Raw genomic sequence first — 144,179 nt, forward strand, 5'->3', positions numbered from 1 at the left:
CTCTCTCTTCTCCCTTGATAATGACTCTTTACAGTAAGTTCCCTCAGCAAGGCACTTAACCCCCAGCTGGGTTGCCCTCATGTGTAAAGTGTGTAACTAACTTTGAATAGGAAGCAGGGCTGTGCTGAAAAAAGAAATGCACGGGGGGCATCGTGATAGATGATGAACCCACAAATTACTACGCTTACTCAGTCGCAGCCTCCAAAGAGCTGAGACACAGAACCTGATTCATGGTTCAGGACAGAGGCAGGATGGTTTCCCCTGGTGTTCCTATCACGGGATGGTTTTGTGCCCGGGGATTCCCTGTTGTGAAGTCTGCTGTTATAGGTTATAAATAGGCCCAATATGTCAATATGGTGTAAGGGTGAAGTTGGACTATAGGAGGCAGCAGCAGCACAATGCAAAGGGGATTATCTCACCCCCAAATGATAGTGAAATGCAGGCCTTATATGGGATGAATCAATGAGGGATTTTTGGAGAGCGAAATCCAACCCCCAACGCGACAGCAGCAGTTTCTGCAAACCGCAGCTTCGGATGTGACCAGTTGAGGGACAGTGGGACCATGACAGGAGTATACAGGCTCTCTATGTGCACACTCTACGGGCTGCAATTACGCTAGATGGCCAAAGTCATCTTATTTTGTCCCTGAAAACTACGGGCCGATCGCCGCCTCCAGTGCGCAGGCCCGGCTGCTGGGACTCCGCTGCAGCATCACGCCTCCTTCCTACGGAGCAGTGCGGTTATCCTCTTCAAATAACACCGACCGCCGCTAAAAAAAAAAAAAAAAAAGGAAAAAAAAAAAAAGCTTGCCGAAATGATGACGGGAGAGATGTGAAAACACTTTTATATTATATTCCTCACAAAACACGGAGCCGACATACACACATACACACACACTGCAACTGTTCTTCTTGCTGAACCTTTATCGCCTGTCCTATCCATATTTTAACAGGTGTAATATTGTGGATAAAGCCGTGCCAAAGTAACACAGAACATGCATCCAGTTGTTTAATTCTTGGCTGTTTTGTGCTCCTTGCTCTCCGTAATTTACACTGCATAGAAATGGGACAGTTTCAAAAAAAAAAAAAAAAAAAAAAAAACTTGCACAGCTGCCAAGCTGCCAGCAAACACTGGTTAAGGATACATACGATGCCGAATCTCCATCTAAAGGTCAGTATCACGATATTAAGCACCACTGGACTTATCAAAGGCAATAAACACCAATGTCGTTATCATTATTATCAGCTATGCGTCCCACTGTTAATCTTGACATGTAGGCTACAACATCCCATGTCGAAGTCCAGCTGGCTACAGCACTAGCGGGACTACAGGAATAATGTCCAGTGCGGGTTTTTACCTTCAGATCGGGGTCTGCGGTGGCTCCCAGAGGATGCAGGCCGGCAGATCACAAATAACATCCGCTGAGATATTCCAGGATGCTGCTGTCCCCGTCCGCTGGCCGTCCGCTACCGGCTTCTTCTCCACAGCCTCTCTGCTCTCCGATGGAAATTGACACATTTTACTTCACTGCAGCAGCGGCAGCAGCACATGCTCAGACAGACTCACGCAGCTCTTGCATCTTTGGTTAACCATTTGTGTGCCACAGTGTAGCCTAGTGCCCAGGCTGCCAAACACAGAGGGAAAAGACTCAACCACTGCTTGAAGTGCAGTGGAAGGCCTCCTTTCCTCCTCCAGCAGGCCTCTGAGCAGGCTGTGAAAGATCAATATTAGCTGATGTGTCTCCCATTACTTCACTGGAGTTATTTATCAACCATATTGATCCTCCCAAACGAAAAATCACCACAATATTCCTATAGGGATTTGGGAGAGTGTTAGGCTACTCAGTAGTGAAGATATAGAAACCTTATCATAATTTATGGCATATTATCTCCTATTATATTATAATATTCCTATAGGATATTATGTATACTTTTCAGTTCCTTCTTAACTGAATTATAGGATCACTAGACTTCTTCTTAAAGTTTACAAGCACAAACAGGCTGACTATAACTGACATACTGTACATACATTCATCCCAAAAAAAATGCAAAGCCCGTCCTGGTATCATCAATCTATAACCTGGGTCACTCTCTGAAACTCCACTGACTGGTCTAAAGATAGATTGGACATGAAATACAAGCCAACACCATGTCAGTTTGCTGCTGATCCGGGGTCAGATTTGTAATTTTGGCGCTATCTTTTAAGGTTAGGAAATTGGGGATCTGAAAGTCAACACTTGGAAAGGCTATTTTTATCCCAGAATGAGAACTGGGTGAAGCAGGGGTTTGTTGCATTATTCACAATCTATTCATCCATCCATCCATTTATCTATTGGTTACTGGCATATTTACTTAATTTAGCTTTTGTTCTTCTTTCTTACTTCCTTACTTGTTTTGGCCTTTCTAACAGGAAAGGTGAGGCAAAGAGTGGAAGACATGGGACAAAGGCAATGTACCAAACAATTACTGTAGCCTACATCATAGGTGCATAGTGCGGAAATCATCTTCTATTCCTGGTTTCTACTTATTTTCCCTTTCAAAGCTCCACAATCACCCAAGACATTAATTTCTTGACTGATTTTGAAGGTGTGACATTCAATATAATGTATGCTGAGAGAGACAGGGGAAATGAGACTGTCAGCTCAGCATGACATTAACTCATCACTCTGCTACTGAAGATTATTCCTTCAACAAAATCATTATCTGTATACAGCTTCATAAAATGCGGACACACGTATATCAGTTCTGAGCACCAGTTCCTCATACCTTTCCAGACTTTTTGTGCAATTCCCAAACTTTCCAAGACCTGGAAATTTCAAAAAAAAAAATTCCCGTACTTTCCCAGTCTCTCAGAGCTTTGCAGGAACCTTGTTTATTGCAACTAGCCTTCCAGAGGGATGAATATTTTAGGAGTCCGTAGTGGTGTGAACCGTTGAGGATATCGAGTGTCACAAGCAGAGGTGCCATCCACACTAATTATAGTCACTTTGTGTGAGAATGCAGTCAGGATCGCTGTTTGACAGTCAGGTGCGGAGCAACCTCATAAACCATATATCTATATAAATGCCATAAACCCCACTGACATCTATATGAACTTCCCCTCAAGTGCTTTCCCACAGAAACGACTTCCTCTATCCAACAGTGGAGGAAACAGTGGTGAGCAAAACTAAGAGCTTTACTCATCTGTGCTGGCTGCTATAATCCACTTTACTACAAACAAGTGCTTAGTTAAGTGATTACTATCAGTTCAATAACAGCTGAGTAAGTGTAATGTGGTTGGGACCATTAATCCCTTGCTGTAAACTCATTCCTGAACTGATCCCAGTGTCCTCATTTGAACTGGAGCTTTCTCCCAGTACCGGACTGGGAGAAACTGCATACTCCTACTATGCAGAGTTCCTACATATTTTTCCATTTTAGATTTCGATACTTTTTTCCCGAAACCTTGATCTCTTGACCCAGTTGGAAGATTTCAGTTGGTGTTCAGTAGGATGTATGGTGACAGTGGCTGGAGAACATGCATGTTAACGAGGCCATGTAAGTTCAAAAGCTTTTCTTCACACAACAAATATCACAGAACGTGAAACGATGTTGAATCGACATCTACATAACATGTGAAGTCACATGTATTGGAACTGGACAACAGTTTATTTTCTGTTTTGTCCAATTTCAAAACTTTTCAGGATCTGGAAATTATCCAATTCATTTTCCAGCCTTGCATAGGAACACTCAGAAGGTCTGTGGTTTATGTTTTCATTTTAGTCATTTAAGTCATTTTTATCCAAAATGACTTAAAAATAAGTTCAACAGTAGAATAAGCTTGAAGTCTTAGATGACCATCGTTAGAGGCAACCAATAGTAAGAAAGCCATAGTGCCCTGAAAACATTTCTTTGTGCAAAGGACTAGGAGAAGAATTAAAAATAAGACCTACGTGAGCTGTAGAAGGCAGTTTGTTGTTGATTCTTTTGGGAGGAGCAGGTAGAGGAGGAGGATTTGAGCCGCGCTGAGGATACTGCAGGACAAAATGTGGATACCAGTGTCCAGTGACCATCACTTACACCGGTGTCACATGTATAGGATACGGTCAAAATGAAGGAAACCTGACTCCAGCGTAGGGCTCTGATGGTTTCTGTGCACCAGGTTAGACCAAGTATAATCATTGCAGTCCTGTATAGGTCAATGGGTAGACACAAACATTGCTCGCATTCGGTTTCATTTGATTCCTATCCGGGGCCACCCATTCTGAAAATGTATGCAATCACTACAAGGCACATCCAGCCAAATGACATTATGTTAATGGAATATGAAACTGACATAACAACCTCATCCATTCTTTCTAGATTGGAAGTGGGGTTTTCCAAAAAGCCAATGTCCCTATCAACGAGGCATGAATGGTCACTCAGTGATTTGGAGAGCGTGGTAATGACGTTAGCTGTATGCCAAGGCCATCTCGCTAACCAGATATCATCTCAATGGGGCATTAATGGGCGATACCGAGGTCCGTTCAACATGCCACTCTCCACAGGCCTTCATGAAGACGGAGGGCCCGGATGATCACTCAAAATCATTATGTCGGCAATTAGCATCGACCTTGCCCTACAGATGAGCGGATGGAAACAATGATAGGAACAAGCAGCCCGGGCCATTACCATGAACGGTATAGGACCCGACTGATACAGTATATCGGTGTGGTGATATTCCGGGCCGATATCGGATTATTGCAGATATCGTTTTGTCATAGTTGTTCAGTGGATGAGAACAAAACATTATTTCAGCACAATGGTGGTCATTTTTAAAGATTATCACATTTACTTGTATATTAGAGGTGAGAAAACAATTGTTCTTTGAGCCAAAGGAACAGTTCTAAATAAAATCCTAATATATTATGTGTTGAGGTTTAGAACAGGTATGTTGAATAGCAGCGATAATACAAAAATAATTCGACAGATATCAGCATTTTTCTTTCTTTCTAGCAAATATAAATTGACATCTTGACAGAGCCACTATGACTGATGGATATGTTTATACCAGAGGAGCAATTGAAAAGTTTTATTCCTAAATGACGAATCTACCAATGGAAAAAATTGACAACTACTCTGACAAAATGATTGTTGACATGAAAGTAAAGCACATTTTTGCTCATTTTTTCAGTCATTTTAAGACCTTTGCTTACAAAACATTTGTGTTTGTCTAAATGGAATCTTTTGTTTTTGTAACATTGATACTTTTAGGGCAGCAATTTTTTTCCTAAATTGATATAGAGCATTTTGGAATGAAACGTTTCAGTTGTTTTGAATAGACCCTGTATGCACACCTGTGTAATGAAAGGAGAAAGAGTGAATACCAAGTTGAAAGATGGCTGCACCAATTCAGTGCAAGTTTTGACACCTCTGTCCACAGACACCACAAGGAGAGAGAAAATCAATTATCTTTTTTAATTACATTATCGAAGCATAGATGCATTACTTGTGAAAAAGGTAGAAAAAACAGCAAGTCTTTCTCAATAAGTTAAACCTCTCTGGCCAAAGATCAGGGCCGGCTCACAAAACAGAAGAATCCCATAAAGCATTCAAAATCATAGAACAGAGGACAAGGAGTTACTCATGTCGCTGAAATAAAAGTGCGTCTCCTTGCGGAACTTAACTTGTTAAAAAAAAACAACAAAAAAAAAAAAACAAAAGAAGAAGATGCAAGTGGCTTATGTTACAGTCCTTCCACCCTTTTCCACAGGGTTTTGCAAGCATTTTTCACGAAACTTCATAAGTTTCATCGTTTGATCGACAATTAAACGATAAGCTTCCGAGTTATAGTTGGTAAAAAAAATCATAATAATAACAATAATAATAATTACAATAACAGTAATAACGAGAAATGTAAGTAATAAACACAGTCCTGTACAGTCAGGCTCGTCTTCTGATTGACCACAGCCAAACCCTGTTTCCAAAGACGACCGGTCGGTCTTCAACAGTCTGACAGACTCATGCTGACTGAAGCGAGGTGGCCAATGCTGTCGTCTCCTCTCCATCCAGCTTCCCTCAGCTGCCCTCGGCCATGGTTTATTGGAAAATGCCTTTCCACTGTATGTCTTTCCATTGTATGTCCCCCTCTGCTGCAAGAGAGACACGGAAAGGTGATTAGAAAGAAGTTATCATGTTGTCAGAGGCAAGAACAGTTACACTACCAGTCAAAAGTTTGGACCCACCTGATTGAATGTACTATGTTTTTCATTATCTTAAAGCCACTTTGATCTAAACGCTTATGCTTAAATGCTTGAAATTTGTTTCTTAGACAAATATAAATAGTGAAGTTGATCCTATGTATGAATTTCTTTCCAAAGCCTTTTGCCTTTCCATCAAGGCAAAGGGCGGCTACTTTAAATCATCTGAAATATAAGATAGTTTTGATTTGTTTAACACTTTTTTGGTCACTGCATAATTCCATTTGTGTTATTTCATAGTTTTGATGTCTTTACTATTATTGTGTGTATGTCCAAACTTTTGAGAGGCAGTGTATATGGGGTACACTCATGTCTTTTCCCTGTCACTCTAAGTACAATTAAAAGAACAATACAGTCACAGTATACCTGCTTATCCTTAGTAATCCTACTGATACATCCCTCAGCTACCACTATACAATTCATCTTTACCATATTTCACAGCATCAAAATAAACTTGATTCTATAGAATAACAGGGCTGGGTAACTAAACATGATACCCATCGATACCACACCGATGTTTAGTATCTTAATGTAAATTTTAAGGAATAAAACGGTGAATAAAGAAAGCTTTTGCACACCTGAGAGGCAGTCTTAGTGACAGGTGTGTAGAGATCAACAGTCCATAAGGATAGATAAAAAATACTCGCACACTGTCTGCACTTGCACATCAAAAAATGAATTTATTAGGAGGCAATGTTTCGGTCAAGGACCTTCATCAGGCGTCAAAAGGTTTTGTGCGTGCTGTTAATTATTAACACAGGACATCTGTAATGTCAATAGACAATTTGCACAGGATAAGAGATCTCTGTAATCACTCTCCAAATTTACAGAGATGGGAGTGTCTACTCCATTTCTGCGTTATCATCACATTAAAAATGTACCATGCGTTAGGGCTGAACGATTTTGAAAAAATATCTAATTGCGATTATTTTGACTGAAGTTGCAATTGCGATATGACTTGCGATATTAGAGGGAATGATAATTTTTACATCATTATTCTCATTTTCATTGAAAGACGTATTAAAACGATTATGGTGTGATTTTTGCGGGGATCTGTACCAAACAAAGATGTTTTCTTAAGTCTGTAGAATATGATGTGTAGGCCAGGACATCTCTGCAGCACGACAATATTTAATTTAAAATGGTATTTTGACACACATTTCGCCTTTAACAAATATTGCGCCTCCTGCGATTTGAAAATTGCAGTAGGCCATATTGCGATTTTGATAAAATTTCGATTAATTGTTCAGCCCTACCATGCGTCATACATAACTTCCGCAATTGACGCTGACATGCTCAAACATTAACAATACAGCATGGCTGCAAGAGCGGAAAAACTGGATCACAACTGGACCAGAGTTGAGACTTTGGGTCTGATCTCAGTTTGGGATGAAAACCGCTTTAAAAGTGCAGATGGTCCATAACTACACGGTTGTGTAAATTCGGATGGGACTAGTTTTACCTGAAGGTTATTTTTTACGGACCATTTTACAGGAGATAAACCAGGCTGGAATTTTTACTGATTCAGACAGGACTGAAACTACAGACATGCTCCGGTAATGATTACATCACCTCATGTCCCCCTGTAACACTAATCCTGTCTGAATAGGGCTTAAGAGCTAGATTACAGGTAGGGAGAAGAAATCAACTGTACATGATCTGATTTTGTTTAGAAAACCACAACGGCACACAAAATGTTGCACAGAAAATAATTTATTCCATTGTATACTGAATTGTGTTTTCATTCAACAAAGAAAGTGAAAAAAGTGAAGAAAAAAATGGCATGAAAAATGTATGATTTACAGTACAATGATACTAAGCACCGGAAAAACCTAGGATTTTATGTTTCCATGATTATGTTTATTTCAGCAATTATGAGGTGCTTTTATATTTTCATTTCCCCTGAAAGTATCAAGCACTTCCATCATGTGTGACAGGTCAGAGCCTTTGAATGTGCAACGTTCGCCCATGTGACCAAAATTAAAATTAAAATGGAGAAGCAGGCAGCTCCGTGGGAAAGAAAGAGAGAAACCTTTGGAGAAAAGTTGCGATGAGCAAAGTGGAAAAGAAAGGAGAAGGGAAGAATCGGGATTTTTATTTTTGCCAGTTGCAGCCCTAGTTTCCCAGCAGTGTGTCTTACCTCACTGGGGTTTGTAATAGAGGTCGTTCCCATAGAGTGGTCAGTCCAGTTCATGTACCTCGTCCTGCATGGGGCCCGAGGGACGTCCCGCTTCGCTCACCCGTTTGGCCATGATGTCCCACTGCGGAGCCAGGGCTTTGGATTTAGTGCCTACAGATGGGGAAGGGCACAAGGGGTATTAGTTTGGACTGGTTCAGAAAACACACACGCACACACGCACACACACACACACACACACACACACACACAAACAATCTGCCTCCTGCAGTCAGCAATCAGTCCCCTGCCACTAATGGTTATACCAAAACATGAAATCTTCTGCCCTCTGGTGGCACCAAAAAGTACTACTTAAGTTCTTTTGGACTCAAGGATGTCTCAAGTCTCTTGGATAACAGAGGAGAGGAGAGGAGAAAGAGAGAGAGAAGAGGAGAGGAGAGGAGAAAGAGAGAGGAGAGAGGAGAAACAGAGAGAGGAGAGGAGAGAATCAAAGTCTAACCTATCCTACTCCACCTTTACTCTAGTCCTACCATATCTGGATAAAGACGTCATCAGGACATGACACTTCACCCCTTTCTGCCTGCGCACCATCAAACTTCGTCACTTGAGAAAAACAATTTCTACAAATCGGGTCTATTCTTTATTGAGCAGTGTCTAATTAACAGAATGAAGTAAAAGGTCAACTATTGTGAAAATTAACCGAAGACGCAGATTTTCACACAACTCCCACAATCCTCAGCCTATTCAGAAAAAAAACTGTACATCATCGCCTCGGGACTGTGCAGAATCTGTGCTTTAACACTCAAAACACCAACTTTACACTCTCCTCTTCACTTCTCCCTCATTCTCTCTTCTCCCTCATAGCAGTACAGCTCTGCTTGGCATCAGAGAAAGGAATAGTAGCCTGTACTGGTCAAATATCGCTTAACATTCATCCAATAATCTTCATAAATATTCATTATCATAGTGCTGACAAGCTGACCATCTGACAACATCACAACATTAACAATTTGGCACTTTAACTGCAAATCTTCTTAGACAGCAAATATTCTACTTAAAGCAGCCATGTTTATGAATTCACACTGATGGAGTCCAAAGCTGTGCTACATGGTCTGTTTACCACACTGCGTGTTGTGCCTATGAGGTTTGACATAGCGAGTGATTTTCCAAAACAAAAGATGGATGCATAACACGCTGACATTGATCCAAAACCCAGAGAGCGCAGGCGATCCACTGCATTTGCAAAATTACACTAAAAACGGTGAACGTGGTTTCACGAAAGCCTGATCCTCGCCCAATGCCAAATCTTCAATCGAGCCGTGTATTTAGAATTCTGTTACATAATTCTCCACAGTAGCAATAAAAAAATAAATTAAAAAAACTGTTTAATATGTGCCACTCACAACCTGTTCTGATTTGAAAAGTCTTTCAGCCAGTGTCCAGTGGTGTTAAGTATCAAAAACAAATTAATAAGATAATGACAATAAGATGGTAATGATGATAAGATAAGAAAATGATAGAGTTGGAATTAATAAGAGTACTTTAGAACACACTGGTATTGACAAACTTGGGAATACTCCACTCATTAGGTTACATTTAGTTGAGAAACATCAATGCAGCGGTCCCTGATTTTTAACTATTAAAACAAAGCCAAAGAAAGAATATGTTATGAATAGTAATAGATAGAATAGATGTATTGTAAATCTATTTAAAAGTAATAAAAAATAAAGAAACATGTCCTATTTTCCCATAATTACCACGAAATGAAATGATATCCAGAGTTGACATGTTGGTGGTAAAAATCCAAGCATTCCCTAACCCATCCCAGTGCCTAGCATAGTAAACAGGCTAATTTCCAATCCAAATCTCATCCTAGTGTGTTATCCCAGCCTGGGCCTGAGGTGAGCTAGCAGGCCAGTAGAGCTGCTCTCCCTCAGGATACACTCACAAAGTCCTCCTCCTCTCTGCCGTTACCATGACAACGCAGGCTGTAGCCTCCAGCTAAAGCAGCAAGGCTGATCCCATCCGATCCTCTCGCAATCTCTCTCCCCCTTTCTGTCTCTCTTTCTCGCTTTCTCTCACTCTTCTTGATCTCTCAGTCTGTGTCTCTCTCTCTCTCTCTCCCTCTTTCTCTTGCGAGGGAGAGGGAAAGTGGGACACAACCCCCCAAAAATAAATAAATAAATAAATAAGCCCCACACAAACCCTTCGGGCAGTGGATTTGAACTGGTGTTTTGAGGCCATGGAGTAAGCTCAGAAGTGCCTTCGGTTTGTTCTCAAATCTTAAAAATAATCAATGTTCAACAAAGATATAACAACTTTAACAATAAATCTAATGAATTCAAGCATGTTTGTGCTGCTACATTTTGCTGCATTGTAAGGAACATTAATGCTACATAAAAAAAATATTACAACGACATTAAAATCAAATCAGCTCAGCATATGATCATACTTGCTCTCTCATCAAGATACTGGAATTTGAACCTTGGATGATCATACTAGCTAAAGGTTGTGTGATATTTCAGAGCAAATTATAAATAGGCCTTCTTATTCCATGCCAATAATTACAAAACATGAGAACTATTGCCTTAGGAGTCTGCACACAAACCAACACACACACACACACACACACACACACGCATGCCACAGTCAGGGTCAATTTCCTTTCAATTGAGGCATTCAGTTTTCTTTGTAGGAATAAGTCTCATATCCAATCTGACAAGAAAATAGTTAGTGGTTAGATAAGGTGAACATAATGCTGATTTGAGGAACAAAATTATTTTTTTATTTTATTACTAACCAAAAAAGCTAGCATTATTATGGGAATTGTGGTTCAACTTACATTTGGAGTGAAATGAAAGTGAGCTGATCCCAACCCTGACGAACACACACACACACACACACACACACACACACACACGCACACTGCTCCTGCTCAGTCCTGTGCGTGTCTCACTCACCATCCAGTCCATTGTGCTGTTCATAGGTGCGTTTGCCCAGGATGGTGGGTGAGCCGTTGTTGAGGATGGGAGAGGCTTTTATGGGTGTCAGGCTGCCTGTGGAGATGGACCCTCCGCGAATGGGGGGGTCCGGTTTGGCTGGACGGGGGTGTGCTTCTGAGGGGGGAGAAGGGGTGAGACAAAGAGAGAAAGAGGGAGAGAGGAGGAAAAAGAAAAGAGGTGAGAAAGCAGGTCATTTTAGATAAGCAGGTAGGAGAGCAGTGAGTGAATGATTAAAGAACATTAAAACACAACGAGAAGGAATTTAGTCATCATAGGTGACAGAATATTTTCTAAAAGTTGAATAAGAACAACAGGTGTATATTGGAGGAAATAATGTTGTCATACTGGTTTTTGGTATCGATTTTGAGATATCAAAATTACCAACAAGAACAGATTATTACACTAGTCTAAATGTTTATGATGGTATTTCCAAAAAAATATAATTACCCATAATTCCTCTAAGAAGAGCAAAAGGATTATTTTTTTCTCATAATGAATGTGTGTTCATTCCAAATAGGAAGAATTAATCAAAATATCCAAGCAGTAAAAGCAGCAAAAAAGTACCATTTCAGAGCTGGTATGACATTTGAAGTATCTAAACCAGTTCTTGAGTCAAAAAATAACACCTAGGCCCAGCTGAAACTGCCTGAAAATATATGCAAAAGATTATGCAACCAGTGGTTCCTCTGGCTTCTTCTTACCTAAATATCGGACCACTGACTCCAGAGGTTTACGATCCACAGGTTTCAGCGGCAAAGGCTTTTTTGGCCTATCTGGCAACCGCAGAGCACCTGTAGAATTAAATTGCAACAGCACAGTTAATGAAAACTTAATACAGTGAGATTGCACAGTCGAGCTACGAGCAGAAAGAGAAGCAAATGTACGAGAGAATTATCTTTACAAGCCCCTGTATACAACAGTCTCTCTTTCTTGGAATCTCTTTTAGCTCAACAGGGCTATTCTTCAAAGACTGCTCTATAATATGAAACAATTTAATTAATGTCCCAAAATGTAAAAGGACACTAAACATACCAAAGTACATTAATACAAATACATTAAGTCCTTGGTGATGGCAGTGATGGTTTAATGCTGGCTCATGCTATCCTGTAAAATGTCTTTCTCTTTTTCCTGTCTATATTCAGTGTGTGCTAATTAAAAAATACATGAAATACAATTAAGGTATATATAAGGTATATTACATTTTGTCTGTCTCTTTGTCTATGGGTTTATGACCAAGGGCCAAGATGGAAATAAGCATTTGAATTTGTGTCATCTTTGGTCATTTTGAGACGCGTGCATTTAAAAATTTGACCAATAAAACTGACTGAACCAACTATACTAAATCCAAACAAAAAACAAAGAATAGAACACTAAGGATCAGTGTGACTGATCCAGGTGCTCACATTCGGCCTTGATGGCTGCTGTGTTGACAGGGAGGTAGGGGTGCCTGGCCAGGTAGCGCGGCCTGATGATGTCCTGGCAGAGGCGCCGCGCCTCCCGCGTCAGCCCGGTGGTCTGCAGGTAGAAAGCCTGCCGCGTCTTCACCGCAAACTTGGGGCTGCCGCTGTGCCGCAGGGGAAGGCCATGGGGGCTCTGGAGGTCCGATCAGAATGAGAACAAGAACGTCTTTATTAGCCAAGTAACATAAATGTATGCCAATGTGTCTTGGTGGGCGCGATGCAAGATGTATCGGCAACTTGCACAGTGATGCAAGAAATACTGACACACTAAGTACAAAACAAGGAAATCCCAAGAAAGGAGGAAGAATATAAATCACTACATTTCACAGGAACTATAAGCCAAAAGGGCAAATTATCACCTGACTCACAGCCAGAAGATTTGGAGTGAACTGTCATCTGAAATGGATTTAATTACTTTTTCAAGGGATTTATTGATCTTGCTTGGCAACATGGAATTGACTGGAATGCCCCCAAAAGTGCAAACACCGTCCATTTAGCACACTGGCCAGGCTGATGTAGACAACTAAAGTAATTTAATAGCCCAATAATTAACCGGGACCCTGAGTTCATTGCTAAACAATCTACACCCTTCATCAGAGGCTGGCAAATCTCCAGTAATGTTTCAGCTATGTTTGTGTTGAGTTGTGTAACTTAATCTGGTTTGTTGAAATGCTAAGGGGATTTAAGTGCATGAATGTGTGTGTGCATGTGTGATTCTTTGGATGTTAACATGGGGTCACTTCTGAGGACTGGTTATGGTTTCAGAGTCTGTGGTTAGGGTTAGACGTAAAATTAAACAAAGGATAGGCATGTAGTGTACTGATGATTGGGGATTGCAGAATGAAAGTAAGTAAACTGAATGTCCTCTCAAGTATTCACAAGGGTGTATGCATGTGTGTGTGTTAGTGTGTGTGTGTGTGTGTGTGTGTGTGTGTGCGTACCATGTTGTTGCGGTTGGGTCCAGGCCTCTCTCCGTCCAGCCTGGTGGGCATCTTCAGCCCTCCGTACTTCTTCCAGTAGGTCCAGCATGAGGCGCACAGACGACACTGCATGTTGGGAGGTCCCCACGAGTACCACTGGTAGGAGCTGCTGGCTACACACACACACACACACACACACACACACACACAAGCATGGACATGTGCAGGCACACACACAACCATACACATACATCCACACAGAGCAAAGTGAGTGCAGTGACACACTAACAGACCAACACACACACACACGTGCGTGAGATTGCCCATAATCCCACACACAATCATGAACACATGCACAAGTGCATGCATGCGCAAGCACAACCGTTAATCATTCATCACTGAATTAATTACAACCACTAAAATAGCTCACACAATACTCTGCTGCGGGGCAGATAATACTCTCCTCTCTCATGTCTCTGTTTTCCACATTCTTACTCTCCTTTGTATAACACACTCAGTGACCAAGTCTAGATGATCTGGTTTTTACTGAACAGCATCTACCAATATACAGATATATAACTATACCTTGGTGCCATGGTCTAGAGTAAGCATTTATCTACAAATCTTGCTTGGATGTCAGATGAAAGAGACATCTTGCTGTAGATACAGAGTGCTCATCTTGGTACTTGCAAGAAAAGGTTCGAAACGTCACCTTGCAACTACCAGGTTGAGCACTGTGTATCTATAACAAGGTGTACAAGGCAGCGCAGTGAGATATCGACATGCAACCCCAAAGTCACTGATTCAGTGACCAGTGTACAGTTTACCGACAGCAGAGACAGCTAATTATGTAAATGTCAACATGGCTAACATGAAGACAATTTAGTAAAAGTACAAAACAGCTATTGAAATTTGGTTCAGCAACAATCTCAGTACAAGTGATTTGGATGGGAATGTACGAGCAGGGGACGAGTGTGTACCCTACAATGGTGTTTTTCCTGCTTAGCCCCGCCTCTGCATGTGTATCTTTTGCTGCGCTTGGGTGAAAACACATACATGCAAAAATTAAGCTTTTTAAGCATGAAGAAAAGAGACGCCCATGTATTTTTGAAATTAAATTAAATTAATTATTTTTTTAATTTCAGCTGAAGCAGCATTCCTGTTTGGTAAATTTCACACGTTTAAAAAGCCCAAGAATCACGAAACTCACACATACATAATTGTGTCATATTTTAATTCTAAGAAGAAAATGAGAAACAGCGACTGCAGCTACATGGTTTTTAGCAGCAGCAGCGCTATGCGAGTGACTTACTGTAGCAGCTTTCGCAGGCTCGGCCCAGGCCAGGGGTTTGACCCGGAGGTGCTGGGACCACTGTACCTGCCGCTCCGTTGACCAGGGGCGGCTTTACACTGTTACTCAGCTGGTTAGGGTTGGGCTTGTTACTGGTAGGGGACAAACACAGAGACGGGGTCAGTACAGAAACGATAAGACAGGCTAACTCAGAGTACATTCACCAAGAGAATAGATAACATTCATCAGCCAGCTGCCAGGGACAGCAGTTACACTGATACTGTAGTGGGAGCTTTCATGAATACTAATAGAGTGAAAGAAGGGTGTGTGCTCTAACAACTGGAGCAGATGTCCAACTTTAAAATATCCTGCTGAGAAGGTCAGTCCAACACTTCCTAAACTTTGTACCATTAATTTTTCCATGTGTTCAAATGGGGTGAGTCTCCTCTAATGAATACTGATAAATCCCAGTATTCCTCACAAGAACGTCCACCAAGTTACTCACTAGTTAGGGATGTAGACCTGCTTCAGCTTGCTCTCCGCCTCCGCTGCTTTTAACCGTTTCTGGACCGGAGACAGAGGGTGAGGAGGAGGGAGAAAGGAGAGAGAGAGAAGGTTGTGATCAGAAGTTAGTTCCTTCCCTCAGTGACACAGATGGTCCAAATCAAGCAATTAAGGTATTTAGGAGACAATGGAGAGGAGCAATATTGCCTTCACCGGGGATGTAAATCATCAAATGTGACAAAATCAATGGGGAAGACTCAGTGGGCTATAAAGGAACGAAATTATCATTAAGAAATACGGCTGGTCATAAATCCTGGCAAAACTGCCCCTCGAGATGTTGATCATGAATCACTGAAGATTAATGCATGGAGTTACCTGCTGTACATATCTGTCTGTGGTCTTCCACATGTAGTAATACTCAATAATACTGGTCAGAGACTTCCAGGGCAGCTGGAGAAGGAGAGAGCAGAAAAAAAAGAACCATTATTTCAGTCTATTATTCACTGGGGTGGTGGGAGCGTGGTTTGAATCTCCTGACTGGTGGAAGAAATCTGGATGTGAGAAGTGAACGTGTAACGCTCTACACTCACTTGACTGTCCAGATGCCTTTGAACAAAGCACTTAACCAGTAACATCTCCAGTGCTGTTGCTCAATAGTAATGTGACTCGCAGGTGTGAATGTGTGTGAACGATTGAATGTGACGCACGGCACTGCTAAAAGACGAACACGAATATTTTTCTCTCGAACAAGGTTTAGTGTCAAAAATAACAGTTTATTTAACGGTTTATGCATGTATGACAGAAAAATTTGCAACTGACCATAAAAATCTATTTCGATCTACTAATGTTGCATTGTAAAGTTCCCTCTAAGAAGTTTGCGAGGCAACAGAGCTGTCAAGTTGCCAGTAGTGGCCCCACCCATAACGGTGGTTAGTCCTGTTGTTTGGGGAAAGGCCTGGGTGGAAACCGAGCGAGCAGCACTGACGGCAGCCAGCCACCAGGTGGTAGAGTGAGGCACACAGTGACGGCCTGGCACAATTTATTGTTAGGAACTCCAGGAACGGCAGCACTGTTCTTCTCAGGCTGCAAGCATAGAGGACTAGGACCCACAGCAGAGAGGCAGCATTGTCTTTGCCTCTAAATCAGTCCCATACTTAGTCAATCTGGTCAAAAACATGTCAGTGTGATGTTTCCCTGGATAAAGGAGTACTTCTTATTCTGTGCTGTGGCTTTGACCCTCGCACTCTTTGCTGTTGGATGGCTGTAATGTTGGCAGTCTAGAAATTTAAACTTATTTTACTGTTGCAGTCGAAAACTGTTCTGCATAAAGGCATCAGCTAAATGCCTAAATGAAATGTTAATGTCTGCTATAGAAGTTGAACTCTAATTCTGTGGTTTCTACACTCAGAAGCAGCAATTACGGTCGAATGAATACCTACACATCTTGAAATTAACTTTGGACATCCCACGCACGAGCATCCAGGCTAAGGAGCATAGCAGGTACTCAAAATGTTCTGCATATGTTCACTGTATCCCATCTAATTAAGAAGAAATCCTTTGAAATACTCTCCTCAGACACAGAGGTATCCAAAAAACCTAAACTCTCCCACAATTCTCCAAATTTGAATTTGGCTTTTCAACCGTTTGCTACTCACAAAGTCCTGCTGGATATCGGTGAAGTCTTTGCCGTATTTCTCCAGCGCCTCCTCGAACAGGTTGGCCTCCGAGGCGCTCCACTCCTCCATCTCGTCCCTGCACAGGACGGGCCCGCCCTGGGGCACCAGTGCCGCAATGGCCCGTGTCATGTCGTAGCCCGTGGCATGGAGGGTGTCCATGGCATGGAACTAAACACAAGATGGAAATAAGCCTCAGGACTCTATTGCATTGCCCTGACATGTTTGTTTTTTAAATTTATGTGTTTTTTCTGTTTTAGTTTAACTGTCCTCACTCTTAAATATGAAAATGTAAAATAAATTGGATCAAACGATCAATTGACTAAACCATCAATAATAAATCACTCAGGGGCACGGCTGTACTTCAGTATCCGGATATTTTAACCCATGGGTGTTTTTTCTATTTTAGCGAATTGCCCATATTCTTACAAATGAAGCTGTCAAATAAATTGAATCAATCAATTACTCAATCAATCGGGGAAATAGGTTGGCACTATAAGTCAGTAACATTTCATACACAGATGGTTTTGGTTGATAGTTAACAAAATGCATCATTTCCTTTTGTTCAGTATTTTGTTGACTACTTACGAGTATGACATTTTTATTTGTTCAGTCTGTGGAGTTTGGAAAACGAAGCTGAGTCTTTGAATCATTATATGTACCCCCCGTGTAAGGCTTTGGAGTGAGTGTGTGTGTGTGTGTGTGTGTGTGTGTGTGTGTGTGTGTGTGTGCGTGTAGCTTGAAGGCCTCTCATGGATGTTTTATATATGAGGATCAGAACTAGGGCAGAATAGGCCCGCACAAGGCTGCTGGGGCCGAGTGCTTGTTAAGGATAACCAGACAGCCCTTGACAATCACTAACACACACACACACACACACACACACACACACACACACACACACACACACACACACACACACACACACACATACACACACACACCAGCTACAAGCATTTTCTTTGATTAACAGTAATGCTTCACTCCTACACTTTTCACCTATGGTGTGATAGCGATTTAACCCAAGGAAGCTTTCATGTGTGTGTGTGTTTATCTTACCAAGGTGATATCTCTAGAGGCTGCAGCAGCACTCATGTGAAGGCTGGGCTGCCGGACAGAACTACTGCAGTCCAGGGCTCTGGCGAATGTACCTACTGACCTGGGGGACACAGAAAAGGGGGGGAGAGAGAAAGAGTGAGAGAGAGCGAGAGAGACAAACAGAGACATAAATGTAAAAAGAGAAAGAGAACATAAGCTTTCATTTTCACCATCTAAATTCAGTGTTAGATCTGCTAGGGTAAAAAAAAAAAAAACAACATCCACCTGACTGTTTCTCAGAACCATCTATCAAAAACACGTTAGATTCACAACAAGTCATTAGAAGTCTGTGAAGTCCCAAATCTAGCGCTTCCTGATAGAATATTCAATAATGTAATGTTGCCAGGCAAATAATACACTTCCAGCCAATAAGCACTGATTTGGCTAAAACTGCTTAGCAACAAAATCTAGTTCTACTACGGAAAAACAGGATCACTGGAGGTTGGAAAAAGTTTGAGGGGCTTAGATGTATAAATATTGCTTTGTATGTATTTGGACTTACCGAGCTACTACTAAGAACTGGTCGATCTGTTTCTCTGTCAGTGAGCTGCTGGGGTCCCACACCCTCTCCTCCATCTTGGTCAGGTCCCTGCCATCATCTTCACCTGGAGGGACCCAGACACACACACACACACACACACACACACACACAGTTAATGTGCTTATAGTAAAATAAATGGGCATGTAATAGTTGGGTTTTGCCAATATTTTTAGACTTTTATTAAATATCAGATATCAGCCAGTCATGTCGTCCTCTGCCAATATGGTTCTTGTTGACCACAGTTGCATAAAAACAGTCTGTAAAACCTGCAATGAAATTTGATGTTCTTTGTACATTTTATTCCTTCATTTAATTGTTCAGTATTGTTTTTTGTAAATCAGTTCTTCATTTAAACCTAGCATTGAATAGCTCAACCCGCCAACCAACCTGCCTCAGCTTCCAACTCAGACAGAAGATTTTAATTAGCATGGGTTTCAGTGGAGAGTTTTAGTGTCCCATTATGGTCTAATTGGGATTTCAGAGGCTTTTCCACCCTGCTAAGGATCAAGTTCTGGGGGAAACACTGAATCTTTGTAATTATTTGGTATGAAAATGGTCAGTGACTTCAATCTAAAACTATTGGTATCAGCCAGCCTTCAAAAAGCCATATCGTTCAAACCCTAATAATAATAAATAGTAAAGGGTATTAACATTCTGAACAAGTCACAAAGTAAAAGAAATAAATACCAAAAACACTCTAGATCTTTCAAAACTGATGGTCATAAAAACCAATAGTCTCTATTTAATGTTAGGGTGAGGCATAAGGTCTAAAGTGAGATTATCGTTAGGGTTCAGATCAGGGCTACATTTAAAATCAGCTTTTGATGTGAAACTTTTGACAAATTCCAGCTTTGCAGTTTGGCCAGAAACTACGAGCTCCAATGCACCCCACCCTCTCCATAGTCTTTGAGTGACTGTAAAATCATCAGGGGTCTACACACACACACTTCGACATAATGTTGCATAATTTGTCCCATTGCTGCGGGATTAGATTTGATCGGTTGGGGTAACACAGGCATGCGAGGCCCTTCCACTGAGCCAAAGAGCTCAGAGCAGAGAGTCGTGCAGCGCATAGATATTATCTGCCTTTTATTCTAAATGCTTGGATATGTATGAGCATGCTAGCGCTGTGGTTGCCATGGTAACCTAGATTAGTTGTTTTTTTACTTTACTTTAAAAAAAAAAAAAAATAGGAAGGGAAATAAACAGTGCCTTGGGGCAATAAAGCTCTTCAAAGTTCATAAATGTTCCCTGAGAATGGGGCAGTTGCAAAGAACGCCGGTGAAAAATTATCTCGTCTCGTACCGTTTATGGATCAGATTACCCTATTAACGCCCAAAAATGCTTGCAAAAGAAATCAGTACACAACGAGGAAAAAAAGCCCCCTGCAGAAAAAGTTAATTTGCTACCCTGAGAGTAAGTTGCTCTGGATAAGAGCGTCAAGTTAAATGCCGAAGATGTAAATGTGATGTACCTTCTTTCAGGAGGTCCGTGATGTCAGCCTGGTACTTGTTCCCCACGCGGATCTCGCCCTTATCAGCCAGCAGAGTTTTCTGCTGAGGGTCATACACCAGCGAGTAGAAGAAGGCATCCTGGGAAATAAAGATAGCAGGGAAACATGTGAGGATGGAATGAAAGGAACAGGAAGAGAGATGGGGAAGTAAAGAGACGGAAGAGTGGAGCGCATGTGTGTGTGTTTGCCCCTCTGCTAGTCTCTCGTCTCCTCATTACTGTATGTGAAAAGAAACATTCTGGGTCAACACGTTGAATAATTCATTGGGCAATGAGACTCTCCAAACTCATAAGCCTCTCTCCCACACACACACACACACACACACACATACACACACACACCCTAAAACCTAATACACCTAATTATAATATTCAGGATATCCCATCATATTATTGGGCATGGTGAGCTGGTATACATACCTCTCTGTCCAGGTAGGACTTCAGAGCTTCTGTCTCATTCAGCAGTGTCACACAGCACTTCCCCCTGGAATCAACCAATCACACACAGCCAGGAAGGAAGTAAGGAAAGGAGGTAAGGAAGAAAAGGAAGGCAGGGAGGGTGGACAGAAGATAAGGGCAAAAAGGAAGGAGGGGAGAAAGGAAGGGGCAAAAAGTAAGGGAGCAAGAGAGGAAGGAAGTAGGGGAAGAATGAAGGAAAGAAGGAGAGAAGATTGGAAGGAGGGAAGGACAGGAGGAAGAAACAAACAGAGGGAATGGTTAACATGTGAAACACAGAATATTAGACAGGGCTTACAGTTCAGTAGATATTGGTGTTATATAAGTAAGAGATGAAAGCTGGTCCAAACTAGACCCTTCAAGTGAAACCGTCGAGGAAGCTACTTTGATCTAGGATGCATCTGAGAGTCTGCAATGATGAGATTGACTCTGTTCTGATTACAGCGAACTGTTATTTGAGCAATCAGGGGTCAGTGTGTCGACAGCACTCATCTTGGTCACTCCCTGCCCCTGCTGAGCAGAGCAGAGAACTGCCACTGTTTGAATCCAAATTATTTATCAACTCATTAGTCATACCTCTCCAGCCTGGAGCAAATATGATTTGGCAAAGCAATAAATCAAACACCTTGCTTGACCTTGCTGCACACTGGTGTCAAGTTAGAAAACTAATCAAGCTTAAAAACTCACTAAACGGACTCATCAGACCTGGGTAACAGTATTAGGAAAAAAACATTCTTAGTTTGTTTTAATCTGCAACAAATAGGTATGCTTTGCCACACAGGACAGCATAAGGAGTGACAGCTTGTTTGCACTATTTGAAAAATGAATTAAATATACTTTTCTGTGACTGGCAACACATCCTGTAGCATGTGAATGGCAATGATGCGGTAAACCTCACTACAGTGCAAAGAACTATTGTAAGAATAATATTTGACCCAGGTCTTCTACTCAACACAAGAAATCTTTCAGTCAACGTTAGTCAGTCATCAAGCCTGGATCAACCCAATGAGTCTGGAACAATACTTGATCCAAGTCTGACTGAAAATCTCAAGTTTATTATTTGGTCATAAAAATGGAAAACTGTCCACATCATAGCATCATCTGCATTTTTATTAGAGCAGGTCTGGTTTTGTTAGCCCTACAACTCTTCGGAAATGTCAAATAACAACACTCTAATGATTGGCTGGCTTTGCCTGGAGCTTACCGATGGGCAATGGCGATTCTAAATGTAGAATCAGCTTTCCGTTGACATTCAGTGCCAAGTATGTACACTGCATTTGTGTGGATTATTTTGTGCTCGAGTTGGTTGTGACCAGCTGAAAGCTGACTAACTCAAACTGCCCCCAACCATCTTTCAACCATCATAGCTGTTCTGTAGCTGACCATGCACTCTGACCCTGGACTGGGGGAATCAATAAAGTATCACATTATTATCATTCACCAACTTTAGGTCAGAAAATTGCAGCCTTTATAGCCAAGCACAGAATCCTGGGGGTAAAAATGTACTTGGTATATATTATAGCAATTCAAACAGGATAATACAATGTATGTAATGTAAAGATGTGTATTATACAAGAATACAGTCAGGATAGAACAAAAACTACAAATACTGGGGGGAAAGCAGTCAAACTGGAAGCTCTATTAGAAATTAATGCGATTAGTGTCAGGGCTTTGCAATGCCACCATTTGAGTAGCATAATATGCTGCTAGAAATTAATGTATGCTACCTAGAAAATTAAAACAGCGCACAGCAAGTGCAGCTTGATCCAAAGCAAGGATGGGCATTTGCTGTCAGCACAGTACCTTGATGGAAGAAAGAAAGACAGAGAGAGAAATAAAGAGAGAAGTAAAGAGATAGAGAAAGAAAGAAAAAGATATATCCCATGTCAGGACGATGCACAGCAGTGTACCTGATGTGTGTGGCGGGTAAGGACTCCAGCTGGCGGGACAGGAAGAGCTCTCTGTGTCTGAGCTGGTGTTTCTGTTTCTCGGGGAGGTCCACCATCTCCGGATTCTCCATCTCCTCCTCCAGCTCCCCTGGGTGGGTGGGGGGGGGCAAAGGTCAAACACACGCACATCAGATGAGCTGGAACAATGATGTCCGTAGGGAAAAAGAGGGATGCAGATATATTGGCTGCAGTCACACTCTCAAGTCTCAGGCGCCCAAGAAGCAGGCATAACGCACAAGGATGCACACTTGATGAGCTGGAACAATGAAGCCTCCAGGGAGGAAGAGACTCATGTACGCATACGCAGGTATTTTACAAACCCACCTCACAAATTCTGCCTACATGAAGCACGCATATACAATCACAAAACACCATGCTAGGGTTTCCCCCTTCCAATTCTGCAATACTGCCCAGACCACAAAGGTTACGCCCTGGATTTCATAGTGGATCGCACTATTAGTTTTCCCCAGGCTTCCCCTTTATTTTAACACTCTCCTATTGTATTTCCTTGACATCATTACTCAGAGTAATCTCCTGTATTTCAGAGCAATTCTCATAATATAGTTAATTGCAGTCTTTGTACAAGTCATTTGCACTGGTGAGTTACACATCACACTATGCTCTTTGATCGCATCGTGTGTTTCTTTCACACTCCTATGCGCGTTCAGACTAAAGGAACGATATTGGCTATATGGCAGGTGGGCGGCCATCTGGTTGGCCTTCTATGTTACACAAACATCAATAAGGCCAGCATAGCCATAAAAAGACACAATAGTGCGACCAGTAGCACGATAGACAACTACAATGGTCTCTATGCGAGTGTGAGTGTGTGTGTGTTGAGTGATTGTGCTCATTTTCAGAAGTCAATGTCAGCAGGTATGGCTCTGCACCATAGAGGCTGGGGAGTATGTTGTGCTGTTACACCACCTTCGGGGCTTCCTGGTGCCTTGGCTGAAAAAAAAAAACCCAGGAAAATCCCTGCAACACGCACAAACACACACACACAGACACTAAGTCTAGAGAGAGCAAGAATCGAAGGCAGAGGACACTGGACGAAAAACACTCCTTGAGAATAGGATAGGCCAAGGATGAATGGACAGAGGGATTGTTGGTGGGTTATCAGTCCATATGAGTCAGTCAGGTGTCTGAGTCATTCTATAAGAATAGATTCAGCTGCTGCTGGTTGGCAACATCTCTACCACATGCTCTCTTCCTCGTCTATAGGGGAGGAAGATGGAGAAAAGAGGAGGAGCCACTAGAGAGAGATGGAGGGAGGAGGGAGAAGGACAGAGGGAAAGGTGAGACAGATGAACAGAAAGCCAGACAAAAACAGGCAGAATAGCAGAGGGAGAGAGTGTGATAAAGTGATGAAGACCAAGGGAGCATAAGAGAAACAAAGAAAGAGAGACAGACATAAAGACCGCGAGAAAGAGAGAGAGAGAGGAGGAAAGGGAGCAATAGAGAAATCAGGAAGGAGAGCGAGAGAGCGAGAAAAAGAGAGAGACAGGCAGGGAAAGAGCCAGGGAGAGACAGCGGTAGAGAGAGTAAGGAGGACAGCGAGAGAGCAAAAGCGAAACGGAGAGAGAGAGAGACCAGTCAGTGCGTGCTCCAATTCATTTGGACTTTCATTAGAGGAAGCGAGACAGGGAGAGGGAGACGGGGAGCAGAACAAAAGCAATCAAGGGATTTTCAGGAGAAGAGATGTGTGGCCAAAATCAATAAGTACTCCTTCACTCCCTCACTCTCCCAAGCACTCAGCACCCACCAGACACACTATCAGTGCCCAGCGGGAGCATATACGCACACACACACACAGTCTTAGACACACAGCATAGCCCCGACTCCATCTTCTCCAGTGTAAAAGCAACAAAATATAGGCCTCGATATAAAAAAAAAAAAAATATGGAAAGGTAATAGCAAATCAGGTGGGGAGCTGTGAAATGAGAACAGGATAGGAAGGCAAGTGGGGCATCTCAGTCCACAAATGTGTGACACCACAAAATGTGTGTGTGTGTGAACATGAGCTGTGTGTGCGTAAGAGAGAGAGCAAGCGTACGGATGTGTGGTATGTGTAAAACGTGTTCTTTGTGTGTACCCAATTCTTGTGTTGTGTGCATGTACACAACATGTTTTAGATTTACAATTACATTTTAGGCATTTAGCGTCATCCAGCCAGGCGGCTTCAATTCTTAGCTCTTCAGCATTACAATCAACCAACAGTAAGCAGTGCAAGTTTCAGAGCAAAAGCGCTCCCTGACAATATTCCTGTACCCTCAAATGATCATGTAAGAGGAAGTGCCAGGAACAGAAATAAGAGAAATACGAGCTTAAGAGGGGTTGAAGGATTTTCTTTCCTTCAAGATAAGAGCATATTAGAGCGAGTAGGTGAGGACGATACAGGAGAGGAGATGTGATTCAGTGTAGAGGTTGATGTGAGGTACTTCTTTATGGGATGAGTTTTCAGCCTCCAACAGAATATGGGGAAGGACGCTGCAGTTCTGAGTGGAGTGTTACTGTGTGTGTGTGTGTGTGTGTGTGTGTGTGTGTGTGTGTGCCCGCGCACTTGTGTACATATTAGGGCTGAAAGATATTGACAAAAAATCCAATTGTGATTATTTGACAGAATATTGCAATTGCGATTTAACTGCGATAATTTCATCAAGTTTTTCTTCATACATTTTTTAGAACTTTAAAATTGTTTAAAGAAAATTGATTATTTAAAAAAAAAAAAATTGTTTGTGCAGGATTTGCTGAGTTTGAGTATTATGACAGGTTTTTACCAATATTATACTTGATTCATGGACCAAAGATTACCCGGAGCTCTAAAATAAATTGTTTTAGTCCATTTTGGACCCTCTCTTAAGAAATTAATTGCAGTCTCTGCGGTTTGGAAATTACAAGAGTTCATATTGCGATTTCAACTTTTTTTTAATTAAATGTTCAGCTCAAGTACATATGCATTACTCTGTGTCTGCATGCACACACATACTGTGTATATGCATGTGTGTTCCCTCTCACACAAAGACACACACACACACACACACACACACACACACACACACAAAGACACACACCCTTGTGAGTGTGCACCTGCAGGGCAGGGTTATACAGTGGTGTATCGGCAGGTTGGCTCTGCCCACCGGCCCCCGGCTGTGTGTCCTTGAGTAGCAACTCAACTCCCCAGCCTCAGTCCTTCTCCTCTCCTCTCAGCCTCCAAGCCAATCTCCTGGCAGCGCACCCACACCATACTCTCCACAAATTGCCTCTCCATCTCACCTGTCCCAACCAATTATCAATTATTGATGAATGAGTCGCCTTACCATGCGGAGAGAGGGAAAGGGGAGGGAAAGGAGAGGAAAGAGGAGGCCTAAGGGCGAGAGAAGGAGGTGAGGAGAGTACAGCGCACTGTTATTACCTTAACACACTGACTTCCCCTCTATGATACAGTGCATGTCCATGCAGAGGTGGCAGGAGTGGAGACAGAGGCAGACAGCTATAGGCAGATTGATGCTTCCCCACAAAGTCATTGGGCAGAAGGAAAATAACATGGTTCACTCAGTTCAACTGTTCAAACTTTTAAAGGAGTGAATGTGCTTGTAGTCTACAAGATGTGTAAGTTAGGCACACCAGATGACAAGTTTGCCCAATCAAGGACAAGTTCAAAATAGGGATGTTAATGATTAATCGACGATGGATTAATCACCATTAACAATTTGATCGATCAAGCATATATTAATCGATAATGTACGTTATGCCTGTGGGAAACACTGACGTCCGTTGTCGGGGGTCCCGACTCTTGAATTACGCTTGGTTGAGTAACTTGTTGAGTAGGCCTAAAGACAGGTGTAAAAACACGCATTTTGTATTTTCTATTTTCTATGTCAAAAGCTGTTTTTTACATAATGATTAATTGGTCATTAACGTGACCGACGATCGATTAAGGAAATTTCTGAAAATTTGCATCCCTAGTTCAAAACAATATTGAATTCAATTAACTCCAATTTTAACATCATTCCACCTTACACAAGTGCACAGTGAAGCAAACAGTTATTTCTTGGGGTCACAGCATATTCCAAAAGAGTAAGACAATGTAGTACTGTAGCACTGTTCAATTTCTGGTGTCCCCTCAATTACTGTTACAATGGGACTTGTTTTGCTTTTGGGCTTTTTTCTGGAGCTGGAATTGCAGAGTTTTTATTCCATTATCATTGGAGTTGTTGGAGCTGACAATGTAGCTACAATCCTCCAAGAATGTGTAAAGCAAAGTGGACAGTACAACAGTGTATTATGCATCATGTATTGAGCGATCAGATTTGGGAATTCAAACATATAGAGATATATTAACAGTAGCAGAATGAGGGACTGATGCAAAGTCTTCAAGTATTTCTGCATATAATCACTTGTGCATAGTGTTTCAGAAAGAATGACCTTTCTTCCATACAGATGAATTATCACACTCACACAGATGTGAATGAGAAATGTGAATGGTGGCCAATCATCAAAAACAATGGCTTGAAGAAGAAAGGTTAACAAGTTACAAAAGGTTTGTTGCAGCACACCATGGACACAACATACCCATCTGCCCGAACAGAAGTGACACACATACCGTAAGCATTTTTGAAACATAATTTCCCCATATTCCTTCCTGAAATACAATCAATAACATTTGTCATCGTAACAAACCAAACAAGATTAATAGTCTACTTAAGATTTGTGAATTACAGTAGAAAACCTCTATGGTCTCCATAATAGGCATAATGGTCAAATATGTAATGATGTCAACACAAGGGAAGGATGTTGCCTCCTCTTTGTAATCATTGCAGTGGGTGAGGCTGCGGTTCCTAAAGCTTTGCAGCCTGGGATGCAAATGAGAAATTTATCCTCTCACCCTAGGACCTAGTCCCATTATAACATATCATGGCTCTTGTCAAAGGGAGAGTGGTTGTGTAACTCAAGGCATATAACATGTCACTACTACTGCCAGGGTGAGGGGGTTTGTTTCCAACTGGGGCCTCCCAAGCTAAAAATGTATTCACTGTGGTATTGTAAGGCGCTTTGGATAAAGGCGTCCAGCAAATGGCATATGGCCCAAATGAAGTAGGTCTACGATCCACTTTGGGACCCCAGCCATAATGTAAGAAACCAGTGGCTAATATATATATATAGACTTTAGCTGAACTGCTTCTACTTTTGTGAATCAGTTCACTGGCAACACTGTTGTCTTTTGTTTATGGGAGCTAGGAGCCACATCTTAAAAATAGAAAAAAAGTTTGAGTCATGGCAAATTCAAATGTCTGAGGGGACGGGCCAGGGAGGTGAAATGCCAAGTCCGCCACCGTAACCGACCACTCAGGAGGCTGCTATGGTCACGGGGGAGGGGCTACGGCTAAGAGTAAGGGCGGAGTCAGAGGCCCCATTGAGGGAGTGCTAAGAATCTCGGTAAGGAAAATATTTGATCAATGACTCACAGCAGACACACACAAAGACACACGCATACACACACACACACACTCAACTGCCATTCTCCACTGATCCATAACGAACTGAATTAAATGCACCCCTCCAGCAATTCCCGTGAAAGGGCCCTGAGCTACAAACTCAAGTTCACCATGCATACATAAGCACACACATGTGCACACACAAGCATGCACACACATACGCTGACAAAAAGACACACACACGCTCGTACACACTGAGGCTGCAGCTACAGAAACACAGACAGGATACAGCCCACACCCATGCGGTGCGTAGCCATTCCTGCCATGCATTTTTCACATATTGCAAATGTCTGGGAGCCCCTTACCGAACTGCTGCTGGCAGAGCACAGCCAGAACCAAGAGGCCCATATAGGAACAGGCTATACAAACATTACTACACTTACAGAAACAAGGCTCTGCCCAATGTATCAGTGTGCCAATATCACCAACCGATATCGGCTTTGCGGTTTGTTACTACCAATATTGCAACAAAACTGAGATTTGGGGTAAATGACTTTTGGTTTTATGTAAGATTTTTACATTTACTTTATACTAAACCAATGGCAAGAAAGCATCATTCTAAACAAAATCCCCAAATAATTCTTTTCAAAAATTCAGGTTGAGAATTGGGCCTAGAGAGGGGTTATAATGCTGACTTATGCTGCGGAGCAGTGATACTACAAAAATAAATTACTATCCGCAGATACATCAGAATAATTTTCTTTCTGAATCATCGGCAGTGGAACCAAAAATCCTGCAAAAATTACTGCGCACATACACGAGAATGTAGCATCCCATTTCACAGTGATGTGCACAAACACACAAAGAACACAAACACATGAACATGAACGCACATGAATGCACACTGTGCATGTTTTAAGTGAAGATACACACATACGAACACGAGCACTTTATAAAGCACGCTCATACACACTCAGCACAAAGCTACATGGCAATGTACACACTCGCGCGCACACACACACAGCTCAAAAATAAACACAGCGGCTCTTAAAGGGACACACACTCCAGACTGATGCTGTGTGGTCCAATAGAACAAACAATCCCCTTCTGCCACAGATACACCCCCAGGCCTCCACTGTGACTCTGTGGTTAGGGTCACACACACACAAATGCAAGCACATGCGCTCACACAAACACACATGTGCACTCATTCAAACAGGACACTCGGTAGCTCACACACACACACACACACTCCCTTTCACACCCCAAGAGCCAACATCTAGCCCACCACACCCAGCCAAAGTCTAGTGGTTGGTTTTGCTAGCCTGGGCTGCCAGGATGGCAGAGTTTCCACTGTTCATATGACAGCACTGTCTGCTGGTAGGCCTGGTCAAGTCAGAGTGGGTCTACTTCCCGTATTTTAACATTAAAAAACGTTGAACTTAAACTAGCGCCAGTGTCGTACTCAGTGAGGAAAAGTAACTTTTTGCCTCCACAGGCCACAGTAGCTGGTAAATTCCAAAATTCACCAGAAACTTCTGCTATTTTACCAGCCAACTAGGCTACACTTTTCGAGTGTAAAAGGATCACCAAGTGATGGTTGGTTAAGTGTTAAGGTGGCTGGTAGGGATGACTAACTTCCCAGCAACAGCCAAAATTTACCAGCATGTGGCTAGTGGGTGGTGGTATTTTCCCACCCTGGGTATACTGAAGACGGAGCCATGTGTAGCTAGCAGTGTTCCCCAGCAGAATGGATGCTGGGCGGAAGAGGAGCTGCAGACTGGAGGTCCGCTCTCAACTGAGAAACATAGTGCATAAACTCTCTCAATTCAACTCATTTCAAATCTATATTGGGGAAAAAGTGGACTTGCAGACAAGTTCTGCAACCCAACCACCTAACAAATCACCACAACATACACGGTACACCGTATAACATCAGATGGTAAGATCAGAGGGGAGTGGGAGAGGGATACAGCTCAAAATTATCGCTAATTAGATATGAAACTTCCTTAATACTGGTACTGGTGGGTGATTAGTACAAAATTAAAAAAAGTTCTTGTACATGCAAAACAGGTTAAACCATGTCGTGCAAATTAAGGCATCTACCTCGAGTGGGATAAATGCGTCCTTGGTTCTTTCACTCTTTTGAGTTTAGGCAAATCGGTGCCCTGAGGGCATCAGCTCCAACTGCCCACAGGGGGGTGACCAGGCCAGTCAAGAATGGCACTGGCCTTCAAGCAACACTTTCTTTCTCTACCTGCGACTCACTTGTTCTTCCGCACTCTCTCTTTGTTACAAGCCATCTTTAATCCACTATCTCCTTCTGTCTGGGCCTTTGTGTTTCTCTCTTTCTTTCCCCCTCACCATTTTTCAAACCACCAATCACTGTCTGTCTTTCTTTCTCCCTGAAAAATGGTCTGGTACCCCGAACATTAAAGGCCCATACAGTGCTGTTTGAGGTATGGCCCAGCCGCAAAGTCTACCAGCCTGCCAGCACCACCAGATACTGCGGAGCCTGCTCCAAGCTCTGGAGAACAACACCACATTCAAGTACAGGCTACACACCCACGCTTAAACAGGCAGACACAGTGAATAACACATACGCAAACATTCACACACACATATACAGGTGTCTTCATATTGATATATCCAGCAGAGCGGATACTGTCTGCAGTCAGGCCTAACAGAAGAAGGGCTGCAGTCCGGATCACTTCTCTCAACCGAGAAACCGAACGCACAAATTCTCTCAATCCAATTAAATTCTTTAATGTCCTGTGTGAAAATCTGGTGTGCAAACAGGATTTACAATCCAACAACTTAACAAATCAAGTTGCATTTTTCAGTTCTGGGCCTTGTTCGATTGGATATGAAAGCATTACAATAACTTTGCAATGGAAAATAACTGAAGAGGGCACTCAACAAGGCCCTGCTTTAAATATTGGATGGCATTCTGGAGTATTTGATGCCGAATGTTTGCTGGCTGGGTTATGGTCAGTCACTCACTTGCATGTTTGTCTGCCAGGGCGATGAGTGTGCTGGAGATGTCCCTGCGCCGGTAAAAACACACCACTTTGGCCTCCACGTTCCCATTGGCTGTCTGCAAACCAGAGACAATCGGCGTTACCACGGCAACAAGTGGTGCCGCACACAGAGCACCCGCACATGCACGCACATACACACAAACAGATAAAACCCATGGGTGAGGCTAGTTTTTAAGTTTGACTGAACACGCAGTGCTAGACTAGAGCAAGTCTTCCAATCGCAATCAATAAGCGTTTCAGCGATCAGGACAGCGTAGAGAGGTGTGTTGTGGTTTGTGTGTAGATTTATTCAGTCCTAAGATCTGACTGGTAGAGAGAGAAGCAGGCAGACTCACTGCCCAGCCAGATGATATGAGACAGATAATTATGAGACGTAGTGAAGGAAGACAGGGCAAAATGAAACTTCCTTAATACTGGTACTGGTGGGTGGAAAAAAAGCAATCAATACAGTATGATGTTGCAGTACTTTCCCCAGTAATACTATATTGATATGTTGATTCAAAGTTGTTTTTAATAGTTTTATTTTACCAGGGGAAAAAATGAGGGACTGCATAACAATGTTACTTGAAAAAGGAAAACACTTCTAAGAAAATCTAAGAAGTAATAAGGACTCGTTTAGAAATTGATTTGTGGCTTTTTACTCCTAAGTATAATTGACCAATATTTTATTGCCTCAGGGGATGTTATTTCAGCTTTTGTAGCAGTCACATAAAAGAAAAATGGAATAATAAACATTACAGTACAGCATAAATTGCAATACTGATAAACTCTGATTCTTAAAAGAGCTGGATATCCTCAACAATCACATTTTTATTCTATCATTGCCCTAGCATCATGAAAATAATGGATTAGGAGTTCTCTCGCAAACCCAAACCCTAACAGATACCAGTGAGCCAAGATGAGAAAAGAGATGGATGGAGTGAGAAAGAATATGCTAACAGAGTCAATATGTCATATTTCTTAATACATTTTGGAAACACCTTATCGTCACTGGAGACATGGGTGAGAGCAGCAGGAACAGAGAAAAGATCACTTCTACTGTTGTGACTGAATGGGAAAGTGAACTAATGCATTATTTTTCCAACAAATTAAGGTTACAAAGTATTTAATTGAATGTTGAGGACTGAATGTTGCATGACACATTATGGACATCTTCAGGCCATTATGGACACAGTTAATCTTCCAAAGAAACATAAAATACTGAAGTAAAAGAAGAATCAAGAATATGACTCCCTTTTGATTACAAATTCATGAAAAGAATCCTTAACAGTGTAGTACCCTTCGAAATTTTCAGAGGGTAGGGGCTGCGCACCTTCAAAACTGGAAGCCTGACTTAGTCTAAAGACCTTTAGAGAAGTGGAGAAGACAATGGAGGATGATGAGAAATGAATTGACGAGGGCAAAAAAGGTGAGAAAATGAATGAAATATAGGCAGCGGTATGAGATGAGCGTGGGTGTTGTGAGCTTTTATGAGAGAAACAAAGAAAACGGTACAGATGCTGCAGCACATTTAAAAAGTAAATTCCAAGGCAAACATAATTACCAATTGCGCAGACATGTCACATATTAACTTGTATGACCATAAAGACCCATCAAGGAATAGCCTAAACAGCTGGCAGCCAAACAGCAAACTGTGTGAACTTTCTGGAAGTATCCCCCAGGCTGATTTCATTACATTTTAAGTAAGTTAATGTCATACATTTTGTCTGATTCCTTTACATTTCAGCAAAAGCACAAGGCACTTAAACCTAAAGCACCTAAACTCAACCCACAGCTCACCCATCAGTGCCTCTCAGTGTGATGATTGACAACTGGTACCAGGTTCATACATATTTTTCATTTTTTAATTTCTTACATTTCTGGCCCTCAATTTTAAGACATTAAATTTTAAGACATTGCTGATTTATAACTCTTCAATATACACGTTGGACCATTGGCATTACATACACAAGCTCTCGGGTGAAAACAGTTGACTGTTTTCCACAACTTTTAATTTTATGTGTTTCTCCATAGTTTTGAGAAGCTGGAGGTTGTCAAGATTAGTTTTCACACCGTTCTATACTTTCTAGACCTGTATCTCAAACCTTATGGTAGAGAGACCCAGAGATCCCTGAGGAGCAGGAAGAGTGACAGTGACAGGCAGAGCAGAAGGCTCAGTCTGAGCTCTGTGTCAATCACATTAAACAGCCTCCATATTATCCAGCCCCAGCCTGGGACAGGGGACAGGCAGTGGGCACCTGTTACTAGTCTACAGAGACAGTCCTCTTTTTCTGCTCTTTTAAATAAACAATGTAGTAGAAGAAGGCGGGTTGGGAATCACCATACAGCTTCCAGGGCAACATTACCATGATACTTGTGCCAAGATATGGTAATAATGCTATTCTTAAATGTATCATATATAACTTTAACATAACTATACTGTTGTACTTCTTTCAGCGCAGCAAAAAGCTAAAGAATGTCCCAGTATGCCAATGCACATCAACTGTACGCATTAACTGTGCATTGGCATAGTGCAATTTAGTTTCCACAATTAATAATTAGAGCATTGGCATATTGACAACACTGAAACATTTAATGTTGCTTAGAATGACCGCTGTAGTTGCAAATAGTCAAAATGTTGACATAAGATGCATAAAGTGCAGTTAAATAATTTTCATTTTCTCAGATCACTCAATCATGTTATTAATAATCGTGATCAGAGTATCTAACAGAATATCTTAGATAATAAGCAGGATTACCTTTTTAGCCATAATAATAATAATTATCCACTCACACAATAAACATCTTTCATTTTTTGCATCTTTTTCAAGAATATGATTATGTGGTCCTTCCTTAAAATTCCTGAAACGTAAAAAATGTTCTAATCCTGAGCATCAACTTGTAGATACAACATTGCAACTTCACACAGTGAATCACAGCATTATACATATACAATATAGTAGTGATATTTGACATAAAAAGTAGCCTCCAATCACAAAAGACACAATTCTAAGATTCAAGCATATAATAACCTAAAAAGGCAAGGGAAACATGTTTTTAGGGATGTAGTCAAGAACACAAAAAAGCAGGTACAATAAACAATAAAAATTATTTTTTTTAAATCACATCATTGTATTCTTTCCCCCATGCAACATGGATCTGATCTCTTCAAACTCAGTCAAAACAGATTCAGTGTGGGTTTAGACAGCAACATACAGACTACCATGAAGAGGTCAGATCAGTTGGAGGGTATAAATCCAACCTCAGTCACACACTCACCTTGTTCAACTCCTCTATCCTCCTGATCAGCAGTGGGTTACTGGACGAGTTCTCAAAATAAACATAATCTGCAGAGGATGAGAGAGAGTGAAAAGGGGAAGAGAGGGGGAATGGAAAACAGAAAGAGAAAGAAAGAAAGAGCGAGAGAGAGAGAGAATGTCAGTCAGCGTTGCAAGGTCATCCAACCATTCAGGGTGATTTCCAGTTGGAACAAACTATGACAGCTTAATTAGTCAAGAGGAAAGTGCAACACAGACATCCACCAAATGTTGGTTTAACTTGATTAGGCTAATTTCATACATAGCAGTTCCAGCCGTAGTTGGGAGGTCTCACTGAATGAGATGTTGTGCACAACACGCACAAAAACACATACACACACACACACCAACCCACCCACACACACACAAACACACCCACACACACAAACACACAACAGATTTGGCTCTCCCAACCATCCATTCACACTGTAGCCTTGTATTTCCTCAGCCCTCATGCTTTCTTTGTCCTATGGCTCCTTTCATTCTAAACCCCCCTTGTGTGTGTGTGTGTGTGTGTGTGTGTGTGTGTGTGTGTGTGTGTGTGTGCGTGTGTGTGTGTGCGTGTGTGTGTGTGTGTGTGTGTGTGTGTGAGTGCGTACAATCATGCACGTGTGTGTATGTTTTTGTGTGTCTGTATGCTTATGTATGTGTACGTTTATGTGTGTACTACTATGTGTGTGTGTGTGGCTCCTGGCACCGCTCCAGGCCCATTGGAGGCTTAGCTCTCACCAGGACGTCCCCACAGGCCCCAGTCTTGGTAGGGTGCCTGGTCTTAGCCCTGCATGTGTCTTGGCTGAGTGCTGTCAGATTATACCCCACACTTGGTAGGCTGCCTGGAGCTGGAGCTATCCTCCCTTCACCCCAAACCTCCCCCCTCCCATCCCCCCCACCCCCCTCAGGCCCCTGCCATCTTGACCGACTAGGCCCAAGATCTCCCAGAAACCACCAGCATAACCACTCAGGATACAAACTCCCCATCTCCCCCTCTTTCTCTGCACACTCCCACCCAACCCCCCCAAACCTATCCAGTATTATTATCATTGAATGATTAAAAAGGAAAAATCTACCCAAAAACATTTCAACACAGGTTTTGTTGGTTTGTCAGCCCCTCAGTACCAAAGAGCAGGGGTTTCTTTCTAGAGTCGCCATTTTGCACCGACGTTCAACAATCATGCCGGGAGAAATCCATCGTAGAAGAGGCAGAGAAACCAATTTCTCCACCGACAGCAGCCTCAATAGTCCATAATGCAATGCAGCCACAAGAAATGCTGCGTTCTGAGCAAGGGGCACGACTCTCGCTTTTCCTCGACTGAAAAAACCTCTCGCTTCGCTATTGCTCTCTCCGCCTACATGTACTGTATAACCCACCGCTGAATGCAACAAGTTCACACCCCGTCTCCAGGGGGCTGTCGAAAGTCATTCTGGGATACGTAGGAAATCACTAGCCTAACTGAAGTAGAAGTAATGGTAAAGTAAATTACAACACTTTACGACAAAATAACTCCTGGAATGCACTGAACATCACAGACTGATGATATATAAAAGCTGTAAGCGTTAGGGTTTAACAATTCCTCTTGTGGGTTCACTAACAGTGCAGCAGTAGTTCAGCAAGCATGTAAAGAGTATAATTTCTATGACAGCTACATCTGGAAACCACAGACACACATTCACTACTCTCGACATTGCTACAAGAACACAAGGAGGAGAGGAGAGGAGAGATCGTCACATTGTGCCTGTCTACTCTTTACCCTGTGTTAGCTTGTCATTAGACTCCACTCCCAATGTGACATCTTTGTCCCACTGCTGAATATCAAATAGGCTGACTTGAAATTGAACGATCCTGAGACAGAAAATTAAGACAAGATATCTTGCTCGTTTCCAACTATGTATGGGAGGCGGTGGCCTTGAGGTTAGAGGTTAAGCGGGCTTGTGACCGGAAGGTCAGTGGTTCGAATCGCCACACCGGCTGGGAACATCTGGGTTGGGAAAAGTGAATGCGACACTCGCCTCTTACTAAACAACCACGGTCGAGATGCCTTTGAGCAAGGAACTTAATCCCCAAATGCTCAGTGGCTAACGGTGGAGGAGGCTGTACTGGGCAGCTCATAGATGTGAATGTATGCAACTGTATAAATGCTGGGCATTGCTGAAAGTTTACCGAGCACGCATAAACATTCCCTGGATAAATAAAAAGGTAAATAATTCTGTCAATGTTCAAAAGAACCCAGATCAAAAAGCTTTCACACTCAAAAATAGGGACGGGACTCATGACAAACCACAGAGAGAAATGTTGACGCAACGGAGGGATCCATTAATCATGAGCCAAAAAGTGTCATGACCATTTAAAAATGAAGAAACTAGAGTCACATGACAAAACATTACATGGGTTTGGGTGTGAATCATCACCAAGCAGTAAGACACTCTTTTTGGGTGGGGGTTTTTTGGTCCCATTCTCCCAGCACATGCAGAGTTGGTGAGGTGGGACATCGGGCGCTGCTTGCTCCGTTTTTCCTGCCTGAGATCTTTGATACAAGAATGGAATCACTTTTTAATGAAGTACAAGAAGTTCCACTATTATCCCCGCTACCACCTCCAGCAGGAGAAAGCCACTATGGAGGAAAAGGGTTGAACTGAGAGTGACAGTCGAGAGTGCGCTGTTTGAGTGTTGGAGTTTCCACCATGTGAGAAGCCGAAGCCTGGTAGAGAGCAAGCGGGAGAGAGACTAAAAGCGAGAGTGAGAGTGAGAGAGAGAGAGAGGGAGAGAGAGGGAGAGAGGGCCTGTAGGCACTAAGCAGCGTCACTCAGTCTCTCCATTCCCATCAGCCCTCCCGCCGTCTCAGCCCGCGTGCCCCCTCCCCATCCCCCGCTCCCAGTGCCAGCCAATCAGCAGGCTCCGGCGCCTGTGATGTCACAGTGCAGTCAAATTTTGTGTGAGCCAATCAACGCATGTTGCTGAGCCCCAAAAGAGAGAGTCTGCTGGGTTGATTCAAACCAGGCCAGAGAGAGACAGACAGATAGAGAGACACAGTCAGAGACAGAGGCAATGATGAGAATGGGAAAAGATGAGTGAACTGATGGAGGGAGAAAGAGAGAGAGAGACACAGACAGAGAGAGAGAAAGAGAGAGACTATCAGACAGATGAGCAGACAGGCTAGTAGAGATGTAAGTGAAAGAAAAATGGCTTAGTTAGCAAACAAAAAAAGAAAAGAAGACAGACATGGCATACAGTGAGTGAGTGACTGAGTGAGTGGGTGGGTGGATGAACGAGTGAGTGAGACAATTACAAAAAGAGGGACAAAGATACGAATTGAGAGACAATGGAAGAGACAGGAGAGACAACATAGCCAGCTGAATAGGCAGGCATATTGATACACCCCGAGAGGCAGGGCTAAGCGGAAAAATCCAGGAAAAAAAAGAAACAACAAAAAAAAAAAACACAAACTCATTGGCAGAGTATACACTCGTCCCCCACTCATGGATTCCCATCCAAACCACGTATTTGAATCTTATCAGTGAAACAGATCCAATTTGTACTTTGGTTAGTCCGTCATGATGTTAGCGATGTTGACTTTTACATTTTAGACAGTCTGCGCTGTCAACAGACTGTAAAATGGTTGAGAATTAATAACGTTGTAATGCTAACAGGCATAAAGACACACTGGTAGCATCGCTACTGGAGTAAGACCTACCCAGCGAGTACGCAGATGGCCTATGCGTATGTATGAGAGTAATGAAAAGGGCCGGGCTACAAGCATAAGGAGCGAGGGAGAAGCAGGAAATGGAGAAAGTGAACATCCACCCACACAAGTCCATGCACACACACACACACACACAGGTGTTCCTGTCGTCGAGAGCAAGAACCACAGGACAAATTATGGCTCAGTCTGTCATACGCATAGTATGGATGGAGGTTACTATGGTAATGACAGGTAATTCAATCCCCTGCTGAATCAATCCCACACCTCTTTTTCACACTTTCATATCGCTCACTTTCACTCTCAGGCATGATCAACCTAGATAAAATAGCGCAAGTCTGTTTGGATTTAGACCTACGCAACTATCTAGGCCCAAATCTGGCCCACCAATTCCTCCAGTGATTCCTGGCTGACTTGGCTGAGTAAGAGGGCGAACATCTAGTCTCAGACAATAGATAAATGTCTTTCACTTGGAATTCCCTACGTCTCTTGTGACTCGAGATAGATGTTTAACATTCATCGCCGGACTGTAAAATATCTAGAATATTCCTCTCATGAGCATATTTGGAAATCCAAAGTGTCAAAGCCTTTCTGTTTGGTGACGTTTGAAAACAGAGGGATTTTGATCTAATAAACAGTGGTAGCAACTTAAGAAGTCTCCCATCATTAGCATCTGTCCTGTACTTGTGCTGCAGCAACCACTGCAGCTTGTTCCTATTCACATGCGCTGTACCAATGAACAGGCATAGTTTTAACACAAAACTCCTCTCTCAAACGACCATTTTAGGGCCTTCAGGCAGCTGAGAGTGAACAGAATTTGAATTCCAAATCATTTTTCTCCTGCCAAAGAAGCTACAGGGCAGCAAGCTTGCAGTAAAAATTCAAGACTGTTGATGGAAATGTGATGATGGGGATACTTTGGTGAGTTCATCTGATAGCTGTCATGCATCTGTCCAACTGACCATCCTAAACTTGTCAGGATGACAACGAGCAAGTCTCACATTTTCCCTCAGTGAGTACAGCCACCAGACCTGTGAGAGAGGCAACTGGCAGCGTGGGAAACCAACACCAGTCACCAGCCAAACGAAAATTTGGACAAAAACAAAGTTTGTCACTTTGTAAGTTTGTCAACACTACAATTCATTTTAGCAGGTTCTGAATCATAAGGAATTGTTGCACTCCAATAGACTCAAATGCAAGTACTGTATTTAATGTATTAAAACGCACTCTCAAAAGAAAACAATATTGTTGTCCTAGCCGTTACCCTGAGACAGACATGTTTTGTGTTGGAGCTATGAGTCTGCAGCAAGTCTTGGTGATTCATTTTCTGCTCTGTTATAGCCAGCTCCTCAGCAATCCAGACATGCATTCTCTCCATCCCTCTCCCTTATAACAGGTTAAAAAAATCTTGTTTGAAGGTTCAGCTTTTGAATCCAATAACTACTTTAGCCAGTGGACAGAAACATTGGGCTAGCTTCTCTTCCCTTCCCACCAGGAAGGTGATAAGACTTATGGCATATACTTAGTCACCAACACTTTCCTGCGTATGGGGAAAGCACAGGGAGCAAGCGCCACAAGCGCCGGAAGAGTGGCTTGTGGCCTGCATGGTAAAACAAAGACATCAAGGCCCACTGAGCCAGCTTTTGTCCACGCTCCTTTCACAAGGGAAGTCATTGCTTTTCCAAGATGATCCAGCATTGTCTTGCAAAGTGTCGGCCATCTTTAGAGGAGCTCTGCATTGTTTTGATGCCATGCTGGATTGGTGGAAGAGGGGGGGAGGACTCAGAGAAGACTCAGTCAATCTTGGGACTCCATAACAGCGCTTATTCTTAGCCTAAATCATTATTATGACTTGGTAATAATATTGTAATAGTTTGCTTACTTGTTGGTGAGATGTTTATTGTGCTTCTTAGTCTCATTTTTGTTCAGGTCATTACTCAATTAGGCCTATTTGTGATGCTTCAATTAAACCTTCCAAGGGTAATTAATAACTTGTTAGTATGTTATCATGATGTAGTATTACACAGAAGAGTGCAACTTCATAGTGTTAATCTGAAGAGTTGAACTCCTTTTAATTCATTTAATGTCATTTTTATCTGCAGAATGTGACAGTATGGATCCCATCCCTGTGGCTAAAATGTTGACGGGGCAGAAAATTAAATCTAAAAGTCACAGCTGCAGGTAAATCCCAAAACTCACCAGCTACTTTCACTATTTTACAAGCCAATTAGATTTTTAGAACCAAACAAGTCATCCAAGCATTAGCTGGTTATGTGCCTAAGCGTCTGGTAAACAAACCTACCAAATTTTCCAGCATTTGGCCGGTGACGTGTTCATTTCCTACTTGCTGTAGACCTAATCCTGTTCTTACTCAGGTAGGCCTACTTGCATTTGACTAAGTAAGAGGGCTGTGACGTTCACTGTAACCTATTTTTCATGCGGGTAGCAAGCCAAGAAGAATCATAGTATTCCTGTTTCACTAGGCCTATAGACCTTTGTCAGTTATTCCACATGTATTTCTCTTCAAAATGTAGCCTAATCAATCACTCTTTCCCTCTCTCACACACACACACACACAGAAACAGACATGCACAATTAGTCTACCCAACCATTTCAGGTAGAACAGACTATCACGTCCAAAGTGCGTGCATGAAAATATCTGCTTGAGTGAAGAGCAGACTGCAGTCGTTGCCCAGCTAATATTGCATCAGGTAATTGTCCTTCTGTGACAAGTTGCACCAAATCTACACCCTCGATGGTACACCTTCACTTCATAAGTGTGATCTGCTGATGGTGACAGTTTATCACAGTGAAATTGGACAGCAACATTTTAGCAGTAGCCAAATATAATGTGCAATATGGAGTGAAAATGCTGCAATACTGCTAATCTATTGTGTAGGACATCTCATATCCTTTCTCATATCAGAATGATCCAAGTGAGCAGGTCCACAAGAATCAACCACAAGCTGATTTTAACTATTGTATAGCTTTTGCTCAATTTCATTTGACTATTTAGGCTGAACCTACTGGGATGTGATGAATTATGCAGAAAATGATTGGGAGGGGAAAACAGGAACCTTAATTAGGAATTAACTGTAGTTGCCTGTCTAAAAAAGAAATCATAAGAAACATGAAAAAACAAAACATTAAAAAAAAAAAAAACACAGCAGTGAACATATTACTTTTCTTGGCTCTTGCAGGTAACTAGCTGAGGATAGCCTAACTTTTCAGAGTCCAGAACCTGCAGCTCCTTCTCTGCAAAAGAATTGGGCATCCACTCTTTTACTGCTCCCCAGCAAGTCTGAGGAGCTTGCTGCTGGTCAGTCAATAACAAATAATATCACCAATTATTATTATCGATATTGGAGGGTAGCTCAAGCAATAGTTTCCTAGCACGCCAAACTTTTAGAAGCGGTTCGCCATGTTACCTTAAATATTTAGAAACACAAATGCATGTTACTTCGGCATTAGGTGCATCATCACATTGAAGTAGTTGTTTAGGTTTAGTCGCAAGTTACAACAAACAACACAAAAGAAACAAGAGAACCCGGGAGGTGTTCTGTAAGCGAACCACTACTCTTCATCGCCATCCTCCTCTTCACACAGTCACCATCATCATCCTCTGTGAAGCACAAGGCTCTTTAGCTTTAGGGAAATAAAAGAGGGGAAGGAAAGACAGACCACGCTGTGTAAAAAAAAAAAAAAAAAAAACCCCGCGACGAACCATGGCGAGTCCGCCATAAAGGATACGGAAAGGTCCCAAAATGTTGTCCGCCTTACCTCCAACCCGGTACATGTTCGCTGCCATGACTGCCCCGGGTCCCTGGCTTCCTCTCCAGGTAGAGGGGTGTCTCTCTCTCTCGCTGCCGGAGCTGTGTTAGCACTGCCGCCGCTGTGTGTTGGAAAATGGTGGATTGATCAATACGAAGCAGACTAGCCGAGGGATCTTAAAGAGACAGTACACTTGTATTTCTGAAGCCGAAGTTTGGTGGCACCCGTGTTGGGTGGTAATGCCGTTACTATCTCCAGTAACGAGTAGTGTAACGAATTGCTAGTTAACTTTCAATATTTCTTTTCACAGTTAACGTTAGCAACCCAAAAATGCAACAATGTACGTCGTTACTTTTGCTATCAACCCCCACTGAATGTCAAATAAACGTTGGTTATGCATTTCGGTTAGAATTAACGTTAGTTGTCCTCTTAGTTGATAACTAGCTTAACGTTACAAGAGAAATGAAAGAAAAGTTTACTTTCTCCGAGTGAAAGTATTCCCATTACTTTGATTTTAGCTCGAAAAACATTAGCAAGAGCACAGAACATCAATGTTATTTGGTTACCCAGATCATTCATGGGGTAGGTCATCAAGTTATCGCGATTTTTTGTAGTAAGACGATGCAACCGCAATTTGGGGGGCGTGTAACGGTAAAATAATGTAACTTATAACGTTAGTGTAAGACGTTACTTCTCACACGGCATAATATGTAAATAACATAATAGACTTTTGCAAAGAGTAGCGTTAGCTTAATGAACTACTCTTTGACTAAGGAAACCAACACTGGTCTTTCTAACTACCCAGCCCTTAGTAACCCGCATAAAATCTGGATATAGCTGCTAACAAAGCGGTTTCCCCTGCAAGTCGCTGCACCAGAAGAAGAGACTATTCATCAAGCATCGCTGCCCCTGTGCCTGATCCAGCCTCCCAGTCTAAAAATAATACTGTGATCCCAAATCCTTTAACTCAGTGGTGTTAAAGTGGGGTCTGGTGCCCACCAGGGGTCCTGGAGAGGGTTCCAGGGGGTTCCCAGCAAAATGACATATAGCCTAGCCTACTTAAATTTCCCAGTTCTCTGGAAATGATCTGTCAGAGAATGTACCTATAAGAATGACTACTCTGGTGATCTATTAACCCATTACCTCCCCACCTACAGTACAGTTAGTCTACCCCTACAACTCAACAGCCAACTAAATAAACAACATCTAAATCCATCCAGGAGGGGAGAGGGTCCATAACCCAGTTGTGTCCATTTTGGGGGGTCACTGGTATGAAAACATTTGAGAATGCCTGTTAGTGTTTATGCAGTACTCAACCATTTGTAAATATAATTTATTATTATAATGACCTTATGTAGCCTACTTTATGGTATTCTTTTTTGTCTCCTTTGGTATTACTATAGGATTTTCTAAGGGATATTTTGTCATGTGCTGCATGATACGTTTAAGTTTTGCTGTGATAGTTGGGGTCTTCCCAATCTAAATATATATTCCCTTTGTCCACAAATAAAAGCAAGATGTGGTGGCTAAAACCTATTTATTAGTAGGCCTATGTTGTGGCCTAATATGAGTCAAGCTGGGAAAGTATCGGCGTCCCACAATGCAGGTGAGTGCAATTCACTGTTTCACATATCAGTTGACATGGTAGTATAGCCTGTAACATGAGTTGCACAACATTAAACCCACAGTGGTGTGGAGCGAGTGCAGATCGGCACAGCAAATGACGGTGTGATATTATGGGATACACAAGATTCTGGCAGTAAGACAGGGAGGTTTAGGACTATCAAGCTTATTACAACCACCTACTCAGTAAATTGCATGGACATGCATGGATACGGGCAAATAGAAACTGGGCAGGATTTTATATCTCTGGGCATAATCTGCCATAGAAAAATGGTATATTATCTACTGCAACAAAGACTAACTGCAACCACGCACTGTTTCCCTCTTTAATATCTACCACAAACACAGCCACACTGCCATAATCTGCCATATAAAAAAAAAAAAAGGTATATTATTTATTGCAACAAAGACAAACTGCAACCACACAGCGTTCCCCTCTTTAATATCTACCGCAAACACAGCCACACTCCTTTGAGCTTAATAAGAACACAGCTTTGGCCTGTGACATGTTTGTTTTGTTCTGGGCGAAAACAGCCTGTTGTGGAAGGTGTCCTATAGAAGAGAGACACTGTATGGAGAGAGAGAGAGAGAGAGAGAGACAGATAGAGAGGATGGAGACAGAAGTGTGTTGTATTTGACACCGGGGTTGTCTCTGTATTCTCTCCCAGAGGTAGTTGTTTGATTAGCTGGGTTTTCACTGTGGATATAAGCGTAGAGCCTTTATGCTGGAGGAATGCTGTGGTGAAGGCTACATCTGATCTATACCATATGGAAGCCTCAATTACCGTGGCCTAACACAGGGGACTACAGTCTGCAGTCACATGACCGCTCTAGGCCAATCACGGGCACTTACAGTACGCACTCCTGCTCAAGTGTGCAGTCTCAATGTTGGAACTATGCAGCACTGGAGGAATACTGTATTGTCTCTCAACTCTCATGAAAGAAAGAGAGGGAGACAGAGCGAGAGAAAGAGAGTGTGTGTTTCTGTTTGTGTGTGTGTTTGTGTGTGTGTGTGTGTGTGTGTGCAAGCATGTAATCCATTCAACTATAATTATTGTGAATTTGAGAATGTTTATCTATGTTGCTGTGCATGGTGTGTGCACTATATTTTGGTGTGCACTATAATTTTGCGTGATAACATGACAGAGTTGTGTTAACTGATGAGTGTTGTGTTAGCCTATATGCTGCCCACTGCTGAGTGTAATGTATAGTGCTGTATGTATTCTGCATTGGTCGCTCCATATGCAGAAACAGAGCAACCAGACTTATAAAATAGCTGTTATCTAACTGGATAACTGTTGATATAACTGCATATTGTTAGCTTGTAAATGTTGTTAGGTACATTGCTCATTGTTGTGCACTATGTTTTCTCTGCTGGCCTTGCAAATTGACTTTCCTTTGGGACAATAAAAATGTATGGTATTGTAGCATATGTGTATGTTATATGTCATACGTACTTTGACACAAGACAGTTCCCCTTTCAACTATTCAAATGTTCCCCAACACACTGGGAAGAAAACAGTGCCAATACTTAATATGGCCTCAATTAAAGGAAAATAGGTGTCCAACAATGCTTAGTTTTGTATTTGGGAACTGTGACTGCTTCCATTAGGATTGTTTGTTTGCTTGGCTGCTTGCTGCTGTGCAGATGTTCCTTTTGAATTCACTTGCTCCTCTGCCAGATGTTACTGCAGTCAGGAAGATAGGCAGGCAAGCAAGCAAGCATGCAGCAGACCCCTATACAGCGCAGGTGTTCTCCCTAATGAATCTCAGTCTGCGGAGCCGCATCGGCCTGAGACACACAACGTCCGCAAGAAACTCCCCTCGGTTTGCTTTGGGTGCAGTGCCGGAGGATGACCTCTGATGGCCTCTCTTTCTGTATCTCCCTGTCTCTCGCGCTTTCTTTCTCTGCCTTTCTCGCTGTCTTTCTTTCCTCCCTCCACTCTTCCATCCAGCAGATAAATGCACAGCAGAGAGAAAGACACAGAGGAAATCAATTAAGCCCGTTTCCAGGCAGAAACCATTCCATTTCTTTGATTGTTGCTTCCTTGTTCTCTTGTTCTCTCACTGGGGGTTGTGATTGGATCCAGCTACACTATGGGAGGCACTGCAGTAATGGGACTATTGTTAGAATACACTCTCCTCCACACCTAGCTGTCAAACTGCACATAGCTGCACTCTGTAAAACAAGGTGATCGCCCAATTACTTTTATTAACAAACTGGTGACAATGTTCCCTGGCTGATGCTAGCAAGTTGACAAGGAGTGTAGCCTAACGCCCACAGTGTCAGCGTCAGCCATGTTAGTGACAACGATGTTTCAAGCAGCGCCGTCGTCTTTGTCAGAATATCTGCATTACATACACCCCCTGTTCTGACTCATGCAGTATAAGCATAGTGATTGAGCAATAAACATTACTCATACTCATACTGCGAGGTATCTCAGTATACCAACAGCAATCCAAAGAGTCCTCACACTCTCCAATCCACACAAAACAACCGCTCAGCGCTACATCCCACTGAAGAGGCATCACTATTATAAAATAGCTGTGTGAGGATGGGGACTTGACAGTTCTACATAGTGGCAATGCTTATTAAATGGCTATATTATCTATCTAGTCACATTGTAGTACAGTTTTTGTCATGACCCAAGATTGTCTGACTTGTCTGAAGTCCTAAACAATTTTCTTTTGCAGACTCCGTTAGTGACTATTCACAAGCTTTGGTGAGAGGCAGCATTGACTCTTTTCAATGGGAATCTCTGCTGTAGGGGATCTGTCAGACTGATTTCACAGCTAAAAAAAACAGCAGTAACTGAATAGATAGACCTATCACTAGAAATTGTGCACAGGATCATCTACAGCATGTATTTATGTATATGAGACAGCAGGGGGCATCATTGTCCTGCTTTTCCTAAAATGGGGAGTCGATACAGAGAAAGCTGCTTTGATGCCATGTGCAGATGGATTCAAACAATATCAAACACACTGTTTAGATCATGTAAACACAGACCTTAGTTCTTAGACCACCAAGGAAGCATCGAAAGTCCAACCCCTAATTGAAAAACAACAGTAACCATTGTTGTAAGATGCTACAGCTGCCTCGGCCCACCAGCAGGGGCCACTACTCACACACCCATCTCTACTGTCCTCAAATGCTCCCATAAGAGCAGTCACGCAGCGAGGAAAAAAATGGCCAGCAATGCAGCGATCCCTAATGGCGGAAATGACACTTCAGTAATTGATTCATTATGAATTCCGAGACAGGCGGCCCGCGATTAGCCTCAGGCCCGTCAGACAGAAACACTGCCTGTTAGACCTCAAACAGAGCATAAATCAAACTTTCTCATTATCTGCTCATTATTGTTTCTCTGGTACTGTGTAATTTTAAATTTAGAAGAAAGCTGGTTCCAGTGTGTGTGTGTGTGTGTGTGTGTGTCTGCCTGCCTGCCTGCCTGTCTGTCTATCTGTCTGCCTGCCTGCCTGCCTGCCTGCCTGTCTGTCTGTCTGCCTGCCTGCCTGCCTGCCTGCCTGCCTGCCTGTCTATCTGTCTGTCTGCCTGCCTGCCTGCCTGTCTGTCTGCCTGCCTGCCTGCCTGCCTGTCTATCTGTCTGCCTGCCTGCCTGTCTGTCTGCCTGTCTGTCTGTCTGTCTGAAGCCTATGATCATGCCTACACGGTTCTGCCCACTGTGTGGATTATTAACACTGGCTATTTGGATGTGGAAACAGCAGCAAAATAAATCCAGCAGGATTTACTTTATGAAACAGAGTGCTGGAGTGCTTTTTGAAGAATTATTTTAGCCTGTCTTTCTGTCGCTACAGAGCCAGTATTACACGGCCTGGCTGCAGACACTTGGAAATAGCCACACTTTGAAAGCCTCTCAAGAAACCATGGCCCTAATCCAAACGGATTAACCATATTGCACATGTGGGTTATTGATACTGTGACCTTCGCAGAATGAAAATGTAAGAACTGTGAGACTGAGATGGGATAGAGAGACTGTGTGAGACATGGAAGGAGACAGTGAAATATGTGGCCACCGGAAAGACGCCCCCTTCCAGTTCCCTGAGTAGCCAAGGACAGTGTCTCCATCTGCCCCGCCCTGCAGGGGAATCCTGCTGCTGAGCGCCCATCCTTCGCCACGGGACGACCGTGTGCCAAGAATGCCAGGAGCCGCCAGGACAGAGCCACACGTTCGTTCGAGGAGCAGCTGGTAAACCACCAAATGCCTCTCCATCTTCAGAGAGAAACGCTGGCAGTTGGTGAGAGGATTGTGCCGCATGAGGAAAACCACAACGATCAGACATGAAAAAGGCATCGTTGGAATGGCAACTGGCATGAGAAAGTCAGATATTGAATGTCAACCTCTGTCTGACAAGCATGCGTGGCATTTTATTGGTTGACACCATCAGGTTAGAGCTATGCCAGTTGATGCCAAGACACTTAAGGCACAGCAACGTGTGAAACATTCTTTATCATGTCTGTTCAGGCTGGACACAAATACACACATGCACAGACTCTCTCTCTCTCACACACACACACACACACACACTAATATCCAACATTCAATTGAACACAACCTATTAATTATAGTGCACCACTTAGATAGATTGCTTAATGATCAGTATTGAAGAGTTTGTGTTCAGACAACCAAGAGAGAGAGAGAGGAGAGAGGTGCTTCCTTAAATAAATTAGAAATCCATACAGATGACCAGGTGCAACGCTCTCTCCACTAAAACGTAATATTTTATTGTGGAAATAACACATATAAATAACATTTCAGATACAATTGTCTTCTTCAGACATACCGTTGGCAGGAAAAGACAGATATACTGTACTCTATACTATCCCAGACAAAAGCAGGAAGAGGCGTGCACAGCAGCCTACTGAACACTATAGAGGGTTCTCAGGTGATGTAACACAGTGGTTCTCAATCAATGTGCCATGGAAGCCCAAGGCAATATGTTTTTACATTCCAACCAAATACTACAACTGCTGATTTCACTCATTAGTTCCCCTGCTTGGAGGTTTGCTAAACTTATGTGATAATCACAGAGTCCCTGGTCAGACTCGAACCCACAAGGTCACGGTTACATGGTACGCACCTTAGCCAGCCGAGCCACCAGGATGCCCGAATTCAGCCGGTTGAGTGTTTGGTTGAAATCACAGCCTCCTTACTCTCTTGGGCCTCCAAGGCACATGATTGGAGCCCACTGACACTACACACCTTCTGGCGGCCATATTGGAGGTCCATAGCGCTTGGCAGCTATGGCTGAGAACAGCTGTCTGGAAACTGATCATTTCACCACTGATACATCTGATCAATTTTGTGTATAGATAATGTCAGTTTATTTGTTAGCTAGCCACAATATCTGGTCCACTAACATTATATGAAGCTTACTAGTAGTAGCCGACTGTAATGACCTAGTGCAATGACTGGTATTTGCATGTTGTATATTATTTCATTACTCGCACAGAGGCAATACTTCAATGGACCTCCATGATGGCGCCACCTGTGGTTACTATAAAGTATACCAGTAATGTGTTAGTACTTCATGAGGTGGGTACATGTGCCCAGCAGATAGCTACATCTGGTGATCCCACCATCCCATATGTCATATAGGCTGATTGATGTTAATAATAATGCACATAAAAGAGGTGGGTATGCTTGGTATACCTTTCATTACACCACCAGGTGTGGTGTGCTCCACACTAAGAGATGGCGCTGCGAGGAGAGCAGGCTCTCCCACCTCTTTTATCCAGCAGGGAAGAGGGGGAGGTAAAACCCCAGGAGTGTCCCATGAAGGTTCCCACAAGACCCTAACAACAGGATGGGACCTGGAAGAGCTTCTCAGGCGACAAGAAGGCTTTGTTTTCCATTGCACCACCACCCATGTTGAGAGGATCTAATTATATACTACAAGAGCTCAACTCAGTCTGTACAGCAGGTTTCTTTACGTCAAGTGGAACACATTTTTAAAGTACTGAATGTGACCAGTCAGTTTGACTTGGACCAAAACAGTGTATGGCAGCTACATCTGAAATGTCCCTTGCAGTGTGGAAGAAACAGACAGGCTTTTGTTTAACTCTGAGGTAAAGAAACTTTCCAGTGCTGATCTTTTTATTATACAGTCTGGCCCCTGAGGGCCACAAGGCAGGACCTTGTCACAGTAACTGATATTGTTTCTGGACAGATTTAGTGTGGGACTGCCTGTCAGATAGAGGACATGTGGAAGAATAGACACTGAGTCCCTCTACCCCTGGGGCTTTGCCAGTAAGCATCTTTTCTCATCCCTCTGACTTTATATGAAGTGTTCATTTCCATAACTTTAAAGATCCAATATGGGGAAAAACGTTATCGGAAGATCTAGAAGATACATTTTATATATATTATATTATATATATGTTATATATTATATTATAAAATTGCTATCATTACCAGGGACATCAGTTCTCTTCTACAACAGAATGAATTAGAAGTTTGTACCAGCAATCATTTTGTAGGTTTCATTTTGTGCCAAATGCTGGATACTTCATTTGGAAACAAAACATCTATATACATTTATATACATCTCTGGCAGAAAATGCACTGCATAAAACTACTGTTTGTGACAAACTCTTACACCGTCATCAGTTCTGAGGCTTACTTTGCACATGAAAACTACATGATTGATATGGCTGACCAGCTGTCAGTGTTTGGCAGTATTGAGTGAGTCCTGTGCTGATTGGTGCCGGATGAATGAAGCTCACACAGCACATTCACCACTGATACTAACGCTGAGTAAGTTGGAGTCATCAAGAGCAATGAATCACTGATCAGACGTATTGACCATTAATCAGTTACACTTCAGCAACATGCTGTGACACAAACAGAAAAGCCTTAATTAGTTGGACATTCAACCATCTGCACTAAAGCACGAGGGCTTTATGTGTGTGATTGCAGAGGATTAAACTGTGTAAACAGCAACGGTCAGTAATTATATAGAAACCAATGCATGGATCTTAATTATATTGGCTTAAATATCTTAATCACATTGGTTAAAATGGTTCAATCACCTTCAAACCACCTTGCATTAAGTAGTTAATCTGTTAATTATCTTCCTTATGTTAATAATAGTTATAATTAATAACTAAAAGGAAAGTGTGGCCCAGGTTCTCTGTATTTACAGTCTAACTCCCATGTAGGACACTGGGGAGATTCCTTCAGAAATGATAGGGAACTCTGTGGGAGGGAGGATCACAGAGTATATGATATGGTGGAGATAGAGAGATCAAAAAACTCCCTCTAACTGCCTCTACCACACCCTCCCTGCATTGGGATTCACCATGGGTGCCACACCCCTGGAACAGCCCCTGGAACAGCTCGGCACATGTGCTCCCCCCTGTTCACATTGTAAACAAACATAGAGCGGAAAATGAAATGACAGATTTAGTGTATATATGTGCCAGCTAAAAATAGGCCTTTTAGATTAGACAAGGGAGCAGTGAAAGAGCAGGCAGGGGAACCTCCCCAAAGCCCCAAAGAGGCCAGTAGACTATGTCTGCCAAGTGAAACAATATACCCACATCGCTGAAAATGACTTTCTGTGGAATCTGAGACCCCCACGGTCCCAGCGGGCAGAGAATACTTTTTACCAGGGGGAATTCAAAATTGCCCATCCACAACAAAAGAAAACACAGGAGCGCTCTTAAATCTGCACTTAGAGACAGAACTTAATGGGAGCACACAGACAGGCTGACGTTTTGTTTCGTTAAGCCTTCCTCAGAACTGAGTCAAGAGTCCCAGTGGGTATAGAGGGGGTGCTGAGGCTGTGACTGAGGCTTGGTTGGAGGTGCTGCATAGACCTATGGGGGATTTTTAAAAAGCAGGATTACTTACTTGATGAATTTCATGCTAAATTATCTTGAAACAGCATCCCAAGTGTTATTCATAATGAATGATCACCAACTGGTATGGCTACAAGACATCCGTAAGAATAAATCAAATTAGTAAGCATTAAATCGAGCTCATTTTCATAGTTATATGGCTTATATTGATTATATGCTTAATTTGAGATACCCCTGGCCTGTACACTTTTTGTTGAACTGTTTGAATCGCGGCTATACAAGAGGACAAGGTTCCTAATTTAGGAGACAAGGTACTTCACATGACAAGACCCAGGGAAAGAAAGCAGATAAAGCCAGCCTTGTCGTCCTCTTAGTCTTATCCATAAGAACAGATATCTGTCCCCTAAAATCTCACTGAACACTCAATCTCTGGAGTCCTGATGAGAGTACCAGACACAGTACAGGCTGTCTGTCACTCAGCATATCTGCTTATAATCTGCTGAAAATGCTCAAATCTACTCCTGTCTCCCGGCACAGCTAAACATAGGCTGTTACTAAAACAACCGCCACACTAGAGTATGTATTATGAGAACATTTCAATAATTAATTCGCCTTCTTTTTTCTCTCTCTCTTTCTCACACACACACACACACAGGCTGAACCACATAAACACACACCTTACGCACAAATCACATGCCAGACACATTTCCAGAAATTCCACAGCTTTCTGTGGTCTTTTAAATGATGTGCCTGTACACTTAAATAGAGCCCAAAAACCCCAACTTCTGACCTAAAATCATCTGGTAGCCTCTCTCACACTTGTGCCCACTTACTGAAAGGAACAGCGTGCCGTAGTCTTGGGCTGGGCTCAGGCTGGCTGTTCTGTGGGTTCCTCAGAGCAAACGTCGTGCAGTGTGGTGTCACATGGCTCACGTGGATTATGCCTGCATTTGCATCTGTGAAGCTGGAATGTGTGAGTGTGTGTGTTAAAGAGTGGGGGAAGGAGGGGGGGGGCAGGAAGGAAGAAGGAATGAGCTGAAGACAGAGACACTGGATTGTCGCTGTCTGGGGCCAAAGGCAGCTTTGGCACCTGTTTGGCCTTGGGCAACATGGATTACATAATGTCTGTTGGGGTGAGGCGTGTTTGGGGCAGGTGTGCTGCACAAACTCATATACAGCCTTCTGCTGCTGGTTGCTGGCCCTCTATAGATCAATGGGTTGAGCACTAACCCTCTGGGGGCGTCAAAATGGGGGGAATAGGGGTACTGATTACCCAGGACCCCTAAAGTGTCTGGACCAAAATGCCTTTTGTGGTCCTTGTGTATATTTATAAATATTTTATTTCTCACTGCTCTGGTTTTGAAACAGGGTGTGGTTGAAATGTACAAAACCACAAACAAACAAAACTTCTGCTGCCTCAAAAATATGATGCAGCAGCTGTTTGACAATTTGGTTTGATTTTTCCTGTGTAGTCTAAAACAAGATTATAAGATTTTGAACAGGGAACTGCTGGTGAAAGTTTGGTTAAGACAGCTGATTAGCGCTAGCACACTAGTAGTGCCCAAAACTCTGAAAATGTATCTGAAAATTGATGAGTAAATGAATGTGTGGAGGTGTGTTTGAGTTGCAGATGGGTAGATATAGATGTTTTATCGTAGATTAAATAATGGCGGTGCGGGAATGAGGGGAAAGTGGAGGGGGGGCCCAGAGTCCCTTCCTGTTTCTAGCGCCCATAATTCCTAGCTACGCCCCTGCTAACACTGCCAGGGTTATGTGTCTGATTCCCACTGGGACATTATGTTATTTATGGAGAGAGAGCCTTGTTTCATTGTAAGTCTATGACAGAACAGAAGATGATGTTAGTGCTAAAATACTTTTGGGACCTTAAGACCCCCTCGTCCCTCCCCCATCCCCATCCCTGTCTTTCTCTACGGAGCTGTCTGTCTGATGTATAGTGGAGAAGCAGTGTGGGTCTGAACCAGGCACCAGATCAGAAAGAAGTAAAGCTGGTGACCTGGATATGTCCATGTCAGTCTCCCTGGTCGAACCCACTCCTCAGCAGCATCAAGGCACGGCGCCTCAGAGAGCATCCATCCATATCACTCATCATCCCTTATCGCTTCGCCCCAAATACCCCGACTCTCTGAGAACTCACTGAGAGTTTTTAAACTTTATTTATCAAGGGAAGGTTTGCTGATCTCACATTCTCTTTTTTCCAGCAATACCCCGACTCACATAAATGTTTTATATTACAGATAGTGGGAATCATACAGCCTCTTCACTTCTCAGCACCCCCCCCCACCCCCCCCCCCCCCCCCCCCATCTTTGCCGCGAGCGCCGTGCTCAGTGAGTACTACAGAAAACACTGGCTCTTCAATCTCAATCTCCCACCTCCCCCTTTCTCTCCATCCCCCTCTGTAGTCTGTTTGACCTCCTCTCCTCTCAGCAGGTCTGATTGTGCACTGCAGCTGAACTGGCAACAAACCTGCAACCGCAGCAAACGACTGGAGGTGAACGGTAATGAACCCATGTCCTCTCTGGAAAACAAGCCGTCATCGCTGAGACAGGCAGACTCTCTATTCTAACTGTGAGAGTAGTGATACATAGGTAAATTTTTAGGGTGCAATAGATGGGAAACTTTGGGACACCACATAAAAAGGCAGTGGAAAAAATCGGTTCCCTAAGGGTCAGAGAACTTCAAATAGAAAAGGTGGGAAACCGTATAATGCACAAAACACAAAGTTTAGTTGCTATAAATAGTGCTAATAAATACAGGCACTTCAAAGCAACTCAGATGCAACGCGTTTCAAGCTTGGCACTCTTCCTAAACTTCTTGTTTTGTGCATTATACGGTTTCCCACCTTTCCTGTTTAAACTTTGGGACACAGCAGCAGGCAGAAAGGAGAACCACAGGGTCAAAAACCCATTCAAATCTTTCCTGGCAACAAGTTACTTCTGTGTGATCCAATCAACAATGATGAGGCAACTCCTTGGGCACCATTGCCAAACAGGATTGCCCTAAAAGTTGCCCTGTGTACAATAGCACTACCTTAAGAGGGGAGTCTCCGGCCGACCGTTAAGACTTAATGCTTTTTTAAAACAGTGAGCTCAGAGATAAGGAGGAACCGGTCACAGGCATGCGGAGGGGTGCTAATCAGCCGGGACACAGCTGTGGGAAATAGCAGGAGAATGTCCGTTGCTGGAGCGGGACCTGCTCTGTGTCACCAGCCAGACAGACAGACAGCACCCATGTGTGAAAGAGAGTGACCTCAGACACTCAAGAGGCCCTGTGGAAAGAACCAGACACACTGCTGGAGTAACTGATAAAGTCTTATGAATGGGTCTATTAATTAGTCAGTATAAGTGAATGTAATGGCTGGATTCTGAGAAATTCAAAAACTGCCTTTTCAGTGCCGCCTATCTCCCTCTGCAGGCCTAAATGCCACGAAGAAGAAGCAGCCTCCTTGAAGAAAGCTGATCCACCCCAGCCACGTTTCAGCGTCTTCCTTTCCCTAACAAATTCCTACGAGTCACTCACTCTGAAAGGGCGCATTGTAGTTCAACGAAACACTGCCTACTCATATAGTGGAAAGGGGGAAAAGAAAGTGGGAGTGCAAGTTGCCCCTGTAGATTTCTCTACCGGCTGCCCAAACCTCTCTCCCGCCTGAGTTGGTTGTGACTGACCGGAGGCTGGTCCAAAGAGAGAGTGGTGCTGCGTTCAGGTGCTGCTCGTAAACTCATACTTGAACTTTTTTAATCCGTACATTATAAGACATTCGGAAATAGTAACAAAATGGACCCTGTGATCAGTGGTGGCTGTTGTTTGATTTTATGGAACAAAAGTAGAGTCTGTACACTGAAAGCTGCTTCAAGGATGTATGCATTTATTAACACTGCCAAGCGCAGTGCTCTTCATCACATAAAAGACAATGGAAAGCCAGCACTGCTAAATATCCATACATGCTAACATAAAGGGCTAGGCACAGCAACAGGACCTCAAATTGTTTGAAATTTGTTTTAGAAATAAAACAACAGAAATGTGCTGCAGTGGCAGAATGAAGAGAAAAATGTTTTTATTAATTTATTAAAGACAAAAATGTAAAAGTAAAAGTTAAGCAAACAGTGAAAAGAGAAACATTAAATAATTATTTACATAGACTGCAAATAAATAACATAAAAAAAATACATCACTTTCACCATCAGTAACAACAACAACAACAACAACAACAACATGTTTTTCATGCTCGGCCCCATAAACGTCACATCTTGGCAACTCGGGGGTATAAAAAATTAAAACGTTCCCAGTAGTATTTGCCACTTTGTTGGGTCGTTCATGTGCGCTCAAGTTTCAGTTTTAACATTCCCGACAACACCTGAAGGCAGCATCAGGACGGGCATCGTGGCGGGGGGCGGGGCTATGCAAATGAGGAGCGGTGAACTGAAGAGATGCTCCCAGCTTCTGTGAACGGATCAACGGAACTGAGCAGCACTTGCTCTGGAGAGTCATAGGAAGAAGAAAGTGGACGCCGCTCTAGTAAACAAAACAGACCGTCTGCACTCGACCCGAAACATCGCAACATGGCTTCAAAGTGTCCCAAGTGTGACAAGACGGTGTATTTCGGTGAGTGCTGCCCGCTTTGCAATTACTTTTAGCACATGATGGTGATCCCGCTCATTAGCTAAATGATACTCGTGACAGAGGATCAACGTGTCTTGTGTGTGGACCCCACTAGTTACACTGTTTTTCATTGTTAGTGCTGTTATCCTACACAACGGTTATGGTTAACCTCTTCATTTTATTTGCAAATGTTATGAAACAGTGCTTTTAGTTAGATATGAAGTTGTCTTGTATAGCTATTATGGCAAAATTACATTTCACATTCAGAATATGTTTAGAGGTATGTTTCAAAATGTACATAAACTGGCCAAAATGCATGTCATATAAACATCATCTACATCGACAAGTACGTTTTTGGCCTATTTATACATGTTTTGAAACATACCATAAACATATGCTAACATATGTAATGCATTTTTGCAGTATGGGTGTCATCAGCCTAATATTGTGTCCCCCAAGCTCAATACTACTTTGTTGACTTTGGACCATTGGTGGGGAAAAAAAAACAAAAAAAAACCTGCCTACAATTCCCAAAGGAATCCTTCACATAAATACAGTTCATAGCATTCCTTAGATTAAGCATTATTTTAGAGCAAGAGTTGGTCAACTCAGTGCCTTGCAATGTAAATGATTGATAGAGACAAACTTTGGGAAAACCAAAAGCTGGACAGTTAAAAGGGTCCATGTAAACCTAGGCCGCATGAGCAAACATTTCCAAACGTTTCAATGAATTATGATTTTGCAAGCAGATAAAATACATATGACTTCTGTGATGGAAAGCATTCCCTGTCTGCACAAGACTTTTTTAAATGATTTATCTTATTTTGAGTCTGATCTGTGCCATATTTAATTTGTTGTGTTTGGTAAATATCCAAGCTTGGCAGTTGGCTTTGGAGGTTGCTGGGCGCCCCTTGCCAAGAGTGCAGTAATGCCATATGCTGATATTGCCCACTCATAGAGGAGCATAGTAACATCATGCTGTGTCAGTGGGAAGAAAACCTGCTTGCAAACAGAGATGCAAAACAAAAACACCCACTTGGGCAAAGAGCTTTGATTCACACTTGGTCACACTGAGGAAGATGACATGTTATATTTACGATAAGAAGGGTCTACAGTGGCGTTTTATTCTGCAAGAGGTTCACACATACATTGACAAGTGCAAAAGCAACGCAGAGAAATAAGAGAGATCAGCTCGTGAAGATAATTGAAAATACCCACGGCTGCTTTGAATCTGAGATTTCACATGATGTGCTCCCTTTTCAATTTTCGAGTTAGGATGGATTTATTTTTAGGGAGGCATATGCTGCCGATCTGTTGAATCCTGAGTAATCCTCCTGTGTTTGTGTTTTGCTGTCTGTGGCGCAACAAAAACAAATTTCGCTCCTCGGTGCTGATCCTTCCTACACTTCGCAGCACCCGGAGCTGTCACGGGGTCAAAATCAATTATGTGAGTGGATGGAAGTCCTCTTACGTAACCGGAGTGGCAGTGAACATCACAGCTGCTGCTCATCCTATGGGTCCCGCGAGTCGCTGGACCGGAATAATACGCGGGCAAACAAGATTTATTTTCCTAAAATACAATCATGCACATCTGATTATTCTTTTGTGCTGTAGCCTTAATTCGCAGCAGCATGTCGGCGAGTTAGTCACAGCTCCTCTATGATTTATCTTCTTTTTTTTTATTTTTTATGTAACACACTGAGATTCTGTCTAGTGAAGTTATTTTTACCACGGCTGGGGTGTGTTGCGTTGGGTGGAGTGCGCCTGGGGCCGAGTCGACTGTAGAGCAGCGGGATGATGATGATGATGATGCTGGGAGCAGCTAACCAGCATGAGTGGAATTAGACGTCAAACTAGGGAGGAGTGGAGGAAGTGAGCGAAGGAGTTAATAGCCGTAATATTAAGGTTTCAGTCATTGCAAGGGGAGGATGCGACTGTCAGAGCTGTGACGAGGCAAGGGAGAGGTCAGGGAGGGAGAACGGTTCGGCTGTCGCCGCCCACGGCCTGAAACATCAAGATGATGTCAGTGAGGAATGTCAGACTGCTTCTATAGAATGAGCTGAGCAGCTCCACCTACATACATCCTCCTCTCAGCCGCTTGGCGCTCTCTCGAGACTCCGGAGAGACGCAAGACATCCTGTGCCGGGCTGAAGTTAGATCTGTAGACTGGTGGAAGTCGGGATGCAGGAATGAACAGGGGGAGAAACGTGGAAAGAAACGGCCTGCTGCTTTTGATCTACACCAGGACATGTGTTATTGATAGAGTAAATTGTCTTTTTCCCGTCCGTATAAGGATCAAAATGTGCTCCCATTTTTCCTGCGGAGGGAGAGTGGTTCATGGTGTTGCTATATAGAGCGGGGACTGGCCCACCCTGCAGTACACCCACCTGGTCCTCCAGCTGGCGTTGCCCAATATTGGAATCAGCGGGCATGGCGTGTAACTCCGCCCCTCTCTCTCTCCCCCTCTCTGCAAAAACGTAATTTCAAACGGCGGCGGTGAGCCACCGTCTGGAATGGAAACTTTTTTGGGGTTTTTTTTGCGGGGAAATGTTTTATTATTTTCCGTTCGTTACTTTACTGGACAGCTGTCTTCAGATGGCTTAATTTCATTGCCACTAAAAGGCAAATGTTGACTATAGGATTGAACTGCTGTCCCCTCTTTGCAGCTGCTGTCTCTGCTTTTCAATCACTCAGAAGAGCCGGCAGCCTAAAAAGGGATGTCTCGCAGATTTATTTTCAGAAACCCAAATAAATAACATCAGGAAAAAAAAGAAGAAGAAACCCTGGCATTAAAAGAATGCAACCACATCTCAAGGGTTGCTCAGATATTACTTTTTTTTTATAAGTGCAGCAGGGTGGCTGAACTCAAATTCCCACTGTTCCCACATTGTGGCTTCACATCTGTCAGTTCCAGTGGTGCAGAGATACTGAGAAACACACCGGGGACTATCGACTGACATGTGACCAGGTCATGGACCCGGTGGGAATGCATTGGGTAGCGTGTGAGAGAGAGAGTGCACAACACACACACAGCATGGCTCACTAAATCTCCCAACCCCGGACCCGAATGTGGCTGAGTGGTCCAGCAGCAGCAGCGGTGGCTCTCGTGCATGACAAATGGCAGCAGTGGCTCTTTGTGCAACTAAGTGAATAAACGAGAAACTAATGGGAACTAATGGTGTTCTGCTGTGAGATTTTCTCTCTTTTTCCCACTCACTCACTCACTCACTCACTTTCTCTCTCTTTCTCTCTGGTGCTTTCTCTCTCCCTTTCTTCAATCACCGGGTCTCGCCTCAGGCCCCGAATTCCTCTTCCCCTGGATTTTAAGTACAGGGAAAGAGGGGGAAATGGGATGGGATGGCTCGCCTTTATTTAAACGGAGACTCTCAAAGTGCCTCATGCATTATAATGAGAAACGACATCTCTATTCACACAAGGCTCTTTCTGTCTCCGCTTGCTGGTTTGTCCTTTCAGGGGGGGCAGAATACCTTCGTCCTCTCAACCCTTCCCTGACGGTGCCGGAGCAGAACACTGTTTCCCACACACACTTCTTTTTATCCTCCTCTACCCCAAACATCCACACAATATCTTTTTTCCCTCCCCCTCGCTCTTTCCTGTCAACACTAGAGTACCCTGTTTTCCACTTGGCTGCCCCATGGGTTGTGTGAATGTACCTTGTCAGTTATGTAACGTCATTTCTTGAGTCGATGCCTCCCGCTCTGTGCCATTGCATAACCTGTGAGCCTCTGTGAAACCAGTCAATGAGGGTCCTTTTTCTCTGCCTTTCTGAGGCACAGATATGATCCTCTAATGCAGATGGCATTACACTGGGTGCACCCAAACACAGGTGAAACGGTTCCACCTTGCTAGAGTGTGACCTTTTATATAACAGCAGATGGACAGAGGAACCGATCTGGTTGTTTGCAGTTAAAGTATTTCCAAATTATTCACTTTGGAAAAAATCAGATCACAGTGGGGAAGGGAATTACTCCAGCGCACCACGTTTTCAGTTATTGATTGTACACAGAAATGACTTTATTATAACTTTATTATTAACTTTGTTACATTTTACAAGACTCAGATGATTTCACTCAAAGCGATACAAACGCTACTGCCTTCTATGGCTCTGTCACATGTCTATTCCAGGAGGCATCATATTTATCCTATTACCACAGCCTAGATCTATAACAGGGTTGGTGCCGTTCTACCGACACAGGTCTACTCCCACGGTAGAATGCATGGTCCACTACTTTGTAGGCTAGTCATGCAGTCCAGACCTATTTGAAGTCCCTCTAGCCAGGGACATGGTGTCCTGGCCGGTTAGCGATGAGATGCAGTGCGGGGCGAGCGGGCCCGGGGGTGAGGGAGGGGTGAACGAGCCGCTGAGGCAGGGACAGTGAAACGGCACTTTGCCTGCGGCTCCTCTGACCAAACGCAGACAGGATGCGAGTTAACTGCAGCTCATTTGCGTCAGCCGGCAGGATTCACGAGGTCGGCCTCTTTATTCACAGAGGGAGGGAGAGAAAGGGAGAAAGGCTGGAGAGGAAACCTCGCCTCGACTGAGGCGACAGACGACCTCCAGAGCGAGGTTTTGCTGTGGGGTTGCATCAGCCACAGGGAGAGAGGGATCCAGACACATGTGTCCCAGAGGTTTGTTGCCGTCAGTCCCCACCCTGCAGAGCCACTGCAAGCACCACAGGGAACTACAAGCACACGTGGTCTCTGAACAAATCAATCCTTATGTCCAGCACACCACTGTTGGGGTCAATTCACTTTCAGTTCACTCAAATCCAGCAGAGGATGTTCTTCAAAAGTCAGAAACAAACTCTTCCATAAATCTTTTGCCAGTCTTTTGTATCTTTCCATCTATCCAGTACGGCTAGACTTTTAATCGTGTATAATCGTGTTTTACGATACACATAGTCTGTGAAATACATTCGCTCCCCAAATCATCAAGACTAATAGTCATAATCACAATATCTAGCAAAATAATCAGGATTGTAATTTTAGCCAAAACTGTGCAGCCCTTCTATCAAGAGATTATGGTGAATGCATAATTATTTGCAAATTGCAGTTTCAGTTTAGGCTACATTTTGACTTGAGGAGGAATTGACCCCAACCCACCACACCCCCCCAAAATTTAGACAGCCTGGGTATGTGATGCTGCCGGGTGCACAACCTGTTCCCCTACTGAAAAACATCCAAAGTCAGTGCACTGGGTGGGGTTGAATGCCAGTGTGTGCCCGACTGAATGGCCATTGTACTTTAATCCAAGTAAAAGGCCATATGTCCTTGAGGGTGTTTGTACTTCAGAGAGCAGAATGGAGGGAGGATGCAGAGACGGAAACGCAGGCTGCTTGTTTTTTCCTTCCTGCCACAGGCCCTGAGTTGGAAGCTGTATGTTTGCACCCTCCCTGTTTCTGTGCACCTTCCATGTGTGGCCCTCTGCTTTGCCTTTGGGCCCCCAGGAGTTGGGTATATGGCGTTTAGTGGGACATGGAGTTATCACACACTGCTGTGACAAAAAAAAAGAAAAGAAAAAGTGCCTGCGTGGACTCAGCTGTCACTGATGGATGGAGGCAAAGAGAAGGGGGGATGGGGATAGGGCAGTGTGTGTGTTTGTGTGTTTATGTGTGTGTGTGTGTGTGTGTTTTGGAGGGGGTTACAGTACGAAGGGCTGAACAGATGGGTCCACATTACCGAGGGCTGCAACAGAACTGAATCCAGCCAGCCGTGATTTAAAAGTGTTTACAAATAACATTGTAACATGGTTACGTCATGGCTCAAGCTTAATTTGTCCCAAATATGTTGATCATTCCTTTACAGCTTTAATCATATGGGCCATTTGATAATGTCAGTTTAAAAATAGACCCGCTTAATGCCAGCCTCGTCTGTGAGAAAGGGATGTAAGCCATTGCAAGAATGATGAATACAGTTATAGAGCTGTTTGTGGTGATGAAGCATCTTGATGGCTGGAATTCCCCCCTCATCCCTCGGCGAATTAAGCGTGTCACTTCTCTCCAGGCCTCTCATACAGCCGTCTGACATCCAGAAACATTAGCCTATTCAGTCCCTGCTGATTTTATCTTGGCCCCAGTCGATAACAGGCCAACAGTGAGTAACGGTTATAGAGATGAGCTCCTGCAGCACGCCAAGCAGCGGACATGGCATCGTCCTCTTTGTCGAAAGCATTGGATTTCCCCCCGCTGCACCCCGATCGAGTTATTGAGTGACAAGAGAGCACCCATATGAGATTTCAGAGCCCAACCCCTGGCGGACATTCCTGTCGCGTTGCATGCTGGGGGGTTCAGCTGTGTAAATGTTGTCCAGTACCTTGTGCTTATTTGTCCGTCATGACTTTTCAGACCTTGAGTAAAGCGAAGAGGACAAATCTCTCCTCGCCTGGCCCGGGGTGAAACTCAGTCCATCGTGAGCTCTGGTGTTTGGGTGCAGCTGCCTCTTATTGTTGATAATTAAGCAACTGTAATTAAGGCATTTGGAGAAATGGGCCATTAATGTTCGCCCCTGTAGACTCCTTGTTAATGTACAAGTTCTGTTGCTTAATGCCCCGTCCAATTACAGTATGTTTTTACACTGTTTGCCCTGGGCCTGCTCCCATACTGCTGCTGGCCCTGGCTGAGGGAGCAGCATCTCTGCCCATACACACAGAATAATTGGTTTCCCTCATAATATGATCCCAAGTATAAGTGCATCATGTAATATAACAAATAAAAAGTTGATTTGATTATAGCGTAGACTGATGTTCTTTGATGCAGCTCTATCATTGGAGGCAGAATGGAAACTCACATGGCTAATCTCATATACGCCTTGGCATGTTTACAAAGACACCATATCTATTTGATGTTCAATTGTTGAATTTCCCCCTTCCATCAGATGCCTTATGACTCCAATTTCCCAGGAAAAGGGAAAGTTAGGTCCTTTGAAAGAGTTCAGTCCACGAGAGAACACAACAGCCTTGTCAGATGAAGACAGTTAATGCTTTGGCCTCAGATGATTTTTACTGTTATAGACAGATATTATGGATATTATTATTATTATTATTATGTTACTGGAAGAAACAATAGCAGCTGTGTTCTAGCTGTTCTCTGGGCCTGGATTTTCCCAAATGAGGAAAACTGTGTGGTTACTCATTAGTTGTGTTCTGTAACAGGTGTCCAATAGGCATATATCCTTGTATATGTAAAAAAAAATAATAAAAAAAAGTATATAGGCCACATATATGTTGCATATAAATAGCCTATGTCATGTTTTATGAAGACCAGAAGCGTGAGTAATTTATGATTTAAATGCTTTTTCCATATAGCAAAGTAGAAGCATCTAAATCATCAAATACTCCTACTACTACTGCTTTGGGTTTTTGATAATCACGGTTTTGCATGGTACATAATAGTACGGTTAAAGTAAAACATTGTCTCCTATCATAAGACCTCAGCTGAACTTTCCACTGAATTGTCATCACAAATCAAACCAGGCATTTGTAAACACTGGGGTTAAGTCAGGTAGCCAAACTATCTCAGTTATTTGAACCATGTTGACAATACAATCAGAGGAGCCAGACTGAAGAGCTTAGGTCAGGAACTTATGAACGAAGCTAAGCAGCTTACAGTGGTGCAGGTACCGTATGGTTTCTGTGACGACCTCTGACTGCTGGCACTCTGCTTTCATTTGTCCTCTTCTCCTCTGGTGCTAAGCGTTTTGCAATAGCATCATCTGTCAATCAGCACTGTATCAAGAATGACGTTCATAAAAAAGGAAACAGGACTTATTTTTTTATTTTTTTTTGTCAAACACAGACACAAGATTTGACAAGATTTAATAATGACATCATTGTGAAAGGGTTAGGGTTAGCCTAAATCCCACAAATGCGGAGCCTTTCTGGCCACATCTAACAGCAAGCACATTTGACTGGTCCATAACAGCTGAATGTGGCACTAACCATGCCAGGGTTCGAGATTTGATTCCTGCTGGGCCCACCCATGCTAAAAAACATACACGTTTCATGTTATTGACTGAATTATATCACTGAGGAAAATGTGATCAAACATTTGAAACAAGGTTGTATAGCACTTCTGCACTATGCACTTTAAAACTGGAGCATCTAAAACTAAAAATAAAAGAAAATGTGGGGATTGTACTCATTTCATATTGACTGAGCTTGCAATAATGGACCTACTTAATTCCAGGTATCTTTTAGTCGGCCTGCGGCAAAGACAGACAGCAATGAGAGGCCAGACGTTTTGCAGCTAGAAACTCCAATCTCATACAGTAAAAATACACAGTCATTTACCAAGGTATGTGCACTATGTACATTAAACCACAGGGGAATCCCTTCGTTGTGTGCTTTGGAGTCGAGGCTAATTGTAGGTTGATGGTAGAGAAAATAGATTGGCTAAAAGGGTTTGGCACATCCTCATCAGTGTTGACAGTGTTAATGTGAATATCCGGAGAGAGTTTCCTGTGAACAGGAGCTTGTTTGTTTACACAAGTGTGTGCATTTATACCCTCACGGTGTTGCCATAACGAAGCGGAGGAAGAGGCGGTGGCTTTTCATTAGCGGGCGAGGATGTAAGCTTCATTTGAGTCCGCGTTTCCTATAGACTTGGTCGACTTGGTAGACCTCTGACTGTTGACTGATTTCTCTTTCTCTGGTCCAGTCATAGTCACTGTATGTGTGTGTGTGTGTGTGTGTGTGTGTGTGTTGGAGGCACATGGGGCACACGCATATTATGGAGCAAATGCTTCTTTTATGAACTCAAGCACTAACAAATGCATCCATGCAATAATATCAACTCAAAGGCAAATTTCCTGGTGTTATTTCAGTGATAGGGGGGTTTATGAATAAGGATAATAAGGATAGAGGGTGGCTGGTAGTGGGGGGGATAAACAGCTGGACCAGATGCAGATCCCCCCTCCACCTCCCCCTACTCTATAACTCCCTCCACACATAATGCAGACAGACACCCTTCTGACAGACTCGCCCCTCTTACAATAACAACTGCCCTTTTAAACCAGGGAGCTGTTAAACAGTGGACTTTATTACTACACACACAGACACATTCACACACACAGAAATGAGGCCACACTGGCATGTCTGTTCCCATTCATACGCTCTCTTTTCAACGCTGTCTAGAGGTGTGTCAGGGCTTCTGAGACAATCAATGAGACGCACACACACACGCACACAGAGAGAAAGCACACACTGGGAGGGTTTCTGTGTCCCATTCATAATCTCTTCAGTGCTGTCTAGAGGTGTCTAGAGGTGTATAGTTATCCTCAGATTTAAGAGGAAATAAATCACACACACTCACACACACACGCACACTCAGATGAGACTGGTTGAGCCCCTGCTGGTTCCATTCATACACTCTCTTTAAAACTCTCTTTAAACACTGTCTAAAGGTGTCTAAAGGTTTGTGGCTATACTCTGATTTAGGAGGAATGAAAACATACACACAATCACAGCAGATAAGCACTGTTTATGTGTCTCTTTGCGGTTATCCTCCGATTTCTGACAGAAGTCAATGATGCACACACACACACACACATGCGCGCGCTGCTGGTTCCATTCATACATTTCCTTTAAACACTGTCTAGAGGTGTCTGGAGGTTTTGCGGTTATCCTCCGATTTAAGAGGAAATCAATGAATCACGGTGTGATTTATGATAGGCTTTTTACTCTTGACTAACAGTGTCTTTTAGAGTGATTTAATATTAGCGCCAGTCTCCTCTGTCCAAGTCAGCACTTCTCTGTTATATTGTCTTGATGAGAGGTCGCCCCCCCCCACCACACACACACACACACTCCCAGCTCTTCTCCAGGGCCTTGTTGTTGACTGTTTGTCTCAGTGTAATTGACAGTGAAAACTGACAGTGAAACTGATTGGAGAGTAAACAGAAACCCCTGCAGGGAGTAGTCAGATCCTCTAAAGCAATCCTCTGGGCATGGGAGAGGGAGGGAGAGAGAGAGAGAGAGGATCGTGTGTATGTGTGTGTGTGTGTGTGTGTGCATACGTATGTCCGTGCACTGCATACATATGTGTGTGTGTGTTTTATGAGTGAGGGTATGTAGGAAACAGACGGTGGTGTCCGGCTGATTGTGCCCTGCTGTGATAAGAGAAGGTGTTTCCTCTGCTGCCTGCACAACTCCACAGGGCCCATTGTGTGGAAGCAGCAGAGATTTATAATTGGAAAGGGTATAATTAGGGTCCCTCGCTCGTCTGGGGGCGGGGGGAGGGGGGGCAGTCGGTCTGGGAGACGGGATGGAAAAGGGACGGAAACGGGGTCGGGGGCCGTCCGCAGCAGGATGGGTATAGACGGGGGAGGGAGGGAGGGGGCGGGGTTTAGACAAAGAGATCTGGGTTAGCTGCGGGCACCCCCCGCCGTTCCAGCTGGACTGGGACTCACGCCACTGTCTGTCTGTCCCGCGATGACATCATCACGGCATCCTGTATGGTTCACAGGCATTCCCAGTGTCCCCGGGCCCCCAGTGGAACCGCACAGAGATACAGGCTAATCATTATTCTGGAGAGTGAAGCAATGGAGAACGTAATCCCCCTCCGAGCTGAGAGATTGAACGGCACATTATAAGACGCACAAAGGCCGACACAATTGACGGAAAAAATAAAGGCCATTGTTCAGAGTAACGTATATAAATGCTGCTTTATCTGAATGTTTTCACTGACAATGTCCCCTGCACGCTCCACTTCCCCCCCCCACATCCCTCTTTCTCTGTCTTTTGTCTTTCATGTGCAGCTGAAAAGGTGTCGTCGCTGGGGAAGGACTGGCACAAGTTGTGCCTCAAGTGCGACCGCTGCAACAAGCTTCTGAATGCAGGAGGCCATGCCGAGGTCAGTAAAACACCACCAGCAACAGCACAGCACTGTTGACATAACAGTGTGTCATACATAATACACCAGGAGTATTCAACCGTGTGCCAATGGAGGGCCGAGTGTACGCAGGTTTTCATTCCAACCAAAGACTACGGCAGATAATTTCACTGATTAGTTCCTCCTCTCTGGTTGAAGGTGAGCTAATCAGTGAAATCACCCGCTGTAGTCTTTGGTTGGAACAAAAACCTGCATACACTCGACCCTCCGTGACACATGAATACCCCCCGTGAAACACTCTGTTAATGAGAAATCAGTCCTTTTGCTTGCCCACCTCCACAGGGAGGTCAAACGTCAGGGTCGGCTACAGAGCAGCGGCCCTGCAGCTGGTAGGGATGCAGCTTCTTGCTCAAGGACACTTCAGCAAAGGAATGAAACCCAGGCCCTCTGGCTGAAGGACAGTCTCCCTTTTCAACACACTGCTGCATGGTGAAATATTAAAGAGGAAAAAAAAAAGAGATCCTGTTGTCCGCAAGCATGGGATTGGGTTTTTATTCTGGGACTGGGAAAGCGACATGGACTCTTTTTAGCCTGTATAGCTCAGTGTGTGGAGCATGTCACGAACGCTGCCTGGGTTAGGAATTCAATTTAAACTGGGGCCACCCAGGCTAAATATATATACACTCATGATACTGGGAAGCACTTCAGATAAAAGTGTCCATCAAATGGCTTATGTTCTTTTGAACTGACTTGGTAGACTGGGGCTTTTCTCTGTTGTCTGTTCTGTTAGTGTCAGTCCTTTCTATTTTATGTATGGATGTTGTTTTTCTTAATAAAATAACACTGCAGTAGCGTTGATCTCATGGGTTCAAAGGCCTCCAACCCCTGATGACTTGGTTCTGTGCAGTGCATACATTGCTATTGTGAAATATAACAGGGGAAGCCACTGCCGGCTGGTTATGCATCGACTTATTGACAGACTTTCTCTACAGTACATCATTGATGGATAACACAAGCCATTTGGTGGGCGCTTCAGGGCTCTTCAGTACTGCGAGTGTCTTAATTTGGGTAAAATTTTGGGTAAAACTGCAGTGGCCTTAAAACCTCCCAACACATTGAAGCATGTAACAACACAATGCAGGAACAAATACACATGTAGAATGAGAAGTCATAGTATTACACAGTACAACGTTAAGTGTTTTCTTTATTTTTCAGTAGGCAGGGATGTGATTTTTCAGGTTTTTTCACTTCATTTCACACAGCTCCATGCATTTCTTATAGGAAAGGACTGTGCACTTGCCCTTTTCCTTGCTCTGCTCTCCTGTTCCTGGTTGCATCCCTGAGTATGGGTGGCCCTAGTGGGAACTAAACCCCCTTAGCACTACAGGATGAGCTGGTTTCAGATCCGTCTTCCTCTGTTACGTAATCAAGACTGCAGTATCACGTCTCAACATTAATTCCCCGACTGTGGTCTAACGTACGAGCGCTGTTCACTAGCTGGCGTCCTCACCCTCGGGATTTTCTTATCTCTCTCGTCTTCCTTTGCCTTTCATGACCCAGCCAACGATTCAATTTTCACCCTCTCTGTACATGAGTGAATCCCCCCCCCCGCCCCCCCAAACCCCTTCATCTGATTACGTCATTGCCCCTGCTCCTCTTTCTGCACGGGAAGGATGTGACCTCAGCCTCTCTGTACACAAAGGCAATTTCCCTGCAGACCCCAAAGGATGCTGTCCTGTCGTTTAATCTCTGTATGATTACAGTAACACGTAATCTACAGCAGTCTCTCTGTATTTGTTACCTCTCTGTCTCTCTCTCTCTCTCTCTTTCTCTGTCTCTCTAACACACTCACTCACTCACTCGCTCCCGCTCTCCATCCTCTCTCCTCTCTCCATGGACAGCATCCAAATCCCGCCCCAGGCTGCATCGGCACGGCAAAGAGCCTGGCTTTAGTAGGGAAAAACTCGATGCCCGATCATCGTCATGGAAACAGAGGGAGGCTGGCCCAGGAACCTGGGAGATATTGCATGAAAAATGAAGGAATGTAAAGGGATTGTGGGGTCGGGGAGGGTGTTTGATGTTATCCCCGGCCCGGTATGCAAAAGGTTAGGGACCTCGGAGCAATGCTGACTGTTTCTTTAAAAGGGGGAGGGGGAGGGGGGGGTTAGGGTTAGGGCCAAAGGAGGACAGCAGCTCCCCAAGGCTGATGGCAGACTGCCAAGCTTCCAAAGACAAGGTCATAAGTCTCCACTGTCCACCATATAAGATCGTGGCTGAATTAATCCGCCTCATGGTCTCTCATACAGGGGCTGGACCTAGCAAGGCAGTGAGTGGAGGGGACATGGAGTTTAGGAGGAGGTAGGTAGAGCTGAACAATTAATCGGAAAAAAAAATCAAAATCTCAATATAAATTTCTGCAATTTCCAAATCACAGAGGCTGCAAGTAATTGCTTAAGAGAGAGGGGCATTCCAAAATGGATTTCTGAACAAGGTGTTTTAGTGCTGCGGGTGATCTTTGGTTCATGAATCAAGTACAATATTGGTGAAAGCCTAGTACAAAATAGAAACAGGTGCGCTTCTTCCAAAAGGATACTTTGTAGCTGGGCGCTGGACTTCAACGATCAGTGTTCGAGTTGAAAGAAAGCAGCAATATAATGATAGAAAAGAATATAACAAAAAAGACGTCACCTCATTTTCACCAGTTTATTTTTTGGCCATGACTGCTAACGCGTTTCGGTATTACACCTCTTGATGCTCTGATGAAGGTGTAATACCCAAATGCGTTCACGCAGTCAGGACCAAAAAATGAATTGGTGAAAATGAGGTGAAGTGTTTTTTGTTATATTCTTTTCTGTCATTATATTGGTGAAACCCTTTCATCATACTCAAACTCAGTAAATCCTGCACACTGACATCTATTTTTTTTTTTAACAAAATCACTTTTCTTTAAACAATTTTAAAGTTTAAAAAAAAATGACAAGAAAAACTTTTTGTCAGTATCGTTCAGCCCTAGAGGCAGGAAAGAAAAGGAGGAGGGATGGATGGATGGAGAAGACAGACTGGGATGTGGGAAGTGAGGGGGCTGTGTGGCGGGGTGGATAATCCATCTTTAGGGTCCTTCCTGCCCCCGACGTACAGCGGGGGCCAGAGCCGCGGTCATACTGTACAGTAGACTGTACCAGAACCAGCCGGTTTAGTGGACAATGAAGCCCTCTGTGTCAGTTTGTCCTGTCCTGAGAAAGTCATCAGTGCTTAGTCACGGCCTAGCATGGGCAGCCAGATCTGCACGGAGCTCATAAATGTCAACCAGGGTGTGTGTGTGTGTGTGTGTGTGTGTGTGTGTGTGTGTGGGTGTGTGTGGGTGTGTGTGGCTGCTTCAACAGTAGCTGATCCTGTCATGGCTAATGCATTATTGAGGGTGAGAGAACAGGCCCTTTTCTACCTCACCGTCTTCTTGGGGAAAAAGGAGCTCATGCGGCTCGCTGTGAGGATGCCACGTGTGGCAGAGGCGCAAGGGATTGTGGGTAGTATGTCTCTCGCTTCACGCCAGTTTTTTTCCCCCAAGGACTGGCGCTTCGCCCATGGCGTCGGTGCCATCCGCTTGCTTCTTCTCATCTATGGGCATTGGGCTCTGGACCAGTGGCCGCTCTGGCCCTCAGTGCTGATCCCCCGCCTTCCCAGCATGCATCAGCAGCAGGTCGTCCGTGTCTTAACACCGGGTTCTCCGCTCTTCAAGTGGAAACACCGGCAGACACGCACGTACGGACACAGAGCTTGCACTGAAGTCCGGCGCTGGGTCCATCAACACAGTCCTGTTTCCTGGATACCGCTGGTGTCGTTATTATGTGTTGAGGGAACTTGTGACACTGACATCATCCGAGGTTGAGCTGCAGAAGAAGCCCGCACTCCCTTTTTAGATACGTTCTTTCTTTCTCCTCTTCTGCCTACCTCTTTTCTTCCCACGCAGAAATAAACCCAAAAGACAAGATAAGAGAACGCATGGTGATATCAAATAATATGGTTCCTCAGGCACGTCCCGGTTGTCACTGGGAAATTACCCTCGCTGCATCATCAGTTTTTTTTACATGTCTATTGATTCACTTTGTTTTATCAGTATCAGTCATGGTGTGTTTCTCTCTCCCGCAGCACGATGGAAGGCCCTACTGCCACAAACCGTGCTATGCTGCCCTCTTTGGGCCAAAAGGTATAGTACATTTAATTTCATTCAACACAATCTACTTCACAAATCTGGTTGTCTAACACAGCTTGTCAGAAATAAGACGCAGTTTTCATATTGTAAGCAAAGATGACTATTTAGACATCAGCAAAATCGAGTAGAATATTTTAGTAGCAAAGTCAGTAGCCTTAGGTATCTAATTCAAATTAATCTGTCCTTCTGTTTGATTGCAATGGCTTATTTTCCTGCATCCCGTACCATACAGGTGTGAACATTGGCGGAGCAGGCTCTTATGTGTATGACACTCCAGTCAACAACAACCCTTCTCCCACTGCTGTGGATTCAGCCCCCAAACCTGAGGAGAAGAGAGTCTATGCACCCAAGGGACCAGCAAAAGGTAAATGGCAAGAGAGTGTGCGTGTGTGTGTGTGTGTGCCGTGCATGTATGCATACTGCGTATACCGCGCATGTGTAGGAAAGTGTGTGAAAAAGCTACTCGATAGGGAAGTTTGTCCCACGTTTGGGTGTTTTGGAGAAGTGGTACGATGGAAGGAAAGTAGCGTCCTACTGCTGACTCACTGATAAGGACCTCGATACAGAGAGACTGCCGGGACGTCAACGGGATTTTCTCAAGCTTGACAGACAGGAACTTCCCACAGCGGTCAGCCAGAGGACATACACCCTGTCAGCATTTGTATGTTAAAGGGAACGCAGACCAGAATCAGCTGATGTCCTTTGGTCGTTTTATCTCTATTGTGCAGTTTTCAATTTTCGCAGCAGTTTCCACCCACTTGTTTTTCAGAAAGTCAGAAAACTCATCTATGATATAAGAATCGTGTTTTTGCCTTTTGGTACCGCCCACTGCACCACCTGTATGCTCAACTTACACTGGCTCCAGTGGGAGGGAGGCAAAGTGAATTTTGGGAGTTGTAGGGCTTGAATAAGACCAAGAAATCATTTGGTTTGGCAACTAAGATATTTTGCTTGGCAAGATCAGCCTCTTCCAGTCGGCTTTTGTCAACAATTCCATCTTGTAACATATAAAATCTATTTACAATGTGGCTTGATTTTATTTCTATAACCTTAGACCGCTAATACACTGAGTTTCAAACCTAAATGAAGAGATTCATGGTCTTCTAATGAACCGTTTTCCTTGCTGCCAAGCCTTTTCCAATACTGTAATGTGTTTGTAATGTGTTGGCAGCTGGCAGCATCACCACTTTTTCCGGAGAGGCCAACCTGTGTCCCAGATGCAGCAAGAAGGTATACTTTGGTAAGTAGTTCCACACACTTCCAAGAAACAAGGTGAGAAAAAGGGTTGGGGCAAGGAGCGGGAACCCGCAAAGTGGTTGCCATGTTGTCTTAGGCGTGTGTGTGTGTGTGTGTGTGTGTGTGTGTGTGTGTGTGTGTGTGTGTGTGTGTGTCACGCAGCTGAGAAGGTGACGTCATTGGGCAAGGACTGGCATCGGCCCTGCCTGCGCTGTGAGAGGTGCAGCAAGACCCTGGCAGCCGGCAGCCACGCAGAGGTGAGAGAAAGAGGGATTGAGGAGAAAGAAGAAGAACAGAAAGAAAGTAAAGAAAAAGCAAGAAATAGGAAGGACAGAAAGAAAATGGGCAGAAAGAAAAACAGGCAGAACAAAGACAGAAAGAAACAAAAAGCACATACAGAAAAACAAAAGAAATGCAGACAGAAAGGAAGAGAGTCTCATTGTTGTGTTAATGGTTTGTCTTGTTTCATTTCAGCATGACGGCCAGCCTTACTGCCACAAACCATGCTATGCCGTTCTGTTCGGACCCAAAGGTAACCGCTAGAGGGTGCTCTCAACACACCAAATACTGTATCTCCTACACTTGAAAGTGAATGTTGTCTGTCTGAGCACTTGATCCATGCTGCGCACGTTGCAGATCTTGCACAAAACGACCATTACCGAAGAGAGATTTCAACATAGCTTTGTCTTTGTCACAGCAGCTTCGTGAGACCTGGGTAGCCACTCAGGAGCTGTTTTGCGACCGGTCATGCATGCTCACGTTGTACCTTCTCTCGCCCTCTCTCTCTCAACCCGTGACACCCTCTTTGCCTTGTGGTTTTTCCAGGGGTGAACACTGGCGGTGTGGGCAGCTACATCTATGACAAGGAGCCCAGTGCCGTGGCCGAGCCCTGAACCCTTGTCCCCCAGCCTCATCCCTCTCTACGCAACACTTACCATCCACCACAGTATTATTTGTAGCCCTTTTCTCTCCCCCTGTACATTCAGACCTGAGACAACCAGCCCCCCCTCCCAACCCACCCCCGCCCCCGATCCTCTCCTGAGTCTCTGCTGTTCTCCTCTACTCTGCTGACTTTCCTCTAGCAGTGTCAGGTCAGATTCACCACCATGGGGAATGATTCATTGATTAGAGATGCTGCCTAGACGTGTTACATATATTCGCTCCAGGAGAGTGCTAGACAACACTAGATCACTACATAACTACACTGCGTTGTACTGCATGCAGTACCGGCATCCCCACATGATTGCTATAAGTTATTGTGCTTCAGGACATGGAGGTCCTTCACTTCAATTTTTGCCATGTTTACATATTTATATATGGATATGTACACATTACAGCTACACGTAAAATGTCACTACATATTTGGTTCTTAGAAATTGTGCACCCCTATAGCAGTGCAATTGAGAACATGTGTGGTCAGGGGGAGTTTTGAGATGATGCGAGTAAAAACAAATAAATTCAGACGGAAAAGCGATCCTCAGGTGTGGAGAGTTGCATTGTGGGTGGAGGTGCGGTGCGTTTACAGTGATGTGCTGACAGCCAGAGGAATTTCACCTCGGAGGCTGCTGCACACACAGGTGGAGCTCAGGGGCACATTGCCAATAAATCTGAGGGGTTTTCTGTTTTTTAAAATGCCACATTTACAGTTTGGCTGCCTGACAACATTACTGGCCATATGGTTTATGAAAAAAGAACGTGGGATTCAGTTTAAAAAATGTCTACGTATTGTCTAAAGATTGTCCCACTTAGAGCGATGGATCTCTGAGGCGTCTGTTACAAGCAGTGTCCGCTCACTGTTCAACACATCCATGAGTCTATCTTGATATCACATGCATTTGTTTTACTCTTCAGCATATTTTGATAGCAACCTACAGTATATGTCAGTATCTGTGGGTAGTAACATATGGTGTGTTGATAAATATCACAGATGTGTGTTGTACCAAATGATATGCATGGATGTGTTTAAAGTGAAGCATTCTTCGAGGCAGAAAGTGGCTGCAGCATTGGGAGGGGGGGGCTGTGATAAATGGGTTGTAACTCTTACCAGGGGACAGGGTGTATTTATTGCTTTGTTAATTCAAGTCCTTTAAATTTCATTAGCCAATGTACTACTACCCCTATGGGACATATTATGAAGGAGGTGAAACGAGGCAAAATAAGCTGTATAATTCTCTAAGATCAATATTTTTATTATTATTTTCTAGTAAATAACCCTGCTGTTATTTTCCTTGAGATGATGCGCTATTTGAAGTATTATACCTTTTTGCCATTAGCTAGCTTAGAGAAACAAACGAGACACTGCAGACAAGTCATTCTGTAAGAATGTGCATTCTAGTATTGTATGACTGTTACTGTGTTGATTATTACCTATTCTACATTTGTAGGCCGTTAGACACTGCAGGGCTCACTGTTTGTAGAACGAAATGCTGCACTTCAGCCCTGCTGCATTTGTCTTTTTAATCCCTTGAATAAATATTTCATAAACTCTTCATCTGTGTTACTACAATTATTCTTTCACCAATTCTGAACTCCACTGTTTTCTGTTTACGACTTGCAATAAACAAACACTACATGTGGTGTGATTTTTGTGTTTTGTGATTACCAAATATTTGTTTTGATTTTATTACAGTAATGAAAATTCATCATGACCAGTGACAGTTTTAGTGTGTATATCAGGCTTACATCAGACTTTTCCATAAATCATGGTGCTGTATTCACACAGTCTGACCTATATATACTCAACACAGTCCGGATGATGAAGCTTGTTCATGGGTCTTTAAACTGGAAGGTCACCAGCATGGGCATGGGAAGTGAATGAGTCATGATCCCTGTACAACTAATCTGCAGTTGCTTGTGTAGTTGCCCAGTAGCCAGTAGAAGAAGATGGTGGCTATACTGGGCTTCTCCCAGGTGTGATTGTAGTATGTTGCGATGAATGTGAAACACGAACGAAATGCAAGCATGCTCAGCAAGCCTTCCCTGCATGAATCATTGGGCTAAAATATACTCTCACCCTTCTGTCATCGGAGTTCAGTACAAGTCCTACTCAAATAAATAACTCTGTAATGCAGCGTGTTATTATGATGCAAATAAGCAGCGTGGCTTCGATCTATTTGTTGCTCCATTTGTCAGGAGTAAACTACTGCCTGTCACAATAGAATGTAATCTATTCGCTGATGTTGACAGGTGTCAGAGAGAGGGACATTCATTGTAATGAACCGCTAAGGACAAGTAATGGTGTATGTAAAGTGCCACTGTGCAAGGACCAAACCACCACCATGCTGCAGTGGAGGGTTTTTTAGCACAGGATTATCTTGCTTTGTTTGAGTTTGAAAATGACACCCAGTGTCAGTATTTAGAGAAGCAAAAGTGGGATAAATGTGTGTATGAAATGACTGGAGGGTGTCAGACACACGTCAGTGAGGCAAGACTTAGCTCTCTCTTTCTCTTTCACAAACCCCCCCACACACACACACACAATGATTGACAGCAGGAAGAATGGCGTACTGCACAGTTTCAGCCTTACATCACTTTTAGGAAATGTGAAACAGTTCCACTTCATAACAGGTACAGTAGCATTGCTTTTGCATGCACACACACACATACACAGTTGCGTACTATGCCATCATTATTAGCCACATAATCACTGATAATATGAGTTGGTCCAATCCAGTATGTGGACCCATATGAACTTAATATACCACTGCTTTTTATAGTATAGTGGACTCGAATTTTCCATATTTGGCTAGTTCTAAAAACACCATGGAAACACCACTGCACCTTTGTACTGGACCACGCCCGAGGAAACAATATGGTTGCCTGGATACCAAACAGAAGTCCCTTCCGGCAAACATAGAGTCACAGGCCCACTTCCACTGAACTCACACACACACACACACACACACACACACACACGTGCACAACTGCACATGCAACTTGGGCTGATTCAGCAGGAGATTGCCAAATGAAACTGTGTCTGTTGAATTAGACACAGAGGACTTCTGTCTGTAGGATGTATGACCTCATGAATAGAAAGAGGTCCACCCAGCACTGCATGCATGGTTGCAGAATGTATATTTATGTGTTTATAGATTATATACAGTACCAGTCAAAAGTTTGGACACACCTGATTGAATCTACTATGTTTTTCATGATCTTAAATCCATTTTGAATTAAAGGCTTATGTTTAAATGCTTGAAATTTGTTTTTTAGGCAAATATAAATAGTGAAGTTGATGCCTATGTATGAATTTATTTCCAAAGCCTTTGCCTTTCCATCAAGGCAAAGGGCGGCTACTTCAAAGAATCTAAAATATAAGATCGTTTTGATTTGCTTAACACTTTTTTGGTCACTGCATAATTCCATTTGTGTTACTTCATAGTTTTGATGTCTTTACTATTATTCCAAAATGTGAAAAATAATAAGAATAAAGAAAAATGCATGTGTCCCAACTTTTGACTGGTAGTGTATGCTGTATGTGGAAAGATAGACAATGCTATCAAGACAACTGTACATTTATTGCACTTTGGAGGTGTCAGATATAAGAATATCCCTTCTTTATATGATCTCTTTAATAACCGCTCTTCCAATAGGGGATATCAAGTCCTCCCCGTCTCATTCTTTTCCTTTGGACCATTTCCGCTTCATTGAGGGCAGCGAGATTTTGTCTCACATCATAAAACAATATTTCCATCATCTACAGTAATTCCCTAAATAGAACTTGGGGCTGTGAACGTTCCATGGTCTCAACTCATCTACCAGATGGCCAACGGCCTCGGCAAAGTGGCCAGAGCAGCCTTATTGGAATGGAGGGAGTGTAGGGGTCACTTCAGTGGAACCGGGACAAGTCTCCGGGGAACGCTTTGTCACTTTCCCTGGCAGCCCAATCTCGCCTTAAACTTATAAAGCAACAACTTCCAACTGTTCCAAAGGATCGGGGGGGTTTGCTTTGTAATACAGATGTGAAATGAACAGATTATCCAGATGAATCAATCGCTTCCATCCGAGGGAGGCACGGCATTGTCTGACGGAAAAGAGGCGGTCTGCATTCTTCGCACCATGACATAAGTCAGCGCAAACTGCTGAGGGAGGATTCTGGTTTTGGCCAGAGTTGAGGTGTTAAAAAAAAAACCCACTGTTGAACCATACAGGTGAGACACTTACTTCATTAACACTGTGAACCAGCTGTACACAGTCTCCATCCACTCTCTGCAGCCTGGATCTCACCCAGGTTAGATTAACTTCAGACTCCCAGTCAGCTGGGTGTCAGACTGCCAGAGCCTCGCTCTTTTTCCCAGGCAGCTAAGCAGGCTGAATTAATTATTGAGGCGCCTCCTAGTAATTAGTTTCCAAATTTCCTTACTGATCTGCAGTGATTATAGGGACCGGCGCTAACCATAACATATTTACATTACAGTTACGGTTATGATTTTTTCCAACTGCCATCGCTCCAGGCATGAGTGTGATTCAACAAAACATCTGTGATGGGAGGTGCTCACTTAATCACCCTGATGACATACTTCACTATCGCTTCCCTCTGACGTCCAAGCCAGGTTTCTATGAAGGTCCTCACCCTGGTTTAGTAGCAGTATCAGATCCTGTATGTTGGTGACTCATAATAATTGTCTTCCTCATCACAGTGACAATCCTACATCATCGTCTCTGTTTCTCTATCCTTCCACTGTACCAGATGGCTTTGCTGAGCTGACCCACAGATGCTCTCTGACTGCAAAACACAAGCACACTTTACTTGTCCTATCTGTCTGTAGCAAGAGTCTGAGCTGTTATTGGATGGAAGCAGATGTGAGAATTGAATCATGGATCGGTCAGTCGGCCTCGCCCTCCTTCATTCATAACATCCTCCCTGTGGCTGTGACGGGACGGCTCGGGTCGGGCCGGACCGCACGCAGACAGATGGACCGGCATTTAAAGCTGTGCGATGGGGATAAAAGGCCGGAAAAGCAGAACCTCCAGAACCTCCTTGCTACCCTGACGGCCCAAACTGTGAACGCCGCAAACTCTCTCTCCATTGTGGACCCGCTGCCCCCGCTGCCCCACATGAACAGAACATAATCACTCAGCACAGGTGGGCTATCTGCTGTTTCAAATTGATGAGAGTCGCAGAGAGACATGAAACTATGGCAAGCTGCCACTGTCCAGGCCTGGAGCCAAGACCTTCCCTCCCTCTGCTCTCCTACGCTCTGAATCCTCTGTATCCCTCTCTCCCACTGGTCCCTCAGGGCCGGCCCAGCCTGTGATGAAGGGATTTTTATCATGCTTTTGGTAAGGGAGTTCTATTATGCGCAGATATCTATAACTCAAAGAGACCAGCTGCCTTTTCAGGTTATCTCACACCTATTTGTGTCAAAGCTGTGATGAAACATGGCAGGGGTGATCGGGGCCGGTGGCGAAGACAGCGGGGATGAGTGCAGCTTTGGCCCGCCGCTGGTTTTCACCGGCCTCGAAAAGCACATCACAGATTAGTTAACAAGGCAAACTGAATACACAGACGCTCCCTTTGGTTGCAACTCCAAGAGCAACAGCAGGGCTTTCCACTTTATTATCTGGTCTGTGGAGGTGGACCTGGTCAGGGAAGGAGACAGCCCTGCTTTGCTTCTGCAAGACAGAATAGATAAGGCTAAGAGTGAGATTATAAAAACATTGTTGCAGAGGGATCTGGTGTTTGAGTTAGCGAAAGCTGCTTTTGAAGCTCTGGTTGAATGAACTTCGTCATGTACTTTGCCTGAATTCAATCCAGCTCATGTTACATTTCCCTCTTGACCTTCCTGTCTATTCTCTCTGCAATATCTGAAACAAATAGAAGCACTAAAGATGGATGCCCGGTCTCATTTTTTAAAAATGTGCTTTTGTGTGTGTGTGCCGATGTCAGATCAGTTACATAACGGTCAGCCACACCCAGCAGACGGCAGGAAGCAGCTGCTAAACTGATCATGTGGAACAGTCTGCCTCCTCATCATCATGTCTGTCCTGACTCTTTTCCCTCTTTTGTCAACCTTTCCTGTTTTTCTGTACTTACCGCAGGTCCTCGCTGAGCTTTCCACTGTGCATCTTTATTTCAATGCGCCTATACCTACTGTACGGGATCTACGGCGCGGCGATTCAAACTCTGGGTCGGGACCAAACCTGAGTGATGGAATGAATAAAAGGGGTCTCCAAATTAATATGGAAACATTTGTGGCCTGAAGAGCTGTGGTCTTTTAGATGGAAAGTTGGCCGTCCACTCACCTTTTAGTATTGTATGTGTATTTAGCCAGTTAGAAAGCTGAGAGGGCGATAGAGCAGCGGAGACACAGGACAGAAAGTTCTGGTGGGACTGAATCCCAGGTTCGTAGGTGGGCCACTGCGCTCAGAACAGTCGGTGCGTCATCCTCGTATCAAATGTTCATTTAAAAGAACGGGGTCGAACTCAAGAAAGTGGATATTATTCTAAGATGGACAAAACGTTTTTCGGCACTACGGCCTTCATCTGTGACTGTGGATTAGAGGTCCACTTCCATCCTATTTTGGGTGTTTGCGGGTCACAGGTGAAGCCATTCAGTATATTCAAATCATATTCATGTCAAATACGTTCACATCAGTCAATTCAGTTGCAATCAAGTTGCACTAGACAACCAAAAGGTTGATGTTTCCAACCTGGTGGAAGATAATAAGAACTAATGTAGTTACTGTGAGCATCAGGCAGAGAAACATTCACAAAACAGTCAACACTTTCAATACAAACAGTCCTAAAATAGCCAGCAGGTGAACATGAGAACCTACTTGATATGAATATGATTTGAATATGCTAAATGGTTTCACTTTTGACCCACAAACAATGGATCCAATGCCAGGCCAGCAGTTGTATACAGACTTAACCACTTGACTATCTCTGGGTATAACAGCCATGTTTTTGATCATTTTCATGATTCATGCATCCATAGCCATAGCCTTCCTCACCATCTGCAACAAAAGGTTATTCTGATTAAAATGTTATATGAATGTAGCCTCGTAGGCTGAAAAGCTAAGTACTGCTCACTGCAGCAATTTCTTTTCTTTTACTGTCTTCCAGTATCTAAAAGACTAGTGACTAGTCCATTAACTAGGCCTGCAGTATGAGTGATTGAATGTCTTGTCTGTGAGGAGCAGCAGTCATCTGACACGGTGCTGAACTCCTCTTATTTCTTATCTTTGACTGAGCACACAAAAAGGCTGTTGAGCTAAAACGATGACTTCATCCCGGGCCTGGAGGCACCGATCAGTCAGACTGGCATGGAAACTGGTTATCAGCTGCAGTGCGAGTCTTGAATAAAATGTGTTAATGTGTTAAATTTGCTGGTGTGGACATTAGTCTAAAACAAGCATGATCCACAGGAAGACTTACATTTTGACATTTTTTGGTTTCTTACATAAATACAGCAGGACTCCTGGATGTCAGACAGTGAGAGCATCAGCATCCAAGGCCACACCCGCTGATGTCACGGCACCTTCCTTCGTGTTCGAGCATCCAGCGTATGGGCAAGGCTTCTCCCCTGTACAATGGACCCAGTGTGCGCTCTGCCAGGCTGGGATGGAAAACGAGTGAGGAGGGGCGCTGAACTAAAGTGCTGGAGGCAGTTTCTCGTCACTCGCGGAGGAGGACGAGAGATGACTGGAATGTCAATGAGAGGAGATGATAGACGGAGAAACAAAAGTGGCAAAGAAGACAATCCCGACTGCGACAATGTCGACAAGCTCTCAAACTTGTCTTTTTTTTACCATCAGACTCGCATCTCCTGAGAAAAAAAGTGGTAATTAACGTTCTTAACAGTGACCCTTTTCCTGTAGTTTTTCCTGTACTGTAAGTTAGAAGTCTGCGCTTCAACATCTTTCGCTTCATGCCAGCCTCACCGTAACGGTAAATACACCAGGCACCAGATGAAACACAAACCAGAACAAATCTCAAATGCAGGAAAAAGGGGGCTTCTGACAGAATCCCAATTCTTGCACACACTAGCAGGCAAAGATCCCAGCTGCTGCTTTGATATTATTTCACAGTCTTTCTTCAGTGGTCAGACAGCGTTCCCACATGCTGGAAGCCCACCATAGGGGCCTTCCAGAGCCTATCACTTGGGAAAACATTTTCTCTGCGCTCGCCTTTTATTTGCCTGGCGAGGGAATCGGGGCCTGTTTGTGTTTTGGAGAGGCGGTTTCCAAGGAGACCCGGGTTCTCAGACTAGCGGCATTCCAAGTTATTTTCTAACATCTTGTACTTTTTATATCATATGGGGAGCGTCTTACTGTAAAAAGAAATATCTTGGAGAGGAAGTTAGGGTCTTAAAACTGATGAGATTTACTCTGTTTCATTCTCAGGAGTGGAGGACATCTAAGAAGGAGAAGAGGCTCCATCAGACACACATTAGATGAACACTGATTCTAGATCCAAACATGTTGAGGATTCTGACTATAGAAATAACATGTTATTAGCACTTGATTAAGGGACGCCTTGTTAGCCGCTGGAGCGCAGCAGGACAGGCAGGGATGCGTTGCCAGATATGTGGCTCAAAATCCCCCCGCCACAAGAACCTTGAGATTGATCAAGGAAAAACGCAGGATTGTACGGTTCCCTCCAACAGGAAAGAATGTGGTTGCCCCGAAAAATACACTCTCCAGCGTCAGGAAAATCCTTTCAGAAGAAGCTGGTATTATTCAGTGATCAATTCCTCTGTAACGATCATGTTATGTTTGTGTGTTTTTGCAAGCTGTTGTGCTGTATTTTGTAGCTGGGAAGCAACATGCGATTTACAGGAGCGACGGTTGCTGGAACTTTGGAGAAGGGGGTTATGATGAGACGGTTGCCAGTTTGAATTCTGGACTGGTTGGGAAACTCTGGGCAGGGGAAGCGAATGAGAAATTGTCTCCCCTCCCTCAGAAACAACAATTGCCAATGTGCCCTTGAGCAAGGCACTTAGTGGACAACAATAGAAAATTGTTAAACAATAGAACTGCTAAAAGGATATAAGTCAGTGGCTCCCAAATATGAATGTGATTGTGCATGATGGTGATTGCGTCATTAATGAGAAAGAGCATACATGCCCAGTCAAACTTTCCTGGATGATTAAAGGATTAAAAAAAAAAAAACAGCATTATGGATCCATTTGCAAGTTAAGGTTTGTCAAAATCCATTTGCATCCTCACCCACAAACATCTCAGTATCTGGTTCTGTGTTCAGTGTTTCAATAAAACATCCAGATTCCTCTCTGAGATACAGGAGCCCGGCCGAGCTGCCGGGACAGAACCACATCACACACCGCGCTTACAAAATCTACTGTACTGATTTGGAAATAATGCTGTTTTATCCAGATGGAACTGAATGAAGAGGGAAAGTACAGAGAGGGGAATGGTTTTGGCTGGCTGGAGGTGCACTGTCAGCTTGATGGCTAGCTGCTGTACGTCTGAGGCCTAGCGACAGAGTAAACACACTCCGGGACGCACACACACACATGTTTTTGTCGTATATTTTTCATTGCAGAACCATAATCCTCCTGTGTATGTTTCTCATTACTGCATTTAATCCCACCATTCATAGCCCTCCGCTGATTTACTGGTCTTCACCAGAGTTCTGCCATTGGTAATGGGCTGTATTTATGGAGAACAACAGCAATCGTAAACAGAAGACCACAACGGTGGCCACCCGCCATACTTCTGGTAATAGAACCGCTGGATCCGGCAACAGCAAACAAAATACGCAGTCAGAGTCAAGTTTCAAGGTTCCATAAAACCTTTGAAAATGTGTGTATTTCATTAGGTTAAAGATTATATGAAAACACCAGCAAACAGACCATCGTTTATGACACTGATGTGGGATGGTATACAGTGACAAAGGATCAAACCGTCAAAATAAAAGTCCCACCGTGTTCCCATTATGTCAAGCTCATATTATTATGCAACCTCTACCTAAGTATCCATCAACATTTGTACAAAGAGACTAAGCAGGGTTTTCTGTAGTGCTTATGGAAATACAGACAAACAGACTTGCACACTGACAGTCTAACAGGAACGATTAGTGCGTCTCCAACAGCAATTTGATGTTGGATCAAACTGGTCCGCTGCCATTCACTGATCCTGTCCAAAGGAAAGACTGATTGCTTCTCCAGCAACACAGTGTCTTTGAGGCAAAAATATCATGAGACCTATTTTGGTTCTTTTTTTTTTTTTTTCCATTCACTCACTGAACTGCTCCTATTGCATTAAGCATACAGCGGGTATTTTCTAAATACCAGCATTCAGTTATTTTGGACCACTACTATTCTAAAAATGGTGTGGAGAGGAAGTGTGAGAGAGGGAATAATAATGAGGCTGTTAGGCACATCGAACAATTCTGACAAAAAGCAGAGACTGCTTAGTACATCTAAGCACTCCTTTAGGACGAAACGTGATGGAGGAGCACCATCAGTGGTTGTAATAGTGACTATTACGCATAGCTGGCTCATCAGCCTATGTGTGCGTCCAAACTGCCTCATTTTAGCTCACTCATTATCAGAATAAAAATAGAAAGATTCATGACGTCATGTGTTTACCTAGACGTAGCAGTCTAACCTCATCCCTATAATGTATCGCTGCTCCATTAGATTGTATACATTTCCGTCCCATTGGATACACTTCCCTCCCTCCTGTTCCACTATTATCAGAGTCAAATCCGATCTCTGTGACATTAAGCACTTACCAAAACATAACAATCCAACCCCCAATCAATTAAAGTCATGTACTGTATCTTTATCATTGTGGTGAGCTACCTCAATTATTGATTAATGACCATGAAGTGAGCCTGGGTAAGGTTTACAGTCCATAGCTGGTCACCATTACTGCCGCCTGTCCCTTACATGACGCACGAGGAGAAGCAGAGCACAAGCATGTAATTTCCTGGAGTTTGTGAGCCATTAGTCCAGTGATTGATTTGAAGTGGGATTTATGTGGCATATACAGGACAAAAATGTAACCATTCAAAGCTTTCGGTCGATGATTACTTACAGTGTTCGCGATTTAAATGCAGTTTTAGCTGAGATTGAAACCAACCGTGAAGCTTTTAAAAGAATCAAAAGAAAACCGCTGCGCAGTGAAAATTGCCTGTTAGGAGCGGTGGATGGGGCAGGCCTTCGTTTCCAGACCTGTTCTGCAGACCTGCTAACCTTGTGAGCATGTGTGTGTGATTACGCCTCCTTACAGTGCAGTAAACCATTCATGAGGCAGCTCCTCGATCAAAATGAAGTCATGTATTTTCTCCAGTAGCCGCCTGCCTTGGAAGAAGACCCAGCTGCTCAGAAACAAGAGAGCCAGTGGTAAGCATGGCCTAGACCTGCCACCGCTGACAGAAGCCAGTAGTGACCATGGGATTTAACTCAAACCCACAACAAGGAACACCAAAGCTGTGAAGACAGTAGTCGTTCAGAACAGAAGCCTGATGTCCTCTTTCAAACGCTAGTCAGAAGTTTTGGTTACCATGGCAGAAAAACACAGAGATCAGAGTTTTCCCCAGAGAGTCTGGTCCTGAAATCCAGCCTCGAAGGCCAACTTGGCATGGCAATAGATCTTGGACATGGGAAGTGTAGCCAAGTGTTGTGCAAGAAGGATTTATGAACCACCTTTTGTTGGTCAAGTCAAAGCAGGGATGCAGTCCACCATGTGACCGCCAACTATAAACTTTACAAAAGTGGGAAAAAAGGCAGAATTGGGAGTGGGAACAGCTTTCAGACTGGAGTTGGCTCTTGGCTTGTGATGGTTTCAACCGTGCCAAGTCTACAATGAGGTGAGACTAGACCCATTCAGTTCCTAAAACTGACAAATGACTCTTGATCTAGCAACTACAAATGCCATGTTTGTGTTAATGTGTTGCCAGTTATGTTCAAAAAATACATAAATCTCTCTACGGATCTTCTCCTACCTCTAATAGGCCCGATGGTGCTGTAATAAAGCAGCGTGAGTTGGTATCACAGCCAAAAAAAAGGGCTCATAATGAGCAGAAATCCTAACATGTTCAGGTTTTTGGGGTACCAGAGGAAAAGACTCGAACAACTGAGAGATTGTCAACAGGTGGTAAGTTATGGGGCAGTGGTCAGGAGATATTTGACACCTCTCAGTGAAAAGTAGCTTGATCTACAGCAAGGATCTTGGTTTATGGAGGAACGCTTCGCTTCTGCATTCACAGCGAATGGGAGACACCTCCAGGACCGAGGAGGCAGGAGACTTGAGTTACTGACTGTGTGCAGCAGAAGTCATGGAGGCCGACGAACAAAGAGCGGATTGTGTCTTTTGAGTACTTGTTGGAGTGTTGGAGGAAACTCGTTCCAACCCAAACAAAGTGTAAATATTTAAGAAACACTGTTGCTCATTAAATATTTCTTCTGTCTTTTTTTGGTGATTTATCAATGCCTGTGGAGAGGCACGGTGCTTAACTGTGCTAAGTAGGTAAGAAATAACTGCATGGCAGGCTGTTCTGCTAGTGGGGTTCATGGGGTCGATATCCGTTTTTTTCAGTGATGGCGTCATAAAATTTGATTAATTTATTTATTTATTTATTTTTATTTAACATTTATTTAACCAGACAAGTCAATTAACAACAAATGAATATTTGTAATGACAGCCTGGCAAAATGCCTGTTGGGAAAGAGGAGAGAAAAAGAGAATAAAATAAAGTAATAATAATATTAATCATAATAATAATAGGGAGGCAAGTTAATAAGGCTAGTAGTTTGCAGAAGGCAACAGAAAACACAATAAAAGCAGTAATGCAACAACAAGAACACCACTAAAAACAATTAAAACATACGTCATTGATCCTGGGTCTTACTTTGCCTAACTGGTCACTGCTATGCTTTCATTCAAAATAATATCCCACCTACATCCCAGCGCTATTTTTATACCATAAAGCGATTGTCTGATTGTGGAAAATGGGAGTCATGCACTTAAGAATAAAACACCCCATAATTTCAATCAGCATGCCTTTCTACTGGTTACCCATCTAGCTAATGACTTCCAGCACAGCCGCTTTTGACAAGAAGTTTTAGGTGGGACCGTATAAAAACCGAGGCAGTCATGAAAAGCAGCGAGGAAGCAGCAGCAGTGGAGCTGGTGCTGGTAGGCTGGTGTGTTTTCCATGGCGAGGCCTCAGGCTGAGTGACGACCAGGTGATGTGCCTCTTGGCGGTCAGGAGTCTGTCATCGCAGCATCATCGCGAGCATCATCACAAGGTTTCCCTGGCTGACAAGGAGCATAACGCCAGCTTATCACAAGGCACTTTCTGTCAGCAAGCGGAGGGAGTAAACGCATCCGTCTCTCTGAAAGAAACCTGAACTGTAGCTGCTGCAGAAATCCAGAAAACACACCCGCGTCGTTAAGAGTGAAATATGAAGTTTCTGTGTCAGCCAGATAACAAATTACGGGGAAAGCTATGTGAAGTAGGCTGCAGTACAATGAATAGGCGTGTATGTACAGCAAATCTTAAGGCTCTAAATATGACAATGCTGCAAAGGCTCGAAATGGGGCTCAGGGGGAAACTGGGAGGCTTTTACACTGCAGTGGCAAAACCAGATGTTGATGATATACAGACACTCCTGGGCAAGATATTTCATCCGATGCACCCAGGCAGCAGGCTACTTGTTTTGTTTGAGCATGCATCCAAATTTCATTCACAGATTTATCATAGGTAAAGGTTTCTCAGGCTAACTACTTGCATTTGTAACTGTTTTACAAATTTATTTTTAAAAAAAGTGTCATATTATTGGCAACCACAAAACATAAACAGCGATAACCCTAACTCTGCTTTGTATTTCCTTATTTTCATTTTCATGCACAGATACACAGATTGAGAGATATGTAGACACAAATATTCTGGATCTTTGTTCCCTCTGATTTTTATCCAGATCTGTTTCCTCTCACATATTTGACTTGGATTTTACTGGATAAGGGATTTTCTTTAATGTCTTTAAAAGGAAATGACCACAGAGTAGCGTCAAAAATATGCGGCTTCTTCATTTCCTGTTATTGAGGAACTTCTGGTTGCCATGGTAGCGGACACAAATAATTACCGGTTGCCAAGGAAATGTCGTTTTACCGCACTGTTTATTTGTTTGAGCTGTTTTTGTCTAAAAAAAATAGCTGTGTCCCTGCCAGGTCTGTGACCAACTTTAATTGGGGTCTTAATGACAATGGTTTAGCGGAGGCCAGTGGGTTTAAATGGTTGTTTTGAAGTTCTCTAATCTGACTGGTTTTCATGGGATTCCTTTTAATGTGAAACGTCTGCACAGTGTTTTCATCTTGATTGTTGACGATGTCCTTTTCAGGCTTTCCTCCCTTAACAAACACATGATTCCCATGAAGATTCAAATGCCTGACCTTGTTCTTACCCCGACAGTGTTAAGTTTGTACGTGTCTGTGTGTGTGTGTGTGTGTGTGTGTGTGTGTGTGTGTGTGTGTGTGCATTTACATGTGTATCTTTGTTTTGATTGTGGGCCACAACTGAAAAACATCCAAGTCAAACACAGCTTGAACTTGTCTCCCGTCTCTTGGCTTCTTGCAGAGAGGATCTGGAATGTTTAGGTGAGACTTTGCAACCATAGCAGAAAAGGACGAAGTACACAAAACCTGGGCAGAGGCAGCCTGGGGTTAGAGAGGCAAGCTTCTGACTGCTTATAGAACTATTCCATTCATATTCCTGTTTACATATTACGGAGCAAAGCCTGATTAATAGGCACAAGGCGAAGTTACAGGACACGGACAGTTTAAGGTGCAAATAGACTTGCAAATAGATTCCTGAGCATGACAGTTTCACACTCTCATTTTTCAGGTGACAGTTTCAAATGTTGGGACTTCCTCTTTCTGGTGTCAGTCATCTTTTTCCTCTCTAAATAAATTTGCAACCGCTGGAAGGTAGAGCGTGCGTCAGATCGCCACATGTGTGTGTCGCAAAAAGCTGTGAATACTCCGATAAAGAGTCATAGTTAGATTAAGGTGTACATATAAATGTATATCATACATTATTGAAGGCCATTTTAGACATAAATGCCCTTCAATAACGTGACTAAAATCAGAATACTCAACATGTCTTAATGCGATTATGCTTACTCCGACTATGACCTTATTCGGGTTAAGGTAATCAGAAAATGCTGTTTACATGGCAATTTCTTATTCAGACTATTAATATCGGATTATTGCTGTCCATGTAAATGTAGTCAGTGTCTGTAACAGAATGAGTGTCAGCAGGGCTTTGCTGAAAATGAGTGAACAAGCTCAGAAAATCTCCCCTGGGTTCATTTACACCACAACATCAACACTCACCGACCTATCACAACAGCATTCACTCCTTCACTCCCATCAGTATCATACGAGCTGATAAGTGGATCTGCTGTCACATCCTACAGCGGTACAGGGTACTGAGCGTGTTCAAACAAGCTAAGTTTAACTCCTGTGAGGGCAAACAGCATGATGAAAGCTGAGGAACGCCTCTCAGATGGAGTGATGTTAGACAAATGACTCCACAAATATGTCAGCGAAAGAAAGTGATGGTGATGTTTAGGGCAATTAAAATCTTCATGAATGCATACAGTATTGTGGTATAGACATCATTACGTAATACTGCACGCAGTATGTAATATGCAACACATCCATATAGGTGCAAAAAGTCGTCATCCTGACTCATTCAGTAGTTTTCGAGGAGAGCGCGCCTACATGTACAAGAGTTTTCCCCCTCTGATTAGGGAGGTGTCATTACAGCGCTGACTGACATCACAGGTGCTTACAGTACAGGTCCAATCAAGACTACTTCTGATGTGGGGACAACTAATCACCCTAGTAATCATTAATCACCCTAGCAACCACAACAAAGCACTGCTTCAGTGTTTTCCCATTCAACTCAGATCGCAGGGAGCTTGTTTTGACTGTGAGGTAATGGGAGCATCAAAGGAAAGCAGGGATAAGGAGCGCAGACAGTGACCCTGGAAAAACCTGGACTGTGTGTGTGTGTGTGTGTGTGTGTGTGTGTGTGAGAGAGAGGGAGAGAGAGAGAGAGAGAGAGAGAGTGCGTGTCTGCCACATAAAGACAGCGTAGCATGTGAAACTTAAATTCTGTGTTTGTTTTGTGTGTTTGTGTGTGTGCATCCATGCTAGCTGGTGTGAATATGTATGCATGCACCTCTGCCACACAAAGACATAGCATGTGAAATTGAAGCACTTCCTCCATGACTCTAGTGTCCCTCGGTGACGGCATGTGCCTGACTGCAGAGGGGACACAGTGTCCTACTCTGACTAGTTCTGGTCCTTCCCGGCCTCACGGTCTCTCTGCAGCACATTGCTCCTGCTAGCCCCAGCCCCGTCTCCCTCCTCTTGGTCTCCATCTGACAGATTTGTAGGAGCGATGACCTACACCCTGCCACGGCTTGTTTTACTTCACTCCCAGATTGCCTAAAAACAGGCAGAGTTTGCTTGTATTGGGTTGTACTCTCTCGCCCCGCTGCCGGGACCCCGATCCATCACTGTGTATAATTACAGTACGCCCATAAATGCAACGCAACCCAGAATATAGCGGTTAAGTTTAAACAAGCAGAGCACAGATTATGTTCAGATGCATGACAGGAAATGTATTAGTCTTCATTAAGTTGTTGTAATTCCGTACCAGACACAATAATTTTCATGCATGTAAGTGTGCGGATTTTTTCCCATGATCTTCCAGCAAATTACAAGAGGCTCCTCTGAATGTTATCAGTGTCCTGCAGAAACCTTGTATTTTCAAAAAGTGAACTTTACAGGACTTGGGGAATGTGTCGATAAAGCTCCAAACTGTCTCCTGACCAGCCCCATAACTTCCTGTTTCTCTCAAGAACAATATGACAGTTTTAGATTACAACAACAATATTTTGCAACGTCTCTTTCATACTGCTGATCTCTTCTTCTATCTATTTCTCTGTGTGTGACATTGCTCCTGTTGTCCCCGCCCCTCCCCTCCCCTCCCCTCCCAGCTGCAGTCACGGCCTGGCTGCCTCACAGGAAGCCCATGCAGGCTGAGGGATCAGATAAAGGCCTGGTGTCAACACGAACATGACAAGAACAGAGCGGCCCCGTGGACAGATGAGGGATAGGAGGAAAAAACCCATCAGAGTGCTGGTTCTGTAGCATTGGAGGCCTCCATTCGGTTTCAGCAGCGAGCCTAAGGGGAGAGTGATGGTAGCTGCTCTGGATCTGGAGGCAGAAATAATTTCATTGGTTGAGTTAAACCTCAATGGGCGGAGCTAAGAAACATTAGACTGAAGCCCAGTGAAAGGGGAAGAGAGGAGTTAGCCAATTTAAAGCCTAGTGCACTTGCCACTAACTGAAGAAATGTAATCTAGTCAAACACGCTTATCTAGGTTAGCTTGACGTTTTTATTAATGTGTCACTCCTCAACACAGGTGCGAGGTAAAGTGTTAGGGTTAGTTAAGTTAGCCTAGTTGACTTTCCAAGATCATGAGTTCCATGGTCATGAATGAATGAAAAAAGAAGTCATTGTGTTAAGCTTGACCCGATTAGCGGCTGGATTCACAGCAAAAGAGGCGGTGATACGGTGCAACCAAAGGTGTTTATTCACCCACAAAAATGACATGACAAGACAAAACAACGCTAAGTTGCAAAAATGAGAGCATGGCTGTGAGCAGCTCTCCAGGGTCCTACCAATAGCTGAGTCAGATGAACACTGGCAGCCTTTTATACTCTGCTTCAGGTAATCAACATGGATGCTACCAACTATAGGGGTCACTTGAACAATAGCATTCAAAAATACAATATACTGCCCCCTTTAACCTACCAGTCTACATATCTATCAGATACATACAATTAAATGGATGTTGCTCTCAAACAATAAATACTGCAACATATAAACAATATACATTTGAGTTCAAACACCCACACACAACACCCCCTCTGCTATCTCATCACATGGTCCCTCCCGGAACTATATATAGGTGCTCGGACACCCCGGGGAACTTTTTTGCCGGAACACCCTGGAACACAGACAAGACAGCACAGGTAAGTGATTGCATGAACCAACAATTAAAACCCTTACATTGAACCACTGTAGTATTGCACTTAGAAATATATATTGCTCTTAGAGTGGTGCACTCAGAAATATTGCACTTGCCCATACCAAATCATGACATTCAACCAAACAATGAAAACCCATTTCATGTCAGGTTGAGTACTGAACATTTGTTTGTTTCTTTCAGGTGGAGCTTCAATCCTTACCCATGCTGAGTAACTGCTCCAGCCGGACAAGATAAAATAACTCACACAAACAAACTTAAAATGTTTAGTAAAATATATATTCAATAAAATACTTTAAATCATGACTCGGTTTGCAGTTATTAATGCTGTGCAAATGTTACTGTGCAAACTATGCTGTGCAAACCATTTAATAAATCAAAGTGTACAATACAAATGTGCAAATAGTGCAAAGGATTAGTAACGAAGAGTGCCTTCGTTACACATTGCCATTGTATTTTTATTTATAACTTTACCAGATTTCCCTCTTTGCCATTTAAGTTTGCCAGCTAGCCAACTAAAAAAGTGTGGATGTTTGGCTCCGCCCACTGAGGTTTAACTCAACTGATAAGATTATTTCTGCTACCAGAGCAGCTCTGCCTCTGAGAAATGTTTGTATAAGTAAAACTCCAGTCTGCTATGGGGCCGGTGTGTGTGGATGTGCCTGGGAGTGTGTGTGTGTGCATGTGCATGTCTGTGCACATCAGTATCTACATGTGGTAGTATTATTTGTGTGTGTTTACTTGTTCGGGGGGGATGTAGCACATGAAACCTCCATATGAATCTTCCCTTACTTAAAAGAGTAATGATGTAATTACAAGGCAGGAGCAGTGACAGGACAGGAGCCAGCCTCAGTGACTGGAAGCGAGCCCATGGGCCCCGCAGAGCAGAGCAGAGGGCGGGGCTCAGTGACGTGACACCCAGCCACCGGGGTGGCAGGGAGACCTGGCTGGGAGAGATTATCTGTCTTATTGAGCCGCTGTGGGCCGAGCTGCCTGGCATCCCTGATCTAATGGAAACCATCCCACACAGAAAATTACAAGGCAGCCCACTCATCCCAAGGACTCTGGAGATCCCCCCCGCCCCCAGTCAGCAAGACCTGCTGGTAAATCTGTCAGTGTGAACCGAATTTGAAAAGGATATGAGATCATTATGTCTTTATTATTTTCTGTCATTGTCATATTTTCCCACGAGGTGCAAGCCCAAAATTTCCAGTGCTGAGGATGGGAGAAAAGACTTAAACTCAAAAGTTAAAGTGGCAACCTGTAAGATCCTTGTTTTTTTTTTGTTTTGTTTTTATTTTGGTGACATCTTTGGTGTAAAGCGGTCATTGCTGTGGTGTTTTTGCACTGCACTTCCCCAAGATCACTTTCTACAGTTTCTGTAGGTGCCTTGTAATTTTCTGTGTAATGTGAAACACTTCTCTATCTGTGCGGCAGAGGATTTTTCCCGGGAAATACCTAGCCATTACCAGGTGATTAAAGCAGCAAATGTAAAAGCTTTCATGAACTGGCTACAGCTTGAACAGTATTGTGTTCTATCAAACATCAATGGAGAGTATAGCAAAATGAAAATGTCATGGTTTATTACTTTAAGAAAACAAGGACAAGCAATCTATAAAGTCAAACAGTCATGCTCAATGCCTCCTTTCCAAACCCAGCAAGATTAGGTACCAAAGGTCTGTGTTTTATCTTCATACTGTCAGCCTATCAAGAGCTCTTTGTTTGGTTGCCATGGTGATTTCATTAAGGGATCGTTAAAGGGTTTGCTGTCTTTTTGAAGTCAGTCAACAGTGGAGGAAAGCAGAGAGAAACACGCTTCACTGTGAAGGTCTATACTGAACGTACAGCAGGCATGCACAGCGCATAACACTGAGTAGGTTTGGTGGCCGCCACACACACACACACACACAGACACACAGGCTATAAAGTGATGACACCCTTTTTAACCCACTGGTCAGGTCTAAAGTCGCCTTACAGAGTGTGTTCCCTAGTATTTGGGTGTGATCAGCTCATGTTGCTCATGATTGCACCCATCTGAGTGGGCTGGTCTCTCTGAAGGAGTCAGAACAGAGACCTGCTGACGACATCGTGCTGCAATCACAAGCCAAGCAGCCGCACATTGTTACCAATAAACAGAAGCTTTCACATGGGAGGATGTATGGTTGCCAGGCTGGATGAGGTCATCCTAACACAAGGTGCGGCTAAACCTTGAGTATAGTAATAAATTCAAATAATAATAATGATAAATCAATAATAATGATATGTATAGCCTTTATTTATAACCTAATTCACAATGGTGCTGAGTCACAAAAACAAAATAAGAGAAAAAACATCAAAGCAACTGCATTCAAATAAAACCAACATTATCAAAATGAAATAATAATAATAAATCATCAATAATGATTGTCTAGAACATTTCTTCAAGTTACAAAGTACTGTAAAATAAAAGGCACAAAACAAGCAGAACAGAGATGGGTGTGTGTCTTCAGCTTCCTCCTGCCTTGATCATTTATTGAGTTAGATTACTCATCAGATTGGATATCTTGCCATTCAGCAGTGAGTAGATCGGTTGAATCACATATCATATTTCAAGTAGATCATTACAGAGCAGTGGGGAGCCTGTTGCTCGTGTCATGTTCTAGCTGAGGGCAAAACCACAAAGGATCAGAACAACGGCTTTGGCAACAGAGAACAAATCAATATTACATTTACATTTTGTGCATTTGGCTCATGTTCTTCTCCAGAGCGACTGACAATAAGCATGAATTTGTAGATCGGCAACATGAAGGACCGCAGGGTTCAGCACCACTGACAATAGACGTCTTCCTGTGATGCCAGAATAATCATGTATGATGCAGCAGTGTTTAAGACGAATCATACAATAGTTTTTTCACACAGTTCTGCAGCTGTTCTCTCCGTTGAATTCTGGGAAGGCGTGAAATGAAGCTGCCAAAAGGTATTAGGCCCGGAGGGGAGAACAAAATAAAGGCTTTGGTACAGGGCTATTAATAATTCAGTGTTTTCCACGGGGGCATTTTGCAGGAGTTGTGAAGATTAAGTAGTACAGCGGAGCATGAAACGCATCCCAATAATTACCTGACTAAAGATCAGGGGCCTTGCTGCAAAGCCCGGTCCAGTTGTAGACGTTACTCTAAATCATGTAGGGTTTTCTGTGTTGTCACAACTACAGATTGTTTCTTGATAATGCTTCCTCAGACAACGATTGTTTTATTAGAGTTTATTGTACGATGAGATCTGCAGGGAGGAACTGACCTTTGAAACAAGGTCTTGCCCAATTTTCTCAGACTTCCTGACTTCATCATCTGACTTTGAATGGTGCTCATGTGAAATTTCTAAGTAGGAAGACATTTTTTTCTGATATATCAGATATCTGGTAAATGCAGGGTCTTTCCTCACAGGCAGAGCAGTCACAATACTGGACCCTGATTGGTCGACAACACCAGCTCCTCTGATTTATTGTAAATGAGGCAACCTGCTGAGTGAAGGCTTGCAAACTCATCAGAAGTATTTTAGTAATTGTTTAGTGAGGGGAATCAATCAAGACCTTTTTTATTTAGATTTTTGAAAATGCAATTACTTTAAATTCAACCACTCAAAATAAATCAAATTTTAACAAAGTCTTCATTAACCATTACTTCCTACTTCATTCAATACTGTTTTATTGTGTGTAGCCTATTTTTTTTATATTGTCCCATATGTATTGCTTTTATTGTTTTAATTTTTATGTAAAGCACTTTATAAACTCTGCTTTTTGAAAAGTGCTATGCAAATAACTTTTATTATTATGATTATAATCATCTTCTATCATAAATAAATTGAATCCCTATAATAGTTCCCCATTAAAAATCATTAAAAAAAAAAATCTTACTTATCCCTGTTGGATAGTTGCAGTGAATGAAAGTAATGCTAAAGACAGGGAAAGTTTAGATGAAGTAATTCTTTCATTTTAGCCGGTTTCCTCTGTGATGTTTTACACACACACACACACACACACACACACACACACACACGCACACACACACACACACGCGACACAGGCAACACAATCGCGCTGAAGCCTCTCCCTCTATTAAAAAAATAAAAAAATAAAAAAAGTTTCAGTGAGCGCAACTATTTCCTGAGTGGTATAAATACAGGAACCGGCGCACATCTGCACTTCAGAACGAGGCGTGGTCACAGCTAACAGGTGGGCCAGTAAAGTTGCCACTTATTACAGCAAAGGATAATTTATCTCCCGGAGATTACCACATAAAACTGCAAAAATGCCCAAGTGCCCAAAGTGCCAGAAGGAAGTTTACTTTGGTAAGACTTGTCTGTTTATTTTGATTGGCATGTTTGCGTGTCGTCATGAGTCTGATTTTACTTGCAGGAATCTGTAGTGTGTGTTCCTCTCTTACCTGCTCGGAGTCACATGCAGAAATATAAAGTTGCATTCAAGTGCTCGCCTGCTCGTTGGGTTTTTTTTTTCAGGTACTGCAGACTTGATGCTGAGCTCAGCTGTCACTCTGTAGTGTGTAGGTTACATTATGCGCTGCTCTCGCGCTTATTCTCACAAACCAGGAAATATTTCACGTCATCAAATATAAGGAAAAAATGTTTTAATATTTATACTGCTGGAAAATGTTGAATAATGCATTTTGGCAGTTCTGGAAATGTATTATTATTATTATTTTAATTATTTGCTTACTTGCTTATTTACAATCTATCTATCTATCTATCTATCTATCTATCTATCTATCTGTCTAGCTGTTTATGTATTTGTGTGTATGTATGTAGGCTATGTATATATGTGTAAATGTATGTATATATGCATGTATATATGTGTATTCCTGCAGATGAATGCCTGGTAGGCTCAGAGAGGTCAGTGCCCTCTCTAAGCTCTCTTGTTATCAGAGGGTGAAAGTTAGTTCGGTGGTGAAGATCTGTGCTCCCTGTAGGAATTGTTCTTTCATACTCCTTGATGAGTGATGAGCTGCATGAAAAATGGCAAGATGGAGGAGAGGAAGCAAGTCTCTGCAGTCCAGAGTTATGGTTCCATCTTTCCAGCGCGCTCCTGTAGGTCCGTCCCATGAGGATACCATCAAAGAAGAACCAATTACTGCATCTGGGGACATGGGGGATAGCTCCATTTTATTCGCGTCTTAATCCATTTACCACATTGTCTCCAGCTCGGTAGTGGAGCAGAGTAAATCTTCTCTGGAGACGCACCGAGGCTGAGTCTAATACAAAGCCCCGTCTCTGCTGAGCCTCTGGACTGTCAGTCAGATGAATTGACCCTGCGACTGGGGAGCCATCCTTTCCATTCTTCCTTTTCGTGGATAAACTTTACCCTTTCGGCCAAAACAAGCAAACCAATTTGTTTTGGCCAAAACAAGCTAACCGATTGTTTTTTCATGTGGTGCTAGAAAATGTCTCTTGTCTAAAATAGCTGAGGGGAAAAAGCTTTTGTTTTCTTTACAGCGATGCACCGTAGTGTCAGTTTTCCTTCGCTGGCAAATGAAAATAGATGTTTGCCATTTAAATGTGTTGCTTAATTCAGCTCGTAATGCCAATAATATCTTCTTAAAGGCATGAGAGAAATACTCCAATACACCAAATCCCCCTTGCTCAAAAGTTGCTTTTCCAGATGTCCACAGTAAGGCCGGTGATTGCCCACCAAGCTCTTCAAAACCTGTTCTATTAATATAACTTGCTCCATGTAATTTGTCTCACCCTCCACACTGCAGTAATCTGCCACCGCCTGATCTTCTCCATCACACCTCACAGCTCCCCCCCCCCCCCCCCCCCCCCCTCTCTCCTACTCTCTCTTCTCATCTGTCTTAGTGAAACTAAACTCTCAGATGGAAGCAATCATGCTACCGCTGCCTGCCTGCCTGTCTCATCGAATGATGGAGGGGGGAACGTGGTCCAAGTCCAGAGAGACTGAGGGCTGTAGACAATAAAAAAAAACAAAAACAAAAAAAAAGAATCCCCCCGCACTCAGTGGAAACTCTGCAGGCGCTCATGCTTGCTGGTGCAGGACCACTGACTTAAAAATAGAGAGAGGGGGAGAGAGAGTTGGAAGCAAAGAGAGGAACATGTACCGCGTTGCTGTATTCATGCAGATTAAAAGACATTACAGAGAGAGAGATGGATGGAGGCATTATCTCGGAGTTTGATTAAGATTCACGATTCACGTCTCGTCTTCAATACCTCAAGACCTCAAGTTCATCAACCCAGTCGTTCGCTATATTCCATATGCTCCAGACTGCATTTTTAATTATTTTCTAGAATGAAAAATGTTACACGACACTCCCATTAATCTTTTTTTTTTTGGACTGAATGTACTGAATAGTTGAACGCCGTCCGGCCGTAGTGTGTTTTTCCATTCAGATTTGTGTGTGTGTGTGTGTGTGTGTGTGTGTGTGTGTGTGTGTGTTGGATGGGCTCCATAATGCTCCAGTCAGCATGAGTTGATGCAGAGAGCAGATCAGTGTGTTCCTCCGCTATTCTCTCAGGCTCCTGTCACACCCCATTTGTCATCATAACATCAGGCAAATTAAACTGTAAAAAGTACACATTATCAAATCATATCAGTAGACGTTTTTAATCATGTAAGGACTGAAGAGTGAGCAGAATGAGTCTTCAGGTTGGACTTTGATACTTTATAGAGAGTTTAACCTGGGACACTTGATGCTATTACTGCCTGGCCCAGAGCGGGACAGGGTAGGGTTCACCGTTTCCTCATTCCAGTGGTTTGTTATTGGAAGTAAAGTGCACTAATTAGTGCGGGACAGGGTTGCATTCCACATTTTTACTGAAATGTTTTGAGCCAGCTGGCCTGAGACTGTGACCCTGCCCTGCACAGCTTACGTAATCACATCTCATGTCTTATCTGTCCGTTTTTAATCGAGTTAACCAGGAAATGTTTCACATCCTGATTAAGATTATGATGATATGATGGTGCAACATGTATTTTAGTGATAACAGAACCATCTGGTATTCTAGAACAGGAAGGCTTGTGGTTTGTTTGACCTAAAACCTGTTTGACCTGAGTTATTTTCATTTGTTTGACACATTTACTGTCCTTCCTGACTTGCGTTTGACTTTTCCGTTAGTCCCTCTTGTGCTTTTTAGAAAATCCACAGATGCTAATCATCGTTTTGCGCTCCTCTATTAACACAGAAGTGTAATAGAAACAGCCTCAGTGCACAAAAAAACATTACACTCTTTTTCTACTGTCAGCATTTCCTGTCCTTTTTCTTGGACGTCAACCTCTTTGGCCTGATGCGTTCAGGGCACAAACAGCTTTTCGGGCGCAAATCACATGCAGATTCTTGGCCCCCGTCTGCCTCATAATCGCGTTACGTGTCTCAACAGTCGACGGCCGTCCAAACTCTTGAACATCTCCTCCTGTAAAGACCTGAAACACAAGACTGTGGCGTTCCTCCCCAGTTTAACAGTCCTCCTGATGGGTGTTTGTGAAAATCAACCCCGCAGATAAAGACTCTATGATGGAAGGGGAGGGCACATTCCTCCGGGACTGTCATAGTTCCCCACTCCCTCAAGCACCACACCCAAACAATGTTCTTCCACCTATCTGCTCCGATGAGAGGAAGAAGTGAACATCTTGCTGATCTGACTAGAAAATAAAAAGCGTTATCAGCCAAAATGCACTCATAGTTTGGTCTGGGGTTCATGAAATAACCCATGACCCCGGGACACTTGCAGCCCCTCTGCAGACTACAGTAGCACTCTTTGTGTGTAAATGTGCAGGAAGCTTTAGAGGCTATTAATCATGTCTTTTTGATGTGTTTGGCAGCTGAGAGGGTGACATCACTGGGCAAGGACTGGCACCGGCCCTGTCTGAAGTGTGAGAAGTGCAGCAAGACGCTGTCACCAGGCTCACATGCAGAGGTGAGACACCTGAAGTACATGCTGCTGACATGAACTGTCCTGCCAATTTGAATAATTGCATACAGGATGGTTTCATCATGTTAGATAATATAATAAACTTTATTTTGACAGCACTTGTTACAGTGCAGGTATGAGGGATTTTAGAGACAAAACAATGATAAAATAAAGAATACTGTAAAGTTAATGTTATGATAATGTACAGGATTGTGCAGTTAGCTAATCATAATAAAATGTAATTGTATAGCTCTTTTTTAAACATTGAATGCTTTACAGACAGTAATAAATACAATATAAAAAAACAAATAATAATGTACAGGATTGCCTCTAAAAGACAAATGAACACTTTTTGATATTATATTGTATAGTTAGGATGTCGTCAAACTTAACATTGTTGGATGTTTGGACATTTTCAATATGACTCGTGTTAATACAACTTTGCTTCTTACAGCATGATGGCAAGCCATACTGTAACAAACCCTGCTACTCTGCACTGTTTGGACCTAAAGGTAAGTTGTTATGCACTCAGGGTGTTAAATAAAAAAAAAAAAAGAGAGATGTCAAGAAATATGGGACTCACACTCTAATTAATGGGGAGAACCTGGTTCCTATCTGCTCCGTCATCATCCTGTTTTCTTCCCATAAGCCTTTTTACACAATGAATGAGCTCACTCTGACCTCTCGACACCACAGTCACAATATGTAAGGTTTAAACTCCTGTCATAATAACAAGGCAGGGTGACCCAAAACCCTAGGGACCCAAAGGCTTGACCACGTTTGCTCTTAAGTCTAGACTTCATCATGGCCAGGAAGGCTGTGTGAGGAAAATGTTTTGTATCTGATTGTGTTTAGTCTATAAATGGTCTCATCAAATCTGATAGGGTCATATTCTCACTGACCCAGTCGTTACATAACTGGTCCCGATTCTCTGTTTTGAGGTATTTTGAATGAGGGCGGAATAGTTGGAATTCTGTGCCAGGTTCGGATGTGCGTTGCCATAGCAACGGGCCTTGTTGCTTCCATGTTGAGTCCGTCAACAGGCGCCGGGGTCAGGGAACACGGGAGTTTCCATTGTTGTGGTCCCGCTACCCTCATATCCGCTTGAAACTAAATCCCTAAACTTAGTGCGAATGTAAGTGCGCTGATGTAACTTGTCTCCCTCCCTCTCTCCCCTCTCTCTCTCTCTCTCTCTCTCTCTCTCTCTCTCTCTCTCTCTCTCTCTGTCTCTCTCAGGATTCGGACATGGTGGAACTGAGAGCCACACATTCAAATAGACTTACACAGGTACACAGACTTGCATTCATTTGGTTATTCATTGGTTTCCCATTCATTTTCATACTCTCTGATCAGACAAGCATAGACTGTGACTCTGAACAAATCCATCCTGGTGCTTTACACTGATCCGTGTTTCGTGTGCTTTGTTGTCAGGTTCAGGACCCGCAATAAAACGCTGCCTGGAAGCTTCGTTCAACCAAAACCAGCAACCAAACTTCGTTCTTCTCCGGAGGCGCCATTTTGTGTGTATGTAGTATTTTTTTTTTTTTTTTTTGCAGTCTTTGTTTTGTCATGGAGGGCATATCAGTGTGAAGACAGAGCACAGATGGTATCATGTATTCCCACTGGTGATAAAACAGTTGTCCCCCAGTCTCTTCCTGTACTTATGTGGACATTTTGATTAAAGGCTTTTTAAAGTTTGTATCATTGCCTCATTGTTTTTCCTTTCATTCTCCATGCAGAGTTATTCGGTACATGCCATCCCTGAGTAAAAACACCCATGAATTACAGAAATTAGTTGATGACGTTCCAGTCACTTACATTGTTAGTGCCAGCATGCCTCGCCACACTGTGTAATCGAATCAGCGATCAACTAATCCATTTAGAGCCATGACATACAGGAATTCTTTGGTTGAACACTCTCTCTGTTCAAAATGATATGACCGCTCGACTGAAACTGAATCGAATTACATTTTTCACACTTAACTTTGGCTCGTATCGCAACGCTTAAACCCCTGAGCTCCGCTGTGCCATAACGTCATCCCCCACGGTTTATCACACAAAGTGGTGAGATGAAGTGCTGCAAAGATTGTAATCTATTGAGAGGTTGTCATGTAACTGTGGACAACACATCGGCCTAGCACTGCTGCTGGGTCAAAACTTAACCCCAACTTTTCACAATGTAAAGAAAGTGAGAGAAACAGCTTTATTTATACACTATTTATACACTATGCATTTTTGCAAAGATGTGATGAATTTTGTGAGGGTTTCAAGAGCTCAAGAGTCATGAAACTTTCTTAATTTAGAGTTAGGACCATCAAAAACATGAAAGTCTTGACTGCAGCAATATAGTAGTATTGTGTTATTTGGTGGATGCTTTTATCAAAAACATCTTACGGTGCAATGAATGCATACATTTTTAGCAATGCATAGCCCCAGTTGGAATCATTACCCATCAAGCTAAACTGGACCACCTTCCTATTAGACTGCAATTAAACCTCGGACACCAACATTAGTTTAGTTTGTTTTAAACACATTTACACCCACCTCGCCTTCTCTCTTGTGTAACTTGTGTAACAGTGGGAATCATTACCCGTTGAGCTAAACAGGACCACAGTATGTGCGTTGTGGATAGCGGGAGGCCGAGCCTTAGTGGCAGCTGCGGTGAAGCTGAGGCAAGTGTGAGATTTAGCAGATCCACCAGATCCTTCCTCTTGGGTTCTGTGGGCTCCGGTGCCATACTTTGCTCTGCAGAGTCACTCTCATCTTCCATGGTCCCCACACACACACACACACACACACACTCACATATGCGCGCACAGGCTGTGAACCGCCGGCAGCCGCCTACCTCCATGCCTCTGCCGTCACGGGCTGACGGTTGCCACGGCAACAGACACAAACAAGACCCAACAGACACCCGGAGCGGCTCGCGCTTCTCGCCCGTCCCTCTCCTCCTCTGCAACAAAGACCTTCACTGTCACACAAATCTCCACCAAGGCCACAGACACCGAGGCATGCCCGGCTGATGAGGCGACAGGGAGAAGCGGAGGAAACGAGGGTGCAGTCTGGCAACGGTGTGCATGCTTCGGCTTTTACTCTGCTGCTCCCTGCATTTGAATATCCACTATGTACACACACCTACGCACGTCAAATAACAGTAAACATGCAAACAGACTTCATGAACTGACGCTTGAATAGATAACGGGATTGTTCTCTGTGCCAAATGTCAAATATCACCTGAGAAAAAGCGAGGGAGATGGAGGATTCTTTGAGACAGACTGTTTTTACAAGGTCTGCTGGTTTGAGTTTAGATTTTCTGGTCTGATAATGATAGCGCTCTTTTTGGCAGCGGTGTCTCTCTCACCCAACTCTCAGCACAGGAAACACCTCAACTGACACCTTGGTAGTCATGGTGACACATCCTAGTTTTTTGAAGTGAAACCTGCAGTATGAATGTAGTTCGTGTGCAGATTCATTTGTGACTTGATGGTGTGAATCGACCACAGAGGGTAAATCTCGGGGAATTCCCCCTCACTAAGTAGAACTGATGAAGCCTCTCAGATGCGTGGGAAAATGTCTTCAACTCAACATTTTAAGTCCAATGGATTTTGTTTCTATTTTTTTGGACATTTGGACTTTGAAATGTGACTCTTGAGGCATTATCATGTAATAATACAATACAATACAATACAATACAATACAATTACAAGCACTCACATTGTAATTATGTATATGGAGCAGGCCCTTGCTGGAAAAGAGCATCCATGCTCAGCCAACATACTGTGATTAAATGGTTAAATAAACACAATAAAATGAAAAATCACCGTAAGCAGAATTATTAGTTAGGATCATTAGAATAGATATTATTAATTAGAACAGGTTAATTACACAGTGAGGAAAAACTCTTGGGGACTGAATACTTTCCAGCAAAACTAGCTTCTAACCATCTTACACCACATACTTGATTCATGATGTATATTATGTGCCATAATGCATTATAATGAGGATAACCTTCTGATGTGATAATAACGTAAGCATAAAGTACAGTGTAAGCACGCTCAGAAAGCACTTATGTTGACTTACGCTGCACTTCAAGTGAAGTGTTACCAATTTTTCTGTCAGGGATGAAGACAGGAAAGTCAGAGGAAATTGCCAACAAGGACCTGCTGCGTCAGCATGAATCTGTGGCCCTCCGCCACCAAGCTGTAAAATAAGACCCATAAACCTATTAATGGCTGGAAAACCAGTGAAGAAGTGTCTCCCAGATATTATAACTCATCTGGACCTGGATGGGGATGATGCCTCGAGTCAGCTTGATTTATCCCATCTGCTGAGTGACATGTGAGCAAAGCAGCTCTCAAGCCAGGGGTGCTGCTAGAAAATATGGGGCACCCATGGCAAAAAATAACCCCCCCATTATACACTTCAATGCATCAAACTTAGTACAGTCTCACCTCACCTCTCTGAAGGTCTCCCTCCTCCAGTCTGGATCTCTCTGTACTCACTGAGCACTGAAATAGCACGGTGGAAAATGAGGGTGGAAGTTGGGCGGTAACTCTGGAAATCTGGGTTCAATTTCTCACTTATGCAAAGACGGTTTCTGCTGTGAGTAAAGTTTTCATTTTCGGCGCAAGTTTTTCTTATTAAACCATGACGAAAACCTTACCCTACCAACCAAAGTTGTTTTTGTTGCCTAAACTTAGCCTAAGTTTTATTTGCCCAGCCTTAACCCTTCCCTGGACTGAAGTTGTTTTAGTTACCTAAACTTAATCGTTAGCTCACCTTGACACATGAAAATGATTATTGTCACATAATTCTCTTGTGGTGGAGGAACGTAAGCTTCACATTAATCATGTCTGCAACATGTAATCTGCTTTTCAGAGTTTGTGCACATTTCATACAATTTTGTGTTGGAAAACAATGCTCCTGCCTTCTTTAAGTACAAGTAAAAAGCCTTTTTTCTGTTTCTGCTTTCATTTCACTATCACATGTAACCATTGTCAGGTACAGCGGAGTTGACCCTTGCACTTGGAGTTGATCCTTGACCCTTGCACTATTGCTTGCTTTTAATGTTAGTTTTCAAGGAATTTAAGCTTATTCTGCTGCTTGATTTTTTTTTTAATCTCCTTTAGCCCAAAGGTTAATGTTGCTGCACTCATTTTAAGTTGCAAGTGTCAGCTAAATACTTAAGATATAATGTGAATGAGACACTACAGCTGTGAGAGAGCAGACTCATGAAGTGTTGAGCAAGAAGAGCTGCAGGCCTCTTCAGAGTTCAGGCAGGAAGATTACCACAGCAGGCAGCATGCACGCTCTTCCTGCTTTTACGACAGGATATTTCTTAAGTTCCCCTCTGTAAAATGGACAATAAGTGAGCGAACACAACACGACAGGAGAATGGGAAAAAGATATTTCATCTCCTTGAGCTTTACAGAGAATACTTTAACCTACATCAGATGTGCAAAGCCATGGTAGTCACATAAAATAAAGCCTAACATGCAGTAATGAACACATGCTCGGCTTTGCCAGCACAAGTCGTTATTAATCTGAAGGTCTAGCTTTTGCTACAAGATCGGACATTCCACAAGTAGACCACTTAAAAATTATAGCGTGTTTGTGTAAATAATTTTAGCGCTATACAGTCTGTGCATGTGTGGTCCGTGTGCGGTGTAGTTTCCACTCTCTCCTGTTGCTGTAATTTCACAGTGTGAAAGAGAGATGCACAAGAAATCAAATCAACCATATACTTGTTTAAAAGATTAATGATTAATAATTCTAAATACAAATGTCAGAGGATTTTTTCCACTTATTTGAGGGATTTTGTGCTTTGATGACAGCCAAAGCATATCATGTTGTCTGTTTGTCCAAGTGTTGGCTCATAAAAACCGAAATACATGGTTACTCTCTTGTCTGAATGTGCAATGACATCTTATGCTGGGACATTCTTGTTGCTGTTTAAACTTTTATTGAACCTGTCAGTCCCGTTTAGATTGAGAATAAATATTTTGTAAAGGAGACCTGGCCAAGACAGCAGCATCAAGACACATAAAGTTGCAGAAAAGCAGCATACATACAAAAGAATAAGAAAACAAAAATGAACCAAAATCACATTTTGAGGTGCATGCAATCCTCACTGGATTCATGTTAAAAATACACATGAAGCAGAGGTGGGGACTCGAGTCACATGACTTGGACTCGAGTCAGACTCGAGTCACAATTTTAATCGCTTGAGACTTGACTTGGTGCATGATGAGAATACTTGAGACTTGACTTGGGTTCTGGTGACTTGGGACTTGACTTTGACGTGTACTTTGATGACTTGAAAAGGTTTCTAAAGTCTTGACAAAATACTTTAGTAAGTTTAAACTGATTATAGAAATCAAACTCATGATGCACTTACCAAGTCCTAGATATGTTGTTTTTTTTAAGATATTAAATTGATACTGGACTCTTGACTTGTTCTGACTTGACTTGGTGTTCTACAGTTAGACTTGGGACTTGACTTGTGACTTGACATTAATGACATGGACTTGACTTGGTAATCTACAGTTAGACTTGGGACTTGACTTGGGACTTGACATTAATGACATGGACTTGACTTGGTAATCTACGGTTAGACTTGGGACTTGACTTGGGACTTGACATTAATGACATGGACTTGACTTGGTAATGTACAGTTAGACTTGGGACTTGACTTGTGACTTGACATTAATGACATGGACTTGACTTGGTAATGTACAGTTAGACTTGGGACTTGACTTGGGGCCTGATATTAATGACATGGACTTGACTTGGTAATCTACAGTTAGACTTGGGACTTGACTTGTGACTTGTGCATCAAGACTTGAGACTGACAAGGAACTCGAGCAAAGCTGACTTGGTCACACCTCTGACATGAAGAGCTCAACTCCAAAACATTATATAACCATTTTAGAAAAAAAAAATACATTAGCTCATACATTTTTGAGGACCAAGGACTTAGGTTATCTATCAAACATTTTGTAAGAGTAGGTGTCACTTTTTTTTTTTATTATTTAACAAATGGCAGACATCTCATTTTGGGACATAACTCCTCACACGTTCTGGTGTGAGTTTGCAGTAACAGAGTCTTCCGCCCTTCCATCATCACCACTGACCCCACTTGGGCCAGTAAAGCACAGTGTGTGAAATTCGCAAACATGCCTTTTGTGACCGCTCCGTCTTGAGAAATGGTAACACAGGGACGGCCTTCAACCCTGTGAAGAATCCCCCGGTCCCCAGTTGGAGTCTGTCTCGCTTTAAACGAATCAATTCCGAGGCTCCGGCAGAGTTTCATTTGCAGCGGGTAACCAGTCAGGCGGTGGAGGGATGAGAGCCGCGGCGGTTACTGAGCAGAGTCTGGTCCTCATTTCGGTAATTGAATATGCATGGCTGTTTCAGATACTCCCACCATTCACATTCCCTCCCTCTTACTCTCCGTCTACCACCTTTTCCTCTTTCCCTCCTTGTTTCCTTCCCTCCCTCTTTCCTTTTCCCCCCCTCCTTCGATCCCCCTCCCTCCCTCCCACCCTCCATCCATCCCCCTCTTTCCCTCCCTCCCTACCTACTTCACTCCCGACCTCTCTCCATCTTCCCTCCCATCCAATTTGACAGGATTGGGCTGCGGATGATTACGGCTTGCTGGATGCATCTGTTTCCAGTGCAGGGCCCCGTCTCAGCAGATGTGTATAAATAGGCCCTCTGGCGTTGTAATTGCTAATAAGGATAGAGTGTGTGGAGAAAAGAGGATTGCCCCGGTGAGCTGCTGCCATGAGCATCTGTACGGCAGCCAGCTCCCCTTAAACCACACAGAGAGGGGATTCATCAGCGCCTCCAAGCCCAGGAGGAAGCCTCTGCGCTGGGGTAGATAATGAGGTGGCTAGGCCTACCAACCTGGGCCCGGGTTCCCAAAAAAAGGGGAGAAAAACATTATGGTGCATCGATCATCTTTTTTTTTTTTTCTATATGAGCCAACGGCTAAGAGCCTGGCAAGCAGTCCTCTCCTCCAATTAGGCTTCTGGAGGCTTTAACAAGGACCTTCCTATTAGACTGCAATTAAACCTTGGACACCAACATTAGTTTAGTTTGTTGTAAACACATTTACACCCCCCCTCGCCTCCTCTCCTGTGTAATTATTTGTGTGAGTGTGTGTCATAAAGTTGGAGCTTGAAATTGTAGCCCCTGTTTGCAAACCTTATATCCTGCAGATTTTAGCGGCCAGATTTTCACAGAAACCTCACACTCCTTTGTGGCAGATACATGCAGGATTTGGCACGGCGTCGGGACTCCAGGCTGAGAGTCTTCCTCTCACACCTCCTGTCATACACAGACTTGGGCCTGACTCTGATGACCAGACACATATCATATTGGGGGGATGAGGATTATGATGATGATGATGAGTGTGTGTGTGCATGTGTGAGAGAGAGCGAGGAAAAACAAAGGAGACATTAATTTCCTCTCTCCGACTCCTACACAAACTCATACACACACACACACACACACACACACACAGCACCTGGCCACATTTGCAAGGCTTTCTCTTTGAAACACGCTGTCTGAGCCTCGGGGGATTTGGAGACAGGCTGATTTTTATGTAGGTTATGATAAATGACCTGTGGTTTTTGTGTCTCACTGATGGATGCTCTGCAATACCATCGCAAATACAAGTTATTATTAAGTCGGTGTTTTTCGCATGCAAAGACTGCAATATCTCAAACTCTTGCTCTGTCGCTGATTAAATGAATGTGACACAGAGAGATGGATGTGAATGGGGCTTTCATGCTGTCCTGTCATTCAGTATTTCCCATCGAAATCATCTGAAGCCTTGCTCTCCTCTCTGATTTCCTCCAGCTGTAAGATAGCCAGATAAAGCAGCGTCCTTTGCGTTCAGATATCGCAACCCTTCCTCAACTCCGCTCCTTTCATCCCTCCTCTCCTCCTCCTCCTCCCATTTGTCTTCCTCCTCCTTCCTCCTCCCACGGTTTTGGAACAGGCAAAGAGATTACCGAGGACACATCTGAGCCGCATGCTGTTCTTGTTTGCCTTTCCCAGAATGCCCTGCTGCTGGCCCCGGTGCTGGTGGGAGTTGGCAGTTCCCCTCATCACTTTATCTCCACTGTCAGATCCTACCAGGCTGCAGTTAGCTTCACCAGGCTACACTGTCACAGTGATACACACACACAAACACACACGGCTCTTTTAGAAGCCCTACTTTACTTCTTACATTCTCTGTGCTGCTTCTCTGCTGCCTTTGCGCACCAAAGAGGAAGAAACACACGGGGGACTACAAAATCTGGTGACAGGTCTGAATAAAAGAAGAATGGGAACAATAAACTGAAAAATCTTGCAGTAAGAATGCAGAACAGATACGTGGTGGAGCGGGGAGACTTCAGCACTGACTATCACTGTAACTCTGCACAAACAGTGCCAGGTCAAAATCTGATATTTAAGATGAAATATTAAAGCTACACTAGGCAACTTTGCATGTTGGCAGCTCCAATTTGAAGTTAAATACTCAGAAATATGCAACATGACGTCAGTAAAGAGCACACAGCATGTTCATGTTTACCAAGCCAGCTGGTCTGTGATGCTTTATACCAAAGGAAACCGAGGAATGAGAGAGGCAAAAAAAAACTAGTAGCTTTCTCTGGACGGATCGCTCGCTCGCTGCCGTTTAGGAGACAGTTTGTATTTTGCTCTAAAGTTTTGATTCATCACTTCCGGTGGGTGGAGAAGTGTGCATACCACAAACCAGAACTTCATTTGGGCAAAAAAGGGAGAATTTACTGTGTGGGATAGGACGCTCCTCTCTGTTGCAGCTCCACTTTGTGTTTTAGGCTGATAAGACGGGTGGATTTTTAAATAAAAATCTTGCCTATAGTGAAGCTTTAATGAGCTTTAATGAAGGGGAAATTGGGCCGTTATGGCAACAAATAGTAAAAGGAGACAGCAAAGAAACAATAGAATATAAATAAGACTATAGCAAAAGCAGGTTATATAAACATACGCAACTGACAATTTCAACATTGGTACGTGTTAAGTGGAAATGTATGAATGAAAGTATGAAAATGCATGGAGACGCAGGACACATGGAACAGTTTAACAGACACAGAACTAAATCTTCGGCCGCAAAATTATCCATGTAAATTTACAGTTTCAGTAAATATCAGTAAATACGGTAACAGCCACACCCTTAAACCATCAAACCACTGCATGCAAGAGACTCCACCACACAACCACAACTGAGCATGATGCCATCAGAGCCATCAGACACTGAGGGAGCACAGCACAGCTTGGTGTCAACACAACACTGCCCTCCTCTGCACTTGGTGGGTAATATTGTGCAGTAACTGCTGCAACAATGCTGCCCCCTTGTGGTGAAATACCTCTCTGAAACACCAGTTCACATTACCATCAATAACAACATCATCATTTAGGAAAGAAAAATGAATGAAGACTTCAAGAACTTCATGAATATTGTAAAACTTTAATATACAGTGCTTCATAAATCATTACTAAAAACACAGGTGGTAAAAATCAAATTGAAACAAATAAGTTACATTGTAGTAAAAAGCACTTGAGATTCCTTTCCGTTTTCATCATTAGTGTGAACCCCATAGGAAAATAGCATAGAAAGTATGCAAACATAGAATTTCATTCATATATATTTTTCTAATCTTTAGCTAAATAAACCTTTTTTTCCCCCCCAAATTCCCTTAACCAACTGGATGAAACGAGGAAGGTTTAATACAGCTGTGTGCTCGTGGCATGGCCTCAATTTCACCCATAATTCTGTTTTACAGCATGAAAACCATTTCATGACAATGCTCCGCGACAATCTCATGACAAGCCAAAATAAAAAAAAAAAAGAAGAAAAGGAAATATAAATTAAGATAACAAAAAAGTCCGCAAAACCTTTTTTCCTCAATTGGCTGACATTTAAACATTTGACCTCAAGCACACTCACAAACACATGCACACTCTTACATACGCCCACACACACACAAATACACACAAACACACACGCAGTCTGTGCATAGACCCAGGTTTAACTTGTGGAGTAACTGGTAATTGGAGCCGTTCCTCCCCGCTCCCTAACTCCCCACTGTGGTTGTCCTTTACAGGAAAATAACCCTTTAACCCATTTGTTGCTATGGCGACAGAGACTGGCTCTGGGCCTAAGGGCTTAAGATAGAGATATGTAGAGATAGATAGATAAAAACGTGCTGTTTCAATAGTCCAATTCAGTTGCCTCCTATCAACACAAGGTAAACAGAAAAGGCAACCATAGATACACATGGTAGGGGTAGACTGGTATAGCGCTTTGTCGCTATATCAGGCCGATATTGGCAGTAATGTTTACTGCCTATCTTTGAATATGTGGGCTGCATCACATTAACCCACCTAAAAAGAAATTCATTAGTCTGGATTTCAGCGCAGAGTTTTCGAGTCACATGATGGTCTAAGTGCTGTTTCAGAGGCTTTTCATGCCGCTGAGAATAAAACTCTGAGAGAAATAGTGAATCCTTTAAATTTTTTGGCATGAAAAGGTTTAAATTTAAACATACTGAATAGCTATTGGCATTCAAAAACCCATATCAGTCGAACCCTAACAACGGGACCATCCAGGTTAATGCGGGGTACAGTAAACTCACTACCGATGCTTCCAGCCTCTCTTAATGCCGGTTTGCATCAATAAATTATTTACTCTCGCCATTAACAGTCTGTGGAAAATGTAAAACTCAACATGGCTAATACGACTCTATGGCTAGCAAACAGCGCAGATTTGTTTCCGTGATGATCTCAAAATGTGTCGTCATTTTGTTTCCTTTTCTGCCTCTCCATGTGTATCTACAGAGACCTACAGTTTCAACAGTCCGACTCTTTGCCTCTTATCAGTTACAGAGTCGACAGCGAGGCATCCAGAGCTTTCAGTCGTAAGGATGACACTGACAGGGAGGAGGGTTTGGAGGAAAAGGGAGAGAGAGAGAGAGAGAGAGAGAGAGAGATCTGGAAACCGGGGTCAACTTGTTCTATTGCACATACATTTCTGCCTCTATTTTTTTTTCTTCGTCTCTGGCTTTCAAAATCTCACAGTTATAAACAGGCAGCGAGGAGCATTATTTGTTTTTTTAAATAAAAAGCTATCGACAAATGAGAAAAAAGCGCTCCAAATTAAATTGCAGCCAAAACCAGGATATAATAATAATAATAATAATAATAATAATAATAATAAACAACGAGAATATTCACAAAAACAACAATAACTATATATAGATACACAGGCAGAAAAAGTAACAGTTACCTGTATATAAAAAAAAAAAAAAAAAACAACAGTGTAAAATTGATTGTCATTTCAAGATAAAAAGCATCAAAACATCCAAGGCATCAACAGTGAGGAACAAAAGGAGGAACTATAAAAAGTGACAAGGGGGGGGCGAAGGGGGGGGGATTCACAGAACTAAAGCCCAAACGAACAGCGCTCAGAACGGAGGGGGAACCCATTTGGTGTACATCATGCGTCTGAGAAAGCTTTTGGCAGCCTCGAGTGGAGAAAGAGCGGCTAACGGAGGCCGCGGTTTGCACACGCCATCCGTCGGTCTATCAGTCTGTCCGGCGCGGGATTTACCAGACCCTTCACAAGCAGGGAAACTGACAGCGTGACCCCGTTGGCCCCCTTGCTGCCGGTTTCGACACTGCGGCGTTCGTATCGCCACGCCGTTTGGTTCCGAGCGGTCAGAACGAGTCTTAAACGAGTGCGGGCTGCGGCTCGTCGCGAGGAAGGGGGTCCGACGAGTTCCCACCCGTCGACAGGAAGCGGGAGCGAGATTCGAAAGTGCTGAGGGGGTCGCGGCCCGGCCCGGCCCGGCGCGGACAGCGGGGCGGCGCCCGGAGAAGCGGCATGGCTTTGACGTTACGGAGCCCTGTGACCAAGAGAGGTAACTCTTGAAAAGCTTTTCAGGCAGAGTAAAGGGGGGATGGCGAGTTTTTGGAAAGCGCGCACACACACACACACACACAGACACACACTCCCACCCACCCAGGTCCACACATTCACGCTCAAACGCATACATGGGAGGAAATCTGTCCCTGAATGTGTCAAGCTAGGAAGTCCTGTTGTTCCACAAAATATACAAAAAGCAGTTCATGGGAGGATTGTTTTTATCCCTCCCTCCCTCCATCCACAAGTCTTTCCTTCCACTGCGCTGTTGAGACGGAGAGAGCGAGCCATGCTGCTTGGGCAGCGTCAGGTGGGGCGTGTGGCAGGAGAACAGCCGGGGGGGGCGTGTGATGCCGACGGACCGGTGTGAATTCAGTCTGCGCGCGCGGCCTTCGTCTTACGGCCAGTCCTCGTCGTCGTCGTCCTCTCCGTCCGACGAGTCGTCGTTGGTGCTGTCCCCGCCGCCCTGTCGCGTCCCGTTCTGCTGCCGCGCGGCCAGGATGGCGGCGGCCTCGGCTGCCGCCCGCTCCTCGGCCTCCTTCTGGCGCAGCGCCGCCGCCTTCTTCTCCTGCTCGGCGTGGCTCTTCATGTGGGCGCTGCGGCTCTTCACCTTGTAGAAAATCCTGCGGGATACGGAGAGGAAGTCAAAAGGTCAGCTTTCTTTTGCTGCAGGGGTTCTTACAAATTCATACATGATACATTGAACTAATAATTAGGGTTGTATGTAGACCTAGAATAGAGTTTAATTAGATACTAAAGCAGAGCAAAATATATACCTGATTCGACACACTTACAACACATTTTCAGTTTCTAAATTCCATACTTCTCTAGACTTAATTTCTTGGCTGCATATGAAGATTGTGGTCAAGGTTCAGTATGATGTACGATAACAAGGTTTGGGTGACAACTGTCAACTAGGCCGTATCACTGTAACTGAAGATTATTATCCACAACAACAAATATCACAATATGTGACATGGCAGTGGGTCTACAGCTACATAAAATGTGTAGTCATGTGTGTACAGGGCATTAACATTGATAACTTCTCCAGACTTTTTGTGCAAGCTTTCAAGAACTGTAAACTACCAACTTTAAATTCCATATGTCAAGACTGGTCAGACCTGCGTAGGAGCCCTGGTTATAGTTCTTTTAACAGATTTTATTAGTATCTGCAGTGGTGACTAATCCATTATAAGAGTACTATGGGCAGTATAAGTGGGTAAGGGGCGTGTGCAGATCTTGTTCACAGTCGCTGGGTAGAGTTGCATTGACTAGGGGCACGATGTGCCATATCTACTCTGTGTTTCAGTTGCTAGGAGACAGTTGGCAATAACAGGCCTGGCGTTGCCATGGGACAGCTAGTTATTTAATCAAAGCATGTCAGGGCTGTTTGATTCTTTCCTGTTCAAACACTCGCCATGAGACACTTGCCACTATTTACCAACACCTCGTCCAGGGGGACGTGGGTCTGACAATAGCAATATCCCCCTGCAAAACCTCCACATCTTAACTCACTAGTTCAGTCTAAGGCCACTTGCGTAACCCAGGCGATTACTGCTGTCAGTGTATCTTTGCTTTACATAAGCAAACAGACCCATGCCAACGTCTCTAACCGGACAGCATTGAGAGTTGGCCTCAGTAGACCGATGTGACCTTTTTGAACACCGACCTGCCACATTTCTTGCAGGGGAACTCTCCCTCCTGGCCAGCGACGCCTTTGTTGCCGGCTGGCGGGCCGGTCTTGCGTGCGTTGCCTTCGTTGCGCGGTTTGGAGGTGGAGCTGGGAGGGGGAGGCTGAGGGGGGTGGATGACCCGGGACAGAGGCTGCTCCCTCCCCACGTCGTCCTTGCCTTTCAGGATCAGGACCGCACCAGTCTGCACACACAAATGAAATGAAATGAAATGTAAAGCGTATTTAACATGGAAGCATCAGAAAACACTTTACACAGATATTTTTGATATAGCACAATAGCATGCAAACGCGCTGGTTAACATACATATAGACATACACTAACAGCCAAAAAGCCAAATCTCCCGAACCACTATTAAAATCCAAAACCTTCAAAAATCTTGTTTATGGTTGCACCATGAAATAGACCATGTGAAAGCACAATTCAGCAGAGAAGGACACAATTCAAAAAAGTCAAATAAAGTCCGTAGCCCGGTCCTTTTGTCAACAACTTATTATGGCTGCTATGGCAATGAAGTGCAATGGGAATAATGAGGTTAAAAGTTTCTTGTCGAGTCATTGTTTACTGACAGACGCACTGAGGTTACACAATCCAGAGAGGTGGACATCGGCCAAAATAGCTCATCGGAAATGCCAGCAGAGGGCAGCAAACCCATGACCTCTCCACCAGGACATCCCTCTGTCAACTGGGGCAGAGTTCAAAAGGGCAAATATACATCAAACCTGATGAAGTCGACTGAGGTGGCTTAACCAAGGACGTGAGGAGTTTTGATCCAAAATGATATATCCAACATTTGAAAAAACATCACTGACAGCAAAAAATGTAAATCTATTATGGCATTTTTCAAAAATAGTATGCAGTTGAAGTCCTTGGTTGACAAAATTATAACACTTTTACAGACTATATCACCTAGATTTTACAGATATTGAATGATGAACTTCAGGTAATGATTTTGTCACCAAGATGGATATAGACCGTTTTGAAATAGAACTCTTCACATACTGTTCTTTCATGCAATCTATTTTTTAAGTTGCAACACACACACACACATAAACACCATGGCCAGAAAACAACCCAACAACAATTCAAACCACCCTGCTGAACATAAGGTTTTAGGCGAAGTCATCTGTGTCTTATTAGCCCAAGCAGGCTGAGCTGCATTTGTGGTCTGACACAGGAACAAGATATTCCACCATTCATCCACTCATTCACTTTATTCATTCTTTCATTCAATTTCCCACGCAGAGCCGCTGATCCATTTCACACTCACGTTCTCGGTGGACTGCAGCGTGTGTGTCACCCTGGTGGGGCCGGCATCCTGTTTCCTGTCAGCTGACCCCTCCCACTTCCTGCTGTCCTCCTCCTCCTTCCGTGACTCCAGTCTCTGAGAGCCCTATTGGCCGAAGGAAGCAGAGCGTAATTAGAGAAGCATCTAAAATCTAACCACTAGCTGAATCACATTTCTGATGCATATTCAGAGATGCACTCTGTTAAGTTCTTAGGAAACATCTGGTTGATATTTGAAACTTCAGTTAGACACAAACCTCTAAGACAGAAATTTACAACCATGAAGCTGCATTTTTTGGACGTGAAAGCTCTGTAGTGGAGCAAAGTACTGTGATGATGACTGACTGACTAAAATAATTTTTTTGAATTATTTTTATACACAAAACCATCCAAACAGCATCTTCCGTTAACATTAGTTTTGAGGCATTTCTACTTTATTAGATAGTATGCGGTGAATACTGCCAAGAGAGATGGGAGAGGGGGTGGCATGTGATGAAGATCATGAGGCAGTTTTGTACTTATACTGTCTGAAGTACATGGTATGTGGGTTTTTTATCCATCTAATATTTATGGACATTTGTAATGCTGAAGATAATAAATATACCATAGGTAATGGATGCCCTGTGCACAGCAGCTCTCCTCTCAGACCTGTTATATTTAAATATTTATTACACGGCTCTGTTGAACTGATTGGCCAATGAAGGTATTGTGGAGTCTGTTGTTTCTGAATAACACACTGCTGTTTCACATAACAGACCGCTGTTTCACATCTAATCATATCATCTGCAGTCAACAAGTCCGGTTCATGCTGTTGATTTCCAATCAAATTAACCCGCGACACCTGGTGCCAAAAAGACGGTACTCCTTTTTTACTGCAGACTGTTCTGCCGGCCTATTTTTTGGCAGAAGCTTTAAATTTAAAATTTAAATTATTTAGCTTGCAATAAAATCATTTTAAATCAATATTTTGTGTCAAATGATTCATGTCTCTGGTAAGTAGCTGTGTAATACGGTCCACTTTGCATTGGGGTCTGGATTCACCCTGTCGGGGCTTATTTAGCAAAAAATGACTCGCTGTACATTATCTTACTTAATGTGTCTATACAGCAACAACAAAACACATCTTGTTTGATGTATAGATATATTAAATAAAGGGATGCACCCATATGGTTTTATGAGGCCGATATCCAAAATTTTCCCACCCATATCAGCCGATACCGATATGCATTTTTGTAAGAATCTGGTACAAATGCAGATGCAAAACAGGTTAAGCTTTTCAGACATGCCTATCTTAAGATAATGAAGACCATATTAGTTTTATTCTGTTGTTAATTTAACAGTTGTATTAAGTGACACACTTAAAAAAAAAATTTAAAAAAAGGGACACAAAAATGCCAATTCCAGTCGGCCAAATATTGGCAGTAAAAACATCAGACTGATATTGCTTTTTAAAGCCGATATCGGCCAATACGGATAGTCTGCCGATATCGGTGTATCACTAATTAAATAAATTTAAATATGAAGCAGGTCTGAAGCACTGCAACGTTCAGTATTTTTATTGTTGTGTGAGCTAATGATAATGAACTGGCCTTGTGGTCCAGCTCCTCCTCAGTGGTTCTGCTCTCAAGAGGCTCCGCCTCCCCGTAGGTCAGGGTCCCGTTGCGGCCGATCTTGACGTGCTTCTTATAGGTATAGTAAAACTCCACACACTGCGCCACCGTCTTAGTGCTCACCTGTGGACCAAAGACACACTTCATGTTAAAGCTGATTTTTTTGTTTTTGGCTTCACGTATCCATGGAAGGCTTGTTGAGCATGCAAGCTCCTTTTTCAGAGTGCTTCACACCTCGGAGCTGCCAAGTACAACCACAGTCTTCTGCTGCTGAACAATGAGGAGATCCACTGCAGCTACTCAGTATGCCTTACAAAGACAGTGTCTGAGAGGAACACGGGCCTAAGGCACTCTTCAGAAATAAAGTTTAAAAGCCTTTAATCTGTTGGCTAGATCAATAAACAGGATAAAACTGACATGTTTTGGCCTCACCCTTCGTCAGTGAGGCAGTAAAGACAAGAAAAATACCAAATAGTTCCATGCTCTCATACAAAGACAATATTTGATTGAGACACGGCACATAATGAAACCAGAAGGGAACATTGTTCCAGTGTGACTGTATTTTCCTTTGCATTGTCTTTCCCTCCACAGCCAGGCCAAGACTTTATCATGTGCACACTCTGTGAAGGTAAGGGTTTATTTTTACAAGTACAGATAAAACTGCACATTGCCAGCAACTGTCTATTGTGTTGTACCGCAGCATTTTACCTAATGTTAGCTAGTTTTCAATACCTGTGCTTGGAGCATGTTAGTGGATACACATAGTGGTAGGCTGCCTTTGCTCAGAGGCAGGACACTTGTACTGGGGATCAAACCAGCAACTCTTGCTTTGCAGCTTGCTTTGCAGCTTACTACCACAACTAGAATCGATAGTTTCTATTTCCCTATCCTTTTGATCTGAAGCCACACGCACATACCAGTTTCTGCACCATGAAGAAGTCTTTCTTGTAGGCAGTGATGCCTTTGTTGAAGTGGCGTCTCTCAGCTGCTGTCCAGCTGTCCGATCCTGAGGGAGGGAGGTAGAGAGAGGCAGAGGAAGACAGGTAGAAAGAGAGAGAGAGAGAGAGAGAGAGACAGACGCAATGAAGAGGACAGGGAGATGAGAGAGAAAAAAAGAGAGACAGAATGTTAGTGGGCAGTTAGTGAGACACTAGACCACTCACAAAGCTTCTCTACTATATTCCGGGTGTGTGGAGACCCCCAACTACCCCCCCCGTCTGCTCAAAACCACACACACACACACACACACACACACACACACACACACACACACACACACACACACACACAGACTACTGGATAAACAATGGCTCTCCTGTCTTCTGCTTGGGATTAACCACATGCTGTAAACCCCCTCTATCCTCCCTCCTTCCCTCCCTCCCTCCTTCCTCTCCATCCCTCATCACGTTGACCCTGACAATCCTCCACAGTCACCCACCCCCCGCCCTCCACCCCCTCCACCCCACACCCCAGCTCCTTTCTCCCTGCCCCCCACAGCCACACTCTCACTGCTGCAGCTGCTGTGGTTTGCAAGGCAAGGCAGGGGGCTTGCGAAGTCCTTCACTGTCGCAGGGTAAGAGGACAGCAAGGGATTGATACGGGAATGATCATGAACCAATATGGATGCAAGCTGGCGCAAACACACACACACACACACACAATTCAACTGCAGATGAAGTAAGTTATTAGACCTGGGGCAAACAGGATTTTCAGTATTTGTTTTAACTGTCTTTGAATACCAGCTGGGTGGGGTTTCCTGCATAAAGCAATACAATGGGTGCCAGAAAGTTATGACAACCACAGGAAAGTATTTCATAATCAATTTGGAATACTTTTCTGTGATTAACAATTTACCTGACACTATCGGAATAATCCTGGTGGAGTAAACCCCACCCATCTGGCACTTTAGGTTAAAAGAAATGCTAAAAATTATATGTAAATACTACTGGACCCAGGTCTGATGAGTTGTAGTTACATGACCAACCTGAGTAGTGGTAGTCTGACAGATGATGGGACTTGGGGAATATGGGGTTCTTCAGCATCAGGAGGGACAGAGCACCCTGGGAAACAAACAGAAGCTTATAACATCATTTTAAACAAAAACTAGCTGCATAGCAATGACTCCGTTATGAGCCTTTATACAGTGGGGAACTCCTGCCAAGCAATCGGACTCTTGGGCTAACAGGCGCTCCAACTGCGCTTTATAAGCCTGTAAAATGCACCTAGCCAAGCTATGAATCAGCTGCTTTGCTATCTACAGCTAACCAGGGAGCAAGCTAACCATCTTTCTTCATTTCCGAGCATGTACTCCCTCTTGAGTATTACCGGAATAAGTGTAAACTTTGTGCTCGTGGAGAAGCGAGTGTGCCTGACTGTGCATGAATGTTGAAAGACAGCAGTGAGCCTGACCGCTGCAGAGTGGGCGCTTTGACAGCAACCCCCCCTCCTCCTCCTCCTCTTCCTCCTCCCTTAGTTTCCTTGACAACGTTGGACCAGTGCTGGTCGCTAGGGCCTGAAATCTCCACCACTACTACCACAAAGCACCCTGACCGTTCTGTTGTTATTCTGCATCAGGGTTTAAAGTCAACTGGAGCTCGTATGTGTTCATTAAGTATTGATTGGTTAAGTCACTTGAAGGCCATATGAGGAGTTCATTTCCAAAACGCTATGTAACCATTGAGATAAAAAATCTGCCAGTCTTTGTCAACCAAGTTAGCTATTATCTCTTTACTTATGCTCTTAAAAGTACAAGAATATATTTAAACTTTGTTCTATCAATTATTTTGCAAGAGTAAGTGTCACGGATATCAAACTATTCAACTTCGCTTTGAATTAAGATGCAAACTGGCCGCACGCAGAAATGCTATTCTAAGATGCCACCCTTTCCTTTTCTCTTAATGTCACAGCATCCCTCTGCAGCTATTTCTGTATCCCTCCCAGTATTGAATTCTGTTTAATGCAGTTAAATTATATTACATCACACTGCATTCTCCACTGTTATTATTGCCACGGCATTGATGTGGTCAGGAAAGACGCACTTGCGATGCTGCCTCATGCCAGTTTAACTGTGACCGCTGTTTGGCCTGACATTACTGAATCCAGCGCAGAGCATGTTGTTCTTTCTGTTAAATTGAATCAATGGCAAAGTGATATTTATTGTGACAAGCCATGTTTCATTTGAACATGGCTAAGAGTTCTGTAAAGCCAATTTATACAATGGGTAGTTTTATCCAAGCAATCTGATTGGTCAAACATGCGTTCCAACTGAGCTGCTACTTCCTATAATGTTTGGTGATCTGGGATTTATTACAGCGTTGGTACTTTAAAGAAAACTTTGGGAACTGTTGTATAAAAGCCAAAGTACCTCTGAAGTCAAGCTTTACTGCAATTATGGGTATGATGGTGATGCAACAGGTACGAGATGCAGGATGCCCTCTTGTGCTTTATTGCTACAGTATATTGAAACAGCTGGAGCACCCGTTTGACCAATCAGATTGCTTGGCGACACTAAATAATGCGAGTGAGAGCAAAGAGAGTAGAAAAAGAAGAGTGTTATAAATTATAATTGTATTTCAGAAGTGCAGATCTGACTGTGCATGTCCAGGTCTGTGATCTGCAAATTCTTAAATAAACATTTACGATTTTTCCCAATTGTTTGATGCATATTTGTGATCATTTGTTTATTTTTTTTAAACCTTTATTTAACCAGATAAGTCAGTTGAGAGCCAATTCTTATTTACAATGACAACCTGGCCAAGAGGCAGAAACAGAAGGCAAGTCGGTGCAAGACAATATCTGGCAACTGACTTGACAGATGAGCTAAGAACAGCACATGTCAACCCGTGAGCATGTCCACACCCATGAAAATGTATAATACCAGTAGAATAAGAAGAATTATAATGCTGTACAGTCCACAGGGCATTCTCAAGTCGGAAATCTTTCCCTCACCATCTTGGGGGAAACCCTGACCTCTGCTCTACGCTGTCTGCATGGGAGTGAGCTCTCTGTGAGCAGTGAGAATATCTCAGGACAAATACAAAAGTCAAGCTGTCAGGCAGAATATGGTTACCGCGCTAAACCAATAGCCCCTGTGCAGCACACCTGTTTCACAGTGGGCCTGCCACGCAGAGTGTGCAGCTGCTGCTGTGCTCTACACAGCGGCATCACTGTCAAGTCCGCCACTGTCAAACGAACCACACCATCTTCTAGTATCTCAAGTCATCTCAGGCTACCACAGAGTTTCAGTGCAGAGCATACTGAAATTCTACAGATCAGTCACTTCCGTTGTAGTGATAACGGATTCACAGATCAGGGCATTTATTGGTGCATTGTGGTAATCACGTTTGCAATGGCCACAATTCTATTACTGTTGCTAATGGAAATAAATAATGCAAATGAGAATGTGTGAACAGTGCATGAGACCTTATGTTTTGTTTCATTCAGGAAAAGAAGGCTCATGTTGTTGACAGAAAGATCATATGTTCACTTTGGAAAAGAAAAGAAAAAACAGTAATCTGAAGTTCATCATTCAATAGTTAAGCTACCTGCTCTCCTCAATAAAGTATTACAATCTGTTTTAATTTTGAATGAATCATTTTGTAAGAGTGCGGTGGGTGTCATTTTTTAAATGGTGAATATCTCAAACTCTTCAAATATTCCCTGTCAGAGTGGAAGTTTGAATGGGAATGACCGTTTTGTTTGTTCAGTTTCTATGGGTCAAGGCAACCTCCAGCCAGTCGGTGCTCACCATGATATCCCCCTTGCACTCGTACAGACAATGCAGGGCCAACTCCTGGTTGGTGCCTCCTCCACACAGCACACTGGAGCAGGCCAGGTGCATGAGGTCTTCCACTGAAACAGAGAAAGACACAGAGAGAAGACTGTAATTAGAACAGAATTTATTTATATAATAAATAGTGTAGTGGTATCTGGGGAGGATGCACTGGGCCGCATGCATCGCACTGAGAAATGGAAATGAAACTTGGAGAAATGACTTGCTGCTTGAGACGTCCCCAATGTTCTCTTTGCAACATTTTTTGACCATGACTTGCTGAAAAACGTATCCGTTTGCTCTCCGGTGCGATCACAACAACAGAAATTATTATTTCTCAGTGACTTCCGCTTTTCACAAAACGAGGAAATGAGATTTTGGTGATTTCACAGTTAACATCGCAGAGAGTGAAACTCAATTAAGACCGAGGCAGTCTTTACTGCTGTTGATTTATCCATAAAAAAAGAATACTGCTTATCATAAAAGGATGAATATGAGATCAAAGAACAGACTGTCAGCTTTTTATAATGGGACTCTATCAGTGTTAAGCCAGCTACTCCAGCAAAAAACAAACTCACTGTCTGCCAATATTTATGCGTTTGCATCTTAATGATCTGAAATACTGTATTAGGTATTGGTCTTACCTTTCTCCTGGAAGTCAGGTTTTGCCTCCAGGTCGTTCAATGGAGTCCAGACCAGCTCGGCCCGGTGTTGATCCAGTTCCACAGCTGACCGCTGCCTCAGCTCCGGCACCTCCGCCTGGTACCGTGACCCAATGTTTATCCGTCTGGGGACAAGACATCGATGTGAGTGACAAGGTTGGAGTTAGTTCAGCCTCTTATTAGTTAATAACAGAGCATACATTCTCAAACTCAACTTTGTTTTAAGATCAAAGTTTTATTTGATTTCTAAGCTCATATTTTGTTTCTTTTTCTAGCTTTTCTTTCTTACATGATCATTCAGTGGTCACATGAATATTGTTGGGGCACTATGGCTTTGACCACTGCAATCCATGTAATGCTTTGTTGATCTAGGAATTTAAGCTTATTATGCTGTGCTCTGGATAAGAGCATCAGCTTAATGCGTAAAATGGAAATGTCTTTCAAAATCAGTATTTTAAACAAAATACACTTCTTAAATTGGCTGAACTGAAAGTGAATGGACCTTAACCCTGGTGAGTGATAAAGGTCATAGTCAAATAGGAAGAAACTAGAGTTGCAACGATTAATCAATTAATCGATTAGTTGTCAACTATTAAATTAATCGCCAACTATTTTGATAATCGATTAATCGGTTTGAGTAATTTTTTAAGAAAAATAAGTCAAAATTCTCTGATTCCAGCTTCTTAAATGTGAATATTTTCTGGTTTCTTTACTCCTCTATGACAGTAAACTGAATATCTTTGGGTTGTGGACAAAACAAGACATTTGAGGACGTCATCTTGGGCTTTGGGAAACACTGATCGACATTTTTCACCATTTTCTGACATTTTATAGACCAAACAACTAATCGATTAATCGAGAAAACAATCGACAGATTAATTGACAATGAAAATAATCGTTAGTTGCAGCCCTAGAAGAAACACTAATAAGCCAGTCAAAACATGTGAATCATAAACTGCTCTTATCAACATGTGTCATCTTTTTTGCAATCGAAACCAGAAATCTCAGTGCTAAATTAATGGAAATCATGTTGCATCATGTTGACAGACAATCTCGTCCGAGGATGCCCCGCCCTCCCTCTGCCTCTCCTGCAGTATTTCCAGCTGAGTATATGTGTGTGTTCTGGCAGCCTCCCCCAGGGTGGGTGGGCTGCTGAAAGCTGAGCTGCTATGGCTCATGCATGTTTGGGAGTGCGGCGGGCTCAGCTGAAAGCCTGATTTATGGAGAGCCTCGCTGGTTTGTCCCCGACTGACTGCTGAGCAGCTGGTACCAGTCAGCAAACAGCTCCCACAATGCACCCTGGCTCCTCCCCACCCCACTCTCTTTGTGATTAAAAAATAAATAAATGAATAAATAATTAAATAAATAAACAGAATCCTTGACTGATGCTATGTGGGTCAGACCCTATGGAGTCTCTCTGTCCTTTTAACCCACAGCAATAGCTGCTCCCCCTCTCTGCTGCTGCATTTTTCTACAAACTTCCAAACTATCAACAGCTATGTTTACATGTACGGAGTAACTTGGCTCTTGGCCATACTCTGTTGAAGGTCTTATTTGGTTTAAGCTGTTTGCATGCACTTTTGATACCCTGCGATGGAGTATCCCCGTTTCTGTGAATAAAGCAATTAACAGAATATTCCCGTCTGCCTGTGGTGTCCTGCCCAGAGCTAGAACGGTCTGTTTGCAAAAAAAAAAAGCATGAAAAGGTGCGGCTGCCAGCTGTCCCTTCCCTCTCTCTTCAACTGAGCAATAGTAGGTTTCTTCCAAGAGAGGGGAAAGAAATCACGATCCCAAAAGTGATAGCAAGTACTGCTCACCACCATGCTTTTCAAATCAAAATGTACCAGATGGTGAAAACCAAAAGTGAAAGGAGTAAGACGTGTGACTTGTCACAGTAACCTGTTTAATATGGGAGCAAGCCAGCCATCTTAACAGAGTTCCCCATAATCAGAGTATGAGCTTTCCTGGGTTATTGTACAAGAGTTATGACATTTACACGAGTCAGACCAAAACCAGGTTACTTGAGTAACCAGGTTTAGAACAGAAATTTCTGTGCATGTAAGCCTAACTACTGAGAGCACAGACCACTGATGTACTAAGTGCACTTTTACTGAGAGAGACATTAAACTCAAATCTATAGACTGCATAGTGAGATTAGAAGGCAACTGTTAGCATTAATGCTAGATGTGGATGACAGGGCAAGAGATTCCCGTGGTTACAGTGGCAGAGGGGACGACTCCTTTAAAGGGTGGGTTTAGGATTTCAAGAAGTCTATGTTATCCATCTATGACTAAGATTCCTTCCATCCCAGTGTTATGGTTTGAATAACTGATTGCAGAACTACTGTTAGTATTTCTTAGCAATGCTAATGCATGCTTTTGGGCAGTCGTATCATTTCTTTGAAAACTGACACACAAACCCAAAACCCACCCTTTCATTAATGGAAGACGATGTTGGAATGTGGAGTGGTGAGTACTTACGGCTCTATGCTGACTGGAGTGGCCTCGCTCATAGCAGACAGAACCGGTGGCGTTATGTCACAGCTGTCTAAAGGAGCAGCACAGCAAAACAAAAAATCCACTCAGTGAAAGTATCAAAGCAGATTTTTCGAAACAGAGGTGTATATTGATATGAAAGAGCTAATAAAAAACAAATGTTATGTGTTTATTACAATATTTGCAAGATGAGTCATTAAGTTAGGGCTCCAGCTACAAAATATCCATGCAGTAACTATCAAAAATCACATTCCTAACTACAGACTGTACATATAGTTTGATATGCCAGAATTTAGGGGAAATAAGTGTTACATGCGTATTACAATTGCAAGAATTATGTCCAGTGCTCCATGATTCTTAAAGGACAAGTCATTGAACAATATAAGCTTGTCCTTTATGGACTTACTGGAGCGCAGCAGGCTGCGTGTGGCCGACTTGGGTGTAGCGGGCGGAGGGAGGCCCTGGCCGCCGGCTGCAGCGGCCGCAGCAGAGGAGAGGAAGGTGGAGAAGTAGAGGCCCGAGCCCTCGCGGACGGGGCTGAGGATCGGCGGAGGGGTGTAGGGGGGCATGCTGAGGGGGTTGTCGGCGAGGCGAACGGGGGAGCGCAGGTGGCTCTGGTAGGGCGTGATGCTGGAGTAGACGGGCGGGGCGATGAATATGCCGGGTTTAGGCGGCGGGATGAAGAGAGGCTCGGGCCGCGGCCGCCGTTTGGACTTTTTGCCGTCGTCGTCTTTCTCCCCCTCCGTTCCGCCATTCTGGTGAGGAGAGATGATGTTGAGAGGTACAATTAGAAATGAAAAAGAATAGAGTCTGCACACTGCACTGATCCCATGAACTAATGTATTATCAGCTGTGATGTCTTCTTCAGACATCAGAAAGGTAGATGTAATCCCATGAGTGCCTCTCCTCCATGTCAGGTCAATATTTTGTCTTCTCTACCAACCACTTTGGCAGGTGACCAACCATACTTTAGAGATTCCTATCCATTTAAAAAATCATATATGGCATATATGTATATGTAAAGCATATGGCATATATGTAAAATAGTGGACATGCCTGATGAGTGACACCAGTCACTGTGGCCAATGGGCAAAAAACGTTTGTTGTGCAAAACACATTGTAAAAAAGCAGATCAATTATGAGCCATTAATATACGGTTATGAGACACTGTTCCCAGAGGAAGCATTATAGTACATTATACCTCATTTCATGTCAGTAAACAGACATATACACTCAATAGCTGACATGCACACACACTCCTAAGTTGTCCTTCCCTGGGTTGTTTATCCAGAGAAATCCTACAGAGAGAGAATGAGGCCCCCCAGTACTGTACATAATGTACAGTATAGCAGTGCTATACAGTAGCATAGCTAAACCCTGATAATCTGCCTGATCTGGGACAGGGCAACCAGTTCACCAAATCTCCCCCAACTGAAAGAGAGAAGGGGAGAAAGCGTGGAGCGCTGAATTGGGGGCAGGGCAGACATGGACATGAAGGGGTTTGGTGGGGGGCAGGGAGAGTGGTGTGTGTGTGTGTGTGTGTGTGTGTGTCTGGGTGGGGGGGCAGAAATGTAGGGATTTAATGGGAGGATTATTATGGATGTGATTATTAAACAGATTATAAAAACAGACTGAACAAGACAGTGGAACCTCAGTCCATAATCCCCCCATTTTCAATTTGCCCCCCTCCACAGAGGTCAGAGTGCAGGCTCTACCACAGAGCAGCGCCCCTGGAGCTGGAAGGGATACAGTGTTCAAGAACATTTCCTTAGGATGCAGTGTTTCCCATACATAGGCTTTACCTGGGCTTTATCACACCCAGGAAGATTAGTTTCCACCCAGTAAGATTTCTCAAAATGTTCTTTAATTTTAATCCCAAGTTTGTCAAACTGACATCACATTATAGAGAGCTGACTGTGGTAACTTTCAATCATTTCGCAATATACAGATCAGTAGAGTTTTAGCTTGTGATGCCCTTCCCCCTCTTTCCTGCTGTGCAACTAAACGCACACAGTGAGAGAAGACCGAGGCACAGTTTGGCTTCCTTTGTTGTTTACCCAGGTAAATTAGTCTGCACAGGGATAAAAGTTTTCTATCCCTGTGACGGATTTCCGTAGTATGATCCGTATAAATTTGCATAAGCAATATAGGTGGCATGGTAGGCTATCGGGATGCATGTGTGTGTTTAAGATGGTCAAAAATATATTGGCGAGTGACGGTGCATCGCCTGACTGATCTACTAATCACTTCCCATCCAATTACTGCAAGTATTGCACCCAATCCAACAGAGCCTCCCGTTATAAAAGCCAAACTGAAACCTAAAATTCTGCAATTTGCTCCAAACTCTCATGTGTTTGTAAACAGTAACTTGACACTTGCAACCCCCCTCTCCCTGCCAACAACCACCACAAGTAAATGGTCAATTTTATGATGGTAACTCAATTTTTTCTAGTTTGTGGATATATTTATTAAGGAAATGAACTGAGCGTGGGCTAATTCTATTTAAAAATGAAGATGGCCTGTAGGAATGCTACAGAGAAAATTATTTACTCTGTCACAAATATATTTTCATTTGACAGAAGAAGAAAGAAGAAAGGTATGGAAAAAATTTCGCAATTCCGAACCGCTGTCAAATTGTCAAAGTATCTGCACCGGTATCAATAAAAGGACACCCAGTGCTGCTGTCACTGCAAAAAATCAAACAAAAGTAAAGCAGCGAGGATGGATTGCACCCACCTGCTCTGAGCTCTCCGACAAAGAGTTCCTGAGTGAGCGTCGTCGGGTGACGATGACCGAGGGCTTGTGGTCGGCGCGGCCCAGGTCCTGGGGGTTCGAAGGCCTCGGAGGCCAGCCGGAGCCCAGGGCGGCTTCCTCCCTGTCCGGGGAGGAGGGGTCCTGCCTCCGCACTGGAACGGACACGGGGATGACCAGCGGCAGGAGGCTGTCGTCTCGAGGCCGCTTGGTGTTCAGACCCTCTGACTCAGTGGGACTCCAAGGCCTGTGGGGCTCCTAAGAAAGATGTGGATATGGTATTTTACTTTTTTTTTTCCTTCGCAGTACATGATATAAAGGTATCAACAATATAGGTAATGTAAGTGGGAGTTAGGAGAAGGGAAAAGGGAAACATTCCTTATTCCTCGGTTCAATCTAGTCAAATATTGATGGACTTGGGGTTGTTTGTTCGAGTTATGAGTTATGTTCGAGTGTTATTAGCAGTTATACCCCCATTTGACTATTGGTAGCATTGTGAAACAAATATAACATACAGCTAATTATAAATGGGTTACATCAACATACAGCATCAAGTCCATCATTAGGCTCCAACCAATACCATGCACTATGTCACAGGTGCAATACATTGTGGTCAGTGTAGTTCCCTAACAACTTTCAGTGCTTGTAGCTTATCTTACCAGCTTAGTACACTACAGCACCTACAATAAATCTAAAACTAAAAATGTCTTGGGTGGCTGGGAGGGCTGCCACATTATAATCAATATATTGGAAACCCTGCAACCTTGCAATTCACCCCGGATTAGAGAAAAGAGAAAAAAGCAATATGCAACTAAAATGAAGTTAACCATCAAATGGAGTGTTAAAAAGATAAGTCAATGCAACATTACACATATTCATAAGAGACAGTAGCCAAACAGGAAATTAACTGCTGTGAAAACCAAGCAATTGGAAAATGGAACAAATGAGGACAAGAAAAAGTATTTCATAAATCTGCACCTCGATATTTTACTGTAAGGTGTAACACTTAAGTCACAGACCTTACATGCATGTCAAAGCAACTGTTGACAAACACATTCCTCACATTTTTGCTTTGAGAAACCATAATGAGTGGGCATGAGCAGCCTGTGTGCTTTAGTGTAATGACCAACTCTGGAGAAACTTCGAAGCCATCTAAACCACATCATAGGACAGAAGCATACTGTCGCTTCATACTGCATCTTCATGGGCAGAGAGTGCGCGCAGGAATGCAGTTATGCTGGATCCATGTTCATTATTCCTGATGGAAAACTCCAGCCCTTACACCAGAGCAGGAGAGAGATATTCTGCTGAGCGCTGCAGGCAGGGCAACCCCGCACCCCTCCCCTGTATAGAGAGAGGGGGTAGGGGAGGCCAGGCTGGAGTTTCAGTCCTCTGATGGGATGGGGGGAGGTGTATAGGCATGCAACTAACACACTGTCTGTATGATCAGCTACCCATGAGGCAAGCCCAGGGCACAGCCACACTGTTTAACAAGACTTGTGGCTGTTTAGCAATATAAATCGTTGCAAAATCAAGAAGCTTAACACACATCAAGATGAATAAGCGTTACTATAACATCATGTGAGATGTTTATTTAAAACTTCTCATGAGATAAAACGTATACCAATGCCGGTTACAACCAATGCATTTAGCCTGTGGTAATGTTTGCGATATCAAGTCTTGAGGTAGCTAAAGATTGTCCCTGCAAGGCAGAGCTCAGCTCTGTGGTGTGCAGTTCATCGGGTGTTGATTAGATTCAGCATGTCTTCCAGCAAAGCGTTAATCACAACCAACACAAGTTTTGGCACAGTTTGCCTGGCAGATGCATTGTGCCGTTTGTTCCAGTTCCCGCTCTTGTGCGGGGAGCTGAAATCCCACTGCAATTATACCTTGGGATAACACAAGCAAAATAGATTTTTAGCTCTCACCAAGATATTCTCAATTTAGTAAAGGCATTCAGCTTGCAACAACGAGTTTAGATACAGACTGCACTAAGGACACTTTGTTCCCTTTTTTGTTCCAGATTATTCCTGTAGTATTCTTTTTCTTGAGCGGGAACAGCTGAGAGACAGACAAGAGCGTGAGAGAGGGAAAGAGAGAGAAAGATGGAGAGAAAAAGAGAGAGAAAGACACAGAGAGAACAAGAAATGGAGGGAGAAAGAGACACTGAAAACGAAAGAGGGAAGAACAAAAAAGAAAGCAAGACAGAGGGAAGAAAGACGGAAACTAACATGTGGCATACCTAAACTGAGCCTGAGCCACCATGACACCCAGGTCCCTTACCTTAACAACATGAGACGGTAGAGACTCCATTTCCGAGGCCTTCTGCGCGAGCGTCTCCAGGTTGACCTCCTGGGAGACCCTGCGTTTCCTGCGTGTGCTCTGGATGACGCCCGTCGGGGCCGCCTGGATGTCACGGGCCCCGTTCTGGGAGCCCTGGGGCCCCGGGGCCGCCTGCTCCGGCGAGATGAGGAAAGGGTTGTCGGACGGCGCCCCTCCTTCTTTGGAGAGCCGCCTGGATCTGCGAGGCTGCGGCTGGGACTGGGACTGGGACTGGAGCTGTGTCAGGGGCTGCGACTGGGGCAGGGGCAGAGGCTGGAGAGGGGGCTGCAGAGGCTCCGTGGGCTGCTGGGGTTCTGGGGTAATGTCCTGGATAACTGGTTCCTGGATCTTTGGGGGAGCTGGCGCAGCGGACTCCTGGGAGTGTACTACCACAGGCTGTGGATGTGGGTGAGGGTGTGCGTTTTGTGCACTGGGGTAATAGTCAAGCACATGAGGGTTTTGTTGTTGCAACTGCTGATGTTGCATTTGCTGCTGAATTTGGAGCTGTTGCTGCTGCTGCTGCTGTTGTATTTGCTGCTGCTGCTGTTGTATTTGCTGCTGCTGTTGCTGCTGCTCGTGCTGTATTTGTTGCTGCTGTAGCTGTTGCTGTACATGCTGTTGATGATGAAGGATTTGCTGTTGCTGCATTTGATGGTGTTGCTGTTGAATTTGCTGCTGCTGGAGTATGTGATGTTGTTGTTGTTGTTGCTGTTGCTGGCGTTGTATTTGCTCTTGCTTCTGCTGTTGCAGCTGTTGTAACTGGTGCGGGGGTTTTGCCTGTGTTGAGTAGTTTAGATTGGGTAAGGTTGTCCTGTTGCCTTGGAAGGTCTGGTAGTAACCTGTCAGGTGCTGCTTGGGCTGGCCAAAAGCCAACTGGAAGGGTTGCAAGACTGAGCTTCCCCCTTGGTTGGATGTGCTGTGCTGCTGGGTGTTCAGCACCCCTGGTTTAAGGGTCTGCTGAAAGGCCTGGGACTGCTGCTGCTGCTGCTCCCACTCTAGGCCCCGGGCCTTAGCCACATCCCTGTAGGCTTCTTCCACAGGGTTGGCCCCCAGTGGTTGTTTGTCTGCAGCCCTATTAGGGGGCTGTTGCTGCGGCTGTAAGCCAGAGGTCTCATGCATTGGCTTCACAAAGGCAGTCTGAGCCCTTGAGTCTGTTACGTTAACTCCTCCTATGTAATTAGCAAAGTTCTGTCCCCAGTTGGCAATGGTGGTCCAGGTAGCAGCTCTCTGCTGCTGGGACTGTGATGGCTGCTGCTGACTAGGCTCCTGGTGGGGCCACTTCATGGGCACAGTTTGCTGATAATGACCCCTGCTCTGGTCACCCTTATCTGGGCTGAAGATGACTGAGTTGAGGTACATGTGGGGGCCCTCTGGATTGGAGGACACGGTGCTAGCGGCCTCGCTCTGTCCGGCATCTGAAGCAGTGCCTCCGAGGACATAATAGGAACCTTCAGGGTGCTGAGACGTCTCCTTCATTGCGATGCTTTCGTTGAAAAATGTGATGCGTTTTCCTGTTCTTTTGGTGCTGGGTTTCTGCTGGGCTGGTACACTCATGGCGGGCATGAATAAACAGACCCAGGAGAATATTTTGGGGGAGGGGGGACAAAAGCTGGGGGTAGTAAGCTATGTGGACAAAATACTAGCCTACACTGCCCATCAAACCCACCAACTATTAATGTTCCACTGTGTGTGTCCACTTGAATTGGTTGATCCAAAAATCAAAGCGCAAAAAAACATGCTTGTGTATACCCATGGACAGGGCAACCACAGTAAGGTAAAAGGGCAAAACTACATGGACAGCAGTAAGAGCAGTGGCCAGGTCAAACAAGGTAATCTTCTCTTCCCTCTTGCTGTTCTTTGTGACCTACTCAGTGGCCGCTGGGCTGGGGTGAGCGGTGCTGAAGGAGTCCACGTGTTTTGCTCATTCATGGGCGACACCCTGTATAGAGAAAATGAGAGAGGGGTCAAGCATGGAGCCATCAGACTAAAGAGGTACCCGCAGGGGGGGGCTCATTATCAGCCCCGCCTCAGCAATGTAAAAACCTGCTGTGTGCCTTTTCAACAATAGACCTCCACTGAAAGGTATCGGGTGGGAGAATAGAGGAGGGGAGGGGCGGGTCTAAGCTGTGTCATTATTAGCTAAGCTCACATGACACAGGGATAAGGACCTGCATGCAGGCGAGTACATATATTAAAAGGTCCTTAGGGCTTGGGTGGTTGTTAATAGGGATGTCTAAATCAATAGTTCCTGAAAATGACGTTGGAGGATATTATTGCATCACATTTTTAGGACGGGCCACACCATGAGAGCAGCAGTGAAGTACATGCAATGACAGTAGCAGTGAAGTACATGCACTGAAGAACAGAAGTTCATCATTCAGGCTCACTGATAACTTTGATATCTTTATCAAAACCCCACATGACTCCACTGACTTCTAGCAGACAGGAAGTTCTCCTTCCTGCCATGGCCGACCAAACACAGTAGGTTAAATGTGACACACAAAAAAAAAAAATCACTCAAAAAAAAAAAACACTCTTAACAGTAGTCTCTGACTCATTAGTTGCAAAAAAAGGAAACCTGTGCCCTTTGAACCATGTGTTCATCCTCAAAAGGGAAGGGCAAATGAAAGTGAGCAAGCATGAGTCATGATGAAACAATCTATGCAAGGAAAATGCAGGGAAAAAACAGCAGGAAAAAAAAGAGCACTGAAAAGGCCAAGTCAAAATGGCCTCGCACAACTTGATGGCTTTTAGGGGATCATTTCTATTGCCATGGCTACCCATTATCATCATCAAAAATATTATCTGATGGCAGGGTTTCAGAGCAGATTTTGACACAATGCAGTCTGCCAAGTCTTCAGATGCACACAGATTCTGAATGTTTCTGTTGCAATTTTACTCCTTTGGTCCATCTGTATAAAATGCACATCTTGTCAGTCTTTTGCATCAGTCAACAATCTAAACAGACAGAACTTTTCTGTCACTGCGAGAATCATCAGGATCAAACCATCTGCCTACTGCAGGACTCAGGTTGCATACAACAATCTGTCAAGATGATTATATTTAATTAACATTAGAATCTACAACATGGAGTTGGCGATGGCTGCCGCTTCTCTGATATCTGAAGAAGTGGCTGACAATTGTCACCCTTTACTCTGGTGGCCTAGTAAAACACACACACACACACACACACACACACACACACATGCACACACACCTTAAAATAGACAGCTGCAGCTGTTCAGATCCTGCACTGGCTCTGGGGCACCACTGACTGAGGAACCTGAATGACCACACTAGAAAGCTAACAAACATGGAGACTGAATCATGTTATCAAAGCCTATGAAACAAGCTAAATCTCAGACTCCTCTGTGAACGGTGTATGCAAAAACATTAGGATTTCCTTGCAGAATGACAGTGCTTCGGAGCAAAACATTACTGTTGTTTATGGAGAGAGTAACAGTGAGCATGCAGTATGGACAGTCTGTGCATAACAGCCACACTCTCTATCTGAAGTGAGGGATAATGACGTATCACAAGTGCAACATTACACAAGCCTCATGGGGTTTAACCCAATAAACAAAGTAACATGTTAAATTGGCTTAAAATAAATGTCAAGCTCAATTAGCCGCCTAATCCATCGCCGTTTCCCAATTTAAATCGGACCGTGTCGCCCAAATCGCACACCCCGGCCTGCACCGTGCAGGAGGGCAAAGAAAGCATCATGGGACGAGAAATAAAAGAGGAAAAAACGACAAACATGCTGCGTCCTACACGGCAGCCCTCTTCCTGGACTCCCCCCCTTCTCTCTCTCTCTCTCTACATCCCTGTGGCCAGCCAGCTCAGCGCTATTTACGAGAAACCCTTTGTTGCAGAAAACGGATTATCCAGTCACTAATGCCATGCCCCGCTGCAACAAACCCGGCCAAACAATGCATCCTGTAAGTGTAACAGGAGCTTCAAGGCAAAAGTAGGGGGATATATAATAACGCTGCGGGGTCGACTCAACTTGTCAACACGGTAAATACGTCACACGTCGCATATATTTCCCACTTTCCGTGCGTAAATCCGCTTCGATTAAGATATAACACATGCCACACCGCCACATCGATCTGAGCCACAGCCATAACGCGAGGAGTGGGCGCCCAGTCTGTTCGGACGAGGTAAACAAACTTTGTCAACACACGGTCTCCATAATAACATGCATTGTCGACGGCTGCAGTCATCAACGCCGCGGTTTTTCTACCCCGATACTTACTGTGTTTGTCATGAAAGCTGCTATTAACAACGCTGCCCGCAGGATGATCGCAGACTTCGCAGCTCCGTGCACCCGACAGGCCCGCGCGCAGTCACAGCACAGACCTGTGATGATGACTGCATACATCCCCAAGGTTGACTCATGCTATGCTGCTGACCTCACTAGTATTTTCTCCCCCCCTCCCCGCTCCCAAGTCAGGAGGAAAGGGGGTCGATGTCGGGCGGAAATATGACAACAACAACAACAACGCGAAAAACGAAGCGCTAATCTGCAGAAACGCGGGGGCAATGCCGCCGCTGTCTGTTGCACATTATTGCACTCGGATTGCACGGAAAAAACACACTGGCAATGCGGCCTTTCGCTGTGGATCGAGCAACACACACTCTCTCTCTCTCTCTCTCTCTCCCTCTCTCTCTATCTATCTGTGGCTGTCTTGTGATCCCCCTCTAGCTCGCTCGCCACACCCACTTCCATGCCCATACAAGGCCTTCCTCCTCCATGCAGCGCGCTGTAATTTACGGAGCAAGATCCCTCTCGGTCCATGCGGGAAATTCCGACACACGGGAGGACCGTGGGGATGTAGAGGAAGGGGGTAAACCCAGCTACACGCTCAGCCTAAACACTTTGATTTTGCGGAATAGGAGTTTACTCATCGGGGGTTGGGAGGTGTGAATTGAGAATGCGTGGTAAAGTCAAATTCAGTTCCTGCAGTTGGAGTTGAATTGGAATGACAGGAAACCGAATTGACTTCCATCTAATTCCACTTCTGACATTGTCTTCACGTTATAGAGCAAATATTATGAATCAAATGAAAGAGTTAAACAAATCAAATACATTCAATCATAATGTTTGTATTATGATTACATGTAATGCACCTGAAAGGTACCTTTTATGATATTAAGTATTGATAATATGACACTATGTGCAATCTCTGATATGTTACGAAAAAAAAAAAAAAATCCAATTCAATTTCCTGTAGGTTTTTTTTTTTTCCAATTCAACTGAGGAATTGGAAATTGAGTTAATTAATGAACTGACGCCAACACTAGCTGTTACTCACTCTTTCACGTCAAAAAAAAAAACCTTAATGACATGAATTCATATTATACATCATGCAGGAAGTAGTGTCACACTGATGTAAGCTATATGAAGGCCTTTAGAAAGGCATAAATGTATGGTAAAGTATTGGTGGTTGTTTGCCTCATGATGATCAGGTCATAGTCCACTTTTTATTTTATTTATGTACCACATCAGCACACAGATCACACTGCAACGTGTTTGCCTGGTTAAGGATTTACTCGTTTTTTTTTTATCCTCCAACTCATATGAACACGAGTAGATACTGAAAGAAAACTACTGAGCCATTTGCATTTATTTTCATAGTATCTTATCATTCACCCTGTAGTGGCAGCACAGTAACGGCAATCTAAACTACCCCTATTTACACTGAGAGTTAGTAAAACCTGCTGGTGAAAACACTCTTTGCAATCTGAGGTTAAATTTCTTTCCACTGCTATAATATAACAACATATATCATCATGCCTTTGGTCCATGTTATAACACTGAATTGGACATTACATTCCTGGAAATCTCAGGAATATATATTCACTGAAACGCGTGACATTAGTTTACTGAAGTACAAAAATAAAACATCGATTGAAATCAAGTAACAGATAACGTTGGAACTAGTGCAATATCATGGCAATAGGCATGACCAAGCATGTCTCTCTCTCTCTTTCTCTCTCTCCCTCTCTCTCTGGCCTCAAAATAACGTGCAAAGCCTGAAAACATTCACAGATGCAGTTGACAAGAAGCCGAGTCAGACTGACATGCCTGCCTCTTATGACACTGTCACTGCACTGGGGATTGATTGTGTGTCTGTCTGTATGTATGTATGTATGTGTGTGTGTGTGTTTGTGTGTGTGTCCTCCAGCTAAACAACATCCTTTCCTCTCTCTCCGCATGTTTCAATCCAAGCAACGGTCACACATTTAGCACATCACTATAAATACAACTGATTCCGCCGATGACATCCATTTTTTGTAAGGGGGGTCTTGTGCACAGCAGAGGGTATGAGTCAAGAAACATTACTGATCATTTATAATTGACACACTGGATATCTTCTCTCAAACTTTCTAATTTTTACATCGTTGTGTGAAGGCCGAGTGGAGCGGAATAGAGGCAGCTAGCTACCTTAACTTTGGCTCCTTCAACGGCTAGCTGGCTAGTTCATTAACAACACAACAATAACTAGCTAACTAATAAAAACAACTGTTTCTGCTATAAACAACAGCAGCAACCATGAGCTGCCATGCATAAGCGTATAATCTTGCAGTACTTACATTAAACTCGGTCCCTCCATGGTACGCACACAAGCCTTCATTTCCACGCCATTTCCCTGTTCTAACGTCGCTCTGCTGCATCTAACGTTACGTTAACGTTCATCTAAATTAACGTTAGCGAGTTACTAGTGAGAGAAAACCCCCTTAAACTTTTTTTTTCTGGTTGCTCCACAAGGCGTCACTTCCCAGTTCCACTTTGAAACACTCAAAGAAAAAAATCGGTAACGTTACTGTTACATGTGGAAATCAAACTGCGCTGATAGCTGATAAACGACAATGAGTGCTCCGGTAATGATCGATTGCAATGCCAAATGTAAAAACCGCTGTTGAATCTGTTCAATAGCTGCAGTCTTGATCAACTGACATAACAACACTGGTTGAGGCCGCGTACCGTTTCTAACTTGCTGTAGTTGCCTTAACGGCTAAACTGCACGTAGACAAAGACGTTGCATTTGAGTGTCAAGATAGTAACCAGACTACACCGGAACACCGTAGGGCAGGAAATCATCTTGCACTTGCGTACAACTGTTTAAAATTAAACATTAGTCTCCTAGTAGGTTAAATAACTACTACATACAGCCGCTAATTTATTCAAGAACCTTGATGAATAGTTATTACTGATATCAGACGTCACCATACTACGCATGCGCGGGGAGCTCCTGCTAAACTGTTGTTTATTCTAATTTAAAGACATCTCTCTGTCTCACAGCACTATCAGTAGCTTACTAAGCCCTTAAATATTACGAAAATAGATACTGGATCAAATCTGAGACAGTCTCATTGACTCCTGCTAAAAAAGAAGCTGTCTGTCTGTCTAACGGGATTTAAGCGAAGACGGAAGTAGTTATAAGTGATTCCTCTCGCTACTGCCCTGCTACTCTTTCTGACCTAGACTGCAGATGCTACATGTTTGCTAATAAAACAGCGCTAAGAGTCGGTGTTGTAATTCGTTGGCTAATTTTCTTGTTGGTGTTTAAGATACAACGATTTCTAAGTCACATTCTTAACGCAGTGATTACGTGTAAAAAGTCAGAAGTGTGTTGCCAGGTCTGTGTATCAAAACAGGCACCGTTACGAGTTTAAGAATGCAGGTGCAAAGAGTCGTGCTCAGCTCCCGACCTGGTATGAAGTAAAATAACATTTTTTTCATATCAGAAGATGTCCTCATTTCGTGTCTCTCCGTGCTGTAAAACTACTGAACCCCTAATGTTTAGTTCATTTTGCAACTTCTCTTCATCAAGGTAAAAATGGGGTGCCAGTTCCTGAAAATTTCCGCCTTGAGGAGACGACTTTACCACTTGACCTGAAATACGGGGAGGTCCTCGTCCGAACACTTTACCTCTCTGTCGACCCTTACATGGTATTGAATGCATTCAGAATTGACATATTTTGACAACTTTCATACAGACTATGTGGTATAAATGAATGCTATCACATGGAACTCTTTTGAATAGACAGTCTGCATTAAAGTTTTGGTTCAGTGGAAAAAAAACCTGGAGGGGAGCCAGTAGGAGCCCACCTGTGGCATCTAACTAAAAGTTCTGATTTCCTGCACTCAAGCTATGCAAATTCAGTCAGTCCCACAGACTTCAATGTAAAATCACAGAAAAAAACTCCCTCACCTCCACCATCCCTCCTTAACTCCTGCTTTATGATACCTCTCTATCCTCCTCTGTACCTCTCAGCGATGCCGTATGAATGAAGACACAGGTGCAGAGTACCTGACTCCATGGCAGCTGTCTGAGTGTGTGGACGGTGGAGGGGTCGGTGTGGTCGAGTCCAGCCGCTGCGGCGCTCTCACTGAGGGAGATGTGGTCACTTCATTCAACTGGCCTTGGCAGACACATAACATTGTAAAAGGAAGCGTCTTACAGAAGGTGAGGCATATTGCTGTCTATCAGCAGTGGCATGTGGGGGGACTGGGGCAGGTGAATTGATTTCCTCAAAATATCGTTCAAATCTGCAGCCAAAAATTGGGATTCATTTGATAATTTGTTTGAAAAACTAGGATGTGTTCTTGTAAAGCTCAATGGATATAACATGTCATTAACACATCCAGGGTTAGGGGTTCATGGTACTTTAAAAGCACCCAGCAAATGGCAAGCGTTACATTATTATATGTGATTATTATGACCTTATGTTATGCCTTCATTCCCCTGAATTGCACCTGTCAATCTTATTGAACATTTTTAATTTCTCATGCCCCCATACTGATAGCACCCTGCATGTAAGGGAAAAGTCATGTATGGATTAGGGCTGCAACTAATGATTATTTTCATTATCAATGAATCGACTAATCATTTAGTCTATAAAACTTCAAAAATAATGACAAATGCCCATCATGTTACCAGAGCCCAAAGTGATGTCTTAAAATTGTTTACTTAGTCTGACCAGCAGCCAAAAAAAAGCATTAATTTTATAATGATATGAAATGGAGAAAAGCAAATCTTAGCATTTGTGAAGCTGTAAACAGCAAATATGTGGTAAGTAACTAAAATTATGAATCGATTTTCAAAATTATAATCAGTGAATTTTATGTAGATCGATTAATTGACTAATCTTTTCAGCTCTAGTATGGATATTGATATCAGTTGATATTATCAGTGGTAAACTTTACCCTCTCTCTACTGCAGCTGGACCCACAGTTGGTCGACGGGCGCCTGTCCTACTTTTTGGGTGCAGTCGGTATAACGGGCCTCACTGCTCTGCTGGGCATGAGGGAGAAGGGTCATGTGACCAAAGGGGCCAATCAGACCATGGTGGTGAGCGGAGCGGCCGGGGCCTGCGGCTCCATCGCTGGACAGGTACACACAGGAAACTCCACATTTCCACATACCGAAGGGAGGGATCATTCAAAAGTCTAAACCAATGGAATATCATTCAGAGAGAGAAAGGCAGTTTTATTTGATGGGAGGGGCGGAGGGGCAGGATTGTTCAAATATCTGTGATGGTTTTAATGATTGGAATTTTTATTTACCCCTACTGGTGCAGCATGAGGTCACCATTAAAGATGCTCTGTTTTCCAGCAAGTAAAAGTAATGTGAGTTAATTTAATGGAGACTTTATGGTTGTATACTGTGACACTGATAAAATGCAAGATGCAAGAAAACAACATGTCTAAAAACTGTAGGTTTTCCACACATTTATCTTGAAATCTTGAAAATGCAAGTAAAACATTTCAGTGAACCATGCCATTTCTTGAGATGATCTTTGTCTCATTCAAATGTAAGAAAGATGTGAGAAAGATGGTTGATGGTAGGTGATGGAACTATAATTACGACATTTGGGAAATCACACTCAGGGCCGCACATCTGCTCCAGCTAACCATGAATATTAATACTGAGTACATAGATGAGATCACATGAAAGGAAGTGAAACCCTGACGCCGTTTCCCAGATCGGCCGCCTGGACGGCTGTGTGAAGGTGGTCGGCGTCTGCGGCTCTGCTGAGAAGTGCAGAGCTCTAGTGGAAGACCTCGGCTTCTCCGCGGCCGTCGACTATCGGCGGGACGACGTTCCCGCCCGGCTGAGGGAGTGCTGTCCCGACGGCGTAGACGTTTACTTCGACAACGTGGGAGGTCCCATCAGCGACACTGTAATAGCACAGGTACTGTATCAGGTGTGTCTGTGTGTGTGATATTGTGGTTGCATACAGAAAGACCCAAAAAGAAAGTGTGGATGTTTTTCTTTCATTTTCTGGGGTATTTCTGGCTGGTAAAATATGTAGATTCCTTGGGGTGTTTTTTCCCCCCTTAAAATTATAAGGGGAAAACCACCATTTACTATAATAAAATCAGGATATTGTGCATTTACTAAAGGCCCGTTCACATCTAGAACGATAACTATAAAGATAACTATAACTATAAATAGATTTAAATCATTGTAAGTAAATAGCATGTCTGTGTTCCCACTACAACAATACCTATAAACAGCCAAAACGATCACTATAACTGTATTTTTTGGTCTCGGAGCGATTTTTTGGGATGCAGAGACAATGATAAAACATTTTCAACCAATCATAATAAAGTTCTACATTATTTGGACCTGCACACCAGTTGTGTTGAAGAAGTGTTGGCTGTGGATTCAGAAGAGCTTCCTCTCTCTCCTGATCAGCCTGTGTTGTTTCTTATAAACTCTTTGATCTGACCCCACCCCCTCACCCCCATCTCCAGATGAACAATGGCAGCCATGTGATCCTGTGCGGTCAGATCTCTCAGTACAACAAGGACGTGCCTTACCCTCCGCCCCTGAGCGAGGAGACGCAGGAGGCGCTGCGAAGCAAGAGCATCACCCGGGAGCGATTCATGGTGCTGAACTACATGGAGAAAACAGAGGCCGCCCTCCTCCAGCTCAGCCAGTGGGTTAAATCAGGCCAAATCAAGGTAAGGAGGAGATGATGATGATGATGATGATGTGGGCGGCTGTGTGGGAGTCCTTATTCACTCACACGCCTCTTGCTCTTCTCTATCTTTGTTATTTATGTTGTTGTCATTTTGTTTCCATTTTTCTTTTAGGTCCTGGAAACAGTGGTGAGCGGCATCGAGAACATGGGAGGTACGCGTGTTTTTAATTCTGGCGTTTGTCTCTATTTGTGTGACTATTTGTTATTTGGCTTTGCGACGAGCAGCAGAATGTCTGTAGTGGGAGTTGAATGATTTTCTCATTTTCTTGCAGTGGCATTTTGCTCCATGATGAAAGGTGGAAACGTCGGCAAGCAAATTATAAAGTTATCAGAGTGAAGGAAATGACTTCTCCTCCAGAAGAGACCGCTCTCACTAAAGGCCTTGGGAAATAAACGCACCGCTGCCTTTCCATCACCGCTATTAACATGAAGTTAATGAACCCGGGGAAGATATTGCATTGATTTGTTGATAACAATTATTAATATTTTATTACCATTTGAAGGCTATAAATGAAAAATCATATAATGTTCTTTGAAATTATGTTCTTGAGAATAATAAAATGATCTTTGAAGAGTGTTTGAAAGTCAGAAAAGTCTTGAATTTTTAATACTTAGCCTATTGATTAACTTCATTTTTTTAAATTGGTACTGTAGTCAAATGGAAGCAAAGCAGAATATTGCAGTATTGAATCACTATATTTGGTGTATTACACGACAGTATGTATTGCAGTATTATGTCATGGCTCAAGTCAGCGTTCGTGCATTTTTCTCTTAATTCTCCATTATGATAATGGGATTGCAATACAAGTTTTATGTGATGATGATCTAGAGACAAACACAGAATATGATTTACTGTAATGAACAATTTATTTCACAGCACTATAAACCATTAACAAAATAAAATCGTGGTTTGCTCTCATTTCAGTTGTCACAATAAAAAGATGTGGCCGGTGTAAAATCATCTATTCATTCATATACTTAACTATGGTAACACAGGAGGGGATGCAGAGCAAGTCAAGTAAACACCAGTACATCAACTATATTGCTTGTCAGAGACGTACTGGTGGTTAACCATGAGGAGAAAATGTGTCTAACAGAGCAAAAACAGCCAAACTTTGATTTTCTCGTGGTAAACAATCAGTGTACAGTACGAAACAAATAGAACCAGCTTCTACTTCATTTACCATAGTCGTTAGTGAATTTGGATTGTGATATCAATGAGCTTTTCGAGCTTATCTCATCAAGACAAACTTTTGGTGCTTTTATGCAAAAAGAAAGAAACAAAAAGAGTCCCATGCATAATTTGAAAGTGAAAAGTGAAAGTGAGGTAAAAAGCACATTAAGAAAAAAAATGCGGCTCAGTCTTCCCCCTTTACCCTCCAAATCCATTCAATACTGCCCCCTAGTGGACGTGTCCCGTAGCTTGAGAGAGGGACTGAGCATCATTACAGAGAAGATCAGTTTTTTGCTCCCCAAAAAACGACAAATTCATTAATTCAAGATATCCGTCTTAATGCTGGAAATATACACATGGTGCTGCTCTCATACAGATGGAAAAGTACACACACTTGCCTAAGCAGAGAGGCAAAAAAAAGTTATCTCGTTGCATGAATTAAACCATGGCCGACGCGAGTGCAAATTATTGCTCGGTGTGCATGATTTTTGTATTTTAGACACTGACAAAGTCCTAATATTGAAACTCTTGGCTTATCGCTGCACCGAGCAATTCTTCTGCACTAGGAATGGTTTAAGAAATACTGGGATTTAACTTTGCTTCTGTGAAAACACCAGATGAGTGCGGTTCCCCCGTCCATATTTTTAATCCGTTTTGTTCTTGTGGAACCGAGGCACCTGCCGCTATCGACTAGAAAAGGACCGAAGTAGAGTGCGACAGACTCCGTTTACTGCTCTCGCACTTGTCACAGATAGGAAGTTACATTCTGCACAGTCGGGGACAAACACGACTTCACACACAAAAGCTGTCAAATGAAAACTTCAAAAAAAAAGCAGGGAATGCCTTCACCTTTTCCTAAGCAGACTCGCTGCGAGGGAGGGCTAGCCTCCCGGGGGCGAGGAATGCCCAGTACCAGTGCAGAGATATAACATAAGAGGAGGGGGAGGGGAAGGGGAGGGGAAGGGGAGGGGGGGGAAGGGGAGGGGAGGGGGGTAACTAAATCACACAATACAATCAGAATAAATAAATAAAACAGCATAGTACAGGATCATCGCATTTCACCACAGCTATATCACATTCATTTCTTTTTTCTTTTTTTTTTTTAAGCCACCACACATCTCGATTGTTCAACATGGTTTAAGTTCACTGAGCTACTGTGGAGTATAAAAACATTGTCGTATTTTGTCAGTTCCTGAAATACTACTGGGACCAGCCTATTGTTCAAGTGCTCACATTCCTGAGAAACAAACAGCTGCTTTCTACCGTGACGTCAGAAGGAGCGTGAGAAGTCAGGCCTGCTTCTCCGTGTCCGTGTGAAAATTGGCATTACAACAAGTTCAGAACCCAATAATTGTACAAAAATGTGCAGGGCTACAGTATATACGAATGTCTCTATTTTGATATGACCATTCCAATGTGAATATTGAGAACAGTGATTAGTGGCAGTTCAGCTATGTGCAAAGGAATTTCATGTTTTGTTTTGTTTTTTTTGTGTTTTTTTTTTCCGTTTTTATACACACACTTTCACTCATAAACTACTCGTACATGAATTAACTACTTGTTTGATTCATAATGTATTTCCTGTATTCATGTGTAGAGAGCACGAGTTCAAAATATGAGAATGATCATTTAGGCGGTATCTCCACCAAAGGGACTTCCACACTTTCTCAATCATGGGTGTTTTAGGCCTGTGGAGGGGCGGGGGGGAAAGCTCATAGAAAAATGTGGTGCGCTCCTTTCTCCTGCAAAAGGATTTTAGTGTAGGAAGGTAAACATGGGGGGGGGGGGTTTTGGCACATCCAGCCTTTATCAGTGAATGGATGGGTTTTAAGGGGGTGGGGGGGGGGGGGGAGTAAAAGGTAATATCTTTCTTATTCATCCTTTGGCAGTGGTGAAGTGGCAGTTGGCCAAGGCAACACTTCCAAAAAGTGCTAAAGCTCAAGTCAATGAGTCAGCTTAAACCACAGCAGAATACAGCTCTTATATACTGTCAACTGCAGCATACGTTGGACTAGTCCTCACATAGCTGAAATAGGCTATATAACCCTCATTGTATCCATGTTTTTTTTTTTTTTTACACTGTACACATTGCTATGAATATGGCCAGAAATGTGCTCACCGGTGCTCTACGATAACATGCATATTAAATA

At 43.4% G+C, this 144,179-nt stretch overlaps 6 protein-coding genes across 12 annotated transcripts in view; 3 read left to right on the forward strand and 3 right to left on the reverse strand.

Moving 5' to 3' along the window:
• Window positions 1-5,420: 5,420 nt before the first annotated feature.
• mta1 (metastasis associated 1) lies at window positions 5,421-42,124 on the reverse strand. 4 transcript variants are annotated; one of them, XM_078289525.1, is made up of 18 exons: window positions 42,011-42,124; window positions 34,498-34,565; window positions 31,202-31,295; window positions 22,722-22,848; window positions 20,776-20,839; window positions 20,318-20,435; window positions 18,805-18,907; window positions 18,264-18,363; window positions 17,187-17,375; window positions 15,907-15,981; window positions 15,533-15,591; window positions 15,049-15,179; window positions 13,758-13,909; window positions 12,760-12,949; window positions 12,058-12,147; window positions 11,315-11,470; window positions 8,358-8,507; window positions 5,421-6,106 (listed from the first exon to the last, which is right to left on the reverse strand). In XM_078289525.1, the coding sequence occupies exons 1-17, from the start codon at window positions 42,036-42,038 to the stop codon at window positions 8,398-8,400; spliced, it is 1,854 nt and encodes a 617-aa protein (XP_078145651.1). In that variant the 5' UTR covers window positions 42,039-42,124; the 3' UTR covers window positions 5,421-6,106; window positions 8,358-8,397. The 4 variants fall into 4 exon arrangements, with proteins under 4 accessions (XP_078145651.1, XP_071771753.1, XP_078145654.1 ...); XM_071915652.2 differs by having other exon boundaries at window positions 5,421-6,109; XM_078289528.1 differs by lacking the exons at window positions 20,776-20,839; window positions 42,011-42,124 and having other exon boundaries at window positions 5,421-6,109; window positions 34,498-34,530.
• Window positions 42,125-55,942: 13,818 nt separating this feature from the next.
• On the forward strand, window positions 55,943-74,849 carry crip2 (cysteine-rich protein 2). Its single transcript, XM_071915653.2, has 8 exons — window positions 55,943-56,070; window positions 66,841-66,935; window positions 71,061-71,118; window positions 71,357-71,488; window positions 72,296-72,364; window positions 72,523-72,617; window positions 72,835-72,892; window positions 73,186-74,849. The coding sequence occupies exons 1-8, from the start codon at window positions 56,028-56,030 to the stop codon at window positions 73,251-73,253; spliced, it is 618 nt and encodes a 205-aa protein (XP_071771754.1). The 5' UTR covers window positions 55,943-56,027; the 3' UTR covers window positions 73,254-74,849.
• Window positions 74,850-95,561: 20,712 nt separating this feature from the next.
• On the forward strand, window positions 95,562-101,009 carry crip1 (cysteine-rich protein 1). The gene is made up of 5 exons (XM_071915654.2): window positions 95,562-95,722; window positions 99,222-99,316; window positions 99,765-99,822; window positions 100,547-100,597; window positions 100,742-101,009. The coding sequence occupies exons 1-4, from the start codon at window positions 95,683-95,685 to the stop codon at window positions 100,585-100,587; spliced, it is 234 nt and encodes a 77-aa protein (XP_071771755.1). The 5' UTR covers window positions 95,562-95,682; the 3' UTR covers window positions 100,588-100,597; window positions 100,742-101,009.
• Window positions 101,010-109,795: 8,786 nt separating this feature from the next.
• Window positions 109,796-136,781, reverse strand: mideasb (mitotic deacetylase associated SANT domain protein b). Of its 3 annotated transcripts, none has more exons than XM_071915661.2 (13): window positions 136,455-136,781; window positions 129,816-131,793; window positions 127,518-127,790; window positions 125,188-125,536; window positions 124,767-124,833; window positions 122,269-122,411; window positions 121,601-121,704; window positions 118,838-118,913; window positions 117,771-117,859; window positions 116,833-116,976; window positions 115,227-115,349; window positions 113,935-114,140; window positions 109,796-112,888 (listed from the first exon to the last, which is right to left on the reverse strand). In XM_071915661.2, the coding sequence occupies exons 2-13, from the start codon at window positions 131,415-131,417 to the stop codon at window positions 112,663-112,665; spliced, it is 3,402 nt and encodes a 1,133-aa protein (XP_071771762.2). In that variant the 5' UTR covers window positions 131,418-131,793; window positions 136,455-136,781; the 3' UTR covers window positions 109,796-112,662. The 3 variants fall into 3 exon arrangements, with proteins under 3 accessions (XP_071771762.2, XP_071771763.2, XP_071771764.2); XM_071915662.2 differs by lacking the exon at window positions 136,455-136,781 and adding an exon at window positions 134,113-134,232; XM_071915663.2 differs by lacking the exon at window positions 136,455-136,781 and adding an exon at window positions 133,072-133,187.
• Window positions 136,782-137,378: 597 nt separating this feature from the next.
• On the forward strand, window positions 137,379-141,878 carry ptgr2 (prostaglandin reductase 2). The gene is made up of 8 exons (XM_071915665.2): window positions 137,379-137,576; window positions 137,696-137,814; window positions 138,140-138,331; window positions 139,088-139,258; window positions 139,851-140,060; window positions 140,626-140,835; window positions 140,968-141,007; window positions 141,128-141,878. The coding sequence occupies exons 1-8, from the start codon at window positions 137,540-137,542 to the stop codon at window positions 141,190-141,192; spliced, it is 1,044 nt and encodes a 347-aa protein (XP_071771766.2). The 5' UTR covers window positions 137,379-137,539; the 3' UTR covers window positions 141,193-141,878.
• A 2,036-nt stretch (window positions 141,879-143,914) lies between these two features.
• tmem62 (transmembrane protein 62) overlaps window positions 143,915-144,179 on the reverse strand; it is a 7,399-nt gene continuing 7,134 nt past the window's right edge. For both annotated transcript variants that reach the window (XM_071915676.2, XM_071915677.2), the window contains one exon: window positions 143,915-144,179. This exon is cut by the window's right edge and continues 490 nt beyond it. The gene's annotated coding sequence lies outside the window, so the exon portion shown is untranslated.

Source organism: Centroberyx gerrardi, chromosome 17 (assembly GCF_048128805.1).
Source record: "Centroberyx gerrardi isolate f3 chromosome 17, fCenGer3.hap1.cur.20231027, whole genome shotgun sequence".
NCBI classification, from domain to species: Eukaryota; Metazoa; Chordata; class Actinopteri; order Beryciformes; family Berycidae; genus Centroberyx; species Centroberyx gerrardi.

Coding starts and splice junctions, on each gene's coding strand:
- crip1 (XM_071915654.2), top strand. CDS start 95,683: ATGCCCAAGTGCCCAAAGTGCCAGAAGGAAGTTTACTTTG. Junction 95,723..99,221: donor CCAGAAGGAAGTTTACTTTG/GTAAGACTTGTC, acceptor TGTGTTTGGCAG/CTGAGAGGGTGACATCACTG. Junction 99,317..99,764: donor CACCAGGCTCACATGCAGAG/GTGAGACACCTG, acceptor TGCTTCTTACAG/CATGATGGCAAGCCATACTG.
- crip2 (XM_071915653.2), top strand. CDS start 56,028: ATGGCTTCAAAGTGTCCCAAGTGTGACAAGACGGTGTATTTCG. Junction 66,936..71,060: donor ATGCAGGAGGCCATGCCGAG/GTCAGTAAAACA, acceptor TCTCTCCCGCAG/CACGATGGAAGGCCCTACTG. Junction 72,893..73,185: donor CGTTCTGTTCGGACCCAAAG/GTAACCGCTAGA, acceptor TGGTTTTTCCAG/GGGTGAACACTGGCGGTGTG.
- ptgr2 (XM_071915665.2), top strand. CDS start 137,540: ATGCAGGTGCAAAGAGTCGTGCTCAGCTCCCGACCTG. Junction 140,836..140,967: donor TTAAATCAGGCCAAATCAAG/GTAAGGAGGAGA, acceptor TTTTTCTTTTAG/GTCCTGGAAACAGTGGTGAG. Junction 141,008..141,127: donor CGGCATCGAGAACATGGGAG/GTACGCGTGTTT, acceptor ATTTTCTTGCAG/TGGCATTTTGCTCCATGATG.
- mta1 (XM_078289525.1), bottom strand. CDS start 42,038: ATGGCAGCGAACATGTACCGGGTTGGAG. Junction 22,849..31,201: donor CCTGGCAGACAAACATGCAA/GTGAGTGACTGA, acceptor CCACCCACCCAG/GGGAGCTGGAGGAGGAGATG. Junction 17,376..18,263: donor CCTCTAGAGATATCACCTTG/GTAAGATAAACA, acceptor TCTTGTGTTTAG/TTCCATGCCATGGACACCCT.
- mideasb (XM_071915661.2), bottom strand. CDS start 131,417: ATGCCCGCCATGAGTGTACCAGCCCAGCAGAAACCCAGCACCAAAAGA. Junction 122,412..124,766: donor ACTCCAGTCAGCATAGAGCC/GTAAGTACTCAC, acceptor TCTTGTCCCCAG/ACGGATAAACATTGGGTCAC. Junction 116,977..117,770: donor TCTTCATGGTGCAGAAACTG/GTATGTGCGTGT, acceptor TTTGGTCCACAG/GTGAGCACTAAGACGGTGGC.